Source organism: Kogia breviceps, chromosome 15 (genome assembly GCF_026419965.1).
Source record: "Kogia breviceps isolate mKogBre1 chromosome 15, mKogBre1 haplotype 1, whole genome shotgun sequence".
NCBI classification, from domain to species: Eukaryota; Metazoa; Chordata; class Mammalia; order Artiodactyla; family Physeteridae; genus Kogia; species Kogia breviceps.
In genome coordinates this window covers 647,590-765,262 of record NC_081324.1, presented here as the reverse complement: position 1 = coordinate 765,262, position 117,673 = coordinate 647,590, and the positions used below count along the sequence as shown (strand labels likewise).

At 60.3% G+C, this 117,673-nt stretch overlaps 1 protein-coding gene across 6 annotated transcripts; it reads left to right on the top strand.

Moving 5' to 3' along the window:
• The first annotated feature begins 2,790 nt into the window (after nucleotides 1-2,790).
• Nucleotides 2,791-102,455, top strand: NFATC1 (nuclear factor of activated T cells 1). 6 transcript variants are annotated; one of them, XM_067014585.1, is made up of 10 exons: nucleotides 2,791-3,100; nucleotides 16,618-17,695; nucleotides 31,977-32,136; nucleotides 44,607-44,809; nucleotides 46,721-46,893; nucleotides 48,522-48,662; nucleotides 56,332-56,387; nucleotides 61,056-61,188; nucleotides 72,306-72,971; nucleotides 76,847-77,028. In XM_067014585.1, the coding sequence occupies exons 1-10, from the start codon at nucleotides 2,974-2,976 to the stop codon at nucleotides 77,011-77,013; spliced, it is 2,904 nt and encodes a 967-aa protein (XP_066870686.1). In that variant the 5' UTR covers nucleotides 2,791-2,973; the 3' UTR covers nucleotides 77,014-77,028. The 6 variants fall into 6 exon arrangements, with proteins under 6 accessions (XP_066870686.1, XP_058896457.1, XP_058896460.1 ...); XM_059040474.2 differs by lacking the exon at nucleotides 76,847-77,028 and adding an exon at nucleotides 100,627-102,455 and having other exon boundaries at nucleotides 2,793-3,100; XM_059040477.2 differs by lacking the exon at nucleotides 76,847-77,028 and adding an exon at nucleotides 100,627-102,455 and having other exon boundaries at nucleotides 2,795-3,100; nucleotides 72,306-72,664.
• Nucleotides 102,456-117,673: the final 15,218 nt, after the last annotated feature.

Below are 117,673 nucleotides of genomic sequence, written 5' to 3'. Positions count from 1 at the left end.
GGGCGGGGGACACAGCATCCCCTTCAGGGCAGCTCCAGCCAGGCCAGGGCTTCCCAGGTCCTCCTGACCAGGTCCCGGACCGCCCACGTCACTGAGGGTGGCGTCTCCATAGCAGTTGTGCTTAAACACAGAAACCCGAGCAACGGCGGCGACTGCAGAGTCTATAGAAAATATTGGGCAGGGTGGATGAATTACCCAAGTGTGCTCCAAGAGAAAGGATTTAGCATCCAAAGGGACTTTGAAAACGGTAAGCTTCTTTGGGTGTATTTGCCCATAATCCACAGAAACAACAGTAATCTAAAAATAGTCTTGTTTTCTGTCCTAAGCTCCTTTTAACTTCGTTAGTCATCACCCATCCTTAAAATAAAATCCGTGTAACGTCTCTCCTAGTAGCAGCTATAAACACACTTCGAGAGGAGGCCGGAGGAGCCGGAGAGGCGGAAGGGGAGCGCGGGGGGCCGCGGCCGCGGGGACCGAGGCCCGTGGTCCCGCGGTGGCCGCAGGACCGGCCCGAGGCGGACCCGGGGGCGCGCTGGCCACAGAGCTGCGCCGCCGCCCCCGGAACTCCCTGCGCCCTGGCGCGCGGCCACCGTGGTCCCGGCAACGGAATTAAACAGAGGGAAACAGACGGGGATTCCGTCACCCGGGCGGGGGAATAAGGGGCGCGTTGAGAGCAGACAGGAAAAGAGCTTTTCTGGATGGAGTGGAAATTATTTATTGGAAGAAGGGGAGGAGGAGGAGGAGGGGCAGTGGCAGCCAAGAGCCCCCAGCTCGGCCCTCCTGCAGCCCGGGGCGCCCCCGGCCCCAGGGGGTCCCGCGGGCTCCAGGACCGGGCGACGGTCCCGCGCGCGTGTGAAAGCGCGAGAGGGGCGGACGGGAGGGGGTGAGAGACAGTCTTTATTTTCATACAACTTTCCACACCCCCCTTCGCCCCCCGCAAGGCCTCGGCCCCCTCCTCCTGGCCCGTCCCGGGAGTGGGGCGGGACCTCTCCACGCGAACTCGCCCGGCAGAACCCTGGCACCCAGGTCTGGCGACGCCAGAACGCCCAGCGGCCGGGTCATTTTAAAGGGAGGGGCGAGGGAGGGGCGTGGGCGGCCCGACCCTAGCGCCCCCTGGCGGCCTCCGGCTCGCTTGCACGCCCCGGCCCCCGGCCCCGCGGCCGGCATCCTGGCGGGGTCCCCCCAGCCTCGTCGTCCTCGCGGGGTCCCTCCAGCCCCGGTGTCCTGGCGACTCCCCCAAGCCTCACCATCCTCGCGAGGTCCCCCTCTTAGGCCTCCAGCCTCCTCGTGGGGTCCCCCACCCCCAGCCCAGGTGTCCACGCGGGGTTCCCCCCTCCCTTTGCCTGGAGCACCAGGCGCGTGCCAGGCCCGGCTCTCGCGGTGGGAGCAGACCCACAGGTAGTGGCGCCCGAAAAGTGTCCTGACACCCGCCAGACACCCGAGGGGAGACCTGCGCCGGAAGAAGGGATTTCAGTCCTGTCCGGTCGACGCCGCTGGGATGAGCCGGTAACCGGCGGCGGTGACGCGGGTATCGCCCCCGCCGGGCACCTTCTTATGTTTCATATCGCGCCCAAGGGGCAGCGAAACACACAGATGGGCGTCAAATGTCGCACCCCACTTTCCCCAGGTCCCGGGCGTGGAGTCGTTTAGGGTGCCCACCCGCGCGACCTGCAGGCCTCCTGGTCCCCGCGGCAGACAAGTCTTTTGCTTTGGGTTTACTTTAAACCACATAGGGTGTCGTGCGATAGATTTATGATTTTTATCCACCAGACATTTTAACCGCCCGAACGAACACTCCAGTCCCTTCCATCCAAGGCCGGCACGAAAGTACGGCCCCGGTTTGGCCGCTGAGCCGCGCCGAGGAGAAGCAGCAAAAGGTCTGAAAGAGGGAAGTGTAAAGCGAAACGGGCCGGTTGGAGAGGTTTCCCCGAGCGCCGGCTCTCGGTCCTCGGAGCGGCCCCCGTCGGTTAGAAACCCCCAAGTCGCGCCCGCAAACCGCCCCTGGCCCTCTGGGGCGGGCCTGGGGCCGGCGGCTGGGAGCCCGGGGAGGGGCTCGCGGTTCTCCAAGACCTCCCCTCCCCCCAGCCGGCCGGGCAACAGGCAATCTGGGTCGCTCAGATATTTACAAAAGAAAAATGACAATAACTCCACGTCCCGGGACTGGGACTGCCGTGCAATCTGTTAGTAATTTAGAGGGATGGGAATTTCCTTTCTCGGGCCTGCCAGTGGAAGCGCTTTTCCAAATTTCCACAGCAGGGAAAGCCTGCGATTTTACATAATGACTTCAGCATGCAGGGCCCTCTCGGCACCCCCCTCGTCTCCGGCCCCCCTCCCCGCCCCCTCGTTAAAGCAGAGTGTGGCTCTCTCAGGACACCCGCGTGGACCCAGGCGTCCGGGCCGGGCCGTGCGGCGGGTGCGCCCCTGCCCGCCCCCTGTGCGCCCCGCGGGCCGGGCGAGCGGCTGCCCGGCGCGGGGAGGGGCGGGCGCTCGGCCGCTGGTCCCCCGGGCCCAGCGCTGGCTCGGGCGGGCGGGGGCGTGATGTCACGGCAGGGAGGGGGCGCGGGAGCGGCCGGGCCGGCGGGGAGGCGGGGGAGGTGTTTTCCAGCTTTAAAAAGGCAGGAGGCAGAGCGCGGCCCTGCGTCAGAGCGCGACTCAGAGGCTCCGAACTCGCCGGCACAGGCAGTCACCGCGCCGGGGAGGGCGGCCGGGCGCGGGGAGCGGGGCGCGGGCGCACACCTCCGAGCCCCGCCGCCCGTCACCCTGCCGGGCTCCCGAGGCCGCCGCGGCCCGGCCCCGCCACGCGCGCACACGCCCCTCACAGCATTTCTCTGGGGCGCGCGGCGCTGAGCCCGGGCCGGCGCGCGTCCGCCGGGGGAGAGGCGTCCTTCCTCGGGAGACCCGGCCCCGTGCGGCGGCGCAAGACGCCCGCTCCTCCTCCTCCTCCTCCCCGCCGCCGCCGCCGCCGCCGCGTGGATGCCAAGTACCAGTTTTCCAGTCCCTTCCAAGTTTCCACTCGGCCCTCCGGCTGCAGTCTGCGGGAGCGGAGAAACTTTGGGGCCCTCTGCGCCCGCCGGCGGCATAATGAAGTCGGCAGAGGAAGGTAAGCCGGAGCGGCCGCAGACCCCCGCCGCGGCCCCCGGGGGCCCCCGGCCCCGAGCCCGGCGCCCGTGCGGCCCGCGCCCGTCCGACCCACGCCCGGCGGGGTCCCGGCCCGCGGAGGGGCGAGCAGGCCGGTCCAGGGTCCGCGCGCAGGGAGGGGCGCGGGCGCCCGGGCGCGCGGCGGGCGCGCTGCACAGATTGGGAAGCGGTGTCCCCCTGGTGTTTCCCCAGAGCAGCCCTGATTTCGAGCGCGCCTTCTTGCCAATAGGTGTCTCCTCTTCTCTAGCGCTGAGTGCGCGCACTTGGCCTTTGCGGGTGCAGCCTCGCGGCTGCTCCGGCTGTAGAAACTCAGTTCAGATGCAGGCGGCTGGGGGACGGGGCGAGGTATTGGGCCGTCAGAACCACGAAGGAAGGACACTTTGGAAAGCAGCGAGGTTTCTCTGGGAAAGGGGGATGGCCGGTTTCTTCCCCCGTGGGGCAAGGCCCCAGGAAGACCAGCCGTACAGTGAGGTTGCGGGCGGGGGGGCGGTGTTCTGCGCCCCTCCACGAGCTGAGTCGGTGGCAGATTCTTTCCAGGCGCTGGGCCCCGCGAACCGCTCCGTGTGGCGCTGCCCCGCCGGTGGCTCGACCCGCAGGACTAAAAGCCGTCAAAGGAGCGGTCGGGCACAGCCCCTGATTCAAGACAGTTTGCAATCTTAGAGAGTTGAGAGTTCCAACCGTAGATGTTCCAGGACAGTTTGAAAAGAGACCGCCGAGTTTCCAGCTACTTGTTCAGAGTCACGAAGATGGCACAAGTGTCTGCCCTGCCCTGAAGGCTGGTGACGGCAAGGCCGCCACTACTGACAGTGCGCTTTGCGACCCTCCCGCGTGCCGTCTTAGGTTCACAGTCCCCCCACCCGCACCCTCTCAGCAGCCCTCCCACCCCTGACCAAAGCAGCCCAGAGTTCCTACAGCGTTCCTGAAGGTGTCTGAAGACAGCCTCCGAAAGGGGTGACTAGCATCCTAGTTAGGGACCATGTTGGAAACTGGGAGACACCTCTCCAAATGCCGTATCAACCCTGACGTACTTTGTCTAAATTATTTTAAGAAAGCTGCCTGGCCTGCCAATGCACGATGAGTTCTCATATTTTGTAGGGCAGACACCCTTATGGGGAGCGCTAGGAAGTAAATGCCACTGTCTCCTGCACGATTCTAATAAAGGTGGCCTCTCTTGCATTGCAACTGCAGTTTTCAAAGACTGCCAGCTCGGAGAACTTCCTTATCTTTAGCAAATGTGAGCTCAAGACCGTACATTCAATATAAGAACATAGGTACAGGGTCAGTGTCTTGATGTCTTATGTTATCTGTACGTATTTTCATCAAGGGAGGAAGATGTATCTTATGTTTCTCACCATTTCATCCCAATTTAGAAAATGTTTAAATGTAAACGGCAGGTGACGTTCACAGGACAAGCTCTTACTGTTAAAAAGGTTTTAAAAGTTGTCGAGATTTTGATTTTACATCCTTGACACTTATTTCAAAGTTTCTTATCACTGCTTTTTGAAAAGGTGGGTCTTTGAAAGTTTAGGTTTCTTTACTTCAACAGGCGGTGGTCTGTCTGCAATAAAGAAGCTTTTTTTCTCTTACGAGAGGAAGAGGCATCTATGGGGGGTGGTGGTGATTTGTCGTGTTTCCAGTTTAAGAAAATACATTTGAAGGTGTCCCTGCTAGAGGCGCACGCCAGGCATGATGCTGCCCTTTGACTAAACAAACATGGGTGTGTTTATAAGGACTACAGAATTAGGCTAAACAGAAAGTACGATCTGATCCCTCTTGTAGCCAGGCACAGGGTATGAGAGGCAGAGACCCTGCCTGCAGGCCCACGCCTGCCTCGCTGAGCGCTGCCGGAATGGATCTGGCCTCCCCCGCAGGCCCGACCGGGCTCTAGTTGCCCATCTGAGAATCTCAGGGATCCCCCAGCGCTTCCCTCCGGTTTAGTGAGCATCTTGTAAAAGCTCACTAGGCGCTGCTGTTTGGGAAGGCCCTGTGCTTGTTCTTTTGCATGGGGAATGCAGAGAAATGCAGGCCTTGTAGGTACACCCACCCACCCACCCATTCAGAGGTTGTTCCACACAGAATGCCCGGGGCTCTCCAGAACGGAACAAAGCCTGTGCTGTTCTCCTGCCACTTAACTTCGCGGCGTTGTTTCCTAATCCAGATTAGAAAAGGCCCTGCTGCTCTGTCACACCCAGGGCTGGAGTTCTGGGCCCGGTGCACACCGGCAGCCTCTGACAGGAAGCGCCAGCTAAACATTTCCATCAAGACGGGAGTGTCTGCTGAATTGGCAAATAGCTCCAAACCATTTACAAGACGAAAGGCACTGGGGTGCTGTTAAGAGGAGCAGTTAAAAAACGGCCACCCTATCCGGTTACCTTGGTTGGGGATGTGAAACTAGGTGGGGATCAGCTCGGCCTTAGGATAAAGCAGACCCAAGTCCTGACCCCGGGGGGGCTCGGGTGCACCCGGCAGGGTAGAGCCACTTTCTCCTGGACAGAACAGTTGAGCGAGAAGTTTTAGTCTAAACAGATGGTAGAGGCTGTTGTTCGTGTGTAAATTTTTGGTGGGGGTGAGAAGGTGGCTGAACTTAAAAAATAACCCCGAAGAGAGAGAAAATGAAATGCTGTGGCTTCGGAGCGGAAAACAGAACTTCCATTTGCCTGAAGGTCAGCAAAAAAAGCAAACTAAAACAAAACAGCCCTCCAACATACATCTCAAAGATAGAACTATTATTAGAAACTAAATCAGGCCAAAGTGAACTATAGTTTATCACTGGAGAAAACCAGCGATTTGGAAAGGGTCATGAGAGGGAAAAGGTTTGCGGGAGGGGTCGCGTGATTCCCAGGTTAGATGCTTCCGAAAAAAGCAATCCCCACGGGGCCAGAGGGCCCGCAGGGCAGAGAGCAGGCCTCATCTGATGAGCCGCGGAGTTGCAGAAACGGACACTTGTGCACCCTCCTCTTTCCCACTCGACTGCCCCGACGTGGGTGATCCTCAGCCTCTCACGCCTCTGCCTCGGCCACCGTCCTCTTGCTCTTCCGGATGCCGGCGGCACGGGGTGCCAAGATTCTCGGGAAGTTAGTGTCTGTTGACACCTGGGACAAAGTCCTGGGGAGAGCCGGTGCTCAGGTGGGCCCCGCTTTTTATACTGATGTTGTGCGGACGGGCTGCTCTGCGTCCGGGCCTTGGGTTTCACCTCCCCGCGAGCTCTCCCTCCACCTGGGAAAGCTCTGGAGTCACTCACGGGTGGCTGGCAGGCTACCTGTGCGCGCACAGGCGCGTGCACGCGTGTTTCAGGAATCTGAGGGACTGAAGTGAACGGGGTCCCAAAGAGGAAGGGGTGCCAGTTGGGCATCAGCCTGCGAGGGGAAGGCCGCGCGTAAAGGCGGCAGGCGCGAGCAGCAGCCCGGCCTCAAGGCGCGAAGGAGAGCGCGCTGCCAGCCCCGACCAGCCTCCCACCTTCCTCTTTCGGGCTCTGGGGGCTGGACGGCGGTGTTCCCTGTGTCCGCTGCTCTTCCGCAGCGGGCTGGGGAAGAAGCTGCTCCTTTGAAAGCGAGCCCTGCGGTCCAGGGAACTCTACTCCGGGCCCAGGCTGCGGGGCTTCGGCTGGACGTGCGCGTTGTAGACTCGGCAGCAACCGAGACGGGCTGATCCCCGTCCTAGGAGGGGCCCCGCAGCTGGGAGGCCCCTCTAGGCACGTTCAGTAGGTTGGTGCGGCGCCAGCAGCAATTCGGGACGCAGGTACTGATCCTCGCGACCCTCTGTCTCCGGGTGCAGCCAGCCGGCCCCGCTCACTGTCCCCGCCTCCCAGGAGTGAGACTGCAGGCGGGCGGGGGTCCACCGCCCGCTCCCGTCCTCGCCCGCCCCCGGCCTCTGCCCACCCGGCTCCGGCCGCAGGGGAGCTCGGGCGGCGGGGCGGACGGAGGCGGCTGGACCCCGTGTCCCCTCCCCCCAGTCCCCGGCGCACGCGTATCCCCCCGAGTGCGGACCCGGGGGGCACTCGGGGGGTCTGCTCGCGCCGGGCGGGCGGACGCCGAGAGCTTCCTGGGGGCCCCGGGCGCGGGTGTGAGCGCGGCGAGCCGGGACGCCAGTGAAAGGCGTGCGCTCCAGCTCGCGGGGAGAGTTTATTTAAAACTCGGAAGCCGGCGGCCGGCAAGCTGCTTGTTTATGTAAACCCGGAAACAGCGGGGGGAGGGGCGCGGCGGGGGAGGGCCGGGGGGAGGGGCGCGAGCGGGAGTCACGTTACCCGAGGACGCGCGGCCGAGCGCAGGGCGCAGCCGAGCCCCGGGCGCCTCGACCACAGGTGCCCGCGGCCGGGGCCCCGACCCCGGACCCCGACCGGACCCCCTCCAGGCCCCCAACCCCGACCCCGACCCCGACCCGGCATCCCGACCCCGACCCCGAGCCCGGACCCCAGCCTGACTCCAGTCCAGGACCCCGACCCAGGCCTTGACTCCTGACAGCCGGACCCCGCCCGACTCCAGCCTAGATCCCGACCCCGGACCCCGACCCGGAACCCCAACCAGCTCCCCGACCCCCGAATCCGATCCTGCCCCTGACCTCCGACCCCGGACCCCTGACCTCGGACCCCGACCCCTGACCCTCTGATCTCTGACCCCCGACCCAACATGACGGGGCTGGAGGAGGACCAGGAGTTCGACTTTGATTTCCTCTTCGAGTTTAACCAGAGCGACGAGGGCGCCGCCGCGGCCACCGCAGGTGGGTCCGCGCGGGGCCGGGGCGCAGGGGGAGGGGGCGCGGGGCCGGGCGGGCCGGATCCGCGGCGGGCGGGGCGGGCCCGGAGGCGCGCCGCGGCTCCCGCCCCTCTGCCCCGGGGCGCCCCGCAGTCTCCCGTCCCGGACCCCCCGCGGCGCCAGGGGCGGGGGCAGCGCCCGCCTCCCCAGCGGGTCAAGTTGAGGGGCGAGCGGGGGTGGCGAGGGAGGCCGCTTCGGAGTCGGCAGATCCCCCGGCCAAGTGTGCTAGGCTCGGGGCCGCACTCCAGCTGAGCCCTGAGCGCGTTCCCGCTGGAGGGGCCTCCTCTCTAGGGCGGGGCGCCGCTCCCGCCAGGGGACAGGGTGCCAGGCCCTGGACTTGGACGTCCCGGCGGGGCGGGGGCCGCGAGTCCCCCAGGCCGGCCCGCCCGCTCCCTGTGGCCTCGGCGCTGGAGCCTCCCTTCCCCCCACCCCCAGGAAAAGTTCCAATGGAACGAGCCTCCCGTACCTCGGACCCCCAAGCTCCCCGGGCCTTTCCTTTCTTTCGTTTTCTCTTCTCGGTCAAAAATAAAGGTTCTACTGAAACAGAAGATAAAGCAACCCTCCGGCCCCCCAGGGTGTGTGCTCTTGGATAAGAGTAAACCCTTGAGTGATCACGCCCCCTTTTACTGGAAGACCCAGTCTGCGCCTGGGGCCGCCCTGCGTGGAGGGAACCTAGAGCCCCCTCCTTGCAGCCTGGCTCTCCCCGACCTGTCTTTCTGCCCCCTGTCGGCCCCCTTTCAGTGTCTGTCTTCAAGATGTTCTCTCTGTCCCTGCCCACGTGGCGGTGAAGTGGTGAAGCTGAGCCCAGCACACTTGGCACTGGCCGGCGCCCGTCTCTGCAATGACTGTATAATATTTTCCGTATCGTTCACTGCCCCTCTTTTAAAAGTGCAACGTCCTGCTAGTTTTTTTAAAAAATTAAATATTCCAGCCAGGCCAAGGCTGCTTGGATTTGCCCTCCCTAAACGTCTTCTCTTTCCCACTTCCTCGGCTGTGCCGTCTCCAGGCCTTTGGGTCAGGGGGAGCCAAGGCAGGCGAGGGTGGGAGAGCGAGGCAGTTGTCTGAACAGATCTGGGGCCGGAAGTGGAGAAACAGGCCCCAAAGGCCTTCTGCACTTGCTGGGGTTTGGCTGTCTGTGCGCAGGTCCTGGCCAGGCTTCCTGGGTTGTTTCCACCAGAAGACTTTCTCCCTTGGTATCCAACCCCCTTTTCAGTCTATTGAGCAAATATCTTTGATGAGAGGCTTGGTCACCTGTGGACCACACTCCTGACCTCTTCAGGGTGTGAAAGCCAGTCCGGGACACGGACTGCCACGCTCGTCCTGTGTCCTCAGGGGCTCTGCTGCCTGGTTGGTGCTTGGGAAGCTCCCAGAGTCGGGGAAGGCCTCACGGCCTCCCGCTGTCTCTTTGCACGTCTGCTCCCCTGACAGCAAGCTGAGTAACACTCTCAAGGTGCGTTTTCAGCCTCACTGCCAAGCATACAGCCCCCACCCCAACCTCCAGGGACCACAGCCCCATTAAAGCCTCCTGCAGGAGGGCCTCCGGGGTGCTGGCAGCTGGGGCCCAGCATTCACCAGGCTTTGGGGAAAGGACAGCTGGAGCGAGCTCTGGGCAGAGGTGGAAAGGGCTCCTTCCCCGTTTCACGGTGTTAGGAAGAAGTTGATAGAAAACATTCCTTCTTATCTATTTATGTGAGAAACACTCATACTTTTTTCTTTTTTATTAAGACTATTTGAGAACAGTGTTAGCTCCACGGCAGGATTGGATGGAAGGTATAGAGGTTTCCCCCTCCCCCCACAGGGACAGTCTCTCCCGCCATCACCATCCCCACCGGACGGTACCTTTGTTACAGTCGATGAACCGACGCTGACACATCATCACCTAAAGTCTGTAGTTGACATAGGCTTCACTCTGGGTGTCGTACGTTCTGTGGGTTCGGACAGATGTGTAATGACGCGTATCCGCCATCATGGGGTCATACAGGGTGTTTTCACTGCCCTAAACATCCTCTGTGCCCCCCTGTTCCTCCCTCCCTCCCCCAGCCCCTGGCACCACTGATCTGCTCACCGGGTCCACAGTTTTGTCTTTTCCAGAACGTCCTGTAGTTGGACACACGGTGCGCAGCCTTTTCAGATGGGCTTCTTTCACTTAGCAACATGCGTTTACGTCTCCTCCACGTCTTTTCGTGACTTGATGGCTCTAGTGCTAAATAATATTCCCTTGTCTGGATGGACCCCAGTTTATTTATCCATTCATCTTGCCAAAGGACATCTTGGTTGCTTCTAAGTTTTGGCAATGATGAATAAAGTACTTTCTTCTTGTTCTTATTAGTTACTAACATTACACTGTAACTGTTAATAAGTTCATGATTACATTGTTATATTAAATTCTTCAGCTCTTAATGGGTGACAGGAGTGACTTCATATTATTTCTAGAGTGAACCTGGATAGAAATGAATGAATGACTAATTCTGAGATCGATTGTGAAGCGAGCTGACGCAGAGCCTTAGAGATGATACTGAACCGGAAGTGGGCACCTTCTCGAAAGGACATGGCCAGCCCTGACCTTGGGGTCCCTTGTCCCTGTCCCGATTTCCTCTGAGTTGAGAGCGGCATCTTCTCACCTGTCACCCTGTCACTCCCACCACCTCTTGTGCTGGGTCGCGCGGCACCCGGGTGTTCGAGGGGCCGTGGGTCCTGGGGTTCTTTATTTCCAGAGCACTTGGCAGGTGCAGATGGACAGTCAGCCACCATTTGTTGGGAGAAAGAAAAGAGAATTTTAAAAATAATCCGCCCTGGGCTGGGCTGGGCTGGGCAGGGTGGTGTTTGCCCCCCCGGGGCCGCTCCCGGCCCCTCCAGGGAGGAGGCTGGGCGGTGGGCTTCCCTCTCTGGGGAGCAGGCAGAGGGCCTCCTGCTTCTCTCTGGGTCTCAGGAAATAGCTGCTCTGCTGTCAGCCGGGCGGCGGGCGTGGCCCTGCTTCCCGCCCGCCCGGGGCTCCTGTTTTCTAAGTTATTTTGGCCGCCGGGCTGGGGACTGTCGCCCTGGCAACTGAGGAGGAAATGGGCTGGGCCTCGGGCTCCCGGCGACCTCGAGGGCAGGTCCCTCTCCGCCGCCTTGACGGTGCAGGATGGCGTTTCCCGGCTCCCGTGTGAAAGGGGGCATCTTCTGATGACGTGGAGATTTGGGGGCGTTTTTATTCTCAGTTCCCTCTTCAGCGGTGGTGATGGTGATGGCGAGGAGGCCCCAGAGGCCCGCGTGTCTGCGCAGGAGGGCGCGGGGCCCGGACGCGGGCCGGGAGGGCTCGGGCCCAGCACCCAGAGTGCAGGCGGCCCCGTGGCCTCTCAGCACAGGTGACCTGCCCTTGCACCTTCCGCTCGGCAGCCCCAAAGTTCCAGAGATGTTTCTGCCAGCGGGCTGCTTTGTCCCAGAGGACGTTTTAATTCTCTGTGATGTTTGTCAGAGGGAGGCCACAGCGACTCCTGGCCACGGGGCGTTTTTAATTCCTTAAGCGTGGGGCCTGGAAGGTGAAGACCTAAGGCAGGGAGGCTGGGCCTTCGGAGCCCGTCCCCGTCGGGACACAGGGGGCCCCTGTGAGGACGGCTGCTTGTTGCCTTTGGAAATCGCCTCCCTGGCAGGCAGTGGCGTGACCGGTGCCCTCAGAGCCGTGTCTGTCTGTCACAGGCCTGGCCACCCTCGGTGGTGCCCTCCTGCCCTGCCCAGTAAACAGCTCCCGACAGAAAGGTCCTGGCGTGGAGCGCCTTTTTTGTTTTGTTTTGTTCTGTTCTGTTTCCACTACCTGCGAAGTGCAATCTTGCCGCGAGGGGCGGTGCCCGTGGCTGGGGAGAGGAGGCCTGGCGGGGCGTTTGGAGGCCTGGCTGCCAGGCTGCTTCCAGTTCTATTTCTAGCTTCGTGTCCTACGGCTCAACCCCAGCAGATGCTGAAGGGGGTGTTCCGTACAATGGAAAACAAAAGTCTCTGTGACGGGCCCCCTCTCAGGGTCTGTGGCGGACGGGGGACGCGGGCAGGGGCAACGTGGCGCCCGCTGTCTCGGGTGAGGCGGCCGCCGCGTGCGGGGCGGGGGCGCAGCCAGCAGTGGGCTCCGCGTCCCTGTCGCTGCCCAGGACGGGCGAGGGCCCCGATGGCGCTGGGCAGGGGTCTGAGCGGGCGGGAGCCTGCGGAGATGCAGTCGGCCGTGGTGGAAGGACATGGATGGACGTTTTCGGTGGTTGTGCAGAGATGATGCGACTGTGTGTTCTGAAATACACGAGCTTTCAGAATGAGAGCAAACACTTCCGTCAGCTCTGGCCTGTTGCACGAGCTGAGGATGGAGCTCGCGGTGGGCGCTGGACCCACTGGGTGCTGATGCGCGGTCCGCGGGCTCCAGGCACCCCTACCCCCCACGGTGGCATCCGTCTCCGCGCCTGCCCCCGCCGGGCACCTGGAGGAGGCCTGGCTTCAGAGATGAGCCACGCTTTCATGAATGTCCACTACATTAAGCCGTTTTGAATAAGCTCTCCCCAATATTCGCGTAGGCTCCTGCGCTGTAAGTTGATGAATCTGCTGGGCAGGCAGCCAGGCTCTGGAGGCAGCAGCAGGAACTGGGGGTGATGGGTGCGGAGCTCTCCGGTGGCCGCCGACGTGACACGCATCAGCCTTGAGCATCTCAGGGCTGTCGGGAACGTTACTGGAAATGTTTTCATTCCAGGTAAATGTAATCCCTTTGAATAGTTAAAGAATTCAGATTTGAATACGGTTTAGGTAGGACATTGAGTAGAAGCTGGGAGGGATGAGGGGAGGGGAGAGATGCCCCCACCCCGGCAGGAAGGCAGGCCCTGGGCAGGTGGGGACCTACCTGTACGCATTTTGTCCCAAAAGGGAGAACTTCCATCGCCAGACTCTGGCTGAGCTCAGAAGTCAAGTTCAGGCGCTTAAGGCTTTTGCTTTGTAATTTATTTAATTAAAGAAAACTCACGCTTAGGGGGTCTTTTTTGTGTTTTAATAAAGGCTTATAGAGGCTTATGTTTTTCTCTTCCTTGTTGTGTCGCGATTATTGACAGACTGGTTAAATAAAGGCCCCCCTTGGAGTGCCCTGGGAGTCAGCGGACCCCCTGCTCCCCACCTCCCTCTGGGGGCTGGGGCCGGGGCGGGCACGCTCTCAGATCCCCGCCACGACTCGGGCTCGGGACCATGAACGTGGCTGAGTCCTGCGGGCAGGTGGTGGGAGGCCCCAAGCTGATGGCTAGGAGTTTTTTGAATTCCTGGAGCTACCTTCCTGCCAACAAATGGTATTCGGTGGTGGGATCAGCCGTATCTTTTAGAATAAATGACAGATTTGCATAATATTCTTTCGCAGGGCAGGAAGTGTGGGGACCTGTGCACTAAACCCCCTTCAAAGCCCCCCAAGGCCTCCGGGCGCTGGGGAGGAGGCCTGGCAGGCCCGTTGAGGGCGTGTCCGCACTCCCGGACCTGGGCTTTGTGCACAGTTTGTATGTTTCCGTCAGTGTCCTGCCCGGGCTTCCCTCCTGCAGTTGATGACCCGTCTTTAAAATGAAATCCGTTGTGGGTGGGACGCTGGATGGTCTGTGCACTTCACGTGGAGGAAAGGGCTCAAAGCACACGGTGGCCACAGAAGCGAGGGTGCAGATCTGGGGCACCTTCACTCCTCCCAGGAGCGGCCGGGTCTGGGGCCCTCTTTCAGCTGGGGGGGCTGGCGCATCGTCCCCGCCATCTGAATGTTGCCCCCTTGCGGACAGAACGTCAAGGGGGCGTGGAGCTCGTGCCGCATCATAGCTGCTGCCCCGGGGTGTGGGCGGAGGGGTGCCTGCCGGAAGTCGGGGCCCCCGGAGGCTGCTGCCCCGGGCTCTTTGTCCGCAGGAGCTGGGACGGGCCTCCTCCGTGGGCCGGGGAAGGCTCGCATCCAGGCTCGTTCAGGCCGGCGAGTACTCTCTGGTGTCAGGGCGCAGGCAGAGGCGGGGCCCATGTGTCGGGCTGTGGGCCTCTGGGGGAGCCAGGGCAGGCGGGGTGAAGACCCCACTCACTGAGGTGGAGCCGGAGAGCCGGCACCAACGGTTATGAGAAGCCACCTGAGAAATGCCAGAAATGCCGGTTCCAATGCTTTAGCTCACGTGGCACCTGGATGGTCCTGGGGTGTGGGGGGCGGTGAGCCAGGGTCTCTGTAACTCACACTCGACCTTGGAACACGTCAAACGTAATACAGCTACTTGCTGAAGTGTCATTACTGAAATTCCTGCCCTGGACGTATGTAATACGATTTATTAATGTCCTACTTACTGAGCACTCAGTTCTCATCATAATCACACAACAGGTGGTGCTGGACACACCAGCCCGTCCAGCCTGCTTTTGGTTGACATCGGACTTCTTACCTGAAGCCACACAGGTACTGGGAACAGTTGTTTGTCTCTCAAACCGGCAGTTCTGGTTAGAATGGTTTAGAGAGTGTTGGGCCAGCGGTGAAGGGAGGCCCTTTCAGTGGGAGGTCTGGATGTGGCTATCATGTCCGCGTAACGTACCGCCGCGCGGTGGCCCGAAGGGGACCTTGGTTCTGCCTGGCGCATCGGCCAGGTGCCTCTGGGAAGAAACACAGAGCAGCGTTTAGGTTCCCACGGTAACTGAGAGAAGACTGATTCCGGGTTGACACCACTGCCGCCCCTGGTGGGTCCTGCCCTCCTGGAGACCCCGGGGCCTCCTGTGGGATCCACTCCCGCCCGCTGCCGGGGTCCCTCTGGACAGCACTGGCTCGGCCTCCTCTGCGTCCAGGGCCTCCGCTCGCCCGGGCACAGGGTGGGGCTGAGGCAGGGGTGTCCCCAGCTGTCCCGAGGGGCCACCACGTGGCGGGCGGGGCCTCAGTGGCCTGGCCTGCAGCCCCCGTGCCCCCTCCCTCTGAGCAGTCGTGACGGTCTCCCCTGGACGTACCTTTCCAGCGTTATTAACTTCCTGTGTGATCTTTGCAAAGCCTGCCCTCCGATTTTTAACGTTCTGTTACGGTCTTTGTGTTAAATACGTCCGTGGGCCTGCGAGGGTGTTGGTGTGAGCGGGGGACCCGGCCGTCGAGGGCGGCTTCGCCCAGCAGCCCCAGGTGGGCCGGGCGCTGGCGTCGGGGTCTGGCCCCTGGTCGCGCCGCCCGTCCTTCCCTCTCGGGATGAGGGGGTGACGAGGCTTGCGGGGGGTGTATCCACGGACCCGCCTAGCCCCCCTCCGCCCAGGCGCCGCCTCCCACTCGGAGCTTCTGGTTCCCTCCGCTGCAGTTTCGCTTCTCTCCTCCTCACAGCTCAGTCTCTCTCCAGCACCGGTTCTGAGCATCTGGACACTGATGCTTTCTCTCTGAAAGACAGCCCGCCCTTGACCCCTGGGGGCGGGGGTGTGGGGAGGGCAGGGCCTGTGTGCTCTCTCTGGGCCGCTCTTTTGGGGAGCAGCAGGGAACAGTGTTTTATGGGGCAGGGGATTCAGAGTGTAAAAGCCAGAGCTTCTCGATAGCAAGGATATAAGGGTCTGGGTTACCAGAGGGAGGTTGTATGCTCCTTCTGAAATAAGCCATTATGGAAATAGATTTCCCCCTGTTTGGGGAGCTGGACCCACTTCTGTTAATAAATCCGATGGGATGTGAACCTGTACTTTGAGGCCCTTGATTCTCTGGGGTCCGCCCAGGTGGGTTTCTGAAGCCCAGCAGAAGGGCGGCACTGTCCTTGGATGAAGTGTCTCCAGGCTGGTGCACTTGGCCTGGGAGGTGGTGTAGGGTTTCCAGGAGCAGCTCCATTATTCAGAGACCTTGGGAGCCTCAGCTCTAGGCACACGATAATGAGGTACCCACACGTTATAAAGGGTCTGTTCAAATTGGAAATCCAGACGTGTGGCTTTGCTGCTAAAAATGACTGATTGCACTAGTAGTGATTTTTTAAAAACATATTTTACTGAGGATATAATCAACATATAATGATTTAATATATGGCTGCACATCAATATCCTCTGCTTCGTTTTTCCTGTAAAAGAAGGATTCTTAGGCCACGAGCCACCATCAGAAGGTACATGAGAGATCCCGGAACCTATGTGTTCGTCCAACCCTTGGGGTGTTTTCTCTGTCGCTGGCGATGAGTCTATCACAGCATCTTTAAACGTCCAGGCCCCCTTGTCTAAAACCCTCCCGCCCGTCTGTTGGTTCGACAGATGGAGCACCGTTTTGCGCCAGGCACAGACCCGGGCCCTAGAGGCAGGGGTGGACCAAGGTAGACCGGGGCGGGCCCGACGCTGCCCTCAGAGGCGTGGCTTCTGCTGGTGCAGGACATGATGGGTGAGATGGTGGATGTGAGGAGGAGAAAGAAAGTGGGGGAGGGTGACACGCCTCTTGGGCTGGGGGCTGCGACTGGGGTAGAGCAGGTGGGGGACGCAGTTTTTGAGAAAAAGCAGAAAAAAGTAAGGGGACCAGCAGCGCGGCTCTGCGGGAAGGATGTTGGCGCAGAGGGAAGCCCCAGTGGGCGCGTGTCCAAGTGAGAGGGCGGTGGCTGGAGTGGAGAGGGGAGGGGCCCGGGAGGGGTACAGGGACCCCGCTGGCCAGGCCGGGGCTCGGGCCGCTTCTCCGCTGGAGCAGCCAGAGCGGAGCCCGTCTCGGAGGCCAGGCCCGCGGTGGGGGTGAGGCCGGTCCCGCACCGCAGGGTCCCTGAGCTCGTGGGTGGCGGTTCCGTGGCCAGCGCCTCACCCGTCTCCCCCTCCCTTCCAGAGCACTACAGTTACGTCACCTCCGGCATCGGCTCCGGCCTGCCCCTCTCCTCCGCCCACCCCTCGCTGCCGGCCCCGTGCCACGACCTGCAGAGCTCGGCCCCGGGCATCTCCGCCGCAGGCTACGGGGCCGCCCTGGACGGCGGGCCATCGAGCTATTTCCTCTCGTCCGGCGGAGTCAGGCCCAACGGGGCCCCGGCCCTAGAGAGCCCCCGCATCGAGATCACCTCCTACCTGGGGCTGCACCACGGCAACGGCCAGTTCTTCCATGACGTGGACGTGCAAGATGTCCTTCCCAGCTGCAAGCGGTCCCCGTCCACGGCCACCCTGAGCCTGCCCACCCTGGAGGCCTACCGTGACCCCTCGTGCCTGAGCCCGGCCAGTAGCCTGTCGTCCCGCAGCTGCAACTCCGAGGCCTCGTCCTACGAGTCCAGCTTCTCCTACCCGTGCGCGTCCCCGCAGACGTCCCCGTGGCAGTCCCCCTGCGTGTCCCCCAAGACCACAGACCCTGAGGAGGGCTTCCCCCGTGGCCTGGGGGCCTGCGGCCTGCTCGGGTCCCCGAGGCACTCGCCCTCCACCTCGCCGCGCGCCAGCGTCACCGAGGAGAGCTGGCTGGGGGCCCGCACGTCCAGGCCCTCGTCCCCCTGCAACAAGCGGAAGTACGGCCTCAACGGCCGGCAGCTGTCCTGCTCCCCGCACCCCTCGCCCACGCCGTCCCCGCAAGGGTCGCCGCGGGTCAGCGTCACCGACGACACCTGGCTGGGCAACACCACGCAGTACACCAGCTCGGCCATTGTGGCCGCCATCAACGCCCTGAGCACCGACGGCAGCCTGGACCTGGGCGACGGCGTCCCCGTCAAGGCCCGCAAGACCGCCCTGGACCACGCGCCCTCCGTGGCGCTCAAGGTGGAGCCCGCCGGGGAGGACCCGGGGGCCACGCCTCCCACGTCTGATTTCCCACCCGAGGAGTTCCCGTCCTTCCAGCACATCCGCAAGGGCGCCTTCTGCGACCAGTACCTGTCGGTGCCGCAGCACCTGTACCCGTGGGCCCGGCCGCGGTCCCCGACGTCCTACACCAGGTGAGCGGGTCCAGGCGGGCGTGGGCCGCGGCAGCGGGTTCCCGAGGCCGGGTGCCGGCAGGGCTGGTTCCTTCCGAGGCTCAGGGAGCGTCTCCCACTCTCCAGCGCCGGCTCTGCTGCCCTCCTGGCGCCCCTCTACTTTCACGCCCCTCGCCTTTTCCCTCCTGTGTCTGTGTCCGAATCTCCCTCTGTCAGGACCCAGTCGTGCTGGTCGAGGGCCCGCCCCAGAGACCTCACCTTCACGAATTCTCTCCTTTTTAAAGGCCTGTCTCCAGGCGAGGTCATATCCGAGGTGCTGGAGGGGGAGCGGGGTCAGGCCTTCGGGGACAGGAGTCGGCCCGTCACAAGGGTTTACTGACACGTGGGCTCCGTTTTTGTTTTGTTTCCTATAAAACCAAGTGACGCTCGTGTCTGTTTTCGGCTTCCCTGCTCGCACCTAACTGCCGTCACTGCGCTGTCCTGTCGGTGCATACGGGGCCTCGGCTCCGCGATTCCCCAGACGAGCACGCCCGCGGCAGCCACGCCCGCGGCAGCCCCGCCCGCCGGCGTTTGGAAACAGCGCGGCCTCCTCAGCTCCTCCGAGCAAGCATCGCGTCAGGGCTGCTGGTGCTCTGTTGGGTCCACTTACTCAGCCCGGGGGTTTTATTTTTAACGAAACAGCTTTCCCAACAGGTGGGCCGCTAATGACCCCTGGCAGAGTGCTTTCTGCTCCAGGATTTTTATCAGGCGTAGACCGTGCACACGGGCCTTCCCGGGAGGTGCACGGCCTTTGCCGTGGGGCTGCGGGGGCCTCTCCAGGAAGAGGCGTGTGTGACAGGCGTGCAGGCTTCTGCCTGTAGATTCGGGTATTCGAGGCTTATTGGCTTCTCGTTCCTGCTTCCTTTTTGGTTCTGGTGGCAAGGCTGCATGGTAGGGCCTGGTGCCTTCCAGCCGTCGTGCCCACAAGACGAGAGCGAATCGGTTTTATTTGTTTCAGCATTTTCTCTGTTGTGCTCAGTCCCTCTTTTTTTCCACAACTAAAGCACACATGAGGTCGTTAGAGCTGCCAGTGGATAATGCGGTTCTAGGCGCCGAATGAACATGGCTTAACCTTTTTGGAAGTTTGTGGCAAAGAAACAGTATGAGAGATGACAGTTTCTAAAGCATCGGACGGTGAATACTTCGTTTCTGCTGGCACATTTAGGAGTCGAGAGGTAGAGAAGCAAGGACCCGCCTCGTGTTGCTCCGGGTCTCGGTGCCGAGTCCCTGGTCGAGCGGCCTTGCTCCATTTACCCCTTGGTCCCAGAGCTCCGGGCGAGCTGCGGTGCCCCCGGCGCTCCTGTGAGTTCACGCCAACCAACCCTGTGGAGGCAGCACACTCCCCCCCGAGGGTTTGAAGTCAACTTTTCCCACTGTTTTGGTTCCACATCAAAATATGTTTCCTGGTCCCTGGAGATGTGTTTCCGTGTGATCCTGCCAAGCTGGTGCCGGGGGGTGGGGCGGCTGGAGGCCACAGGAGAAGAGGGGTCGGGCCACTCACCCGCGGGGAAGGTGGCCAGACTTCCTGCCCACGGGGTCTCGGGCTGCCCAGCTGGGGTGCCCGCTGCTGACAGGCTCCGGAGTCTGGGGTGGAGGGCTTATCGGGACAGATCCACTTCCCAGCCTGTGGTGCAGCACCTCTGGGCACTTCTACTTCTGTCTTGCCAGTAAAAGGAACTTTTTTTTTTCCCCGGTGCACGGGCCTCTCACTGCGGTGGCCTCTCCCGCTGCGGAGCACAGGCTCCGGACGCGCAGGCGCAGCGGCCACGGCTCACGGGCCCAGCCGCTCCGCGGCACGTGGGATCCTCCCGGACCGGGGCACGAACCCGCGTCCCCCGCATCGGCAGGCGGGCTCTCAACCGCTGCGCCACCAGGGAAGCCCTAAAAGGAACTTTTTAAAGAGCAGTGTGCGGCGTTATTCTCTTCCCAAGGAATTTGGGGGCCGTGGCATCACTGCCCTTCTGGCGTCTTTTTGTCCGTACAGCATGCGTGGCTCGCCCCTGTGTGCAGAGACTTCTGATAGGCCCACGGGGTCACGGAATGGTGCTAAATTCTGGCCACGGAAGGTTTGTGAAACCAACAACAGTGTTGGATAGAAGTTCATAGGTTTTAAATAAGATTTTAGACTCACTTTAGAGCCTCAGAGAATGACGCTTCTGCTCCTAAAGCTTGGGAAATGCAGGTGACTTGTTTTAAGTCCTCACGCCCGACAGGCCCCGAGCCTCTTCAGAAAGGGGAGGGTCTTCCCACCTCGCTTCTTTCTGCGGATGAGAAAGCAATTCCGCCAAGGACGCTGCCAGGCGGCTCCCACGACCGGCCGTGGCGGTGAGGGTGGAGCTGACCGGCCCATTCCCGCTCCCGGTGGATTGTTCCTCCGTGGTGGTTTTCAGAGGACGTTGTATTGTCCCAAAGGAGCTAAAGTTTAAATGTCCGTTGGTTCAAGCAAACGTACTTGAGCATCTGCGCTGGGCGAGGGTCCATATCCAGGGGCCTCGCCGTGTGTGTCCAGTGAACTTGTGTTTCCTTTAGAATAGGCTCGGGGGACGTCCCAACTTTTGAGCTCTTAATGTCTCCGTCTGTGCCCGGCATCATCTCTGAATTTGCCTTTAAAGGGGCAAAGTTACACGAGGAATGTGTAATACCTAAAAAGGAAACTAGTTTTGGGAACGCGTAGCATTTCAAGGTGAGTCTTTTGTAACAGCAACGGCACAGGTGTCGAATTAAATTCCTATGGACAAACTTTGCTTCTGTGATTTGAGCAGTTAAAGAGTGGGCTTTCTTAAGGGGCAGGGTTACTTGTTTAATGAAGAGGGTTACTTGGAGCCACTGGGTTCAGTGACCCGAGGGACTGCATGTCCAAATCAGTATTTCAGACGTGGTTTCTTTTAGGTTTTTGGTCCGATCGATGATTTTAATAATATCCATAAGCTTTATGCTGTGTCTAAGTGTTAGTTTCTAAAAGTCTGATGAAACCACTGCTGACTCTGATTGCCTTTTATAAATTGTCTGAATATTTCAGAGTTTATCCTAATTTGGAATAAGATTAAATGAAGCTGCAGGCTGGTAACGAATCCAGCCACACGTCATTCCGCTGGGGCACCCCTGGCCCCGGCCCGTCTGCCCTCGGGAGGTCTCCGTCAGGCCAGCCCACTCAGGCTTTTGGACCAGTCAGTCACTTCTGCGTCATCTTCTCTTTTCTGACCTGGCAAAGGATCCTCAGCCACGTCATCTGAAGGTCACAAAAGGAAGCTCGTTGGGGACTCCCCTGGCGGTCCCGCGGTTAAGACCCTACGCTTCCACTGCAGGGCTCGGGTTCAATTCCTGGTTGGGGAGCTGAGATCCTATATGCGGCACGGCCGAAAAGTGTACAAATTTTTAAAAGATTACCCAAAGCAGGAAGCTCACTGATAGTGAGCTTTAAAAAGAAGACAGTTTGGGGGGAGGTCTCTGCACGGTCCCCCTGAGCACTTGCTCACAAGACCCAGTGCCAGGGTCACATGTTCAGGCCCCACTAATAAGAGGTAGAGCTGCACTCACGCCGTGATTAGCTCACCCCAGAGGTGCCTCCTGGCTGGGCCCCTGCTCCCCGCCGGAGCCCTGACGAGTTTTCCCTCTAATCGGGGGGCGTCGGGGAGCCTGGGACCTTTCTCTGACATCCGCGTCCTGCTCCCGGGATGCTGGTGGCTGCTCGGGGAGGGTGGGAGCCCAGCAGACAGAGGTCCTCACGAGGCCAGAGGCTGACCTTGGCCACAGGCCTGCAGAGGCTCCTGCAGGTGAATTCGGAGTCTGAGTGCAGGACCCTGGCTGTGTGTTTCTGCAGTTGTGCTTTCTTGCTGCAGGAGTGTGTGGTCTCAGAGGCCCAAACCCTCATCCCCGCGGGGCAGGCTCTTTCTGGTTTCCCAGAGTTCACAGCTGACGCCAGAAAAGGTGCTCTGTGTACTGACTTCCAACTGGAAACATTCGCCTTGCGGATTCAGCTGAGATCTGCGGATCTGTGGCAGAGAGAGAGGTTTCTGCCCCACCGTTACGGCCCTTCCCCCAAGGTGTACGTCGGGGAGGTGGGCCCTGATTTCTCTTCTTGATGTTGTTCTGCGAACGTCTATTTTTAGCCACAGAGAGGAGAAATAGGATCTCAAGCACTTTTGCGTTCCTGGAGAGGGCAAAATAATTTGAACCTTTGTGGCTTTACACACAGATTTTTAAGTCTAGCCATTGAGATCTGCCATGCTGGCTGATTTCGTAGACAATCCAAATGCCCGCAGAGTTTCAGGTACGAAACCGGTCAGCTCCTGGCCTGGTCCTGCTCCCGCCGGGCCGTCCGTCCATGAGCGTGTGGAGGCGGGGCCGCTGCGCTCGGGGGTCTCCCATCCCGGGGCCCCTTCCCGGGTCTCCAGTCTTGAGATTTCCCAAACCGTGAGGAGACCCGACCAGGAGCAAGTGTCTGGTGACGACGCGCACGAGTGACCTGAGATACAACGGAATTGCTTTCCGCTCAGACATTTGCTCCCGGGAGAGTGTGGGGTGCTCGTCGGGGACCCCGTGCCCCTGCAGCGCACGTGGGCTGGGCCTCCGGGGAAGCGAGGGACGGTCCTGCCGGCGACTGCAATGTAATCGCGGGGCAGCGTTGTCCACCTTTAAAACCCGGCCTTCCGGGAAAATTAATGAGCACGATTGTATTTGTTTGTCATGATGGGCTTTGCTTTTTACATAAATGCTTCTAAACGACTTTCGGGAAGCTGGGGCTTGACCCACAGCGCCGAGCTGGCTGGTTTTCGGTAAAGAAAGCGACCGCATGTCGTTTGCCCCCCTGAGGTTTCCCATGCGGGTTGGTCCGTGCGCCGAGCGCGCAACAGGCACCGGCTGCGAAAGCCCACGCGACTGACACGGAAGCGGCGCGTTAATTACGCGCCGCGTCCCAGTGTCCTCAGCGGCGGCGCCTGTGCCGCTCCGGGCCGCGTTGCGTTAAAGGCTTGTTGAGGTGCGCGGTTCTGCCCTCTCCCCGCCCAGGCCTCGTGTAGACTTAAGCGGGCTGTTCCCGGGACCTGACCATTCCGCTCGAGCACTGGTCACGCCTTGGGAGCCCCGGGCCCCTGGGAACGCCGGACTTTCTGCCGACAGCCACTTCCCACAGGTGAGCGTAGCCACGTGCAGGGCAGCCACCCCGTGATGACGCCTGTTTCCCCTGAGCCCAGAGCTCGGCAGGGCTGTCGGGACGTGCGCGCACCGTGGCCTCGGCAGCCCTCCCCGCGGACCTGGGCTCGGGGCCAGCGAGCTCACGGGAGGCGTGGATGGGTCTCACTTTACAGATGGGGAAACGGAGGCACTTGGAAAGTGCTAGATGCAAAACGAAAGACAGAAGGCCGTAAGGCTCCGGTCGCCCAGTCCGGGGGTGCGGGGCGAGCGTGCTCACTGCAGGACTCGAAGCTGGGAGGGCCCAGTGGCGGCCGTGAGCCCCCCCCTGCGGGGGCGCGATCAGGGCTGGACGCGCACCTGTAGGTGGTACTGGCGTCCCACTGTTTAATTTCAAGCCAGGTGTTGCAGAGGGTGGGGGGAGGTGGAGCGGGGTGTCCAGAGAGCACGGCAACGGGGGCGACGCCCAGCGGGCGGTGCCTCTCGGGCATGGGCTCTCCTCTGGCCCGACCGCAGGCTGAGCTCTGTTTCAGCGAGACCCTCGCTGCGGCTGTGAGCTTCTCTAGTCCTCGGGGAGCAACGTGCCTGATGCAGGTACATTCCTGTAGATGATCTGAGAACAGCTTATTTATTACGTCCTGAGCCACTGAAGTCTGTTTTAAACTTAAGAGTTTGGAACCGCAGTGGTTACTATTTTACGACTGTCCAGGTTTTTCTGTGGGTCCCCTATTAAAACAGATTAAGGGTGAACTCTGGGAGTTGCCCCCTGACTGTCCTGGCATCTCTGGGTGGAAATCAAATCCGAGTGTCAGTTTCATGGTTTATCTATGCCCCATCCTGCATTAGCTCGGCGATTCTGTTTCTTGGTTTTTATAAGCAGTGTGGCAGGTATCATCTGAGCTTTCTCAAGCTCTGTAATGACTGGTTAGCGGCAGGCTCTGGCGGCATCTGAAAAGGCAGTTGGGGCCTAGTAGCAGCCACGAACACGCTGGCGTGTGCCCCTGTAACAAGCATGACGGTCAGTCAACAGCACAGGGACCATCCAGAGCTCAGCTCTCCGCGGGAGTCCTCACCAAGTAAACATTCCTCCAGCCACCCGGCCAGCCACCCACCCAGACGTCCACCCACCCACCCAGACGTCCACCCGTACATCCAAGACATGGGCCCTCCCTGTGCCCTTTTTTCCACTCCAAGAGTGGACGTGAGGGAAAGGCAGCGTCCTCCCATGTCTAGACAGTTCTGGTCCCCAGGGACGGAGGAACTGGGTGCAAATGCAGTTGTCTAGTCTTGGGTCAGGAGGAGAATCCCTAGTAGTTTGAGAAATTCCTCCAAAGTAGCTTATTTTCCACCTCAGCTGGATTTCTGGACAAGAGCTCTTTCTGTCCCACTGGGCTGCCCCCACATTGAGTTGTAGGAGCACCTGGTGTCCTTAGACGTGTCTTCTCTCAGGAGAGGTTTTAGGAGTGGGAGGGCTTGTTTTCCCGGAGAACAGAGGGCCGGCTCTGTAAGAGGAGGGCCCTGCAGCGATGCTGCCCTCTCGCGAGCCGAGGAGGAGACCCCAGGCAGCTGTCCGCCCTGGGGAGAGGGGCCGGGTCCAGTCTGCCTGGGGGTCCTGGAGGCTGCCTGGCTCCCCCTGTGCAAGTGCAGCGTGGTGGGAACGGTCGGATGCGAGTCTGGACGGCAGGGCCTGAGAGGCTGGCGTGAAACTGGCCAGTGTTTTGGGGGGGCGGGTGGGGGATGAGTGGTGCAGAGTAAGGATGACGGCAATTTTCCGGAAGGCTGGAAGGAAGTCTTAGCTCCTCGGAGTTCTCCACACCCTGTTCGGTGGAGCCACTAAAAGCAACGAATTCTTAGGAAATTCCTGAGTCGATCATTAAGAAAAAAAAAAAAAGAATCTCTCCACGGTGGCCTTGCTTTTCTTGTTCTGAAAGTTCCAGGTCCGTGACTGAGTTTGAATCGGATCCCGGAGCAGACCTGGGCCTGGCAGAGCCTCCAGGAGTGCGGGGAGTGAACAGGTGGCCCTTCCTGGGCCGCCCGCCTCCTGGACACGCACCAGGCACTGGACCCCATCCATGCCCGCCCGTCCCCAGGGCACCGGGACAAGTCAGGGACCAGTCGGGGACACGTCGGGGCCGAGACGGCAGCCAGGAGGGCTCTGGCACTGGTGTAACCCAGACAGGGCCTCCCGGGGGGGGGATCCTGGGCCTCCCGACAGGTCACCGGCTGCGGAATCTCAGGGTGCGGGTGCCCTGCCTACAGCACCCCGAGGGTGGGCAGGCTGATGCGGGGTTCTCTCCTCTCGCCTCACTGGCCTCCGTGCGTTTTACTGCCCGGCTCTGTCCCTCGGCCCCCTGTTCACCCACCAGCGTCTCCGTAAAAGCCCTTCTCCAGCCTCCAGGAGTGGTCGGGGCACCTCCTCCAGGCCGCCGTCCTCCTCGTGGCCAGGCCTGTCCCCGAGTCCCCTCAGCTCCGCCTGAGTGACGGTGCAGAGGAAGCCGGTCCCGACAGCTGGCGGTGAGCGCGCGAGCCCCCCGGGCGCCAGTTCCGGTCTGAGGCCGGCCCCCGCTCCCATCCCTTGCAGACCCATCAGACGCGCAAGGCCAGCCCCGAAGGACTGTGGCCTTGCGTGGGTCACAGGCAGCCCCTCCCCGAGGGCTGTTCCCTGGGAGGGTGGGCGGGTGGGTGAGGACGCCACCCACGGCCTGCGAGCCTCTGGGGGGGTCATCAGCGGAGAGGTCGGCTTCACCAGGGCACCCTCCGGGAAGGCCGACCTCTCTGGCGTGGGAGGAGCTTTCTCACCCACGTCTGTCGGGGGCCCCGGGGGGAGCTGGGTGGACCTTGGGGCGAGGTGTGTGGTCCCGGCCAAGCCTTGGCTCACGGGAGCCTTTGGCGGCCCGGAGACCCTGCTTGATTGAACAGCCGAGAACTGAGCTGATAACCTTTTTTAAAATTAGAGGGGAAAAGACAAAACACAGCAAGTAAGTTAGGCGGCCGTGGGCTCCCGACCCTGGGAAAACGTGTCACTTTACAGCTGGGGCGATGTCCTTCCCGTTCTGCTCTGGTTCTCTCTCCCATTCGGGCCGACTTCAGTGCCACCAAGTCCAGAGTCTGTCGCTTCAGCTCTTTTAGAAACAGAAGAGTCCGGAAAGCTTTTACAGTTTTCTCCTAAGCGATGAGTCCATATGAGCTTAGGTCTCAGAACATTCAAAATTGAAAGGATTCTACCCAAAGCATGTGAAAGAAGGGCAGCCACCCTCCCCGGGTGTCTACACGGAGGGAGAACTTCACAGCACAGGGGCTTTGCTGAGACTCTCGTATGTGGCACCTCGCGGTGGGACGCCCAGTGCGTGTTGGTTCTCTGACGTTGAGTGGACAAGGCCTTTTTTCCGGGAGAAGGTTCCAGAAGGGCTCCAGGCTCGGGTGCAGCCAGGGTAGGGAAGTCGCTGCCTCTGACTCCAGGCCTCCCGATCGGCTCAGGTGCAGAAATCTCTGTTCTCCCCGCACTCAGCGGTAGGGGCTCCGGCGGGCCCCAGTCCGGGTCGCCTGGCACACTCCTCCGTCCCCGGTGTTCGCGCGTTTTCCTCCACCTGGTGCAGCATCGGGGCCTTGCTGGGGTGTGGCTCCGAGCTTTGGCGAAGTGGTGCGTGCCGTCCCCTCAGAGGCGGGTTCTGGCGTCTGTGTGGTGGTAGCGGTGGCCGATGAAGTGGTTTAAAATGGAGAGGCCTGGGGTGAGCAGGCCTGGCCCGAGCCCCGCCCCGCCGGCCATCGGGAGCACAGAGGGGTGGGGGGGACCGAGTGGGGCTCTGCGGAGCCCTGAGCCCTGCGATGACCTTGGTTTTGAATCAGTGCGAATGGCCTCCGTCCGTCTGTGTCCCCGCGGGCAGCGGCGCTCCGAGCTGGGTCTCCTGTGCTGGAGAAACGTGTCATTGTCAGGCTGCACCCGCGGAGACCGGCAGGTCGGCTGGTGTCCCTGGGTCCTGCTCGGGGGCGGGTTTGGTTGGTATCGAGACGGGTGCAGGCGGTCGGTGGTGCCGAGGTCAGAGCTGCGGTCTCAGAAACACCTGCTCCGGGGCGGCACAGCTGAAGTGCGGGAGGCTGTCTGTGAAATCCTTGTGTGCTGGAAGGACTGCCCTGGACTCGCGGGTACCCAGGGAAGCCCCGAGCCGGCGACCACAGTGGCCGGGCGGGGAGGAGGGGCCCCGGGCAGCTGGGGTAGGGCCTGGATGGGGGCGGGAGACACGGGCCGAGAGAAGTTCAGCTCTGTCCCGGGCTCTGCGTGCCCGTGGGGAGGGGGGCTCCAGGCTCCAGGCCGTGAACTAAGCGTCAGAAAAGATCCTTCACCCTTTTCCCGCGTGAAGGAAGTACAGAGATTCAATAGGACACGAAAAGCTTTCTGGTGGGAAGTGGATGGTGGCAGCAGCTCCAAGAGCAGGGGATTCAGACTGGGGCCCCGGGGGGCTCCCCGATGGAGGGCGTGTGACTCCCTTCCTTGTGTCACACGAGCCGGCATCCCCAGCCTGGAGGCCAGGGCCGGCCGGGCCAAGCCAGGCCGCTTAACACCCACTCACAGCGGGGCTCCTGGTGGCTCGGGGAGGCCGTGGGCCTGGTCCACCCCTCGGCCCGGGGGGCGGGGTGATGGTGCCAGTGGTAACGGGCGCCAACGGGGCACCAGCGCCGCTCCTCGGCGGGGGGGGGGGCAGGCACGAGACGCGGCCTCCAGCCTCTTCTTCTTTAAACGGGAGCAAAAGGAACGTGATTCAGGTCCTTAAGTACCGAGTGCACAGCAGCCATTTAGAAAAACCTTCTATTGGCAGGAATTCCAGACTCACAGAGTGCAGAGAGATCTGTGTCCCCTTCAGCCAGTGTCCCCAACAATGACAAGCTGATATGAAGGACAGTGGCCGTCATCCCAGAGTGGCCTTTGGAGACCCCACAGGAGCAGGAGTCGGGGTGGGGGGGGGGCCTGGAGTCCCGCGTTGCTGTGAGTCAAGTGCATGGAAGAGGTCAGGGGGCGCTTGAGAGGCCTGGGGGCTTTCAGAGATGTTAGCACTGGGGGTTCAGAGCGGTTCAGCTTATTGTTGCCACGTGATGGGTGTCTGTCGCAGTGCCGCGGGGAGACACGGCCCCAGAGGGCCCTTCCCTGTGCGGTTTGGCAAAGATTAAAGCCGTCGGGCCCCTGCGTTGTCGGGGCCGTGCAGGGGACCTGACCCCCGGGAGGTGTCAGGAGCCCCAAGGGTTCATGCTCTTTGACGGAGGCTGTGGATCTGTGCTGACGAAATGACCGGAAAGGCCACCAGAATCTCATGCTGGATGTTCACATCTCTGGTGTTGATAAGAGCAGCCAATTGGGAGCAACCCACAGGTCTATCCACAGGGCGCTGATCCGTCAAATACAGGACAGGATGGGACGCTGAGGTCGAACCATTTTTGAACAATATGCTAAAATGCTCAACATGTGATCTTTACATGAAAAAAGCCAGGGTATCCCACTGTATGTTTTATTTTGTTAAGATCTATCCCTTTTGTGTAAAAATACTTACAGATATACGCCCAGCTGTGGAGGTAATTTCTCTGGTTGATGATGAGATACATACGTGTGTGTGTGTGTGTGTGTATGTGTGTGTGTGTGTGTAGAGAATGTAAAATAGCTTCTGTTTGTACAGATCAGCTGGATCTTAGATTCTAATTTAACCGCGTGTTGTCTTGGCTGCATTGACTTTTTAAAAAATCAAATTAAGCTGGAGGTGAGTCTGAAGTTATACAGCAGCCCTGGGCTGAGGCCGTGAGAGAATTCCCCTGATGTGGTCCCTGTGGCGGCTCCTCTCCGGGTCGTTGGTGGCCCCCAGGAATGACGCTCCGACTGCAGGGCCCGTGAGGGGCTTGGGTTGGGACAGCGCAGCCCTGACTCGCCGTCCTCGCAGCAGGGGCCGCTGCGCCTTGGAACATTCCTTCCAGTCTTAGGCCTTTTCTCTGAATCAGAGATACATTTACATTTTTTGTGGAGCTGCCAGATTCATGCTGAAAATTTCCAACCCCAAACAATCATTTTAATTGTCTATATTACAATATTTATTCTGTGGACCATTCTAACTGGAAACTGTGTGCACACTGTGTTGCCGGCTTTGTCCGTGATTCAGGAGCCAATCATTTCCCCAGATCTACTATCTATCTCTCGTGTTCAAGTGCAGCACGGCTCAGCAGATGCCTGCCCTGCGCGGACGGCTTGCACCTTCCACCCTTCCTTTGCTTCTCTTTCCGTCGCATGCTCTCGTTTTTTAATTTCCTGGGAGTCAGATGAACCTCACTTTTATTTTGTTTCTCGTTTGTTTCTTTTCTGTTTACAGCAAAGGACAGACAGTCTTTTCACTTAGATCAACAGTACGCATAAGATAACAGAACAGATTAGTACGTTGGATATTCTAAACGGAGACGTGGTCCCCTCCGGGTGGGCTGTGCGGAGCTGGGCAGTTTGTCTGGGGGTCGGGGAGCAGCTCCCGTAAGATGCTAGTTACCGAGGGCCGACCTCGCGCTCGAAGCCCGTGGCTCACTGGTCCTTCGTCCTGGTGGTGTGGCCGCATGTGTCGCTGGTATAACCACATCAGGAAAGTGCTCTGGGCACCACGGCCCGGGAGACCAGGAAAACTCCCATTCGGTTGCTGTTTAACATTTCTCAGAAGCCACCTGGCCTTTGGGGGGGCGGGGGGCTCCTGCGCTCAGCCCGTGACTTGGGCGTTTCTCTTGTCTGGGCATCTCGGAGTCTCCGCACCCACGCGTGTCTGTCCCATTCTTCTTGGTCACATCGTCTTGGGTTTTCCGAGGGTGGGCAGGGGGGCATCTTGTTGACATGGAATCAAAATGCAGACAGCAGACGGGGGCCCGGGGGGTTGGTGAGCAGTCCCTGCCGCCTGCCGTCTCGCTTCCTGAAGAAATCTGGGCTTAGGGTGGCCGTTGAATAGAGGGTTTTCAACTTGCAAGTTGGTCCTGGAATCGAACCCGCAGTCTGGAGGAGGGGCTTCCCAGGGTTGGAAGGCCTCCCCTGCAGACGGTGATTTGAGGGCCCAGCAGGGTGGACGCCGGGGCCGAGGGACGCACTCCAAAGTGGCCTCCGTGCCTGCACGGAGGGCGCTGGTCTGCCCCGCCTCCGCCGGCGTCCGACTGCTGCACAGGCCCACTTCACTGCATCTGCGGCGGATCCAGTTAGGATTTTAAATTTCTTGCTGCATCAACACAGATGCAGCCTCTTCTCACGTTAGAGCCTTTGATTTGCTGCTCGAAGGTCGAGCTCAGGCCCACCGGGAGGCCCGTCCTCCCGGGTGGCATCGGGGCTGGCGGTGTCCCTGGGACCCAGTGAAGACTTTATAGTGGGATGTGGTGTGTGCGGCCTGCGTCCCGCCAGGCTCTCAGCACCGCTGCGTGCTCTCAGAGGAGCCCCGTGGGCGGGGCTGCAGAGCCCGAGGGTGGACGGGGTGCCCGCGGTGCCCGCAGAGCTGACTCAGCAGTAACTGCACGTGCGTGGTGAGATGATTCCATTTCTACCGTCACTAGAAAACCACGAATGCCCAGAAATACACTGTCCTTTCCAGGAGTATGTTGCACGCTTTTTAGAAATTAATGTTTGATTCCAATTCAAGCTGATTTCTGGGCTTTTTCTCCTTTCAAACAGTACCTTTATTCTATCTGTTGTTTTGTGTTTTAAAAATCACCCCTGATTCATAGTCTGAGATGAGGCAGAGCAGCTGAGGGACGTTTCGGGGAAGCAGCGGACCGACTCCTTCCAGGCTGAGACGCCACGAGCACTGCGTCCGTGTGTCTGGGCCTCTAAACAAAACCTACCCTTCCCAGCCGCCTGTCCCAAACAAGCCGCCAGCACGCACGGCGTCGCTGCTGCGTGCGCGGAGGCGGACACGTCGGCGACAGGCGGAGCGGGGCGAGGGGGCAGTGGAGCCCAGACGGTGGAGCCCCCGGGAGCGAAGGCACCTCCAGGGCTGTGTGCGGAGGGCGAGACCTGGGCGCCTCCCGTCCGCCTCTGCGGGGGCAGGGTGGCCCCATACTGCTCCCGCTGTGCAGCCCTCCTGGCCCCCCGGGGTTGGCTTCCAGGCACCTCTGAGGTCTGACGAGCAGCATCTCTGTTGGGTCAGGTTCTGCGCCCGAGAGGGGAGGGGGAGGGGCTGCCACCGTGGGGCCCGAGAGCCACTCCCGGCACCACTGGGCTCTCGCTGTAGGAAGGCAGTGGGTGGACCAGACCCCAGCTCCTGTGACGACCTGGCGGCCTCTGCCCATGGACTGTGGCTTTAGGGGGTCAGCCTTTTGTCTTTTTACAGGGCAGGGCCCTGAAGCGCATTCTGTAGGGAGAGCAGGACCTTTGGCCTCACGTGGACCTGGTTTCAGGTGGCCAGTGGCCTCCGTCTCCCGTCTGTACAGTGAGGCTGTCAGTGCCCCAGACACCTGAGGTAGTGGTGGGCCTCGTGAACCCCTCAGGCAGGCCCGGCCCACTCCCCTCTGCCCTCTTCAGCCTCCAAGCCACAGACCCGGCTTGCAAATGCGCCTTGGGCCCCAGGGCCGCTCTCTCGGTTCTCTGGATCTTTGGCTGCAGCTCACTCGTGCCCTGGGTGGGCCGCCGCCCCGTTGTCGTGCACGGATCACGGGATGTGGAGGGCTGGGCGAGATTGCCGCAAACCCGCCATTTTACCAGGGGCCCGGCGGCCCCCCCGACGGTTCACTCCTGCCCGCAGCCAGCGCGCGTGGGACAGAGGGGATCGGAACCGGGCCGCCCGGCTCTGAGGCCAGGCTGATAGAACCGTGATTCTGAAAAGGTCTTTAATTCTGGAACCTGTCTTATTAGGGAGGATAAATAACTTATAGGCCTATCGTGAAGGAAGGAAAATATTGTAAGGTCGCGTGGGGAAACGTCTCCATCTTCTTCAGAACCTCCTCGTGGAGGCCTGACAAGGCCCTGGGCGTGCGTGGCGACCGGGTTGCCGTTGGCTGTGTCAGGCCTTCACCCGGATCGATGGGACTTTCAGACGCAAGCGCGGCAGGATGAGCTGCTGCCCAGGGCCCCAGAGTCTCAGGTGGGTCTGTGGTCTGCGGGAAGCCATGGCATGAATGCTTAATGCTCTGTGTTCCATTTCAGCCCGTCTCTCCCTGCCCTCGACTGGCAGCTGCCGTCACACTCGGGACCGTACGAGCTGAGGATCGAGGTGCAGCCCAAGTCCCACCACAGAGCTCATTACGAGACGGAGGGGAGCCGGGGGGCCGTGAAGGCGCTGGCCGGAGGACACCCCAGTGTGCAGGTACCCGCTGTGCTCCGACCCCGAGTCCCGTCCCTGCTGCAGCGGTGGCGGCTGGGGCTGGTTTAATCCAAAGGCCACTTTGCGCTAACAGCTAACAGCGCCTTTCGTTTTCTGTCTTTTTTTTTTAAAAAAATTCTCATCTCCCAACCAGTTTAGCTAAATATTTTATACATAGTCAAGTCCCAGTTTTCTCCTCAATACCTATAATGGTACAATGAGAGCACCTGCTCTACCGTACTTGCTTCTGGAGCCCATAGGCCAGCTGTGATCGTTACACCTGAGGTTCCTCTTCGGTGGAGCAGGTGATACCCTGAAGGTTGTGGGGGCGCGACCAGCCCGGCGGGCTTGGAAGGGCTCCCCTGGATGGTGTTACCAGCAGGCCTTTAGTCAACCAGGAGGCAGAACGGCTGTAGCTCTTGCTTGTGTTTCCTGGTGGGTGGCTGAGGTGACCTCGGTACAGCCTGGCTATTGCTTTGTCCCGATGGACAATGCCCTTTATCCCCACGTGTCCCTGAGCAGTCATGTTTGACTCAGAAAAGGTGGGAAAGAGGGAGAAGAGAAGCCAGGGGGAGACAGCGTGTCCGGGAAGACGCCCGGGCCGCCTTGAGGGTCTGTCTCGCCGCCAGGATGGTGGCCGGCGGGCGGCGTGGCCTGGGGGCTGCTGTCTGGACCTCTTAGTAGACTTGACCTTGGTGCTATTTCGTTTTAACGTGTCCTGGAATAGGAAAATTTAAAAGAAAAGAAAGCTACCTTTGAAATGAAAGTGCTTTATTTTTGAGGACCTTTTCTTTAACAAATCTGTGGAAATAAGTGTTCAGGGTGATTAGAACCAAGGACTGAAGCTTCTGCTGAGAAGCACCCCCTGATTTCTAATCCAGCTGCACCGCGTTTTGTCCGTCGTTCCTGCCACAGACGTTCCGCAGCGTACACCACACGCGGGGTGCTGTGCACGCCACACTCGGACAGGCAGAGGACTCCCCCGGCGCCTCTGCTCCGGGGAGCGTCAGAGAATCGAATGCAGGGGCCCCCGGCCCTCTCCAGCCCCGAGGGGAAGGCAGCCCCCCTCACCTCTGCCCAACCCTCTGCTCAGAATTAACCCCATCCCCCAGATCGCAGACGGGGACAGGTGGGAAGCGCGTGCAGCCCCGCTCTAACCGCGGCCGCTGTCCCCTCCTGCGTGGGCCGTGGCCGCCCGCCTCCTGGGGCCGCTTCCCCAAACGTGGCCACCGTCCTCGTAGCACGTCTCCCCGCGGCTGTCAACAGAGCCTCGACCGAGGTCTCCCTGGGCCACGTTAAGATTTGTCCAAAGCGAAGCCCATCTGCACAGCTGCTGCCTCTGGTTTGGGGTTTTCAGAGGCTACTTTTAAAGACTCCATCCTTTCCTCTCTGAAGCCTTGGACCGCTTGAGGCGGTGGTTCCCAAAGTAAGCCTCCCCAGGCTGGGTCCCTCAGAGATGCGATTCTCCAGCGCACGCGCCCCACTGGGCCCTGGGGCTGCTCACCAGCCCCAGCACTGGAGGGCCGGCTGGGACCCGCCACTTTGCTTCTCAGCTGGGAGCAGGAGGAGCGGGGACGTGCCGTGGTGTGTCGGTGCCAGGGCGGCACCGGGGAGGGGCTGCTCCGGCCTCGCGGGGAGACGGGTGTGCTTGGCGTCAGAGTCCGTGTGTTCAGAGCTGGTGTCCAGGCTGCGCCCTCCATCCCAAACCTGTCGCCCTCCTCCAGCCCAGGAGATAAACGTGAACTCGCAGACAGGCTGTCCTGCAGGCGTTAGCATTTGGTCATACGTGTCACCTCATCAGCCCAACATCTCCCACCAGACCCCTGTGATGTGACCTGTGACTGTCCCCGTGGACATGAGTCTGCCCTCTCGCCCCGGAACTGCAGCCGTACGGCGCTGACGGAGATGGTTCTCCCCCGTCTGTCTACGTCCCCGCCTGTCCCATCTGCTCCCCAACCCTGTCATTTAGGGAATGGTGCAAGCCGGAAGGGGAAGCAGCAGGGCACCCCACGTTTGTATTTGATTCCATTTAGATAAATAAAAATAAAGCTCGTGAGGGCAGGAGGGCGCAGAGACAAGTGCTGGTCCGCCAACGCGGCAGTCAGGGCCCGGCGTTTGCGGGGCGACATCAGGACGACATCGGAGGCTGTGCGCTCGACGCCAGTTAATACCCACTTGGTTGGCCGCTTGACTTGGGAAACGCAGAGCGAGCTCAGCAGCGCTCAGCGGCCGGCGGCCCTTTCAGGTCCAGGTCGGATAATGCCTGCGCTTAGCCAAGTCCGTAAGCGGTGTTTAGGTCCCTTCCTGCTACGGTTTCCACTGGAAGAAAGTGCGTTGCTGCTGGATGGAAGAGACATCACAAAGGTGAGGAAATAGGCTGTTCAATAAGGAGGAATGAAAATAAAGCAGCAGAGAAATAATGGCCCAAAGCCCTCGTTTCTTGTAAATTATATTGGCGAGGGGCGCTGGTCCTGGAGGGCAGGGAGCCTCGTGCCACGTGGACACCCCTGTCGTGAGATGCAAAGCGCGGGACTGAGGCCCTGCGTGAGGGCCGCCCCTGTCCTTGGCCCGGTGGCTGTGGTCCTGGGGACGAGGGCTCGCCCCACCTCTTCTGGGAGGACAAGGAGCCCAGCCCCTGCAGGTCCCGGCGCTGCGCTCCCATTCCCACCGGGCAGGTGTCTTGGGCACGGGGTGGGGTTAATCTCTCAGTGTAGACGAGATGGAGAGGATTGAGACTTGTGGAGGAATTCTGAAACTTGAAACCGCATTGGAAATACCTTAAGAGTGAATCCTCCAAAATGATTCCGAGTTCGGTGACGGCAGGATGGGAGAGGCTGCTTCTGGGCTTAAGCAGAATGAAGGCCCCTCCCCCCGCCGCACAGCTGAGCCCGAGAGGAAACCGGCCCGGCAGAGATGTCGGCCTCTCTCAGCATTCCTCCCGCAGGAGGGTTAGTACTGGAGAGTCCTCTGATCTGTCTGCAGCAGGGGGAGTCTGTGTGCAAGGTGAGGTGAGCAGGTCAAAAGAGGGGCTTTGGCGTTTGTTTTTGTTTTCAGTTAGTGGAGCACAAACTGGAGAAAAATAGAATTTGCACATAATTATAAAACAGATGAAAACAGAAAACTCCCTCAGTTGCCATGAAAGCCCAGTAACCACAGTTTTATTCTGCGCCGTGAGTTATTTCCGCACATCCTCCGACACCGGCGGCCGCCCGGAGCCTCGGCCGCAGGCTCGTCGCCATGGTGGGGAGAGAGCCGCTCCGACTGGCCGCTCCGCGGTCGGCTGGTCCGAGGGAAGCGGGTTTTGGTTCCGGGGCAGCCGGGCCGTCCCTCGGAGCCGCTGTCACACGGAGCTCAGAGGCGGCGGGCGGCCGTGTGGACTCTGCCCCGGGGGCTTCTGCTGCCCTCCTAGGACGGCCGGCCCATCGACTTGCTTCTGCGTCCCCGAGCTTGTCGTGCAGTCAGGAGCAGCGGCCTCGCGTGGGACAGAGGCCCTGCCGGGCCCAGGGAGGACTCCTGCGTTTCCCGAGCATCCAAGATGCCGGGGGAGCTGCCTCCACCTCCGCGGCCCCCTCCTCTGAGTCCAGGAGACGCGACGAAATGCAGAACCTTCTTTCCAGGCAGAATCAGACTGCAATTTCAGATTAGGAAAGGACTTTGCATTCACGTGGCCTCGTCCCCCGTCTTCATTTGGGGACACAGATGCGTACGGGGCTCGCCCAGCGTCGTTCGGGGGCTGGTGCCGGGCCGTCCGCCACCCAGGCTCTCCAGAGTCCTTGACGGCCCCGGTGGGTGTGCCCGCGGGCTTGTCTGGGCCCCCGAGGCCACCATGATGGCCCTACCGGGCGTTGGCTCCCCTCGCCCGCGGGCTGGAGCTGGGGGGTGCAGGCCGTCCTCCTCGAGGCCCCCGGCTCCACCGGCGGGTGTGCCTGTGATGAGGCCACGGCGAGCCCCGGGGCCCCGGGGTCTGCGCCGGCCTCTGCTGACTTTGTAATGATGGGACCAGGGAGGAAGGGAGTGCGGCTTTCCCTGAACTTTAAAATCGTGCCTTTTCCCTACTGCCAGAGGATTCAGACACACGTAGCATCCTCCCGGGCGGGAGGCGTCCAGCTGGGGGCAGGGTGGGGTGTCCTGGCTCCCAGCGCCCAGGGCCCCTCACGTCCTCAGTCCAGACCTTCTGCCACCAGCGCCCCGGGTGTGCGTGTAAATCCACGGGCCGCTCGCTGGTTTAAGATGCAGGAGCCCGGGCGCTTCCGACGGGGGTGCAAAGGCCTTTTGCAGGCGGGACAGACCGACCCGCAGCCACCGGAGCCGGTGCTTCACACCGCGGTGCTGTGTCTCCTGAGCTGCAGGGCTCGCACCGACTGGCCGCGGCGTGACTGCGGGGCCCCTCCCGGCCTCCTCGGCCCGTCGGTCTGCTCGTGGGCGAGGGTCCCTGGGTGCGGCGGCCCCTCCGCCCGGGGGCCGGGTGTCCGGGCGCGTGCGGGGGCCCTCCCTTCCGTGCGGTCTCCCAGCCCGCCCCGCGTCTGCGCTCAGCGCCCGCAAGCGGCCGCAGCTGCTTCCCCGCCGTTGCCGCGGGTGGGTCTGGGCCGAGGAGGGAGAGTCCCCCACCTTCTCCCTGGGGAGGGAGGGCAGAGAGCGTCCTCGGGCGGCATATGGAGTTTGCCTTTCCAGTGTTTTTGCTGATAGCTCAGAGTACGCGTCCCCAGAGGGGTCCCTGGGTCCCTGTGTTCCCTTTCCCTCCGAAGAGAAAACGGCAGCTCCACGAGGCCGATTCTGTTCCCTTCGTTTTTCTGCTTTTCTTTGCTTCTGCGTCCCCGTCTCCCTTCTACCCTCCTGGGCTGCTGTCCAGGCCTGGCCGTCACCCTTCCCTGCCGCTGCGCCGCATCCCTGATGCCTGGTCCCTGTCCCGAGAGCAGAGGTCCCTTCCGGGAAGGTCCCCGGTTCCTGCCGCCCCGTGGGGGTTGGGGGAGTGAGCCGGGGGTCGTCACGATCTCTGACCCAGGGGTCAAAGGATGAAGCTCTGTTTACCCAGTTACCAAAATAACCTGCTCGATAGCATCTAGCCCGTCACACGGGAGGCCAGGCCTGTGTGAATAATTAATAGGTCGCAGAAACGTGAGACTCCGTGGGGGCCTGTCAATTCCTAAACAGCACTTTAGGCTTGTAATTTGTGTTCCTGTCAGTTATGAGTGACCAGCGTAACCCCGTCCGGCCGGGTGACTGGTGGGGTGCGGGGACCCCCCTGGCCCAGGCGGTGGGGAGCGGGAGGCCGGGCTGGCCCAGGGGAGGGTCCCGGCCCCGGCCTGGTGCCCTGCGTGGTGCAGGGGGCTCTCTGCAGGGTGGTCGGCTTTGAGGCTCAGGTTTGCCCCCATAGGCCGGGACAGGTATTTTTCTCTTACGTAAGATGTCTGAGCTGACGCTGAGGAAGGAACACACCAGGAACCAGTCATTCTTTCCAGATCCTTACAGCCAGCCAGCCGGCTGTTATCCCTTTTCATTTCCTGTAGCGCCCTGCACCCCTGGGTCCAGAAGCATCAGCATTTCAAGAAACAGGCTTCCTGGGGGTGTCTGAATGCTGCGGACAAACAGCAGTGCTTTCTCTTTTCTGGTGTCCACGGCATGTTCTGTTTTACCCAAAGCTTTGCTCCATTTTTTCTTATGGAAACCGGATTGAGACAGGATCGTTAACCTGGAAGCCAAGGTTTTCACAAAAGCCAGAGAAATAGAGGCTAGCGGAAGAAATTCCTTGGGCCTGGTGAGGAGCTGAGGGTCAGAACTGCCCCATAGCAGCAGCCCTGCTCCAGCCCAGACCCCGTCCCCTACCCCAGGAGCTGAGACAGCGCTCGGACGCAGGTCTGACCCTAGCCCGGACCCCGGTCCTCCGGCAGCCAAACGCCGCTGACCTGCCCGTGGGGCGGATTAATCTTTCATGGGGCAGCTGGGCAGCTGCCCTCTGCTCTTCCAGCAGCGTCCGGGCAGGCGGCCGTTTCCTTCTGGGCCGCCGCGCACACAGGCCCGGACAGTCTCTTGGTAGACACACCTGTGTCGCGGGAGCTGCTGCCATTGTCCCCGTGACCCGGCGGGCTCTGCGGAAGCTCGGGGCGCCGAGCGGGGGATTTGCCATTTATGTTCCTCCCAAAGCAAAGAGCTGCCTGTGCCTGCGCGGTCTGGGTGAGGGTGTTCAGTGGAGCCGCACCGTGTCAGCCTGAGAATGCAGTGAAGTTGCCAGTAATAATAATAGGAAAGATAGCTGGGGTTCTGCTGACACACGGCACAGACACTCGATCTCAGGTATGGCACGTTGGTTTTTAAACACCTGTTTTAGAGTTTCATTGGCCAGCAGAACTGAGGACAGCGCAGTTCAAGTTTTCCTGCAGCCGGTACAGTCACGGGGGGATAAAGTCCGCGAGTAGCTCGGCAGTGGAAACCTTTTCAGAGCAATAAACAACATCGTCAGCCTCCAAAAATCTTCTAATTCAAGAGCTTTGGCTTCTGTGTTCCAGGCTGCAGAAATTTTAGAATAAAAGTCACCTCATGGGCTTCCCTGGTGGCGCAGTGGTTGAGAATCCGCCTGCCGATGCAGGGGACATGGGTTCGTGCCCCGGTCTGGGAAGATCCCACATGCCGCGGAGAGGCTGTGCCCGTGAGCCATGGCCGCTGAGCCTGTGCGTCCGGAGCCTGTGCTCCGCAACGGGAGGGGCCACGACAGTGAGAGGCCCGCGTACCACAAAAAAAAAAAAAAAAAAAAAAGTCGCCTCAGGCGCAGAACCTCTGATGATTGTCCATAATTCTGCTGTGGTTTCTGCATTATGCCGGGAGGTTTTCCTGATGTCTTTCGAGGGCAGAGCCGAGTGCCGGGCCGTTTCAGTTCAGAGCTATGCGTCGGCACTCCGGCCCCGGCGCAGCTGTCAGAACGCTCAGGCGGGAGGGGGCGGGCCAGACGGGGCCAGACGGTGTAACGGAGATGATGGTGAGAAACCACCGTCTTCGATAAAAATGGCAAAATAGGGAAATCCATGGCCCTGGCTGGCCCTCCCCTCCGACCGGGGGCTCCGGGGTCTCCTGGGGGCCCGACCACAGGCGGCGGAGTCACGGATGCCCGTCAGCTTCAGGGCCGGTCTCCCTCCCGCTGGCGGGCCCCGGCCTCTGCCCCGTGCACAGCCCCGTCGTCTTGGCTCCAAGCGCCCCCAGGGAGGGTCTTCCGGACGCCGCCCTCCCGGGGCCCCGCCCAGCACAGGGACGTAGGGAGGTGCGCTCGCTGCGCAGCCTGCCCCCCGTGAGCAGGCGGACGGGAGCCACGGAGGGCTCGCTGGCCCGAGCTCTGGGGCCCGGTGTCTGCGCCCGGTTCGCAGGTGGATGGCTCCGACCAGCGACCCGGGGTCCGGGTCCTCCTGGCCACCCCTCCTCCTGCTGTGCTTTGCAGACGGCTCTGTCTCTGGATTGGGGGGGGGCGCCGGCTCCCTGAGCGCTGCCCCCGGCCCGCACGCAGCCGGGGAGCCACGAGCACCCCGTCTGCACACTCGAGGGTGGGGCGACGTGGCCTCGCCGAGCCGGGCTTCCAGTCTCCTCCTCCACGGGACGCTGGGCTCTGGTCAGCGCAGGTGGCCAGCTCGGCCCCGCTGTGGGCCGGCCCCGCCCGGCGGGACTCGTGATCGTGCCGTGGCTGGCGGTGGTGGCCGTCCCCGCAGCAGCAGCCGGTGACCGTCGCGTGGACGTGTGGGTGTCTGTCAGGCAGAGCCCTCGGCCCGCACAGCACCCCCGTCAGCCCTCGTCCGGGCCCTGCCCGAGGCCGCCCTTTGGGCACTGGTGATAAATACCAAGGGCCATGCCCTCTGCTTGCCTCGTACGCCTGCGGGGGTGGCCCCTGCCCCCGTCCGTCGTGCAGTGTTTCCAGTGAGTTCCGTCCCGGGGAAGGAGGGCTCAGGAGCACAGCCTTGGCCCTGCCCAGCTGAGGTCTGGTCTGCCGTGAGCTGACCGCATGCCCTGGGCCCGTCCTCCCTCCCGGGCCGGGGCGGGGGTGGGGGGCAGGCGGTGCCCTGTGGGGAAAGCTCTCCTGTGGTTTTGGAGACCGAAAGCTCACACGACGCAGTCTCTTAAGTTAATCCAGTACTGGGAAAATTGGGGGTGAAAAACGCGGAACCAGCTTGCGAGCTGGATTTTTTCCTTCCTGCAGAGTTCCTTTGGGTATTGTGTAAAGATGCAAATTTTACGTCTGGGTGAAATGCATGATTTCCCTTTAAGTTGCCTGCTGCGCGGTGCACAGGGACCTCTTGCCCGGTGTATGTTTGTACCATCTCGAAACGTAGTGGAAAGTAATTTCCCTCCGTTAACTGGTCCTTTGTGCGACACTCGTGCCGCTGTGGGAACTTCAGCACCGAGTCAACCGGGCCTCAGTCGTTCCCTCCACCCTGCCGCGCAAGTGCGAAGGTGAGCCTGGCGGCTAAAAACAAACACTTTTATGCACAGGAAGCTCACCAGGTCTTACACCCTGAAAATGGAATAGCACGTTTCGTTTAGGCTGAAGCAGAGAGAGGTCATTGTCATGACAGGTCACTTTATAAATATTATTTTGACAGACAGTAGAATGTGCCAGGGGCAGAAAACCCGTGCAGTAGAACATGTGAAGTATTTAAATTACTTCTCTTAAAATGAACTTCATGTTTTAAATAACAGATGTTTATCTTCCAGGTTGAACCTTAAATATTCCCATTTTCACTGAAACGGCATGTTTTTTAAAAGGCAAAGTTACTCCCACAGTCCGCTGCCTCCTACGTGCCGTCAGAGCAGGGCCCCAGTGTGAGTCCCGTGGGATTTGACATTGTCATTTTCAAATCGTCTGACCCCGGCCAGGCCATGTGGAGGCCTGGGGCCTGCGAGGAGTACGCCTTGGCCACACAAGAGACGGTCTTAGCCTAAGACTCATTTACATATTCTTGTATTAAGGGTCGCAAAATGGAATACTAAGAGGCAAAACTTGTTTCTTCATCAGTCTCTGATTTTATTTTTACATTTCCTGTTTTAAAAATGTAGGTCAAGTCCAGCACAGAGTACAGGTTTCTTAGGAGGTTCGTTAAATTGGCAAAAGACTGGACTCAGGCTCCCCAGCAGGGAGAAGTTGGGTGGACCCGGCCAGCTGGTCCTGGTCCCCCCCTAACTGAACTCTGTGTGTGTAGAGATGCTCATGTGTCCACACAGGAAGAAAGCCCTTCGGTTCAAACAGGAGAGGCATCTTGTTTCTGCAGAATTAAGCCGTGTTAGTGGGACCCACCTTGAAATGAGCATCAGGCGCTGGCTGGCTCCTGGCAGGTTCTCTGTGTGGCGGCCTTAGAGCGGGAAGGGCTCTGCGTTGGCCTTGGGAGAGGCACAGCAGGCCAGGAGGACAGCGAGCGGACGGGTGGGTCTCGCGGTAAACTTGATGCTTCCTCCAGCTCTCTGCCCGCCACGGCCGCTCGGGTTCAGCCGCAGGCCTGAGAGCGACTCCCCTCCTCTGTGCACGTGCCCGTCAGACTCTCCTCTGGTCCGTGCGGGCCAGACACCTGTGGGTCAGGAGGAAAGCTCGCTTATTTTAATGGGAAGGAACCACTTTGAAGATCAGCACATCCATGGGTGCTCGGCACCACGTCACACGTGAAAACGATAAAAATAGGGAGCCTGACGCATGAAGCTCCTGCCGTCAGCCAGGAAATAAGATCTTCCGAACCAGCTACAGAATTGCAGAGCACGCCTGGAGAGCGTGTGTGCGTGCGTGTGTCTGAGTGTGAATGTGCGTGTGCGTCCGTCCGTGCACACCTGTCCTGCATGGAGCTCCTCCTCGTCTCCAGAACATCTCAAGGGTGGCGTGCAGAGCCCCCGGGAGCCCCTCCACAGCCTGTGACAAACGCGGGCTGTTAAATATTAATCGGCTGCTACGGAATGCTCCGGAGATGTCCACAGACACCGGACACCGTGGTGAGCTCGTGTGGGAGCCTCAGAGCTGCTGGACGTTCACCTGAAGCTGTAAATTCATTCATCGGGGGCTGCGGTCCAGCAGCGGTCAGTCCTGGCTCGTGGCCTGCTGTCTCCTATCCGCGGTCGTGGCACCATGCAGACCCTTTTGGCTGGGAGGCGGGGCGGGGTGGAAGGAGCCGCTGACCCTGTGGGGGCCCCGCCCTAATACGGCGCCCCCTGGATCCCTCGTGCGGCCCGGCTCTCGGCCCCACCAGCGAGCGGCCTGGCGCCCAGGCACGTCCTTCCCGGGGGCCCCAGGTGGGTGGCGCGCGGGCCCCGGCGCTCTGCTTGCTGAGTGCCGTGAGTCTCCCGTGAACGGCCTGTCGTTGTTTGGGACTGACCTCTGAGCTCTGAAAATGTATAAGTGACTGCATCTCGTAATTTAGTGAAGTCGGCGCAGTAGCTGGGTCTTTGTCAGCGCAGCTTTGATGAACGGTTCACTGCTGATTTGAACCACGCTTGAAACAGCAGGCGCTCGCTTCTCTGGGTTGAAGAGACAGTTGTTCCCAAACGCGGGGACGGAGGAGAGCTCGGGGAGGCCACGGTGGGGGGGCGGGGACGAGGCGGGCGCTGCTAACTGGAAATGGAGAAACCAGCCAGGGCAGCCTATGGTGCGTTCTCTGCAAGGAAGACAGAGCTCGGGACACCCAGGGCAGAGAAAGAGCTCAGCTCCCAGCACTGGACCTTCCGGCGGAATTCCGACTCACTCATCTGGACGGAGCTTCAGCTTCCATTCTAACATCCCAACTTGGAAAAATGACCCGTAGAGACGGTGGCAGGATCTCGGTCACGGCGGTCAGCTGCAGCTGGACCAGAGGTTTCCCGTTTCTTCGGGTCACTGACGCACGCCCCGCTTGTGCTCCCTCGGTCACCTGGCAGCCTGGCCCTTTGCGCTGCGCCCCGGCCCCTCCGTGTCCTGAGCCGGTGCGGCTTGGAAGGTCTTGATCATCCAGCCCGAGCTTCTTCCCCGTGGGCTGTGAAGTGACCGTCAGGGCGCCGTCCCACAGGGCGGGGACGGAGCCCGACGGGGCTCACAGGGTGCACGGACCCCACCGCAACCCCAGTGCTGTTTCTTCCGTGGCCTCCTCTCAGCCGCAGGGCCGGGAGGGGCCCGCGACCCCCTGAGGGTGCCGCAAGGGAGCAGACGGCCCCGGGGCCTGCAGGTGGCCTCGTTGGCACTGCCGTACCAAGGTCTCTGCCGCTGTGGAAGCGGGAACAGCGCTCTCGGGGACAGCGCTAGTTTGGCCCATCAGACTGTGTTACAGTTGCTACCTGCCGTCACGGCGGCTAAAATTAGTCCAGGGAGAACGCGACTGCAGTGAGAGAAGCAGCACAGCTGTGCTGACCGAGCCTTGCTGCTCGTGGGGCCGCCCTCCCGCGGGGGTCCTGCGTCAGGACCCGTGGGGCTCTGGCTGGACGCAGGTCGCCTGCCTCTGCAGGAGGAGGGGGTGAGCCCCAGGGGGCCTGTGGAAGCCGGGCCTGGGCCTCGCGCTGAGCTGCCTGCTTGCTTCAGGGTTTGCCTCTTGAGTACGGTCAGCTGGGACCTGGACAGAGAAGGCCAGTCAAGTTCAGTTCTGAAAAGGACTCACCCCGAGGGCGGCAGCGGCCAGAGGTGCAGGGGCGCGAGCAGGGCTCTGACCTGCGCCCCGGTGGTCGGCCCGGGGGCAGCCAGCGTAGGTCCTGAAAGGCGGGAGCAGCACTCTCCCATGGGCTCCTGCTGCACGATGGGCTCGTCCCGGCTCTGGGGCCCGAGTCTCACTGGGTTTCGTGCCCACACACGGTGCCTTCAAGACCGTGCGCCCAGCCGGCTGGCCCGCACGATCAGAACGGCCACGCGCGGCCCCCCGTGTTGGGTCTGATGCTGGTGGCAGACGGGCCACAACCTGGGGCTCCCCGCAGCCGGTCCAGGGGCGCCTGCTACGGGCACCAGGGCAGCCCGTGGCCACCACCTGCCAAGCCGGGCCAGAAAGGGCCGATGCTGTTTGTGCCTTGTTTGCAAGCATCCTGCTTGCTGGTTTGGACTGGACTGAGCTGGGGAAAGTGGATGGCGTCCTCTTGGACGAGTGTGTGAATTCATCAGGGGAGCCTTGTGCGGAGAGCGTGGCACCGGCCCAGCTTCGAGCGGGGCCCCACGAGCCGCCTGTGTCGCCCGCGCACGGGCAGAGGGGTGGCCTGAGGAGGAGGCGGTGGCCCGGAGAGACCGGCTCTGCCTCCCATCCGCCCCTCCCGCCGTCCCCGTCGCTTTCCCGTGCACGGGGCACGTGTGCCCCTGGGATGCAGGTACGTGTGTGCAGGTGCGCACTGCACGTCTGTGCGCGTGTGTTCCAGCGTGGGCAGCCAAGTGCTCAGAACCGACTGCGGAGCAGAGGCCCCAGACTTTGGGGCACGAGGTGCAGGAGGGGCGGGGGGACCAGCCTCTGCACGGGGAGCACGGTGGGTCCGGGCGTCGGCGCGGCGCTCACAGGCCTGTCCCCCTCTCTCCCCAGCTGCACGGCTACATGGAGAGCGAGCCGCTCACCCTGCAGCTCTTCATCGGGACAGCGGACGACCGGCTGCTGAGGCCCCACGCCTTCTACCAGGTGCACCGCATCACGGGCAAGACCGTCTCCACCACCAGCCACGAGGCCATCCTCTCCAACACCAAGGTCTTGGAAATCCCGTTGCTGCCGGAAAACAACATGCGTGCGATGTAAGCCGCGGCCTCAGGGGCTCGGTGGGCGGGGGCGCGGGCTCGGGTGGGCGCTTGCACGCCTGCGTCTCTCCCCCCGTTTCCACAGCTCAGGGGCCCTGGGTGCCCTGGGCTGAACACCTCAGTAAACGTTACAGATATTTGGGACAACGGATTTGTTTCTTCCTAGGGTTTCAGCCCCTGTGCACGTTGCCACTTAAACTGAGTATCTCAGTTCACAGCTGTCAGTAGTACTTCCTCCATGTGCGAACGGGCACCCATTAATTTCTGTGAACGCGCTGTGAAAGGTAGAGCAATGGTTACAAGGCAAGCATTGAAACATTAAAGAGACCGGTATGTCTGGGTCGTATTTTCACTGAGGGTTTCTGCATCTCCGATGTGACCAGCTGGAACGTGCAGGTCAGATCTGACTCAGTAGTTTAGAGGTGAATTGGTTCGCGAGCTGCAGGGCAGTCTTCTCGTGTCCAAGTAGGGCCTGTGTTCGTGGCTTCCTGAACTGGGTGACTGCTGTGTGCATTTCAGTGCTGAGCTGTGAATGCAGCAGAGAAGGGGGACACGGCTGTCCCACAGGACTTGCCCTCTCCCGGGGGCTTCTGGGGCAGGGGACGTAAGGCAGGAGCCCATCAGCACGGGGGCCTGTTGGAGAGCTCGGGGGCGCGTGTCTGTGGGGGGCGGCACAGAAGCCGAGAGCTGACCCCACAGGAAGGCAGCGAGTGCAGAGGCCCCAAGGCAGGGGTGAGTTTGGGGCGGCCGTGGGGTAGCGAGGAGCTCAGGGCTGTGGCGGGTGAGGGAGCGCGTGTGGAAGCCACATCGTGTAGAGCTTTGTGGGGGACTTTGATAAGTGATTTGTAACTCATAAACCCTCTAAGTCGAAAACAAAGGGAGGGGCTTCCCTGGTGGCACAGCGGTTAAGAATCTGCCTGCCGATGCAGGGGACACAGGTTCGAGCCCTGGTCCTGGAAGATCCCACGTGCCGCGGAGCAGCTAAGCCCGTGCGCCACAACTACTGAGCCTGCGAGCCACAACTACTGAGCCCACACTCCGCAACTACTGAAGCCCACACGCCTAGAGCCCGTGCTTGCAACAAAAAAAAAAAAAAAAAAAAAAAGAAAAGAAAGGGAAGGCCTTCTCTCCATGTTGGCTTTTCACAGATTTGGGGGAATTCATACTAAATCTTTGGGTTTGCTTCAAGAGCTGTAATCACAGTTCCCTCGGACCAGGTCAGATGGTTTGAGAGAACTGCTGTTTCCTTCAGCAGCAGCTGTTCCTTGGGTGGCTGCATTTACCAAAATTACCATCCAACCCAGAGACGGTGTAGACACCACGGGACAGGGACTGGCTCGGGCTCCAGGGCCAGGGCTTCCCTGCTGCTCCGGGCTGGGCTGTGGTCCTGACCCAGAGGCATCGTGCAGCCTCGTTTCCTTAGCTTCTGACAGAGGGAAAGGGCTGGTTTCCATCTGATGAATGATGCCTGGATTGTTCTGCTGGAGTCTGGTGTGGAATGGAACTGTTAAGTTAAATGAAATTAAGTGAAATCATATGAGGCCCTAGAAAACTCAGGATCCTGAATTAAGGGGGACGCTGCCAGAATCTTAAGTGGAAGGCGGTTTTTGAAGCCGCCCGGGGAGCCTTCCTTTGGACGCCGCGTCCTGCTCTGGGGCGTCCACGCGAGCCCAGGGCACTGGAGCTGGGGCTTCTGGAGCCCTGAGCGTGTGGCAGCTCTGCCTGCTTGGGATCTGGGCCCCTGAGGCCGGGGCTGGCTCGTCTCCCGCTGCCTTGGCCCCAGCTCACTTGACGGGTGGGTGTCTGGCCGCCCCGGCCCCTGGGCAGGGCCGCAAAGACCCTTCGGTGAGCGGTCGCCCGGGATGGGGCGGGGGTCCGGGTCCGAGCACAGACTCTTGTTTCCGGCAGCATCGACTGTGCCGGGATCCTGAAGCTCAGAAACTCTGACATCGAGCTCCGCAAGGGGGAGACAGACATCGGGAGGAAGAACACGCGGGTGAGGCTGGTCTTCCGAGTCCACGTCCCACAGCCCAACGGCCGGACGCTGTCGCTGCAGGTCGCCTCCAACCCCATCGAGTGCTGTGAGTGCTGACCCCCTGTGTCCGGGCCGAGCGGGGCCAGCCCCTGCCGCAGCTTGCCTTTCCAGTAGCACCTTGGTTCTCGTGCGCACGGCCTCTGAGCTGTGCCCGTCCAGCCCAACACCCACACCTTCCCGTGCAGTCCCGGGAACATCTGCACCCTGGCTGGGGCGCCCGCAGCCTCTGTGCGCGCGTGGTGTGCGGGCTGCCGCCGACTCCCGGCGCCTGCAGGAGGGCCTAAGAGGGAAAGGGAGTTTGTCCCGAAGTACCGAGATGTCTGCAGTGGCCGAATTTGACTTAATCCCCTCACGTTGCAGGGAACTTGAGAACGTGGCATTTTGCCCTTGAAATCTGTTGGATTGAAGGGACCTAAATTGGCAAGCCTGCTGTAACTCAGGCCTCTGTCCCTGGTGGCCCTGGGTTCACTGCCCTTGGTGTGCGTGGACGGGCCCAGGTGGTGAGATGCTTCTGGCGTGGACGCTCCTGACTACTCAGGTCCCCCAGGAGCCGGGACCGCTGAGGCCTGGGGTCTCCTTCCTCTTGCAGTGGCTCTGCTCGTTTCTGTTAGCGGGTCGGGCGACCGGTTCAGCTCCGTATGGAAACCCCACAGGGCCCGCCTCCGGACCCAGGGGGGACCAGAGTCTCCACTGGCCACTGCCCCAGCGAGAGCCTTTCCGTCCGCCCTCCTCCTTCCCTCATCTCTGAAGCCCCGCGCCCCCCCACCGGTGCGGGCTGTCTCAGGACACCCGCGACCTCGCGGCTCAGCCGCCCACCCGTCTCGGTGGGAACGTCCTGGTTTGGTGCCTTGGCCTCTGACCTGAGCGTCGGCCCGACCTCGGCGACGGGGCGTCCTCCCCCCGCAGCCCCTTCTCTGCCGTGTGGTCTTTGCCTCCTTCCCACCCCTTCCCCTGCTCCTGCTGGGCCCTCATGTCCGGTCTCTAGAAGTCCATCCCCAGGCCGTGGGGTCTGGCTTCCTGCCCTGTGGTCCCCTCCCCGTGAGGTGGAGCGGGACCCTCCCTCTCAGGTCCCCTGGTTGTGGGGTGACCGTGTCAGGACCCCTGGCTCGGCCTCACCACCCGCTCCTGCCAGACTTCTGCCTCCTCCTGCGTCTGGACATCTGCCCGTCCCGCCCCCCCCGCCCCCCCGTCAGCCTGAGCTCTGCCGCCCGTGGGCCGCCAGCCCCAAAGCCAGAGCCCGCTTCAGACGGGCCCCCACATCCCACCTCCTGGCTGGGGGCGCCTGCTCTCCGGGCTGCCCCCGGCGGGCGGGCCATGGCCTCCCCGGCACCAGCAGGGCTCCCCACGGCCTCCCCAGGCCCTTCCTGCTGGCAGTCAGTCACCCGAGCGGAGCGCGCTCGCTCGCTCACACACACGCGTGTGCACGCTCCTCACCGAGAGGTGAGCTGTCTCCACGCGACGAGTCAGAGGCGTGGCCGCCTTCCCGCATCACTCTAAACTGGAGTAAGCCTGTGAAGACACGGACCACGTGTGGTTACTCCTGTTCCGTGTACCGGGGACGGGCCTCACTGCTCACGCGGGAGCTCTCGGAAAGCAGGCTGTCGCGGCCGCCCCGCGAGGGCCAAGCAGAGGGGCCTGGGCGTCTCACGCGCGTTGCTCTCCTGCCCCACACAGCCCAGCGCTCGGCCCAGGAGCTGCCCCTCGTGGAGAAGCAGAGCGCGGCCAGCGGCCCCGTCCTCGGCGGGAAGAGGATGGTCCTGTCCGGCCACAACTTTCTGCAGGACTCCAAGGTCATTTTCGTGGAGAAAGCACCAGGTATCTTCTTTAAAAACCGACATCGAGCCCTTGCTGTTTGGGCGCCGGCGAGGTTGGCTGGCAGGAGGTGGGCGCGGGTGGCCGTGGGTGCCGTGCCCAGTCCGGGGCCACTGCATGCGGTGCCGCCGTCGAGGGGCTGCAGGTGCGGGGCCTCCAAGAGGCTGTGCTCTGCCGAGGGGCGGCCCCGCGTCTGCCTGGCTAGCGGGCGCCGCCCTCGTGGGCTCCAACCGGCTCCTGCTGCTGGGCCTGCGCGTGCGGATGCGTCTTCTCGTTTCTCAGAACCACAGACCGTCCGAGGCAGGCGCCCGGAGACCTTGCTGTCCCCCGTGGCACCCTTCAGGCCCTCGCCCTGTCAGCACAGAGCCCCAAGACGCAAAGGCAGATGCTGTTGTTCTTTTAGTGACAGTGGCCTCTGGGCAGCTCCGTGCGTGTGTGCACGCCTGTGTGGACCTCTGCACGTGTGCTCGGGAAAGGGGGCTGCCGGTTTGAAGGGGAAGGGTGTCCTCCCTCTGGCGTCTGGGGAACCAGGCAACGAGCCTCACTGTGCTGCGGGGAGACGCAAGGGGGGCACGGCTCCTGCCCCGGGACGCCTGGCCCCACCACATGGCCACGTGGCAATAAGGGGGAGCGTGTGGACCTTCTGTCTCTCTCAAACTCCAGTTTGTTTTGGGGGTGGGTTCCTGCAGGGAGCTGGCCCCCAGGCTGGGGAGGGGGCTTCTGTGGGGTCCGGGCCCGCTGCCTTGTTCCTCGCCTTCTCTTTCCCAGTCACGGTGCCTCTCCCGAGCGCCAGAGCAGGGCCCACGCTGATTACCGCAAACCGCGGAGGCCCTCAGCCTCCGTAATGGGGTTGATTTTGTACAGTTTGCAGGAAACCTAAGTACTTCAATCAAAATGGGCTTTAAAAGTCTCTCACGTTTACCTTGTTCTGCCGGTACGATCGTGCGTGTGATTGGGAAGTGTTTTAGAGGATGGAGCAGACCCGACCAAGTGCGATGGTGGGGGGGAGTTTGTGTTCCCGGGAAGCCCCCCTTTGGACAAGGTGAATTCTGAAATAACGGAAGCTTTTGTGCTTTGGACGTGTGTACATGCGCAGTGCGTGGGGGGGCGGCGGGGCGGGGGAGCCCAGGCCTGGTGCTGCATCTTCACCGCGTCCTCACCGTGCACAGAGACGTCTGTGGTGGGAACCAGCCCACGCCCCTCGCCGTTTCCTCGACCAGTCAGCCCCGACCTTGACCTTGGTGCCAGGATGAGACTGTGAGGCGTCCCCTGACCCCCCTCGGCTTGTCGTGGGTGCCCGTGGGGCTCCTGGGTTGGCGTGGCTGACCGTGGGCCACTCACGGGGCCTTCACCGCGGCCGCCCGCCTGCAGTGCAGCCGAGTTCTCGGATGTCTGGCCGCCGTCCTCACGCGGCCTCCGGGGCCGGCTGAGCGCCGCAGTCACTCGCTGTCACGTCGGGGCCCGTCCCCAGCCCGCTCACTCCTGCAGCAGATCTGCGTCTGGCAGGCAGAAGGCAAGGAACCAGCAAGCGAGTGGAGACCCGACGTCCCGTGAACACGGTGCGACAAGGGGGACGTGAAGATGGCGTCGTGCTCGTGTCCACGCGGGGTCGTGGGCACGTCTGCGCGCGTTCTCGTGCCGGCTCGGAGGTTTCAGGAGCGGGCAGGTGTCCACACGCGTTCGGCCCCTGCCTGCATTCTTGGTACGGTGCGCACCGATGCTGCCCGGCCAGCTGAACTGTCTCTGGGCTTCTCTTGGTTGACTTGCGGGGGCAGAAACCACTGAAGTCGATTTAGATCCAAAGCCTAATCGTCCTCTAGGCTTGCGACGAGGCCGCCTGGTCTGCTTGAAGGTTCCTTCATCCCCCGGTTGGTGGCAGCAAGGCCTGCGCACACAGTGAGCCTGGCCTCCGGAGCCTCTGGACGTGGGCAGTGGCCCCGTGGCAGCCGCCGCAGGGGCAGGACCGTGGCTGCCGCGAACGTTGCCACGTCAGGCCGCGGCGGGGGGAGCCGAGCCCCGCGTCACCGTGTCTGCACTGGGCCGCGCTCGGAGCGTCCTCAGTGTTTCCGGGGTCGTCCTGGCTGAGGCCCGCCGGCACCTGTGTCCTCATCGTGGTGACCGAGCAGGGTCCCCGAAGGAGACAGCCCTTGGGATGTAGGAGCAAAGCCCCCGTCTGTGGCCGAGGGGCCCATCACAAAGAGCCGCGGACCAGCCACGCTCAGCTCTGGCTGCGTCAGTGACAATTTTCCGGAGCCGCCCTGTGATTCTTCGGGGGCCTCTGTGTCCGGCGGGAGGCTGCAGGGCCTGGCCTTCACGGTCAACAGCTGTGGCCGCCGCGTCAGGTGACACCTCCCACGGTGGCCGTGTGTGTGCGTGGCCACCGGCACAGGCGCACGTAGGGGGCGCGGCAGGTGCAGGACGCCACGGCAGGGCCACTTGCAGGACGTGAGATGCTGCGCCCCGTCTCCCACTGGAGATCCGGGGGTCTCTCTTCAGACCTGTGCACGGGGGACATACCTGTACACATGCGTGAACAGTTGAAACAGCCTGACAAATATATGAGAACGCAGAGCGAGCGCCCACGTGGAGGCGAACTGCCTCTTCTGGAGACAGGAGAGAGGAAGGCTTCAGAGGCTCCGTTGCCGCGAACGTTACCAGGTTCTTGACGCCGACACCGGAAGTCCCGCTGTGTGCGGCCCCGGCCCGTTCTCTGCAATTCCTGGAAACCGTGCGAAGCCTGTTTCGGCTTCTTCTGCTCCACAACAGACCTCACCAGACCTTGGCGGCCTCAGCAGACAACGCCGTTTGCCGGCCCTCGCGTGTGGCTGGACGCAGCCGTGGCCCCCGGGTCTCCTGCGCAAGGCGCCGGGCCCCCTCCACGGGCGCCAGGCCTCCTCGGGGCCCGGACTCAGGGGCCGCACCGCACCGGGGCTCACCAGGTCCCAGCCTGCCCAGACGTGGAGGTAGGACACCCAGGGTGTAGACGTGGAGGGCCGTCGGGCCCAGCGTGACCGCCTGCCACACGACCAGACCACCTCCTTGTCACGCCTCTTACTGAGGCCCCCAAGCCAACAGACACAGGCCCTAGAAGGAAAGGTCGCGTCCCGGCTTTCCTGAGACCTTGAAACGGAAGCAGGACTTGCTTCCTGCGGGGAAGGCCACGCTGAACCACACGCAGACCTTGCCCGTTTACGGACGAGGATCAGAGTCGGGTCGTCATGGGGCCACCCCGGCTGGGTGGTGCCCAGCGGCCCTTTGGCTCCTGGGGTCCGGCCTTCGCCGGGGGGAGTCTCGGGCAGCGCCTTGCGGGCCGGGTGTCACTCGCCGGTCGCCCAGCTGGCACTCGGGCTGTTGGCCCCAGGGGTTCCGGAACGTGCGCAGGACCGACCCCGCTGGCTGGTGCGCCGCTTGCACCCAGAAGCCGAGACTTGGTGCGGGGGGGACGCCGTGTTCCGACGTTTCGGGCGCTGACCTGGGGAAGGCACTGCGCGTCACGAGGGTGGCTGGGGTCATGGGCTGACCTCTGTGGGTGGGGCCTTAGGGCAGCCCTGGGCTGAGACGCCTCCGGCCGTGGACTCGTGGGGTGGCGGAGGCGTGGGAGCTGCTGCTCCCGGTAGCCCCAGCCTGCGACCTGCCCGGGACTGACCGTCCGGGAGACGGCCCTGACCCCCGGTGAGTGGACCAGAGCAGCGGCTCGGCCCCTCTTCTCCTAAGGAGGCTCTGTCTCACTTTCTGGCCTCGGAATTGAGTGACCCTCCCATGCTTCTAAACTACACAACGTCTTGAACAGGCTTGGGAGGGATCACGCCACCCCTCGTGGGGGTGGGCAGGCGGGCAGGTGTCAGGGGTGCAGGCTCTGTTGGCGTCGGGGGCCCGAGGGCCCTTCCCCTCCCGGCTCCGAGCTCTCCCCTTTATCGGTGTCCCGGGACGCGCCCTCGCCCCTGTCCCCGGGGACTTCCCCTCCCTGCAGGGCTCTCCTCGTGGGTCCGCACGCGCGAGGCTGGGGAGGGGAGCGGGCTGCAGCTGCTGGGCGGGCGGTGGGCTCAGCGCAACCTCACGGCCCGGCTGCACCTCTCCCTCCAGGGCACGGCCGCCTGCAGTGGAGGGTGCGGGGGTGTGCAGGCAGCTGTGAGCCTTGCAGGGGCTGCGGTAGCCAGAGTGGAGGCGTCCTGTGCACGGGGGGCGTGTCGCCAGAGTGCCCCCTCGGCTCGGTCCGGCTCCCGTGTCCCTCCCTCCCGGCGCCTCCCCAAGAGGGCTCCAGAGAGTGGGCACAGGTCCCTCCTGGGGAGGGGCGGAGAGCAGCGGGGGTGGGGGGAGGGTGGGCACGGCAGGAGGAGAGGCTCCAAGCTCAGGCCCAGCGAGGGCACCGCTCTGGCCTCATCCGCGTGCTTCGGGACCACGTGTGGCGATGCCGCGTGCGGCTGCGTGGAAGGATTCATCTTCCACGTCAGCCGTGTTGAGATGTAACTCAGAGACCGCGCAGCTCACCCGTTTACAGTGCAGGGGCTTGGGTTTATTCAGAGCCCAGCGTGTATATCCCCGGACATTCTGCTCTCCCCCAAAGAAGCTTCGCCCGTTGGCTGTCACCCGCGTCCTCCCCAGCCTGGCAGCCGAGGACCGCTTTCTGTCTCCACGGATTTGCCTGCTCGGGGCATCCTGGGGGCCCAGCTCCTCCACCCAGCGAGGTCCTCGAGGTCCATCCCACGGGAGCATCTGAGGGCTGAGGGTGGACGTCCTGGTCACCGTTCACCGTGGACGGCCGTCGGTATCACCCGTGACGCCGCGGTGGCTCCGTGCGCGGGCTCCCGAGGGCACACGTGTGTTGCTCCCCTGGGCGCTCCCGGCAGGGGTGTCGGTCCTCAGAGGTGCCGCAGAGGCTGGACCTTCCCTCCCTCTGGAGGCACATCTGCCGGTCCGCGGGGCTCCCAGGGCCCGAGTGCGCCGCCACGCGTGGGTCAGAGGTCGCACCCCCGCGCCGGCCCTGCGGAGGGCCGGAAAAGACCGAGGCTGCTGGGGACCCTCCGGCCTCCGTGGGTCGCCCCGCTCAGCCCTGTCCCGTGGAGGCGCCCCCCCCCCCCAGGCGGCTGTGGAAGCCTCCGGGCCGTGGGTGGGGTGGGGAAGCCTTCCTGATGAGTCACGCTGCAGGGAATTCCCTGATGATTCGGAGTATTTTTACTTCTGGGCTTGCGCGCAGTTTCCTACTGAGAAAACCAGCGAGCTCCTGATAAGGCTGGAGCACAAAGGGCCGTTCAGGGCCGACCGCTTCCCCTCCCGGTGGAGGCCGGACTTGCACAGGCCGCCCAGCCGGGCCTGTGCAGAAGAGGCCTCCCGTCCGAGGGAGACCGGGGCAGCTCTGGGGAGTCAGCAGCCAGCGGGGCTGCGGGTGCCGCTGGGGAGGGTCCCCGTGTGACGACAGAGTAGGCCCTTACCAGCCCTCGGCGGCTCCTCCTGTCTTGTCCCCGAGCGGGGCTGTGTGTGCGCTTCTGGCCGAGGAGACGCTGGCCTCTAAGAGCTCATGCTGCGCTTGGGATCCCCAAGGCCGGCCCCTCGGCTGTGACTCGACCACAGAATCGAGACCTCGGGGCAGAGTCCCCCAGGGCCAGGGTGACGGGGACACGGGGAGCCCCGGGCCTGTGAGTCGGGCTTCAGTGGTGCGGTTCGAAGGGTCTGCGCTTTCAGAAACGGTGCCGGTGGCCAGGCCCGGCTGGCTCGTAGAGCTGGTGCACACAGTGGGACCTCCGGCCCCCAGGGGGGTGCTGTGACGAGGACGGTGTCCCAGAGGCCCGGGAGGCCCCGGAGGGAAGAGACCCCTCCCGCCCTGCGTGTCCTCAGCGTGCGCCCCCCACTGCCTGCTCCTCTGCACGCCTGCGTTTCCCTTAATTTCTGTTCCACGGGTGAACCTGCAACAGCGTTCCCGGGAGGCTGGTCTGGCCTCAGGCCCCTCCCGGAGGGCGGGTGCTGGTGAGGTGGACGCCGGGTGACGCTGGGCGTCCCTGGCCCCCAGCGGCCTCAGTCTCCCCTCTCCTTCTAACGGGAGGCCCGTCAGCCTCTGTCGACAAAAGAGTGAGCGGCTGCCCACAGTTCAGGTTTTAGCGCTTAAAGCTCTTTGGGGGAAAGGGGCAAAGATGGGCTTTGTCAGGAGAAAACTTGTTGATCTTAAAAGGCACCAAGGACACGGGAGGCTTGGTGACAGGAAGAGTAACTTCGATTTCCTCAAACCGGTGGGGGGCCCGACAGTGCACCCGCGTCTGCGACAGTTCTGGGCTGCGCCGCGCAGGAGCCCGTGTCCCGTAGCGCTTTGCACAGCCACTGGAATCCTCCCTCGTTTATGGGCCCGGAGTCAGGGCACTTCGTTCTCCGAGTCCTGTGCTCACAGGGCTCTGGAGCGTTCGCTGCTTTGCAGAACTCCTGATGCCTGTAAGGGCAGTGGGTGTTCTCTCCGTTTCCGGTTATTTCTTCCTCGAGGAGAGGTGGATGTGGGTCCCTTGGGCCCCCGGCCCCTGTCTTATCACCGAGTGGGTCCATCTGGTGGACACTCAGCACGGGCCCCTCCGCGTCCCGGGGGGCTGGTGTGGTCCTGGCATGTCCAGCCTCTCTGTGACTCACATTTCCTCCCTGCTCCACCCGCCGCCCCTGCCCGGCCAGCGCTGCCAGCGAGAAAAAGGAGATTTTGTCTAATTTATTTATAATTTAGGATTTGGAACACACACACATTTCTTCTTGGAAAACAGAGAATAAGCAACAGCTCAGCCCGTCCAGCTGTAATGGTTTGTTTGGGGAGCCGACTTCATACAAGATGCAGAGGAAGGAGGCCCCTCTAGGAGACTGACATCTATTAACTCGAAATAACGGCCAGACGTAGTCCGCAAACAGCGTGCCTGCCAGAAGGGCTTCCCAGCTCCCAGAACATGGCTCGGCTCCGTCACCCCAGAGGGCAGGCTTCCAGGCTCCGGCTCCCTCGAGGGCCTGGTCCGGGGACAATAAACCCTTTCTTTCACGGCACTGGAGCCTTTTCAGTTTTTTTCAAACATGCAAACGCCACAGGGTAAGGTTAAAAATACCTTGTGTTTTGCATTTCTGTATCCTGATGCGGCCAAGCACCGTCACAGAGAGGATTTTCTTGTTCACCCGGCAGTTCCCCTGAATCGGGGCAGGACCCGAGGCTCCCGGGCCCCTGCTCATTAGAATAACTCTGCTCCCGAGACAGGCGAGGGCTCTGTGGCCCCGGCAGCGAGGCCCCGCGCCCACCCTGTACACCGCAGGCCAGACTCAGACCGGGTCCGAGTCCCCAGACGGCGCCCTTCTCACCGGGCTCATCCGCGCTCCTCCGGGCTCGCTGCGTGGACCCGAGCGTGGACCCTCCCAGGGCTGGCGCTGGGGACGCTCGCTGGCACGAGGCGCCTTCCTGCAGAGCGGGGGTCTCCAGGCCCCACCAGGCCCCTGCTCTCGGGTTTGGCTGTGAGCTTCTCCCCAGGGCCTCGTGGCCTCTCTCCAGCCGGTCAGTCACGTGCGGCACCCCGGTCGCACCAGCTGCCAGTGGGCCGGCGGGCCAGGGGGGACCCTCTCATCAGAGGGTTCCCGCCCCGAGTCCCATCTGCCTGCATCCAGGTGTGATTTCGGGGCAGTGCCCGGTCAGGACAGAGTAACGGACTTCTCGCGCCCTTTCTTGCAGACGGCCACCACATCTGGGAGATGGAGGCGAAAATCGACGGAGCCCTGTGCCAGCCGGTGAGTGCGGCGGGCGGGCGGCCGCGGGGCGGTGCTCTCTGGGCGGGGCTTCTTATCGCGGTGGCTCCTGGCCCGAGGCACGGGGCTTGTGCTTTGTTAAAACGAACCTCTGATGAACTAACAGAGAGAGCGAGGAATAGGAATGGTTGGGAAACGCCTCCCGACGTAAGTGCTCTCGGGACTTGCAGCGCGAGGACGACTCAGACGCGGGGCCGCCAGGGCAGACAGGGCGCCTCGTGGGCTGCAGGCCCCCCACCAGGAAGGCCAGGGTGCACTCATACCCCCGGGGCCTGCTGTCCCCTCTGGCTGCCATTACCACCAGGGCCCCAGGGGGCCCGCTGCCCCCCGCCCCGAGGAGCTGCTGTCGGGAACCTGAGCGCACCTTCCCGCCACCCGGGCAGGTGGGCCTCGGGGTTCCGCCAGCGTCCTTGACAGTGACTCACTGCTGCCCTCCCAGGGAAGGGCCAGGACACAGACGCGAGGTCAGGCCTCCGGGCTGCTCAACCGGCTGGTCAGTCGGCCAGCAGCCGGGGCCCCTGCGGGGACGGGCGCCTGCCACCCGCGCCTGACCTCTGAGGGGTCGCCGCGCTGTCCCGGGGCCTGCCTGAGCCCGTCCTTACGCTCGGCCTCCCGTGGCCCTCGCGCTTTTTCACGCACGGAGGGACCTAAGGAAGAACGATTGTTTCTTGAGTTGTCGACGGAGGCTGTTTTCTGTCTGAAGCTACGTAGCTGCCGCAGCTTTCTCTGGCTGAGTGTTAACGTGGCACGCCTTTCAGTCTGTGTCTCTGTATTCTAAGCGGGCCCTTGCATGCAGACAACAAAGAGCTGGCCCTTGTGTTCTTACCTGCCCTGACAGTGTCTGTCTTCTAGTTGGGGTGTTGAGACCATCGTGTGTGACGTGATTACTGACGGGCTTAGATTACTGTGCACCGCTGAGTGCGTGTGTGTGTCCTACTTAGTCCCAGGAGAACAGCAGAAAGCTTCAGGTAACGTAACGTACAGGCGAGCAGGTGACTTTCTGGAGACGTTCACAGTTCTTGCAGGCTCTCTGCCTCGCCGCAGCAGCCACTCCTGGTGCACTGGGTGCAGGGAACGGGGGTCACTGTTCAGAATCTCGTCCAGGTCAAGGACGGAGTTGTTTCCTCAGGCTCCCCCGTGTGAGCAGGGGACCTCGGGCTGCGGGTGTTGCCAAAGGGATCCGGTGCCCTCTGCGCTCTGGCCGGGAGCACACGTGCTGGGAAGGAGGCCCCGGGGCCCGCGCGTCCCGCCGCACAGGTGGCGCCATCAGGAGGAAGCGTCTCTCACCTGCGACTTCAGCTTTCTTTTCCGAGCACCGACCCATTTACCAGAAGGCTCTTCAGATGGTATCAGAGGGAGATGCCTCCTCCTTGGCCCAGGGGCGACACCGGTGTCCACGACCTCGCTCCCTGCAGGGTGTCCGGGCCTCTAACCTCACACACCCTCTTGGGCTCCTCCCGACGCCCCAAGAAGGTGCCCCGTCTCAGGCAGCTCCACTTTCCGACTGGAACTCTGGGTCCCGCAGGCCCAGCAGCTGCAGGGCCGGCCCTCAGGTTTGCAGTGACAGACACCGGCCACCAGCCGTCACCCCGAAACGGGGGGCCTCGGCTCCCACTTCGAGCCCCACCACGGGCCCGAGTCCTCTGCCCCCGGGCCCCGGTACCGCCCACCCCTTCTCCCTGGGCAGGAAGGAGAGGCCTGCAGAAGCTCTGCATCTTTTGGCATCGAAATAATTCCGCCCAGTTTGCACGTTCAGATTTTCCGTTGTTGAGTTTCCTTTTCCACTGTGAACAGTGCATGTATTAAAGAAGGCTTCACAGCCTCCAGTCACGTGTTCTAAAAGGAACGTAGGACATGTGAATAACGATGTGCTTTATGTTCACCATTTCATCTTCCTTATCTCTTAAGCGAGGTTTACTTTTATACGTTTCTTTCTAATTATAAAAGAGTGTCATAGTCACTGTGGAAAATTGGAAGATAAAGCAAAGTATAACAAAAGAAAACGCCTAGTGTAATGTCACCACTTGGATGTAGCCACCATTCACATTTGGGCGTATTTCCTTCCATCCTTTTCCCGTTGTGGGTGTGTATCTACACGTGCACACACATATATACATATACCTTATGTTGTGTGCACGTTTAAAACAAGGTCAGATTGTGCTGTATATATAGTTTATGTACAATCGTGAGCAACTTAGACAATGGTGTTTTTTAAAATTTATTTATTTTATCTATTTACTTTTGGCTGTATTGGGTCTCTTGCTGCACGCGGGCTTTTCTCTAGTTGCGGCGAGCGGGGGCTAATCTTGGTTGCACTGCGCGGGCTTCTCATTGCGGTGGCTTCTCTTGTTGTGGCTCGCGGGCTCTGGGCACACGGGCTTCAGTAACTGTGGCTCGCGGACTTAGTTGCTCTGTGGCCCTTGGGATCTTCCCGGACCAAGGATCGAACCCATGTCCCCTGCACTGGCAGGTGGATTCTTAACCACTGCGCCACCAGGGAAGCCCCCAGACAGTGGGTGTTCTTAAAGCAGGTGATATGGGTGTACCGAGTGCCGTTTGTAACCCTTACTCTGTGCCTGTCGTGACAGGTTTTCCTGTCACTGCAGTTTCCTTCCCACCTCTACCTTACTGTGTATTTAGCACTAGTGTTCCCTCGAGGACAGAACTTTGTCACAAAATTTCACAGTTTGTCTAGCATATCAGTCTGTGCCCACATCAAAACACAGCGCTGCAGCCTCTTAGAACTCGCAGAGGCCGGCCGCGCAGCGTGGAGCGTGCTCGAGGCTCCTCGCCCTGCCGGCCACACCCTGGTACTTCCTGCAGCCGCTCCTGCTGATGCCCCCCCGCTTTGCTTCTGGTCTCGGCTCGGGCAAACCCTCTTCCTTTCTGTCTCTTGTCCTGGTTCCTTCTGCAGAGATCGGGCTCCGGTCCCTGTGGACCGCCGTGTCTGCCGTCACGGAGCTCCAGCTGTGTGCCGGGCGCCAGCGTCACCTGCAGGGTCTCCTCAAATCATTGAATCCTCAGAAAACAGCCCCCGAGCGGTGTCTTTCCCTTCCGGTTCCCTGTGCCGGTGGCGGAGCTAAGACTCAGAGACGGCAGAGCCGGGGCAGAAACCCAGAGCCGTCGGGCCCCAGCCAGGCCCCGAGCACCGGCTGCGTAGCTGGGGTGCAGACTCTCAGCGGGGGTCTGGCCGAGCACACACCCTCAGCTCCGCTGGCTCCGTCCCCTCGGGGTCCCTTTGCCCAGACAGGAGACCCGCGTGCTTGTGGCTTCTTCCAAATGGAGCTGTTAGAGCCACAGGGACACATTCCCTGACCCAAGTGTGGCCCCAGGGGACGGAGCCCAGAGGGGGCTGCAGCCCGGCTCCCGGCCCTCCGGCCCTGCCACTCGCGTGCCCTCAGCAGCAGGCTTCCGAGCCCCATTTCTTCACCTGGAAAGGGAGGAGGTTGCCCTGAAGTTCTCCTCAGTTTTGGTTAAACCTTCTTCAGATTTCATTATTAACAGGATTCAATCAATTTTGCTGTTCAATTGGGTAACAGGCTACAGTTACTCTAAAAAAAAAAAAAAAAAGGGGGGCTTCCCTGGTGGCGCAGTGGTTGAGAATCCGCCTGCCGATGCAGGAGACACGGGTTCGTGCCCTGGTCCGGGAAGATCCCACATGCCGCGGAGCAACTAAGCCCGTGAGCCGTGGCCGCTAGGCCTGCGCGTCCGGAGCCTGTGCTCCGCAATGGGAGACGCCACAGCAGTGAGAGGCCCACGTACCGCAAAAAAAAAAAAAAAAAAAAAAGGGATGCCGTGGATTTTTCTTATACGTTTTCCTACTTGTTAACCGAAATCATATGACAAAAAAACCTTGAAGAAACCTTTTGGATGTGAACTCCCGCTCCCCCCTCCCTAAAGCAAGGGCCCCAAGGCCGGCCCCCACGTGGACGCCCGGTCTCAGCACACGGAGCCCAGCCTGCTTCCTTCTCCCACTCGCGTGCTGCCCCACCGCGACCTGCGACCTGTGTTCGTCTCGGTACTGGAAAGGACACAGTTTTGTAAACGTGTGGCTGACTTTTCATTTAAAACGTGGAAAGGCGACAGCAGCTTCCACGAGCCACCCTGATGCGTCCGTGCCTGCCTGTCCGCCCCTTCCAAGCTCGCTGAGCCCGACTCTCCCGGCCCCTTCGATTCGAGAGGGTCGCGGCTCGGGCTCCGGGCCGCTGGCGCAGCACGTCTCCGGCGAGCGCTTCCCCTGGGTCTTCGTCGCCAGTTGCCTGAACTGGTGCCCCCGGCTTCACCAGGAGCACCGAGTCGGCGCGTGTGGGCTTACTTTTCTGAAGGTCACGCCTAGGCTCGGGGGCAGAGGGGCGTGGGGTCTTGTGGAGACCTTCCTGCCCGGTAGCTGGCCCGCTCTCAGCATCTGCGCTCCCGGCTTCTCTCCCGGGCCAAGTCGGTGGCGTGTGAGGTGAAGCCCCCGCCTCCCTGCCTCGCACACACCCTCGGCCCGCCTTTCGGCTCTGCCGGGAGGATCAAGGTCCCCGCAGGCTCTCAGGGCGGCCCCTCTGAAGGGACACCTGCCGTGTGTCTCACACCCCGCGAGGGCCTGGGCGCGTCTCTGCGTTTGCGGGATGCTCACCGCCCCTCCTTCTACCGCTTTTCCACTAGAACTCGCTGGTGGTCGAGATCCCGCCTTTCCGCAACCAGAGGATAACCAGCCCCGTCCAAGTCAACTTCTACGTCTGCAACGGGAAGAGAAAGAGGAGCCAGTACCAGCACTTCACCTACCTGCCCGCCAACGGTAACGCTCTCTTTCTAACCTTAAACGCGGCGAACGAACTCACAGGGTGCTTTTCCTAAAAGAAAATCCGGAGCCCCGACACGCGGTGGCTTCAGTGTGGTCGCGCGGCGCGCCCGAGCTGTGACCGTCCTGTTAGCAAGATCATGTCATTGGTTCCTTCCAAAGAAAAGTGAAGCTTTCAGTGTATTTTCCTCTATTACCCTTGGGGCTGGGGGCTGCATTTGGGTGTAATTACTGATCATTTTGCTGGCTGCTTGCGGATATACAGCCGCCAAGGGGGGAGAGAAGGTGCGGCTCTTCTGTGCACAGAAGCTGAGGTGGCCTTGGTGTGAGTTTAAATTCTAGATGTTTAAGGTGGAGAAGCAAATAGTTATAATGCTTTTGCAGGTGCCTTTAGAAATAAACCCTTGTATGAAGCCTGAAGGCTGGTGGTGGGTGTGGTCATTCACTAACGGTAATGATTTCTGTCCTCGAGCTAACGTCCCACAGAAAACTCTTGGTTGGATAATTGCATCTCCGGTGAGCAGGAGGCTTTCACTCCCAAACACCCTTTACTCGAGCAAACAGCACCTTGTTCAGATTGTCCTCTCACACACTTGGAGGGTGGTTTCTTGGCCCGAAAAAGACCTGTTTACCTTCCCCACTCTTCAGGCTGTTTTCTGAAGGAGAACAGCATCGGGTGTTGTTTCGCGCCTCAACTAGTAGAAAGTCGTTTCCCGGAGTTGCTCAGACCCGAGGCCTGGCGCCCGGGGCCCACGCCAGCCTCCTCCAGGCCGGCAGGGTGTGTGTCCAGAGAGGGCTGCGTCCTGATGCCGTTGTGTCCTGTAAGCACAGCTGTGCCAACAGTCTTGTTACACTGTGGCTTCTGTTTTAAAACCTTGAGACTCGTCTAGTCTAGGAGGGAAACCGTGCGCTGGGACTAATTGCCAAAGCAGCCGTGTCATCATCTCAGCAGAATCGAGATGGCTTTGAAGGCTTCGGCCTTCTCCTAGTGTGAAATGTCACGTACCACAGACCAGGTAATAGAAAGCCCTGGAAAACCCGAGGGGATGGCAAACAGTTAGAATCAACTGTTTTTCGGGCAAACACTAGCCGCGCCGCTCCGGGCTGGAATAACGCGGTGCTGTGGTCATCACGTCACGCGCGTGCAGGTGAGCAGGGCTGCGGGAGTGCGCGTCGCCGCGGGGCCGTCGGGGGGGGGGGGGCGTTGGCCCTCCTGCTCCGGGCGCGGTGGGCACTGCTCACGCCTCACTAATCCTGCCTGTTCTTGGGTCCGGTACTACGTTCCTTACAGCAGAAACTCCTCAGTCTTTGCTTGGAAATGTAACGATCGTGTCCTAATTAAAATGCAAGCGTGGTTGACTGAAACTTGAATGCTTTAAAGAAAACCTAGGCTTATGAAGAAAAATTACTTTCGAAAGCGGTTTAGAAATCAGCTCGAACGTCGTTTCCTGCAGTTCCTGCTTGAAATTCACCTCCCGCGTAACACAGACGGCCCCAGTCAGAGGGAGGGGGTCTGCACGCACTCCGGGCCCCCCTTTCGGGTGGGGCACCGAGGCCCCCAGAGACACGTCACTGCGATCCTGGGCGGGGTCGTCGAGGGGCCGCCGCCTCCCCCAGCCCTCCAGCTTCGTTCGGTCCTGCGGGCTCCCTCCCACCAGGGGCTGACCTGCCCCCTGCTCCGCACCCCGTCGCCCCCACGTCGGCCCAGCACACCCATCACTCACGCTCTGTGGACCGTCACCCGGAGCCCTCGGTCCGTCGAGCTGGTGACGCGGCCCCACCCACAGACCCGTCCGTCCGTCCACCCGTCCTGCCGGAGCATGGCTCTCTGGCTCTCCGTGGCCTGTGCTGCCTTGCAGGCCCTGGTCTCCCTTCACTTCTCCCCTGGAAATTTGCCCCACCCCCAGGGGGCCGAGGGGGCCGTGCCGCCCACGCCCGAGAGCCCCGGCCCGGCCCGGCCCTGCCTCCCCGCGTGGCCGTGCCCCGTGGGGCTGTGATCACCCACACTGCGCTGGACCGTGAGCTCCCTGGGAGCAGAGACCCCGGCCGGCCCTGACTCCGAGCCCGGATCGTGGGGACCGTCCTTCTGTGCTTTTCTTTTTTAACAAAATAAATGGACCAATGAAAGACCGGAACTCTAGCTTCCAGTTTTAGGTTTGGTGTTTTTTCTCGCGGTCGCTTCTGCCCCCTGCAGCTTCGGGCCGAGTCTTCCCGTGGCTGAGCGCGTGGTGTCGGTTAGGGGCCAGGTGGGCTGGGCCACCCCGTCACCTCCTTCCCACGCCTGGTCTCAGCCTCTCCTCACCCTCCGAAGCCTCCGCCGCAGAGAAGCCCGCCTCCCCGTCGCCCGCCGTCTGACGCGTCAAGTTAGTGTCCGTTGTCCGAACTGGAAGGAAGCCCGGCTGCGGGTCTGCGCGGGGCCTGGGCAGCTTGGGCCCCTCCCCGTCTCTGGGGGCCATGTTTGGGGGAAGGTCTCCAGGCGCGTGTAGGACGCCCAAGCGAGCAGAGTGTGTACAGCGGGGGTTCCTGGCGGGAAGATCGAGGGCAGAGCAGAGCAGACAGCCGGGCCGTTGCAGGAGAGGCCACGGACGCACCCACGTGCAGCCGCGGCGCTTTTCCTCGGTTTCTTGTTTGTCTCTGTCTGGGCTTACCTGCAATCTCCTGAAAGAAAGCACACGCTCTCTCCAGCGCTGACTGAGCCGAGGGGCCCTGGGACCTGTCACGAGGCCGAGACCCCGGGGAAACAGCGCCGGTCAAAGACGGAAAGCAGCCTGCTCCGTGGGGAGCGGCCCCGGGGTTCGGGGGGACCGACGCCGCCCGATGACCCCGGGACGGGCGGGCAGGGGAGGCAGCTCACACGCTGGGGGGGACCCAGCGAATAACTGCAGAGGCATGGGCCCGTCAGCGTGCCCCTGAAACGGGGGAGTCAGTCACGACACATCCTCGGGTCTGGAGGGTCTGTCTCTTCCCCTGAGACGTTTCTAGCTGGTTCCCAGGAGTGCCTGCGGTCGCGCCGGGCCCCCTGCCCACCCGTCGCTCGGGCCGAGGGTCCTGGAGCTTCACCAGAGTCAGCCAGGGAGGCCCTGGGGGTGTCAGTCCTGGGCCCGAAGCCCACCCAAAACTCCCACCTGCGGGCTGAGCGGAGCCCGGTGGGTCCCGGCGCAGGCCGGCGGGAGCCGGGACGGGGCGCCCGCTGTGGCTGGCGGCACGGCCGCTGCCCGTGGGCCTTCTGGAACCTTCCTGAGTCGGCTCAGTTGTGTGGCGACCGCGTGGCGGTGAGCGTGCGTTGGCGGGGGACGGCGCACAGCTACACCCGTCGGGCCCGTGCAGGCGCTGTGATGCCTCCTCCTGGGAACTGCCGCGTCCCGGGGGCTGCTCTCAGTAAATTCCCAGCTTTACGGGCGCTCTCGCTGTTCCAGCAGGAGGACGAGGGACCGACGTTTTCATTTCTTGCCACGTTAAACCAGCCGCCGCAGAGAGGCAGGGAATTGGCTGCCCCCCCCGGGCCCCTGGGAGGGACGAGTCAGGGCCGGGCCGGGCCCCGTGGGGAGGGTTTGGAAGCGGGCCTGAGCCCCTCGCGGTGTGTCTGGCCCGCACGCCGCTGGCCTCGCTGTGAGGTGTCCAGACCCGGTGGCGGGAGGGCGCAGGCGTGTGAAGGGGAGGGGGCTTCCCCTCTAAAGGCCGCCACGGGGTCAACGCTGTCGCCCGTCTTGACTGACACCGGCCTGAGGCCCCCGACGTGGCTTTGAATCCGCAGGGAGGGGTTTGAGCTTGGAACGGAGTAGGACGGGGCGGGGGGGGTGCGGAATCGTGGGGCCTGAACTGCTGGGAAAGAAGGCGGGTGCCCTTTCCGCGGGGGGCCGGGGCCGGGAGGCCAGCGCGGCCACACCCAAGGCCGCCCCACGGAGACCATCAGCCGTGGCGGAACAGCGACGGGGAGGGCGGTTTTGATCCGATACCTGAGGGCCACGGGCCACCGACCGCAAAGGCAGCGCGAGTCGGGAGTGAGGCCGGACCCCCAAGAAGTCTGAGCACAGCCTTGCGGAGGGAAGACCCGGTGGCCCCTCCGCCCGGGGACCGGGGGCTGCGCGCCGGAGCGCGGGGGTTTCCCCAGCACGGCCCCCCGCCAAGTCGCAGCCCTCGGTGCGCAGCCGCTCGGGTCAAACCACAGGAGGGTGAATCGCGTTCCCTTGGACGCAGCGCCGGCAACGCTGTGGGCGAAGCCCGAGCGGCGCGTCCGCTGGCTCACACGGCCTGCTCCGCCCGAAGGCCGGTGCCAGCCCGGCTGCCGGGAGCCGGAGCCCCGGGGCCGGCGCCACGGACGGCGAGGCCGCCACACCCGCTCACACCCCGGCTGCCCCATCGCTCACCGTCGGGCGCCCTCGGGCGCTGCCTCTCAGTGTCCGCTCGACACTTCCGCAGAGGCTGCCAGGCAGCACCCCCAGAAAGGCGGGGAGGACCCGAGGGAGGACAGGCCACCCCGTCGGGCTTGGCGGGCACTGCCGCCGCCGCGGAGCCGGGGTCTCGGCGGAGTCTGTGGTGTCTCGGTCGGGAGGTTCCTGCCATGCGCCCAGAGCCTCGTCCTCTGGGAACCCGAGGACCTGGCACAAGTGCTGGCTGTGCCGTGGGTGGGGGGGGGGCAGGAACTCGTCCCCAAAGGAAGAAACGCGGTCCCTGCCGTCACGCGGCGGCGGGGTCTGTGAGTCCCCTCGTCCACTGGTCCATCCGCGCCCCCCGTCCCCTCTCGGCCCTGGGAGCGGACGTGGGTGCCCGCTCGCTGAGGGCCGGTGGTGCACGGGGCGGTGGCCGGAGCCGAACCACCGAGCCCTTGGTGGGAGGGGTGGGGGCCGGTCACAGGAGGAGCCCTCGCCTGCGGGGGGTGCTCAGCGCCCGTGATGTCACCAGACGTCTCTGCAGGTCAGGGGCGCCTCCGATCAGAGATGTGTACTCGCAATCTGGAGGCTGCTGGAAGCAGCGCCGGGTCCGGGGGCCCCTTCCCGGGTCCGGGGGCCCCTTCCCGGCTCACGAACACCCCTTTCTCGCCATGTCTCCCACGTACAGCGAGGCCCTCTCTCCCTCCTAAGACCACAGCCCTACGGCATCAGGACTCCTCCAACCTCGCTGAACCCGACTCCTTTCCTAATGGCCCATTTCCAAACACAGCCGCCCTGGCGTCAGGGCTTCAGCCCCCGCGTCTGGGGGACAGTTCAGTCGGCAGCAGCATCCCCGGCCTGTCCGAGGCGTAAGAGCTGGGCTGTGGCCCCAGGCCTGACCCCCGGCCCCGCTGCTCCTTGTACCAGCGGGTCGGGAAGAGGGAGGGCCCCGCACCGCTGTCCCCGTGCGTGCGAGGCTCCGGGCCGCGGCCGTTACGGCTCACGCCGCGTCGGGTCCCTCGCCGCCTCTTAGGTGGCCGTCACGTCTGTGTTACAGCTGGAAAACCGAGGCCTGGGGGTCACGGGATCAGCCCCAGGGCCGCGCAGCCGGCGGGTGCCTGCCGGGGCTCTGAGTGCATCCACCTGAGAGCAGTGCAGACGTTCGCCCTCGTCCCAGGTGTGGCCACGTCTGTGTGTCCGTCCGTGTGCGCAGGAGACTAGCTGTGCGCGTAGGAGGAGCGCCTGCTTTTCTCTCGGTGCAGCTTCGGGTTGGCCTGCTTTTCCGCGTCCGTTTTGCCTTCATTCTTCATTCGCCTGCATCTGGACGCCGTGCGAAGTGCCGGGGATACGAATGTCTGTAAAACCCCGAGTTCCGGGGACTCGCAGAGGAGCATGGTCTGTCACAGGCGCGTAAAGTTTTCTGGGTAAAACAGAGTTGGGTTCCCGCGGTGCCGAAACTCAAGAGGGCCGAGGCCCAAATGTCTCCCCAGCAGCTGCCACGCAGTTGGCCTTGGCCTCCCCCGGGTCAGAGGATGGGCGTCCTGTGGTCGGACCCCTGGGCCGTCCTCTGCAGGTGGCGGGGGGCACCCGGCTCCTCCGTCTTTGTGTGAGGGTCCTGGCCGGGGCATGAGCCCCAGGGCACAGGTGTGAGGGGAGCCCGAGACAGCCGCTGCGCTCCACCTGTCTTCCCGGGGACGGCGGGAAGATGGTCGCGTGATTCAAGAGAGACAGCGCCCTTTTGTGTAACGGCCGGCAGGCCGGGGTGTGAGCCCCGCTCCCCGCAGGGGCCGTGTCGCAGTGCCCACTGGCTTCTCTATCCACGTGGGATCCTGGGGGTCAGGCCGAGTTGAGGACCCCAGGCCTCAGTCCTGCCCCAGGTCCTGGTACCGGCCCAGGGCCGAGTGGCCGTGAGGCGAGGGCCTCTGCCACCTTTGTCTGATCTTCCAGTAAATCAGTCCGGGGTAGCCATTTGCCAAATCCACTGAACCCCTGGGTGACGGGCAGGGTATGGACGTGGGCACTGATTTCCACGGGTGGATGCGAACTGAGAGGCGTCGGGAGGGCGTGCGGATGGGATGGGGCAGCTGTGCCTGGGGGGCCGCGTGTCCCCCCCGCGCCCTGCAAACAGAGCGGGCTCACGTTTGCTGCTGGGCCACGTGAGTGACACGGCAGTGCGGCCACATCTGTGAACCGTGAGCACCTGGAGAGTGTCCACGCCGAGGAGGCGCGGGTCCGGCGGGGGATCCGGAGAGGCGGGCGGACCTGCCTGGGCCTCCCGATCCCACTGGGTGGCCAGCAGGCGGGCCCAAGGCAGGCAGGTCCCCTGCGTCCGCAGAGGAGGCGGGAGGCACCCTCTGCTTTCGGTGCGTTTAGACTCTGTAGGTGCCCTGGGGGTAGCTGGCGTGCATGCCCCGCGCCCCGCGTCTGCCCCACGTCTGCCTGGAACTGCCCCTACCTGGAGCCGAGGCGCTGGGTCTCTGTCCTGGTCACCGTTCCTGGGCTGTGCGGAGTCCCCAGGGCAGGCCGGGTGGAGATTTATCCCTGTTAAGTGCACAGGAGTCTGTGCCAAAGGGAGCCCGTAGTGCTGGGGCCTCCAGAGGCGGGATCGGCCCACCGCGTGGGTGCAGAGAGGCTGCAAACGCAGGGGAGGGAGACTGAGCTGAGCAATGAGGCCCAGCTCGGCTGGGTCCCCAAGGACTCGTGCGCCCGCCAAGGCCCGGAGGCTGGGGTGGGGAGGGGTGGGGAGGGGTCCCGCCCGGGTCGAGTCTCCACCTGACCGTGGGAAGAATCCAGTGGGTCCCGACGCCATGGGAAGGTGATGCATTTCCTGAACGCTTGCCTCGCGCCCTCTGCTGGGTCTGGCCCACAGAGGCCCCTCAAGATCGATTGCTGAAACTTTCCCAGAAAGACCCCCAGGGCGAAGAGGGAGTGAACGCGGGTGCGAACGCGGGTGCCACCGGGCGGCTTTAAACAGGTTGTAAACCACAGACATTGAAGCGGCCGGCAGCACAGATGCCCAATCGCTCCTGCCCTCCGCCAGCCCCCGGGATCACAGGGCCTGGGCTGGCCACGTGGCATGTAAATCAGGCCCGCGCCCGTTTCCCGGCTGCACCTCCAAAGCCGGCAGAGCAGACAGGGTGAGGGGTTTTATTTAATTTAATTAATTAATTAATTTGTTTGTTTATATACGTTTGGCTGTGTTGGGTCTTCGTTTCTGTGCGAGGGCTTTCTCTAGTTGTGGCGAGTGGGGGTCACTCTTCATCGCGGTGCGCGGGTCTCTATCGCGGCCTCTTGTTGCGGAGCACAGGCTCCAGAAGCGCAGGCTCGGTAGTTGTGGCTCATGGGCCTAGTTGCCCCGCGGCACGTGGGATCCTCCCGGACCGGGGATCGAACCCGTGTCCCCTGCATTAGCAGGCAGATTCTCAACCACTGCGCCACCAGGGAAGCCCAGGGTGAGGGTTTTTAAAGAGCTCGGGGGACCCTGGACAAAAGTGGCGAGCTGGCCCTCGTGCCTGGCTGAAAATCCAGTGCAGGAGGGAGGCGCCCAGCAGGGCTTTAACTTAACCTTCTAGACGCGTATTTCCTTAAGGTCGAGAACTCTGAGCCTCAGCACGCTGATGCAGAATTTAACCCTTGCCATTCTGGACGCCACAGGCCACACGAGCAGCTTTCGAATCCAGCCCCTCCCACCCCCAGGTCGTATGGGTTTGTCGGGGCTGTTTATAGTGACAGCTGTGCCCACTGGCCGTTTCTGGGTGATTCTGGTTGGAGGCTGCCCCCAGCCCGCAGTGCCGTCTGCAGAGCCACGTCCTGGAGCCTAAGGCTGTAGGACCAGAGGCAGGGCCGCTTGCTCCTGGGAGAGGCCGTGTTGCCTGTGCTGGAGCTGACGGCCACCTTCACACCCTGGGCATTTTAGCGGGAAGCGGGTGCGGCACGTGACTTGTTCTCACATGCGAGGACGTTCATCTGTGTCAAGCCTGCCCCGGGCCGCTCCCCCACCCCCTACCTGCCTCCCTGGGGTGCCCAGCTCGGGGCAGGAGCCCGTGTCGGGCTGCACACAGAGCTTGGACCCAGCAGAGGCCCCTCCTTGAGGTGGGCTTCCACGCGGGGACCCCAGCCGGTAGGGGCTCGTGGAAGAAACCCTGAGCTGGGACTTCCCTGGTGGCGCAGTGGTTAAGAATCCGCCTGCCAATGCAGGAGACATTGGTTTGGTCCCTGGTCCGGGAAGATCCCACATGCCGCGGAGCAGCTAAGCCCGTGCGCCACAACTACTGAGCCTGCGTTCTAGAGCCCACGAGCCACAACGACTGAGCCCGCGTGCCACAACTACTGAAGCCCACATGCCTAGAGCCCGTGCTCCGCAACAAGAGAAGCCACCGTGATGAGAAGCCCGCACACCGCAAGGAAGAGTAGCCCCTGCTCACCGCAACTAGAGAAAGCCCGCACGCAGCAACGAAGACCCAACGCAGCCAAAAATAAATAAATAAATAAATAAATAAATTTTTAAAAAAGGGCTTCCCTGGTGGCGCAGTGGTTGAGAGTCCACCTGCCGATGCAGGGGACGCGGATTCGTGCCCCGGTCCAGGAAGATCCCACGTGCCACGGAGCGGCTGGGCCCGTGAGCCGTGGCCGCTGCGCCTGCGCGTCCGGAGCCTGTGCTCCGCAACGGGAGAGGCCACGGCGGTGAGAGGCTCGCGTACCGCAAAAACAAAAAAAGAAACCCTGGGCTGCAGGAGCTTCTGCCACAGGCGTGCAGATTGGGAGGGGAGAAACCCTTAGGTCCTGAGAGGCCACCTGGCGAAGGCTCAAGTGCTTCTGCACTCGCGCCGGGACACGGGGCCACAGGCAAATCGAATCTGGGGGCCCGGCGTGGACTTCGAGCGGCCCCGGTACCAAGTGCCTGCCCCTCCCCTGGGGCCTGCGGTCCCCGCGTCAGGGCACGTTCACGTGGGGAATCTTCACCCCCTCGCTGCGGAGGAAGCCCTCGGGGCCACGGGAGACGCACACGGCTGGCTGCTGCCGGGACCTGCGGGCGTTTCCCCCGTGTGTGAGACACACGGAGATCAGTGCCACCCGAGGCGCCGCGTCCTACAGCACAGGCCTGAGGCCTCGCAGCTCTCGGCCCGACGTGACTTCAGGGACGAGTGGCCGACCGTGGCTCGGCCTGCAAGGGGCGGGGACTCTTCCCGCGGCGGCCCCGCGATGCCCCTCACCCGCGTGTTTCCTCCCTGCCTTCCAGCTGTCAGCGCCGCCCGGGGGCCAGGTGCCTCCCTGCCCAGTGTGCAGACACGTCAGAGGCAGAAAGAACGGCTGGGAAGCCGGTACCGTGAGGGCAAGACTGAAGGAAACAGCTTCTCTGGGAACCCCGAGCTGAGAGCCCAGGGCCTGCAGATGTGAAGCAGGGTTACGTGCTCTGGCATCCGTGGGTCTGCAGTGTCACCTGGGTCCCAGCCACGTGGCTACCGTGCTGCCCAGGTGCCCCTGCGACGGGCTTCACAAGAGGCCGTCCTCCCCATCACGGTGGCTACGGATTCGCAGGCGCCCGGCTGTTCCAGAAGAGATGTGCATCCTTGCTGGCTTGAGACCTCTGTTAAAGCAAAGCTACGTTCGGGAGGGAATCTTTATTTACTGGAGGAGGAGGCTGGGATTTGCGAGGGGCGTTCCCTCCATGTGGCTGCCCCGGCCGCCAGGAACCCAGCAGCACACACACGAAGAGGTGAAAATATGATTAGGAGGGGTCTGATGACAGCTCATTACCCATCCCGCGTTTGTTCCGGCAGCGCTGGGCATCTGTTATGAATTTAAGCGCGCTCTTACCAGTCACTCTCAGGATAATCTGACCGCCGGGACGTCTCCTGTGAACTGGTGCAAGAGGCAGGAACCAACGGGGAAACGGGACACCGGAAGTAAGCACGGGCGGGAGCGCCGCCGTGGCCGAGGCGGCACCCACGCCCCCGTGCAGACCCCACGGCACGCCTGCGCACCTTCTCCCCGGCCCTCTCGGCACCTGGTCCGGCCCACGGCCTGCAGGGGAGTGAAAGGGACCCTCCAGTCCCCACCACGCCCTCCTCCCAGCCCGGTGCTCTGCACCGCCGGCTTCCTAGCTAGGGGCGGACAGGGCAGTGGTCCGGAAGCCGTCTGGGGGCTTCCAGCCCTGCCGCAGGAGCTGCGTGGTTGCTCCTTGTGTATTGTCTCCAGTGGAAACGAAGCAGCAGGAGGGAGGGGTGGCGTATTTGCTCGTGCGGAACCGTTTTCCTTGCCGGGTGGCTGAAGGCTTCTCTCCTACAGCGCACGGACACTTATCTTTTCTGTCGGATTTTTACTGACTTCCAAACGCCATCTTACTGTTCAAGTTCACCAAATGTCAGACGTTTATCAGATAGGGCGTCAGTAGCAGCAGAAATGCAGTAGTACATCCAAGTTAAAAATTTCCCTTTGATTACTACAAATCCACGGGCCCTTGGGTCCAAGGCTTCTACTGCAGTTTGCGAATGGATTTTTATAGCACATTAGTGCTGGGGGAGATTCCAAGGAAAACAGTGCTCTCGGTATGAGAACCAGCTGCAGCTTTCTGGAGCCGATGACTCACACCCTCTTTTTAATTGGGTGGGAGAACCAGGCAGGAGACACACAGGGACTCAGTCAAAGCGCTGTTTGTTGTCGGAGGGTATCCTAGCCACGGGCCCGCCCCACGGCTCCCATCTGCAGCTCGTGTTTATTTAACTTTGTTTCTCCTCCGCACAGTTCCAATCATAAAGACGGAGCCCAGTGATGACTACGAGCCTGCCCTCACCTGTGGACCAATGAGCCAGGGCCTGAGCCCGCTCCCCAAGCCCTGCTACGGCCAGCCGCTCGCCCTGCCGCCCGACCCGGGCTCCTGCCTCGCGCCCGGCTTCCCGCCCCGTCCGCAGAGCAGCGCCAGCCCCGAGCTCCACGACCTCTCCTGCGCCCCCTACGGCCCGGCCACGGCCGGCCCGGGCCACGGCCCCCTCGGACTTCCGCGGCCAGTCGGCGGGGTCCTCGCCGGCCAGGAGGCGCCGAGACCCGCGGGCGTGCCTCCCGGGCCCCCCCAGCCGCCGCCCCCCGCCCCGCTGCAGCCACAGGTGAGTCCGCCGTCAAGCGGTAGCTGCTCGCCGGGGTGCCGGCCAGCGCTCTGTCCCCACAGTCCCTCCTCTCCGCTGCCGCCCGGGACCCAAGAGCCGACCCACCTGCAGCCCTGCGGCCCCGCGCGGCCCCCCGGGACGGGCCACCAGCAGCACCAGCCGTCCGAGGTTCTGAGCAGCGAGCCTGCAGCCGCCCGGCCCCTGCCAGCGCCCGAGGTGCGTGAGGACAGTAATCCTAGTCTGGCCCCCATTCCCGTAACGGTCAAGCGAGAGCCTCAGGAGCTGGACCCGCTGGACCTGGACGACGGTAAGTGCTCGCGGGGCAGGCGCGCTGCCAGCCCGGCGCCGTGGCTCCGCTGCGGCAGGAGGGGCGCGTGCACCAGCCGCCCAGCTGGGGCGCGCCTGGTGCGTGTCCCGCGGGACGCTCCTGCCGCCCTCAGTGGCCCCTGGCGGCCAGGGGTCGCGCAGCTCTGCCCGGTGGGGGCCTGCGGCTCTCGACCCTCGGGTACACTGTCCGCGGGCCGACACAGGGAGAGCTCGGGGCGCCCGGGTGTGCCGGCCCTGGTCGCGTGGAGCACGGCGCCCCCCGGGAGCTGACGTGCCCTGTTGAGGAGGGGAGACCGCCCTGGGCTCGGCCGCGGCTCCAGCTTCTTGATTCCTAGTGTCCGAACCGCTTCTCTAGTTGCGTGCACCGTTTTTACGTATTCGCGCAGCTAAAAGTGAGCGACTTGCACCCTGTTCAGCTCTTGAGAACACTTTAAACACGTGACAGGCTTGTCGGAGGCTCAGCGATCGGTCGATGAGGAGCCAGTGGCTCCCTGGCCCGGAGCTCAGGTCCCAGCACGGCACCCGGACTCCATGGAGACGCGTTCGGGGTGATTTGGAAACGAAGTGTCCCCGAGACGCCTGCAGTCAGGCTAATTCGTGTAAAAACCTGAGCCCCAGGCTCTTCCTCTAAAATAAGAGCAGAAGACACCTCGTCGAAAGATTTTTTTCTCTTTCCTTTGGGAAAAGGTGCCAGGGGCCCTGTGATCTGGTGGGTGAGAGGCCAACCGGGGCTCTCGTGGGCCCTGCATGGGTGGCCCGTCCGTGTGGGCGCGCAGAGCCAGCCTGGAGCAAGGCAGAGAGAACCCGTCCCCCGGGGGAAGCCCCACTGGGCTGGTCTCAGAACCTCTGCCTGAGGGGCCCCGGGACCACACGTGTGCCCTGAAAACAGCAGGCAGACAAGTGCCGTCGGCGGGTGGAGGGCCGGGAGAGCCCGTGGGGGACGGGGGCCCAAGCCCAGCTGTCTGCTCTCACCCGAAAGCCGTGAGGCTGGGCGGGGCCTGGGGGAGGGAGACGGGCGCCTTCTGCGACCCCCGCCCAGACTCCAGCAGGACCGCGGCGGAACTTGCTGACGCAAAGCAGACGCGAGGGCCAGCGTCCAACCTCAGACACGGGCCCGCCCCGGCCGGACCCTGGGGTCCAGGGCGGAGTCTGCTCGCGCTGCAGGCGCCGGGGCTAGCGGGGGTGGGGAGCAGGGCCTCCTCCCGTCCTGACCGCCGTCCGGGTCCCGTCGTGAGCGCAGGCGTCTGGCTAGGTGGGCCTGGCACCTCCCGGGCCGCGACCAAGCCCCTAGAGTTGCCGAGGGCCCAGAACGTGGTCCTCGAGGGAAGAGCCCCTGAACTCTGGGCGGTGCCTCTGAAAGCACTTCTGAGGGTGGGAGGGAGGGACCCTGGCCTCTCTAGGGTCCCACCAGCACAGCCGACAGAGGGCTCGCCTGCTTTGAGGGTGAGCGTTTACAGAAGAACACTTGAAAGCACGTGGCCTTGCGTCGGGAAAGAGCAGGGGAGGCCCTGGGAGGGGCCTCACTGCCCCTCGAGCAGACAGGGACCTGTGAGACCCTGAGGCCTGGGGGCGCCAAGCTGACGGGGCCCAGCCCTGTTGCTGGGCTGGGGGGCCGCAGCCGGGGTTTCACCAGCAGGAGGGCCCCCGTGCTCCAGGCCCGCCTGCAGTGGAGCGCCAGCCGGGGCGGCGAGCGGGCGGCCCCGGGGGCACCTGCGGCCACTCCTGGGGCAGCAGCTCCAGGGACTCTGTCCCGAAAGGACCCTGTGGGCCCCGGTTTCTACTCTGTGTCCATCACCTGGGCCAGCTGGCAACGCAGCCTGTCGGTTTCGGCCACGAGAGCAAAGTGCCGTCGGTTTCCTTGGTCAGGATCGGGGTCCCGGTGTGAGGCTTCCTCAGAAAGCGGTGGACGCGTGTCCGCGAATGTGCGTGTATCTTCACACCACCCCCACGCGTGGTGTTTCGGTGCCACCCCGCTCGTCCCCAGTTAAAGCCACACCAGGGTGGAGGCCCGAGCGGCAAAGGGTAAACGCTGCCCCGGCCCCGTGCAGAGTGGCCCCGACACGTCCCTGTGGGTGGACATCCCCTGCGTGGACGCTGCACCCAGCGTCCCCCCCCGAGTGGTCTTTCCCAGAGGGAGACCCCCGAGGTGGAGGGAGGCCTCGGGTGCACACGCCGCGTGGCTGGAAGGCGGCCTCGCACGAGCCCGGCTTCCCTGCGGTGGGGCTCTCGGGCCCGCGGGGTCGGTCTGAGCACACAGGCTGGAGGAACCGCCCTGGAAGTGGGCACCGAAAACTTAGCCTGCGGGGCTTCTCTCCTGGAGTTGCAACCACGCACCTTCCGGGCAGGTGTCCGTCCCCGCTCGGGAGAGCAGCTCAAGTGTTTGTCGCTCTGTCTGAGCAGCTGAAGACTCCCCGCGTCCACAGGCAGTTAGCATACAGAAGGGGCCCAGCTCTTGCTAGGAGTCTGGTAGTGGAAGCAGCAGAAAGCACGTCTGTCCTCGCGAGGGGGTGGCCGGAACTGCGTGTCGGGGGGCTCTTGGAGGGACCTTGAGGCCACATCTCCGTGCTCACCTTGGTTCCTCTGCCTGGGAACCTCCTTGCTCACAGGAGCTGTGACACAGACACAGGTCAGTCCCTCGTGAGTCCTCGAAAGACCGCCTAGTGCAGAATAAAGGCCCACATCGTGGGCGTGGGGACCTGAACCGCCAGCCTCCCTGACCCAGATGCTGAGGGGCTCTGGGGCGGGTTCTCACCGGCCCCTCCTGACGGGGACGGTGGGAGGGGTAGGCCGGTGCCGTGGGGTGGGTGTGGGCCCCCGAGGTTCCTGTACAGCTTGGACGCCTTGAGTTGGCACCAGTGACCTGATCGTTGGCCGGTCCCACTGTTAAACGTTTGTGGTTTGAGGGTTAGTTTGTTAAGAGGGATGGTGTCCACACTCGCGCTTGTTCTGGGGCGGAGGATGGCAGGCCTCGAGGGCGTGTGGACAGAGCGCGGCCCCCGAGGCCCGGGGGAGAGGGGGAGCCCGTCGCCGGGGCCGATCCCTGATTTAGAAAAGAGGCCCCTGAGAAAGGCTTGGAAGGGGGCCCGGGGAGGGGGTCATGGGCCTCACTCTAAGACACACGCGGCTCTCCTTGTACGTCTGGGTTTTAATTGGCAGCCCAGCCCAGGAAGGTGCAGAGAAGAGAAAATGGAGACGAGGGCGAAAAACCAAATCAGAAAACTAGACGCCGATTTTAAGTGACCTTGACGTCAAAAGGCAAAGGCTTCATCGTTGTCACTTATACCCAGGGAGAGGCGAGTAGTCGGGGTGGCTGATGACAGGGACCAGGGAACAAGGACCAGGAGTGGGGCGCGGCGGGAGGAGAGAGGGGGCGGTTCAGGCTGTGCACGGCGGCCCCCTCCAGGCCTTGTCTCAGCAGGACGAGGTTGCTGGTTGCGGGGGGCGCTGGCGGATACGACCTGCTGTCGCCTGGGCTTTGCCCCGAGAGCCGTGGCGCCGTTCCCCCGGGGCAGGAGGGACCAGCCGTGCACCACGGCTCACGCAGCGAACTCAGCCCCATGTCACTTGCAGGCGCGCAGAGCCATTGCGCGTCCCGACCCCAGGGTGACAGGTTAGGTAACGTCCCGCCTGGCCTCGCCCCTCGCCACTCCCGCCCGCAGGGCTCTCAGAGGCTGATAAGAGCCGAGGCTGCAGTGACCCTGGCCCTTACTTGCTTCGTGGGTGCAACCGCTCTGAGTCAGGGGGCGATTGGGGTTCCTCGGGCTTGTTTGTGATGCTAATGGCGCCGGGTCTGTGAGCAGTGAGGGCTTATTTCACGTGTGTTCTGGTTTTTTATTTGGGTTTTTTGCTTTCCAGGAACACAGAAAGAAAAAGGCAATAATAGGACATTATGTCCAGCTCCAGAGAGCCTGGGGCATTTGGGGCACGTAAATGGATCATTTAGAGATCGCGAAGGAGCCTTGCCCTACGCGGGAAGCCGCCTGCTTAGTCTGCGGAGCGACTCCCCGGGTGTGGAGGGTTAACGCACGTCCCAAGTCTCCGTTTACCTCGAGGAACAGTTCAAGTGCACGAGGACTCGCCGCAAATGAACCCCAACTTGTTGATAGGGTTTCTGGTTTTTTTAGTTGTTTCTGCTCTTCGGTTTTGTTTCAAAAGTGTCTGGCCCATAAATAGTTCCGGTTGTAATTTATTCTTTGGTTCAACAATGTTCGTGAAATTTAGGCTCTCCATTCGGACTTCTTAATCGTGGCAATACCACAGGGTACCTTTTCTTTTAAAAATTAGCTTTATGGGCCTCACTTATTTCGAATGTAGATTAAATGTGTCGTAAAAGCCACACGTGAGCCATTTCCCTGCTGTGACTTTTGGGACCTGCCCCTCGCAGAGCTGAGCCACACGACCAGACGGCAGCGCCCCTCTCCGGGTGATGGGTTGTCCTTGACCGACACACGTGTAGATGCGGGCGGCTCACACACACGCGCGCGGTAGTCTGTGTGCCGTTTGCGTACATCTGCTGGAAAGTCATTGTGAACGCCCCTGAAGCTCGCAGAGTCCGTCCAGCCGGCGTTACCGTGAAGGGGCCCTGATTTGCTGACACGAGGATCCCCCTTTGCGACCCAAGCGACGGCTCCCGGGGTGTCGGTTTGTCTGCCACCGTAGCAGCCCCTCCGCGTCGTCCCCCGCCCGCCCTGCGGCCTCGGCCACAGTCGGCCCTTTCAGTCCCCTGCAGGGGCTCTCGGGTTTCCACAAGTCTAGGTGTCATTGGAACAAAGCAGGTGGAGCTAGCGGCCAGGACCGTGTCTGCCCCGCGTCTGGCTGCGCGTCCCCCGCGTACCCCCTTCTTTCCCGAGCCTGGGATGCTCTGGGGAGAACACGGAGCTTTCCTCATGGAAAGTTTTACTAACCTGGCCCAGGGCCCGGCTCTGAGGCCTTCCCCGCCCCTAGTGATGATGGAAAGAGCCTGCCTTGCAGGTCAAACGCACGGGCTTGTTAACATCGCAGACGTGGGCTGCTCCCCGGTGGGCGGGAGGACGCACTCAACCGTGCACGCGGTTCCTGAGGGTCAGTCCTTAAGGCCCGGGCCCCTGGGGTGCCACCGGAGGCAGCGGATGCTGGTGGCGTGGTGACCTGCAGGCTTTATCTCCCGAGGTGGAGTCCACCGGGGCCGGGCTGAAGCCGCCACCCGGAGGAGCAGAGCCCCCGCCCGCTCACTTCCGCTTTGCCCACCCGGCGGTGCGTGCCTCCCGGGCGCCAGAGTCCGTGTGCACGGGGACTCGGGGCTGAGCTTCCAGGGGTGCTGTGCCTCCAGGTGGGTCAGACCGGTGTGCAGGCTTTGGGCGCAAGTCTCCTCCTCGTCCCTGAGCAGGTGGACCCGAGCGACAACGAGTGAGTGGCGGGAGCGGCCGACCGCTGTCCACCCACCGCGGACTGCGCCCTGGGAGGCGTGTGCTTCCCGCGGCGGCTGCGCTGCAGGGCAGCAGCCATTAGGATCTGCCTCTCGCTGGGGAGGGGGGGAAGGCAGGGACTGCTCCGAGGTGTCCGCTGAGTAAGGGCCTCTATAAATAGGGCACTGCATTTGGCCCCGGGGACACAGCTTGCTAGGCTAGGACGTTTGAGAGTCTCCTGCAGCTCGTATGACACTGCAGCTTAGGTGTCCGAGGTTCGGGGCGCCTCTCAGTTGCAGGATGTGGACGCTAGCTAGAAACATGACTGCTTTGACTTTCTAATCAAGTCTCCTCCAGCCCAGTTATTTTCTGTGCGTTTGGAGGGGGATTTGGTGGTTTGCTTTCAGCTAATATTCACCTTCTCCCTTAATCCTAGGTCTTAGCTGATTTCCTTCTGTAGATGGGAGAGCTGTTTGACGTTCTTAATTTGAGGGAAAGAAACAGGGGAGAAAGCGGAGGGAAGAGCTAGAAAGGGTCTTGTGGAACTAGAACCACTTAGGTCTACTTGGTGCCGGAAACGCTGGCGACGGAAGCTGGTGCTCGGACCTGGCTGCGTGCAGGCCACTCGGGCGCCCTGTGGTACGTTGTCTCCGGTCTCGGGCAGGCTGTGAGGGTGGGAGAGTGTCGGCGAGTGAGGGCGTCAGCACCGTGCCGCAGTGTTCCAGTGTGGCAATACTTCTGCAGAGGCGAGCGTCTCTCCAGGGGTATTTAATCAGCTCCGTCTCCATTGCAGACCAGGTTGCACAACGTGGGCCTGGTCTCTGCGTTTTCTCTCCCTGATGCCACACGTTTCAAAGCGCTCTCTCGCCAAAGAACGAGCACACCTGACGGATCCTCTCAGGTCTGCGAGCCAGCACGTAGCACACGGCTGTATCGTCTTCACCAGAGCACGAAGCCAGAAGGAAAGGTGCCCAGGAGCACAGGAGCCGCATTCAAAAGCCCAGGTGATGATGGACCATCAGGGCCCGGCATCTCTTTGGGGAGAGTGGTGACCAGGGCCACAGAGGGCTCCAACTCCCCCTCTGCTGGACGCCTGTGTTTTCACGAGAGCAGCCAGGCACGTGGCGGCCCTGGCCTGGAGCGCCACGCACAGGGTCAGTGGCGTGGCGCTTCTAAGTGACCCCTGATACAAGAGTGCCCTCTTCCTGTGGATTCCCGAGGGACAGAGAGTGCCTGGCGCAGCCGCCCATCACGTCCAGGCCGAGAAGAACGTGGATAATTGGTTTTGGAGTAACCGTCTTCCCGCCAGAGCTGAGAAGGTTGTTCCCAGTCCAACCTGACACATCACTGCCAGCACACAGAAAACCCAAATGGCGAAAATAGTACCTGTATGTGGCCTTTGGCTCTTTCCAGAGTGACGTCTACATATAGTCTCTCTTGACATATTCAGCCTCACAACAATCCTGTGAGTGGGAAAAACTGCCGACTCAGCCCCAGCTGACAAAGACGGAGGCTGAAGCTTAGAGGGAAATGTCACTCGACCTGCTCAGGACACAGCTGGTGCATGACGGGACCAGGGACACCACCTTGATCTGCCAGCCCTGATTTCAATACTGTCTCTCCACTCTCAAGGTTGGGCTGTGTTATTGAGCTTTTTTTTTTTTTTTTAACCCACTAGAGAGGTAGTGAGCAAAGACTCCTGCTCAGAAGTGTAGCTTTCAAGTATGAATTGGCCTTGCAAGCCAAAGAGAAGTGTGGTATATTTTTTTCTTCATCAGAGAATCTCTGGTTATTAACTGAGGCACTTTTGATGACCCAAGAAGGACTGGAAGACAGGCAGGACTTCCAAAATGGTGGAGAGAGAACCTCAGTGAGAGAGCACCCCCTAAAAAGCAGTAAAAACAGTGACAAAACTTTCAAATCAATTATCCCAGAGTCTGAACATTAACCAGAGGCAGAAAAAACGGAAAAGCATTTATTCAAGGGAAACTGGACCTTGGTAACGAACGTGGGATCTGTAGTGTTGGAATTTGGGGCTACTCACGTCCCCCCTCCCCAGCTCCATGGAGTGTAGCCATGAAAACCCGGCAGCTTCACTGACAGTGAAGGAGATTGGCCTCTTTGGGGCTCTGTTAAAAGACCCCATCCCCACAGCACAGTCAGTCCTTTGACCGGTGGTGAAGCTCCCTGGAAAAGCCTTGTTCCTGGGGCAGCATAAAAAATAGCAGCTGGCTGGGATCATGCTCATTGGAGCTGCCCAAGGCTGTGATCTCAATTAGGGCAAAGGAGCCTGGCCAAACTAGGTGACCACAGGGGATTCTGAAAAGCCCTGACATGCTCCTGGGGGTCTGGAAGACTGCACACGTGCACATGGATGTGTGCACACTCAGGAAGACCGCACACATGCATATGGGTGTGTGCACGCTCAAGACCTGCGCGAGGAGAGGGCCCAGCTGCTCACCTGTTGGCTCCTTCACCTCGCGACTGTATGAGCAGGAGTGAAGCCCAGGCTGACTGTGAACTGAGGGCGTGTCAGAGGCGGCCTTTGCACACATATCTCCTTGACAAAACGGGGAGGCCTAATGGTTCAAGGCGTTCAGAGAAACCTGACTGATCCTTGAAGGATGCTAACCTGAGGGTGACCCCTAGGAAGCCAGGCTTAAAAATAAAAGCGGGCTTCCCTGGTGGCACAGTGGTTGAGAGTCTGCCTGCCGATGCAGGGGACGCGGATTCGTGCCCCTGTCCGGGAAGATCCCACATGCTGAGGAGCGGCTGGGCCAGTGAGCCATGGCCGCTGAGCCTGCGCGTCCACAGCCTGTGCCCCGCGACGGGAGAGGCCACAGCAGTGAGAGGCCCGCATAATGCAAAAATAATAATAATAAAAATAAAAGCAAGACTTTTTTTGAAAAAGTGGAACAGAGAACTTAGCAGCTACACACTGCAGAGATACAGAATCTATGGAATTAGTCCAGGAAAGTCACTAATCAAATAAGCAACAACTAAGGGAAAAAAAGAATCCAGCAATAACAACAAATCCTGGATGGGGGAGGTGCAGGAGGGAGCTGATACCAGAGTTGCTACAGTGTACTACCTCTAATGTCCAGTTTTCAACCAAAAAGTTATGAGACATGCAAAGAAACATGAAAATATGTCCCCTACACAGGGAAAGAAGCAACCCACATGCAGTGGACAATGTCCCTGAGAGGGCTCAGGTATTGGACTTCGTAGCAAAGTAAATCAGCCACCATAGAGATGCTCAAGGAACTAAAGGGAACTGTGTTTAGAGAATTAAAGGAAAGTGGGACAACTATGTCTGACCAAATGGAGATACATTTTCTAAAAGAGCCAAGTAGAAATTCTAGACTTGAAACGTACAATAACTAAAATGAAAAATCATTAGAAGGGCTGAACAACATTTTGGAGCTGACAGAATAAAAGAGTCAACAGACTTGAAGAAAAGTCAATAGGTTATCCAGTCTGAGGGATAGAAAGTAAACAGATTAAAGAAAATTGAAGAAGTGAAACACCATCAAGCATACAAATGTGTGCATAATGAGAATCCAGAAAGAGAGAAGAAAGGTGTAGAAAAAGTATTTGAAGAAATAATGGTCAAAATCTTCCCAGATTGGAAGAAGAACATTGTAGACATCCCAAAAGGTCAACCAATTCCAAGTAGGATAAATTCAGAGATTCACATCATAGCCAAACTGTCAAAAGTCAAAGAAAAAGAGACAATTCTAAAAGCCACAAGAAAAAACCAAGTCATCAGGTACAGTACGTGGAATCTTCAAAAAGATCAACAGCTGACTTCTCATTAGCAGCCATGGAAGCTGAAAAGCAGTGGGACAGCATCCTCGAAAGTGCTCAAAGAAAAAGACGGGTGACCAAGAAGTTTCTATCTAGCAAAACTAGCCTTGAAAATAGAGGAGAGGGCTTCCCTGGTGGCGCAGCGGTTGAGAGTCCGCCTGCCGATGCAGGAGACACGGGTTCGTGCCCTGGTCCGGGAAGATCCCACATGCCGCGGAGCAACTAAGCCCGTGAGCCATGGCCACTGGGCCTGCGCGTCCGGAGCCTGTGCTCCGGACCACAACAGTGAGAGGCCCGCGTACCGCAAAAAAAAAAAAAAAAAAAAAAGAGGAGAAATAAGCAAAGATGCCATAAGAGAATGTATTGCCATCAGACCTGGCCTACAGAAAGTACCAAAGGGAGTCCTTCAGGTTGACAGTAACTCAGATCCACGTGAAGAAGTAAAAAGCACTGGTAAAAATAATTACATAATTTAAAAAACAACATAAGCATTCTAAGAAAACTTTTCTTCTCCTAACTTATTTAAAAGAAAATACATAAGACAGTAATTACAAAACTGTGCTGATGGGCTTATATAAAAATGTCATTTGTGTGACAATGATAGTAGAAAGGAAGGAGTAGGGAAGGAAGCTATATTGGAACAGAGTTTCTATATATTATTAGAAATAATTATTAATCTGAAATAGATATTAAGTATATTGTAATCTCTAGAGGAACCACTAAGAAAATGTTAAGAATATATGTAGTAAACAAAACAAAACAAGACCCAAAAAAAGCATTTAAATGATACACCGGAAGAAGTAAACTTAGACCCTTACCTCTCACCATACATGAAAAAGTGAACTCAAAATTGATCATGGACTTAAATGTAAGAGCTAAAACAATAAAACTTTTAGGAGATAACATATGAGAAAATCTTTGAGACCTTGGATTAGGCGAAGATTTTTTTAGATATGACACCAAGAACACAGTCCATAACATTTAAAAATTGATAAATTAGACCTCAACAAAATTCAAAATTTCTGTGCTTCAAGAGATACCATTAAGAAAAAGAAGGACAAGGGAATTCCCTGGCAGTCCAGTACTTAGGATTCAGCGCTTTCACTGCCAGGGCCTGGGTTCTACCCCTGGTCAGGGAACTAAGATCCCACAAGCCATGCAGCATGTCCAAAGAAAGACAAGCAACATATGAGATGAACGTATGATACAGGGCTTATATTTAGAAAATGCAAAGAACACATATCTCAGTAATAAGACGAAAAGCCTAGTCAAAAACTGGGTAAAAGATTTAAATAGACATTTCTCCAAAGAAGGTATATGAATGGCTACTAAATACATGAAAATATACTCAGCATCATTAGTCATAGGGAATGCCAGTGAGATACCATCTCATACCTGTCAGAGTGGCCGGAGAAAATAACAGAGACAATAGCAAATGTTGGAGAGGATGTGGAGAAATTGGAACCCTCACACATCACTGGTGGGGATACAAAACAGTGCAGCCACGTTGGCAGTGTCTTAATAGTCGAACATAACATTTGCCCTAAGACCCAACAGGTCTGTGCTTAGGCATACGTACCCGAGATAAGTGAACACATACGCACGCGCACACAAAGACTCGCGCACAGATGTTCTTAGCAGCATCATGTATAATATCCAAACATTTGAAACAACCTAAATGTCCAGCAACTAGGGACTAGAGAGAAAAAGTGTGATATATCCATACAATGGAGTCTTATTCAGCCAGAAGGAGGAATGAATACTGAGTCATGCTAGGACGTGGATGAACCTTGAAAACAGTACACTGAGTCCAAAAGCCAGGCACAGAAGACCACGTATTATGGTTTCCATTTGTATGAAGGTGTCCAGAAAGGCAGCTCTCCAGAAGCAGCAAGCAGCCTGGCTTGGGGATGCTTCTAGGTCTGCTCTCTTATGCAGGTTCATCAAGTACAGTTTTGCTAAAACACAGAAGGAGAAAAGTGCTTCTGAAGCAAAGGCTTGTGTGTGTCGTGCATGGCTCCCTCCGTGTGTGGAACACGTGCAGCCCTCTTTCCGGAGCGTTGGGAGAAAATTCTAGTTCTGTTTTTATATGACACGAACATAATGCTGATGGCAGAGCTTCTCTCATGGAATAAAAGTGTGTGTGCTTCTCCGTTACTTAACTCTTTAGTTAAATTAAGGATTCTCTTTATCAAAACGTGGGCCTCATGCAGGACCAGCCCCGGACGTTTGCCGACCGTGGGTGACGTGGGTCCTTCACGTAGGCTGGGCACACAAAACCCTGAGCCCCTTTACCTTTTTCAGTTTGAATTTTGACACAGCGTTCTTCCTTCCTTCCAGATTGTAATGTGGACTCTTCCACACATTAAAGAACAAAGAAAGTCTATTCCCCCTTTTAAAACATCCGCCCTTATCAGGCCCGGGGGACCCGACTAATCACGGCCTGGTCCTGGGACAATACGCCAAGCCGGCGGGCCAGGCCCACCCCCCGCCCCAAGGACGCGGATGCTTATCGCTCCCAGAACCCGGTGGCCAGTTTTCTTTTGTTCCGAAGCAGGGGTAGACAGTGCTGGACGCAGCCCTCAGCCGGGGCCTGGGGGGCTTTATCGGCCACAGCCTGCCCTCCCTCCCCACAAGGTGAGGGCTGCCCCAACTCGGCCCTATCAGGCCCCACAGCTGCTGTTATTTCAGATAAGCAGGAAGGGTGCCTGGAGGAGCCCTGGGCGACAGCTAGAGACGTCTGTGATTCCCCCAGGCTCGTCAGGGGCCTGGCAGGAGGGAAGAGGGGGAGATGCCGCCGGGGCGCGTCTGCAGCAGACGCGGGGGCCTCGGCTGTGAACCGCCGGCCCGAGGGTTGGGGCTCCGGGGACAGCCCCGTTGTAAGGCCTGCCCCGTCCTTTCTCCGTAAGGCGGGTTGGCTGGCCGGCTGGTCTCGAGTCTCTGCGGAGAGTTTCAGCAGAGACGGGAGCTGGGCCCCAGCAGAGGCCTCAGGAGCTGAGGTCTCGCCTCTGACTGCGTTTGAGGTCGGAGCGTCCTGTGCAGACACGTGCGGCGTCTCCTCAGCCCGGGGACCAAAGTCTAGGGGATGAGAAAGTCACCCGGTGAGGGGCGGGGAGAGCACCCTCCTTCCCCCTCAAGGGTTTCCTCTGGAATCGGTCCTCGAGTGTTTAGGGAGCGAAATGAGACTTTAGGGCATTTCCTCTTAATTACTGTCCCTGGGCGAGATTGGTCAGGGAGGGACACGGGCCGTGGCCACGTGTCGGGGCCGCTGTCCGGAGGGGAAGGCCTGCTGTCTGCTGCTGTTGGCACGGCCCCTTGCTTTCACAGCGTCAAACTTAGAATCGCCTTTGTATGCACTTTCCTTCTTTTTCCACAGTAGCTGTTGCCAGCAAGCTGTAAACTACCCTATATCACTCAGATTTAAGAACCTAAACTAAAACAAATTAAACTCTTGTTGACACTGTAATAAAAATCAGAATGGAACCGGGCGGCTCAGGAGAAGCGAAGTTCAGCTATTTTTGTGGATTTAAGACTGTTTCTGGGCTTCGCAGGCTCGCAGCGCAGCGCAGTGCAGTGCTTTCCTCTTGGCAGAGGGTCGGAGCAGAAGACGCCGCGCGGACGCGGCTGGAGCGAGGCGGCCGCGCGGGGCGCCACCTGGGTGTTTGCTCGGCGCCGGCCGGCAGGGGCGCTGCAGCCGCCCTGGAAAAGCCGCGGCCGGGCGGCAGGTCCGCGTCGGAGGCGGGGTAATGTGCAGGCGGTTTTAATGCGCTTCAGTTTGAGGAAAGAGCTCAGATCCTGTTGTCAGAGTCCGTCTGTTAACTCGGTCTTCGTGCTGGACAGAAAGCAGCGCTGGGAGCACAGGCCATCGTCCTTCAGAGCTCGTGCGCTGTCCAGGCCGCGAAACGCAGAGCAGCCGCCGCACCCAGCTGTTACCTGCGATGTTCTTGTGACAGCGTCCTTCCCTCGCTGGAAACGGTGGTTTCCACTGGATCGCTCGCCAGCTTTCCATCCTGCGAGCAGTTTCCTGCCGTGACGCTGCGGAATCACAGAGCTGCAGGGAGACGTGCGGATGGAAACTCGGCCATGGATGAATGTGACGAGCTGGGTGGGCTACCTGCGCATGGCTTTGACCTGGGCTCGCGGGCAACCTCTCCCCAGCATCGCACCCCTGCCCTCACCTGCCGTACCCTCATCTGCATGGCGTCCTGTTTCTCTCTGCTTTCAAGGCCAGGTCGGCTCACGACCTCTGACTCATAAACAGGCCGACATCCACCGGCCACCACAGTCGGCTGGAGCTGGCCGATCGCCACCGTCGCTAAGTCTTCAGAGCCGGCATTGGGATCACCCAGACCCCCTGGCTCCTACCTGCCCCGCCGGGACGCGGCGACACAGCGGGCGGGAGCTGGGCCATGGGCCGCGAGCCTCGCTCCGCAGGTGGCATCCAGGACTTACTAAGTGGTAGAAAGATGAGGAGGAGACTTAAACATGCAGGGTGCCACTCCTCACGGAGCCCTTCACTGTCACTGGCTGGTTAGAGGACCCCCTGGATCTAGAAACATGTCCTGCTCACCACGGGGATTTTTACAGACACTTGTGGGAGTTTTTCAGGCGTTTTCATCCCTTTGCTTGCATCAGTGATCTCCGCAGGACCAGGGCTTGCTGAACACACAGAGCGTTTTGATAAAACGTCTTGCCTGTGCTCTTGCGTAGGAAGCTTGTCCGACAGCTCAAGGAGCAGGGGACGGTGGCCGGCAGGGAAGGCGCGGAGCTCAGAGCCCCAGCTCCTGGCCTGAGACTCCTGTCACTTCATCTCGGATCTCTTCATGCCCTGTGACGGAAACGGGCCCCTGACTTATCCTTAAGCTCACTCTGAATCCCACGTGAAAGTCCAGCACGGCTCAGGCGTAGCGATGACCCGTCAAGGTGCCACCATAAGGCCTCACTGGTCTTCAGTCTGAGTTAACACTCACTGTGAACTAATGTTCTACACAGTTTGTTCTCTACGTACCGTTTTCTTTCTTTTTTTTTTTTAAGGACATATTTCAAGGCTTCTTCAGAAATCAAATTTAGATAAACAGAGAAGGAATTAGCGCTAAATTTCCAAACACGTAGCTCCGCCCCAGGGACAGGAAGATGATGTGCCGGTTACTGCGGTTGTAGCCTCACAGCTGGGCAACAAGTGCTCTGAGGACTGCGGGGCAGACCTTGCCAGACTCAGCCTTGGTGAGGCTCCTGGAAGGGATTAATTCAACCTTCAAAGGCGACAGAACCCTTGGGCTTCCCTGGTGGCGCAGTGGTTGAGAGTCCGCCTGCCGATGCAGGGGACGCGGGTTCGTGCCCCGGTCCGGGAGGATCCCACGTGCCGCGGAGCGGCTGGGCCCGTGAGCCGTGGCCGCTGAGCCTGCGCGTCCGGAGGAGCCTGTGCTCCGCAACGGGAGAGGCCACAGCAGTGAGAGGCCCGCGTACCGCAAAAAAAAAAGACGACAGAACCCAACCAGTATTTGCAGATTGCTTGCTCTGCTCTGGCATCGCAGGGCTGTCGAGACACGTGATTGGATCAGATTCCTGACCCCTGGGAAGTTAGAGTGGGGTCGGGGAGAGCAGGTTAAACAGCTAAACAGTATTTAAAATATAAACAATTCAAGACGACAAAGCAGGGCTCCAGACGGTACCCGATGAGCTGCGAAGTAAATTATGGAGGCTGGTGATTCCAGCTCACTTGCTTTTAGGTTTGAGGGACTTGGAGATCATTTCAGGAAGGACTTTTCAGAGGAGTAGAGATAGGAGCTAAGCCTCAGAGGCTGTCTTCTCTACCTCGACTGGCATCTCTGTTTCACGTGGGAAACGCAGTGTCCCACATCTGCACATTTTCTACAAAAGGACACATTTCCAGCCCTGGGTTCCACATCTGTCGAGTTCGGGAGCGGTCGATTGATAGAACTTCCTCCAGAAACCAGCCTCTAAGACCCTTCCCGTGGGGATGTGCCCCTGGTGCCCCCCACCCCCCGGTGGTCTCCTCTCCAGGTTCAGGAGGGAGACGCAGGTGACTCTCCTGCTTGTTCCTGCAAGTATCGTTAGAAACAGCTGTGCCGTCCCTCAGGCTGAGAAGCGGACTTGGGGCGGGGGCCTCTGCAGGGCTGCTCGTTTGGGTAGCGGCCGGGGGCACGGCGTCATTGCATAAAGTCGATTAGAGTGCGTGCATGCCGGTCCTGTTGATTGGATTTAGAGCTAACGAAAGCTCCAGTAATGGGCAGTTACGAGAGACTTAATGGCCCTTGATACTGAAGGCAACTCCCAGGCACCTAATATACGCTGATGAATTACTCAGTGTGTACAGTGTTGGAATAGCTTCTGTAAAGACTCGTAATCGGATAATCGATACAAAAACGCAGTCTTGGTTTCTGCCTTTTTCCTACTCCAAAGTCAGTATGTCCTGAAGATGATGGGACCTGTCTCATTCGCCCGAATGTTCTGATTCCTTGCCTCCCTCTCTATCGGCCTGTTTTCCAAAGTAGGAGTTTTGAGTCACTTGCCAGCTTGGTATCGCACACTTTATTCACGGCGTCTGTGGGTTTTCTGTTCAGACCTTACCGAGTGAGCAAACAGGCTCTGCTGTGGGTTGATTTTGTCAGCACTCAGAGGTACCGTGTGGCCCTCAAGGCGGGCTCGGGGCCGTGGGGAGGGGCGGACTGGCCGCACAGAGGCGGCGGCAGGTCTCAGGGGAGCGGTCGGCACGGGCTGGGGTCTGGGGCAGCGGTGCGGCCGAGGAGGGGGCTGCGCGGGGGGCAGGTGGGCCGCAGGCACGGGCCCTGCGCACCCTCCGTGACGTCCATCCTGCGCCCACTCGCGCCGGCCGCGGGTGGGGCGCGGAGCAAGCGCTTGGCCGGCAGCGGTGCCTGGTGCACAGGCGACCTGTGCGAGCGGGCGGACGGGGCGGACGGGGCGGTCGCCACGTTCAGGACCCGCGCGGGGCTCGGCAAGATTCGGGCCAGACGGGGGAGCTCAGGAGAAGGCCGGGGGGGCCCTGCTGCCGTGTGGCGGCCGTGCCCGAGTCCCAGGGACGGCGTGGGAGCCGGGAGCGTGCGCCCCCCAGCGGCGCGCGGGGGGAGGGCTCCCGAGGCCATGGTTTGGACCTTGTGCTGAAATTGAACTGGAGGCGCCGTCCTGTGAACAGCCGAGGTGTGCATGCCGCGCCCCTGCTGCCGGTCTCGCCCTGAGCAACCGGGCCCCTAAGTTCTTAGTTGTCCTTGCAGAGCTGCCCCGACGATGCCGGGCCCGGACAACACCCACGCCCGGACTGTCCTCCGCAGCCACGGAGGGCGAGCGCTGCCCTGGGCAGGGACGGGGCACCACAGCCGAGGCCTTGCCACCCCAGCGCTCGCAGAGCCGGAGCCCCGCCCCACGCGCGGCCCTGGAGGGCCTGAGACCCCGCGCATGCGGGGAGGACGGCGGCGGATGGTGCGCTCGCGCGACCCCGCAGGAAACAGTGCGGCCCGGTCGTCGGATCGCGGCCCTCTCCCCTCCCCCCGCGGCCTGTGCACCCTAAGTGGAGGTGGTCTCGCAGGAATTCAGTCTAGGAAACGGGGAGTTGCACCAATAATAATTTAAAATACTACTTTAAAAGCGGTATCGCTTGCAAACTTTACTGATAAAAGTGAAAATCTCTGCGTGTTACTTTAGTTCTTTTCTCAACGCCCGGGAGGAGCCGGGCTGCTCCCGGTGGCCGAGCGCAGCTGCGCCCTCCCTGGGCTGCCCCGGGCCTGTGGTGCAGCATCTCTTCTCAACGATTTGAACGATAGTTTAGAATAATTTGAAGGTGAGAAAAGTGTGCCTTTCTGTCCACGGGGGTGTAGGCGTGGCCTTTACGGCAGCAGCTCTGGAGAATTCTCTTTAAGGTAAATCTCTTCAGTGGTACCGAAGGTTTCCTGTCTGCCCCTGTCCATCCCCCAGCTAGCCCAACGGCCCCCCAAACTCTTGTGGGCTCAAATCCAGTCGCTGGGGATCTAGTTAGAATGTTCAGTGGGTCTGGGTGGGCCTAAGCATTGGCGTCCTCCCAGCTCAGGCGGCACCGCGGCCCCGGGCGGCACGAGGACCCGGCCTGGGCAGCGGGGCATGGCCAGGGGCGGGGGGGGGGGGCGGTGATGGCCGGGCAGAGCGCGGGGCCCTCGTGTCCCCCGTCGCCGCGGGACCGTGGATGCTGAGCCAACCCACCCCCAGCTTCTCTCTGATCGCGGTGCCGTTGCTGAATTATGAAAATTCCAAATGTCCGCTGGAGCAGAATGGACAGCACAAAGGGTACCCCAACCCCTCGCCCCAATTCAAGGCTGGGGGCGGGGGGGTAGTGTGGCACTGTCACTGCATCTGCCACCTCGTGCCAAGATGTTTAAAAGTCAGTCCCCGACTCACAGCTTTCACCCTGTGTCCCTCAGACACAGGCATCCTTTTCTTTGTTTCCATTTGTTTTGGCTGCGCTGGGTCTTCGTTGCTGTGCGCGGGCTTTTCTCTAGTTGTGGCAGCAGGGGCTGCTCTTCGTTGCGGTGCGCGGGCTTCTTATCGCGGTGGCTTCTCGTTGCAGAGCACGGGCTCTAGGCGTGCGGGCTTCAGTAGTTGTGGCACGCAGGCTCAGTAGTTGTGGCACGTGGGCTTAGTTGCTCCGCGGCATGTGGGATCTTCCCAGACCGGGGCTCGAACCCGTGTACCCTGCATCAGCAGGCAGATTCTCAACCAGTGCGCCACCAGGGAAGTCCTACAGGCGTCCTTTTAAACGGCCATTTTTTTTACACGATCACACCTAACAAAACTACTGATGATGCTCGGGTGAGGTGAGGGTTTAGTTCAAGGTCACGTTTAGCTTTGAGGTGTGGCTTCTTTTCCTGCAAAAGACCAGGGTCTTCCTGTGCTTCCTTCATGAGCAGCATCTTCTGGCCGAAACCGGCGCCAGGTTGGGGTTCGGGTCCCAGGTGGGCCCAAGTGCCCCAGACTCGGAGTGGGGGTGTTTGACCTCACTGTCCCTTCTGACGCCCCACAAAGTAAGACCGGCCACGGGGTGTGTGACGTGGGCCTCAGGGTGCCCAGACGCCACGTGCCCGCCACTAGAGCAGAACCTGTGTTCCCGTAGCCGGGTGACAGGGGGCAAACCTGCCAACCCACGGTGGCTCCTTGTCCGCGTCCATTTATTCTATTGTATTTTTTAATTAAAGAGGGCTTTTAAATGTGTTATTTATCCAACTGTGTTAATTGTTGGAATAGGAATTTCATCACTGGGGCAGTGTTTTCTAGCGGCACAAAGCAGGCCCTGGAAAAATGCTCGTTGGTGATTTAATGACCCCAGCGAGTAAAGCAGAGTGAGTTTGGCACGGATGAAATAATGGCCCCGGTCACATGGAAAGCATTCACTGGCACACAGCAGTGGGAGGCCCAGGGGACGAGCCAGGGGACCCTCCCAGTCAGGTGGCCTCCCCCTCCCCACGGGCCCTGGAGTTTCCACGCTGGGGGGGCCTCTGCATTATTTGGCGTATTCAGGCTAAATAAGGAAGCAGCCACGGAGGTAGGACAATTATTCTGTTTTAATGGCTGGCGGCTCCACATAACAATGGAGTCCATCAGAGCCAAGCCCGCATCCAGCTGGGAGGGTCATATTTTATTAAAACCGTGACTTTTCATCCAGTCCCTCCGCTGTCCCATTCTCTCCTTCCAAAAATAGCAGGCCCCGTGGCAATGGCTTATTACGATTAAAAAGATAAAAATAAGTGAAGGCTGAAATAGGTCCAGGACACCCGAGGTAACACGAGAACTTACTTTTTAATGAAACTTGAGAAACTGTTTTATTTTTCCACTGCTTCACAAAGCATCTCTGGAAAAAAAAAAAAAAAAAAAAAAACCACAACAGAAAAGCAGAAAAGGATTTGAGTGATGTTGCAGCTCTGCATTTTCAAAATTACAGCAGTTGTGATGCACTCATGGCAGAATCACCGTTTTCAGCCGAGAGTCTCATGGAGGTGGCACCTCCCGAGGCGGGGGGCAGGGGCTGCTGTGGACCAGATGCAGCCACACTGTGGACACAGAGGCCACTGGACCTGGGAGACAACTGACCCGGGCCCACCTGTGGGGAGGCGGACTTGCCAGGAAGCCGCCTCTTCTCAAGAAACTAAACACCCACACGGGAGCCACCACCTCACGTTTCCTGCGCCTGAGCTGACGCGCGCCCCACCCCACCAGTGGCACCGGAGCACGTGCTTCCCTGGCTGTGCCCTGATCTCTGAATTGCGGCTTGAATCGTGTTGAATCTCGGCTTAGCTCACGTCCACTTTGCTACCCTAAGTGAGAACTGAGTGTAAGTGCACAGTGCAGACGGCGACGGTGTGTGTCCATCACATGGGGCACATGTGTCCCAGCGGTGACAGAGTCACAGCAGTGACAATCCTCACATCCCTTAGGATTCTCAGCCACCGTCAGAGGGCTTCCTTATCCAAGAATCATTAGATTTGCAGGCTTAGCACAGGAAGTGGGATCTGGAGACTTCCTAGAAGTTAGTTCTTTAAGAAGAGATTTGGCCTGAGATATCTTTACTGCTGTCTACCTAAATTATCATCCTCTTAGGTTACAATACTAACTTTCGCCAAAGGTGTATTTTCTGGGAAAGTTAGCAAATACTTTTTAAAATTATCCTTTAGTTGTAGGAATGGGAAGGAATGTCCTTCCTGTTTTGTTTTGCTCTTCAAAAAGCTATTTTGGCTTTCCCTTAAAAATAAAAATGTTTTTGATGACTTGTCCTCTGGAAGAATAGGCATTTTTCTGTCCCTCAGGGGAAAATGGAGTGGGCAAGTAACAGTTGCTTTTGTGGCGTGCATTTATTTATGTAGAGTGTTTAATTTGATGGTGAGCTCTGATGGAAAGAATCGTGGTACCTCGTGCAGCATGTGGTGGTGTGCTGGAGCGGGGATGGCGACAGAGCTCCACGGGGCCCGCAGTCGAATCGCCAAGACCTTTGTTCCCTATGTTGCTCTTGTTTAAAGGACATTGATGCTTTAAAGAAATAGTTCTCGCCGTAAAAAAGCAGCATCGCAGAACGTTGTAAAGCGAGAAGTGGAAGAAATGACAGTATCCCTGTTGCGCTGGCTAGTTTACTAAGTAGCAGTAGATAAATACTGTTAGTTTTTTTAAATTCATAGTACAGGGCTTCCCCAGTGGCGCAGCGGTTGCGAGTCCGCCTGCCGATGCGGGGGACGCGGGTTCGTGCCCCGGTCCGGGAGGATCCCACGTGCCGTGGAGCGGCTGGGCCCGTGAGCCGTGGCCGCTGAGCCTGCGCGTCCGGAGCCTGCGCTCCGCAACGGGAGAGGCCACAGCGGTGAGAGGCCCGCGGACCGCAAAAGAAAAAAAAAATTCATAGTACAATTCATTTCCTTATTGGAAGTAACATAACTACTGAAAAAGAGAAAGATGCTTCAAAGTGTGTTGTATGTAGTTACGTACGTAATCATGGAATTTGGCTAATGTGATAAGCTATATCAACAAATACGGGTTTTTTTGAATTCACACAAAGGTATTATTTGTAAACTATGGTCCTTATCCGAGTTAATTAAGCTTTTTTTTTAAGCGAGGATTAAACAGTGTGGCTAGGTTAACACTGCTGAACCAGATTTCTTATTTTCTAATCCCAAGCCCAGGCCTGAGAAACTAGGGTGATGTCTGTGTGAAGGCCAGCTGGAACATTCTAGCGTCTGCTTCTCCTGGCCCTTCCTTCCCCAAGCCCGGCAGGCAGGGTCATGTCTCTGCTGGGGTCCCGACAAGGGAAAGGGACAGAGGCCGCCGCCCGCGCCCAGCCTGGGGCCAGGCACAGGCAGCTTTCCCGTTGCATTTCCCGCTCGGTCACTCACAGCCGCGTCCCATGCAAGACTAGCGACGCTGCTGGTTCTCTGTGACCAAGGAAAGGACACGGCTGCTGTTCTCATTAGCCTGAAAAACCTACACGGATACTGGTTCCGATCATAAAGGGATCCACACACATGTTGTCGGCAATAAGGAAACTGAAAGCGTTGAGGTGGCCCTGTCCCTCCTCCCGCTTTGTGTCTTGTGGTTGAACCCAGACTTTGCATTAACTTCAGACCAGGGCGGCTGCTGCTCACACACCCAGTCGTTTTCTCTTTTTCCAGCAGTCGGTAAACTGAAAGTTCACCAGAAGGTGCTAGAGCGCTTCTCTTCCCTTTACCGATGCAGGACGGCGAGCCCGCCGACGGAGGCTTCTCAGCGGCCGTCCTGCCACATCGAGACAGACCGAGGGGCTGCCCCCCAGGGAGGCCCCCGCCGTCCCCGCTGTGTGAGCACTGGTGCGTCTCCTGCCCTCTCTGGTCCCGTCAAAAATAAGAAGCAGAGTAGTAGCTGCCCCCCAGAGCTGGGAAGATGCGGGGGGCTGTGCCTTTCCCAGCACATAGAACGCTAACCCAGGAGGAATCGATTTCTCCCTCTGACAACTGAGGAGTCCCCTGATTCTTGGGGCAGAAGGGGGCCTTAGTCAAGCCTCCTGTTTTCACGGAGAAAACCTCCAGGCCCCACAGGGGCAGGACAGCCTCACGGGGGCTTCGGAGGCAGATTGAGGACACGACCCGGGTGGCCTTTGTGCAGCACTTTGCCCACAGCGGGTTCAGGGCGAAGGCCTCGTATCAGGTTTTCTAAAGGAAGGTCACAGGCTGCTCACACGTCTCTGAGTGGTGGTTTGAATGATACAACGTGGACACGGCAAGAGCTTAGGTCTGAGAGAAGCTGAAACAGTAAAGGATGCTTGGCTTCGCGGTTGCCCACCGGCGTCGGAGGAGCCGGGGCCCAGGTGCTGCCCAGGGAAACCGGGCCAGGCCGTCTTTAGAAACAGCTCCGCCTTGAAGCCCTCTTGTGGCTTCCGCCGCTCCGTAGGGATTGCTTTATATTTTGACTCTGACCACGTGCTGTCCCATATGTGCTGGGGTGTCAGGACCCTGGGTGTTCCATCGTAGTCATTCTTTCCTCTCGCAGAGCAAAGTGATATTATTATCACTGTGTTCCAAGTCCCGATTATTTAGAGTCGAACACAGAGGCATATATCTCGCTTCTTGCCTTAGAGTAGGGGAAGCGGGACGGTTGCTGATAAAGTCTTGGGACGGATAAGGCCGTGGCACTGGCTGTGAGGACCCGCCTCGGGGCTGGGAGGGTGAGGGGGCCCCCGCGAGCCAGGGGGGCGCTTGGACGGCGGGCCGCTGCTGCTCGGATGTCAAATCTGAAAACCAAGTCAGGTCGGGTAGAATAGTGAGAAGAGAAGAGAGAGAAGCTCGCCAGGTCCGTCAGCGCGGGGCAGCTCTCAGAGCCTCCCCAGGCCGCTCACGTGACACGCGGGCGCTGCGGCGGCGTTGGGGCGGCGTTCCTGAGACGGCGGCCAGCATGCCCCCTCCTGGCGCTGGTACCTGCGCCAGCAGGTTGGCACCGACCAGCTCACCTGCTGTCGGCTTTAGAGCCAGGGCCGTGCTGCCGGCATGTGGCTCCTCCAGGGCAGGGCAAATAGTCCTCAGTCACCTGCAACTTGTGCTCCTTTTTAAAACAAAGTTTCTGAAGCACGTAAAAGCTATACAGGAAAAACGACTGAAAGAAAAGGTCTTTTTAGCTCAAACACAACCCTGTGTGTGTGTGTGGTGGTTGGCGGGTGTGTTGATGCTTTGCTGAAAGAGGAATGTGCACAGAAGAGGGAAGCCGTGCCTGGGCCCCCGCCTCCCCTCGCGTCTGCGCTCTGAGCGGCCTCGTGAGGACCGGGACAGAGGGGACCTGGGCGCGGGGGGCAGACCCGGGAGGAGGGCACAAGCAGGCACGGGTCCCGAGGGCTGAGCTCTCGGGAGACCCTGTGCCCGTCCACCTTTCCCCTGCGCCTTTCTGACTTCCCCAGTAAGCACTGGAGAGAGCAGTTCACGCCGGTCCTGTGGATCTGCCCGTGGAGCCGGGAGGGAGCAGCCTGGAAGCTCCTGGAGCCGCGGTGTGTGCGGGTGGGGAGGAGGGCGGCCCCAAGTCCCGGTCTCAGCTTCTACCCTGTCGCTCAGGGGCAGTGGCCCCGTTCCCACTGGCCAAGCCCCCATCGGCACACTGCCCGCCTTGACTTTCTCGAGGGGCTGTTGCAGAATCAAGAATGATGTACATGCAGGGGCTTAGACATTAACACTGAGGGCTGCGTAGGTGTTGGGTAAATAAGTGTTTTTTTCGTTCCTTACGATTTGTCTTGAGATCCTCAGTTTAGCATTCAGAAACCAAGCATTCAGAAACATGGGAGCACTTTGCTTAAAGGTTAGGTGTTGAGAGGGGAGAAATACATAAAAACTGTTTGGACTCACAGGGCCTTTTAGGTTTGCACTGTTCTCAAGATAGTCACACAAAACCCATGCATGAAACCTGAGAGACAAACCATGGATGTTTCACTACAACATGAAGCTCTGACGTCAGCTGTTTTCAAAGTGCGGGTCAAAAGAAGAAATTCAGATATGAAAGTACAAATACTTTAAAAAGGACATTTCATCTTATTCGTTAATTTACATATGCTCATTTATGAACAGCAGAGACATCTTTCTATAGTGTCAGGAAGGATATTTACAAATGTCATGCAAGTACAGGTAAAAAGCTATGCCTGTACTTGGTACATGTTCGTTTTGGTATTTTAAAAAATGCTAACTTCCTTTTCTCTCAATTCCAGATTTATATAGAGAGGTGGATTTGTGTGTGTGTATCAGATATACACATACACCCTGCGTACATACCCCAGATTGAAACAACAATTCAAACTGCCACATGAGTTTTAGGAAAAAAAACAAGAGTTTCCACCTTAGGAGCATTTTAGAGAAAAATTAAATATAAGGGAAAAAACCCTTCTTATTAAATTGTGGTATAACAGCTCACCACATCCTGTTGCAAGGACATCTGACGCGAAGCAGAGCAAAGGTTCCTCTTTCAGGTTCCTGACGATCCGTGAGGGTCACATGTTACCTGCAGTTCAAAATACTTCTGTAGAGAAAAAAAACCTCTGTGTCGGTGGAAAAGCTGCATAAGAAGATGGAAATTATCAGTAGAGAGAAGACACTGTGGGAAATCGTAGGTGTCATCGGCACAACCATATCAAAGAGAGAAAGCCACCCCCACGATAACCCACACAGAGCCGCGCGGCCAGCACTGATACGGGCTCGGACCCGTGACCTCACGGAGGGAAGATAGGATGTGGCCGGGAGGCGGCGGGGCCCCAGGACCCTGTGCTCCCCTCCCTCGCCCGCCGTCAAAGGCCCCTCCGCCTCAGCAGCCCTTCCCTGGTGTGGTCATTCTTGATCTGTGTGTGAAGTGCGACTGTCATGGCTTCCCTACAGGGGGCCTGCCCAGATTGTGTCTGTGCGAGAGAGTGGGGTCTGGGCGCCCACCCTCAGCCGTGGGAACGCTTGTGTGGAGCGTCAGCTGCCGTGGGCTTCCTGGCCGTCCGGCCTCACTTTGGGCAGCGGCCGGGCTCAGGCCCCGCGGCGCTCCGGGAAGATGCTGGCGGGTGTCTGTGCCCGTGGGGTGGTTCTGGAGTCTGTTCCTAAAAGGAACGGAACCCTGCGACTCCAGCCTGACCTTGCCAGGGGTGGACGGCCGCAGGTCCGGCTGCCAGGGGGTCCTGGGGGAGGCTCGTCGGACACCGCTGGCCCACCCGGTGCACCCCTGCCGCGCTCCCGAGGGCGCCCGACGGGGCCGGAGGAGGACGGGGCCGGGCCTCGCTCGGCGGTAGCCACGCCGTGGCCCAGAATGCCCAGGACACGCCGAGCGGCCGCGCCGCCTCCTACCAGCCCGGGCGCCCCCTGCGAGGTTCAGGTGGCCCAGTGGGTAGTAGGGGGAAGCCCACTTCTGAGGCTCCTTCCCCTTTTCTTTTGTCAAACAGATGTTCTTTTTCCTGTGGTCTGCATAACCCTGAGTAACTAAAAGGATCTCAGCTACCCTGCTGCTGCCTTATTGCGCCTGCGGCTGCACTCCCAATCCCCGTCGTCATTACTCTCAGGACGCCTCCCAATCCCCGTCGTCATTACTCTCAGGACGCCTCCCAATCCCCGTCGTTATTACTCTCAGGACGCCTCCCAATCCCCGTCATAATGTACCCTCAGGACACGCCCCCAGTCCCCCTCACTATTACCCCTCAGGCCTCCCTCCCTATCCCCTGCATTATTACTCCTCAGGCCTTTTTCCCAATCCCCTGCATTATTACCCCTCAGGCCTCCCTCCCATTTCCTGCCATTATTACCCCTCAGGCCTCCCTCCCAATCCCCTTCATTATTACCCCTCAGGCCTTTTTCCCAATTCCTGTCATCATTACTCCTCAGGCCTTCCTCCCAATTCCTGGCATTATTACCCCTCAGGCCTTCTTCCCAATTCCTGTCATTATTACTCCTCAGGCCTCCCTCCCAATCCCCTTCATTATTACCCATCAGGCCTCCATCCCAATCCCCTTCACTATTACCCCTCAGGCCTCCCTCCCAATTAGTGTCATTACTCCTCCTCAGGCCTCCTTCCCATCCCCATCATTATGACTCCTCGGTTTCCCTCTCGATTCGCACCATTATTGTCCCCTCCGACATTTTTCTGCCACCCCTTGCTGGTCTTACTAGAATCAGATTTCTGCTCTGGGACTTTCATAGTCCTAAAACCTGAGTGGGAAGGCAAACCCCAGTTCTATGTGGTATGATTGAACTTTCACTCCTCCTCTTCATGTGGGACCTTGTTTACCGCTGTTCCCACCGTGAAGTCCCTGCTTTGAGGTTTTGACTGCTAATTTCTCTTCCTGGGTAGAGGGGGCCCCACCGCCTCCCTTCCCCCCTCCCAGTAGCACCTGCCACCCGGTGGGAGGGTCTCTGGCCCATGTGTGGCCCCAAACCTTTCGCTTTTGTCAGCACAGGTTAGGAAGCCCCACCGGGCCCATGGCCTAGACTGCTTTAGGACAAATGTGATGGTGGCCACGAAAGCACCTTGTAAACCGGGCTCTGTGGTGCCAGTGCTGTCACAGCTCGTGTGTGGATCCCCCCCACACACGCCCTGTATCTTTCTAGTACATTCCACACGCTTGGCCTGAGACAGAGACACCCTGCGTGCAGGTGCGGCCTGTCCTGACCAGGCCAAACCCCCAAGAGACCAGGGCATGTGAGTGTTCTTTGTCAGAATGCTCTTTCATGGTGACATTCTGTGAGGTGTGGACGGGGCCCGTGCCTCTTAGGGACACAGAGGCTGGACCCGTGACGCGGAGGAAACGGAGAGGAGCTCTGGTCCTGGTGGCCCGAGTCCCGCCACCCCATGCCCCGGGCGGCCGAGCGGCGCAGAGATGGCCCGCCACCCCGGAGCTGTCCGCGCCCTGGGCCTCGTCCTAGCCTCCTTGGCGGCCGGGGAGCCTCTTGGCCAGATGAGCAGAGTCCCTCCGGTGTTGACCGTGCGAGGCAGGGCCGGCGGCAGAGGACGTGTGGTGCGCGTCGGGCGGCCGTGTCGGTCCAGGCGTGTCCCCTGCAGGCCGCTGCCCGGCGCCCCCCCTTCCCGCGTGCCGGCGGCCCCTCGGGGGGAGCCCGGGTCTGGGGTCCGCAGGGCGGGCTCCTGACTGTGAACCAGGGCCAGCGCGTTCTGTTATCAGTTCCCGTGACACAATTCCTGGTTCCCCCGCTGGGCCTTATTATTGTTATTCTTAAAAATAGTTGGGGGGGGGTGTTGAAAGGCAGTTTAGGGAAGGGAGTGGGCTCGGGAAACGCACTCCACTAATTGCTCCAGGAAGCCGCCCTTGGCTGGGCGGGGGCCCCTGCAGAAACCCACGGTTTATCTGGCAGCAGAGAGCCCAGGCAGTTCCGTGACGCAAGCACGCCCCCACCTCTGAGCCCCGCGAGCGGTGGTGACAGCCTCTGGGCAGCATTTCCCCATCTGGTGCCGTGATGGGGGGCAGATGTTGTGCAGGTCGCTCCCGTGGCCTCTGCCAGCTCCTCTCACTTCCCCTCTGGCTGCCAAAAATCACAGGCCGATCGTGGACACGAACAACGGGACAGACGTGAAGGAAGAGCCCCGAACAAAGGGAGGCCCGGGCCCGGGCGGCCAGCCCTCCTCCCCGAGCTGCCCTGGCCTGTGTGACCACGAGAGGGGCCCATGGGGCGCGGACTTCACCGGGGCGCTTCCCCTGCGGGGTTTACCTTTCGGCTTTTGCAAACCTGCGGGAGCACGGGCTGCGCTGTGGTGCCTGGGTCAGTCGTCAGGACCTGAGGCCGAGGCCTAACTGGCCTCTGGAATCACAGCGCCGGGTCCCGGGCAGCTGTGTCCCGCCGGCTCAGGACACCTCATCCTCTGGGGACACCTTCTCACAGGCTGAATGTAACTGACTGATGGAATTTCTGGTGATTTATGGAAGCTCGTATGCAGAGTCCTGTCTCTCTAACGCTCTCTATCTTTGTTCTCTTGCAGTAAACGAGATAATACGAAACGACCTCTCCAGTACCAACATCCACTCGTAGTCGGTAATTTGGACTCTCAGAAGCTGCGTGGTGTTGATTCGACGGTGACAACAGAGTCGACAGGCTGAACGCACACCTGGTGCCACTCGGAACTTCCACCTTCGTGAAGGCTCAGATCATTCGTGTACAAAGAAGTAGCTCAAGGAAGGAAGGAAGGAAGGGCCGCTCCATCTTCTGAAGGAAAGTCACCTCCAGAAGGAAAGGAGGGGGGACGGGAAGGAGGAGCACAGAAAACAGACCGTGTGATGCTCCCCTCGTGCCCGCAGCCCGACGTGGCGGCCTGACCCCAGCGTACCCTTCAGGCACCCCTGCATTTCATATTGGAAGTGCCTTATTTAAGCAGACCGCAGCAGCAGGGCATCCTGGAATTGAGCATTGAACTGGCTACCGGGAGAGTATTTGTAGGAGCAAAAGCTGTAAAGACATTTCGTCATGAGGCTTTGTCCTATGTATAAATTAAGAGAATACTGGCGAGCCGGGCATGGTGAGGAAAACCTAACACATTTCCTCCTCTCTTCACCTCTTCCTGGGCTGTCATATACAATCCTGGTTCCTCACTCGGTGCCTTTCAGAACTCTTCCAACGTGTCATCTCAGCTCTTTCATGACTGCCTTCCCTCCCCTGTGTTACTCAAGCCTTAGGGCTTTTCATTATAGCATGTTAGGATTTTGTTTTTAATCTGGCTTCGAACATAGCACAGGTAAGTTGAATAGCACAAGGTAGGTTACTGGACAAAAAAAAAGAAATCTATCTGTCTCGGGATAGATCTTGCATTTGCATGTGTGTACATATATAGCCATATATTTATGTAAGAACGTAACGGAGGCGGTGATACTCACTCTTCGCCCGGCAAGGGCGTCCATGTCAGCAATAACCAGTATCCATTCTGGAAAATTCACCTGAGGCTCCAAACCCAGCTTCCCAGCCATTTCCGAGGGGGCGTCACCCAACCCCCGGGAGGTCTGTGTGTTGTCATCTCCTGCAGTTAACCAAGCACTTTAGAAGCTGGGAGAGGTGCGTCCACAATACCGTCTGTTACCAAACGGCAAAATTGGAAACTATAAATAACGTTACAGAAGGAGTGTAATATATTTGTTCAGCGGTAAGATTATTATTTCACAGAAGCCTTATAACTCTGCTTCATCTAAGGAACCGATAACCAAAAACAGCGTTTACTATGCGGTGACTGTACTGTGTTTCCGGACTAGTTACTGTTACCAGATAGGTTAGTGTGAGCTTTACTACTGCATTTTGTACCCTTAACAGCTTATTACGCGTTATTGCTAGCAGTGACCTGTCGTTTCACGTAACCAAAAAGCATGGTTTAACGAAAACATGTTTAACCTGATAACTGTGCCTTAGGAACTCACGCCCCCCTCCTGGAACTCCGCCGAATCGAATCGCACCCTCGGGGGAGGTGACAAGTCCCGTCACCAGACGCGGCGTTTTGGTGGGGAAAGCGCTCTCCCACAGAAAGAATTATTTTAAAAATGTTCTTCTGTACGATCATGTCTTACTTTTTTTTTAAGTCACAGAACCGAAAATCTGAAAGCCATATTTGTAACATTTGCACATTACTGTGAAGAGCTGAAGATATATGGCTTCGTGTACATAGGACCCTGCCTTCCCGCCTGAAGCCCTGCCCTGCATCTAGCCTCCTAGGAGTTGCATGAGACATTTCTCGGGAGACTGTCCCATGGAAAGGAAGTGTTTGATACTGTGTTAGCTCTCTTTGTAGTTAGAAAATGGATCCAATAAAGCAATATTTTCTTTGCTGGACCATCTTAGTTTGAGAGTGATCCATTCCGCGCGTGGAAAATCCTCCTCTGTTCTTAAGCGCGTGTTCTCTGCTGTAGGTCCGTGTACTTCTGTGTCTGTAAGAGGGGCTTCCCGCTGAGCAGCGTGAGGGGTGTCTCTTTCCTCCTTACACGTTGGGGAGGCCGTCAACATCTCTGCCCAGAGACGGAGCCTGGAGAGGCCTCGCACGCTCGCAGGAGACCCGCCGTCGCCGTACAGGACGAGGCGAGTGGCCGCCTGGCTTTGCCGTCTCCTGTTGCTTCTCGCAGCACCCTCCCTGCCCCGGGCCCCAACCCCTGCCTCAGGCTTGGGTGAGAGAATAGCATCTAGTTGTTGATAAAGCAAGGGTGACACCTGGAGCTTCTCCAGGGATGAGTGCCCTGAATTGTGGAAACAATATTTTGCATTCAGGACTTTCAAAAGGCAAGAATTCCTGTTTCTCTGGCCGGAAGGTTTACAGATTGAGGTAAAATCCTAGAAGAATCTCATCGACGCAGTCAGCAACCGACTGGTCCCACCCCGTTTCTGTGCCGACGTATTTGAAGGGAACCCAATGATAATGTCCACGGGGGCTTGGGGAATCGGGGACACACACAGAGGGCCTGGTGGGGATTGTGGACAAGGTGCCCTCGAGCCCCCAGGTCCGGCTGGAGAGCTGAACCCCAAAGGGAATCCCGGAGCCTATGGGGCGCAGAGGAGGGCAGAGCTTCCGTCCGCCTCACTGAAGAATGTGCTGTGGAGGCTGTTAGTTTCAAAGTGAGTTTTTATAAGCCCACCCCCATTCCCAAGGACAGCATTTTATATTCCAGAAATAAAAATGTACATTTATAAAATGATGGTTTCTGCAGAGGAGGCTGGGCTTCTGCGAATACCCATTTACTTCGTTTTTGTTTCTTTTATGTTGCTCTTGAATAATAAGGAAAGCATACCCACCGGCTTGTTTCCAGCAGGAAGCTGCTGTGTTTAGCTCAGGCGTATAGACCCGGAGCGCCGGTCACCTCCCCACCGCGACGTCCGGGGTGACCTCAGCCCTGCAGGACCCCGAGCAGAACTCGCCGTGGTAGTGCCCTCTCTGTCCGAGGAAGCGGGTCCCCGGCTGTTTGCGAGACGTCCTGCAGCCCCCCCAACCCCACCCCCGACCCTGTCACCCAGACAGGCCACTCCCTCCCCGCCACCCGGGATGCGCGGGCCCCGCCCTGGCTTCAAGGAGGGGCCCGCGGGCCCAGCTGCTTCTACTGGCCCCGTGACTGCCCGCTGTCGGCCCCAGCCAACGGCACAGCAAGGAGGGGTCTCTGTGCCATCCTCATTACATATTCCTTCAGAAATATGTTCCGCGCTGTGATAAATAAACTGCATTTGAGCTGACGTGCTTGGGACACGCGGGCCTCTCACTGTTGCGGCCCCTCCCGTTGCGGAGCGCAGGCTCCGGACGCGCAGGCGCAGCAGAGCGCAGGCTCCGGACGCGCAGGCGCAGCGGCCCAGCCGCTCCGGACGCGCAGGCGCAGCGGCCACGGCTCACGGGCCCAGCCGCTCCGCGGCACGTGGGATCCTCCCGGACCGGGGCACGAACCCGCGTCCCCCGCATCGGCAGGCGGACTCTCAACCACTGCGCCACCAGGTAAGCCCCACTCCACTGTTTTTTTTCAATGAAGGTAAAATTCACAAAAGGTGAAATGAGCCGGTTTAAAGTGCACAACTCAGAGCACTGGGTACATTCAGTGTTGTGTGACCACCACCTGTGTCCCCCAGAAGGAAACCCTGTGCCTGTGAGCCGTCACTCCCCACCCCCTCTCCCAGCCCCGGGGAACCACGTTAATTGCGCGCGTGGATTTGTACGTGCTGGATGCTTCATGGCCTCTTTCGCGGGGCAGAGTGATTTCAAGGTTCGCCCACATCGCTGCATTTTTCACAACTTAATTCCTTACGGCCACACACTCTCCACCGTGTGGATGGACCAGACTTTGTGTGGCCATCATCAGCCCATGAACATCTGGGCTGTTTCCACCTTTCGGCTACTGTGAGAAACACTGCTCTGAACGTTCGTGTATGAGTTTTTGTTCCAGCCTCTGTTTTCAGTTCTCCGGGGTACACACCTAGGAGTGGAATTCCTGGTAATATTGTAACTGTGTGTTTGACTTTTTGAAGAGCTGCTTTCCCTTGTTCAATTTTTAGATTATCTGTCCCTGAGACAGACTTCGGATCACTAACCTAATTTGGAATCACATATGTGAAGCACATTGTATTTATAATTCTTTGTGCCAAAAAAATTACGCTAACGATAAGATGACTAAGTGTCCGTTGATACCCAGGCAGAAGGCAGCTCTCACCCGTGCCCGCCACAGCCTCTTGGGTGGAATCAACCTGCCCTGGTTCCCGCCAGGAAACTGGGGCCTCTGACTGTGAGTCTGAGTTGTTCAGGGGGTGCCAACCAGGCCCCAGATTACACGTGTGTCTTTTACTTCACACGTCCAAATTCCAAGAGCGGAGAAAAGCACCTCACGGGGGCCACCGGTGCCTCATGCCGTTTCTTAAAGAACGGAGCTGCTGCAGGCATTTCACACAACCTCCCTGCTGACGGTGGGATCTGCCACAGGGCCCTTCTGCAAACACAGCTGCAGACACACACACACACACACACACACACCCCACACACACCCGTAGAATCTTCCATCCTCCAGCAGCTGCTGCTTTTTGGAGGCTGTGACCACGGGTCGTCAAGCATCGTGGCCTCCGCGTGGCTGCGGGGCTGCAGCTCGCGGGCATGACCTTAATTACCAGGGCACATTTGTCCTCGGCAGCCACTCCTCGTTCTTTTCCAAAAAGGAGGAGGAAAAGCACTAATGAGTATCTGTTGTTGGGGGGAGGGTTAAGTCACACGTGGGAGGCAGGAGCTGGGGCGTGTGAGCCCCCATCCTCGGCCGCCTCTGCCCTCACACGCGTGTCGTTTGTGCTCGGGGTTCGTTGAGCTTCAAGGATCTGTGGCGTTATGGTGTTCCTCAAAAGTGGAACACGGCAGCCACGATCTCGTCCAGTGTCTCTGCCCCTCCGTCCGCAGCTGTGATCACACACCCAAGGCTGCGCGAAGTCGGTCCACAGTCCGCCAACGCTCAACTCTGCAGACTTTTCCTGGTTTACTTTCCCTAGTTTCTCGTGATGCGTCCTCTTCCGCGGCATCCGATCCCCTGTGGCTCTAGAGTGTTTCAGTCCCGACACCGCAGCCTTTAACGCGAGAAGCTTGGTTCGTTAACATGTTAACTCATTCCTCTGACTTCTTGAACATGTAGGAGATAAGTATAATACCTGTTTTAATATCCTTGTTTGCTAACTCCATGATTGGTGTGATATTTAGTTGATTTTCATGGACCGATTTTTCGTCTCACTTGGATTGTATTTTCCTGCCTCTTTACATGATCAGAGGTCAGACATTGTGAATTTTGCCCCACTGAGGGCTGGATATGTTCTGTGTTCGTAATGAATGCTTGTTCTGGGATGCAGTGTAAGTCACTTGGAAAGTTTTGATCCTTTTGGGTCTTTTTAGCTTTTAAACTCTGTTTGATGGGACCAGAAGAACACTTAGTCTGAGGCTAATTTTTCCCCCTCTCAGGGCAAAACCCTTCTGAGGACACTCCCGATGCCCTGTGAAGTATGTTCCACCGTGTGTCAGGCTTGTGTGGGGCCCGAGCAGCTCTCCCTTTAATCCTTTAGGACCACCGCTCTTTATTAGAACTCGAGGGGACTCCGTCCGGCGCCTGTGTGGGTCGGGACTCATCCGCAGCCCCAAGACGAACCCTCTGCAGGTCTCCCAGCCCGCTTCTGGGCAGCCCGCTCCTCTGCAGCAACACCCCTAAGCTTTGAGCAGCCTTAGCAGCCCTGGCCCGCCCTCTCGTCTCCTCAACTGTGGGAGGGTCTGCTGGGGTCCATCTCCCCACACCGGGGGCTGGAAAACCCTCTGCAGGCCGCAGGCTGGGCCGTCGCTGGGTCCCCCCTCAGGGATCGCTGTTCTCTGTTGCCTGATGGCTAACGTCTAACACATGTTTCATGTATTTTTTCCATTTTTCACTTTTCTGGGTGGGAGGATGAATCTAGGCCCTGTTAGTCCATCTTGGCTGAAAGCAGAGGCTCTGACGCTTGATTTTTCAAAAAGCTTCTTTGCTAGGCCAAATTTTAGTCAGAGAAGTAGTCAATCTTCCATTTTCCCTGCGCTTTATATCATATAACAATAATGCTATTCACATAAAAACTACATGTCTAGCCAAGAGAGTGGCTCACGGTCACCAGACATGCCTTGGGGCCTCATATAATTTTAACCGGAAGGGAAAGCGTCAAACAGAGGCTGAAAAACGGCCCTAGCTGCCAAATATGCTTTTTACTTGGAGGGAGAACAGAAGAATCCCGGGGAAGAGACAGAGGTTTCATGGCTTTTCAAAGTGCAACAGAGAAGAAAAAAACGCATCTGTGTTCAGGTGGCGTGAGACCCTTCTCACACGGCCCTGGTGTCCTGCTGTCCCTGTGACAGGAAGACAGGCAGCCCGCAGCCGCGGCCTCTCCCAGGTCAAAGCCGCCATCCGGCTCATCCCAGACGACACGGACCCAAGACTAACACAGTGGTCTGTCGGCGAACCTAGCTGCATACCCAGAAATGAGGGTCTGTGAACTTCACGGGCGCAGCGACCTTTCGTGTTTTCATGGACTGTGCCTGGAAAACATATTAGCTGAGACTACGTTAGTTTGGAATTTGGAACAGTTAGACGTTAATGATATTTGGCTGGTTCAAGTTCACTTTTAAACTTTCTAGTGAGAAAGGGGTTTGAGAGCAACTTAATCACTTAAAATAAGAATGTAAGGGTGTTAAGGTCTTTGGGAACATTCGTTGTTTGCATACAGATAAGGCTGCTAATTATGATTTTTTTCCTATTCAATTGTAGTAGGCCCAGCAGGACTTTGACGTGAAAATGTACCATTAGCAATTGGTTCCTGTAACTACATATACTTGAAAGGAGTAAAGTAAATTTTTTTAAAGTATACCCTCTAATCCAAACCTCTCACTAATTTCTACTCACTCCACTTAATCTAGATAATAACAGTACATGGTGAATTCCCTGGCGGTCCAGTGGTTAGGACTCTGGGCTTCCACTTCAGGGGGGCACGGGTTTGATCCCAGGTCGGGGAATTAAGATCCCACAAGCTGCACGGCGCGGCCTAAATAAATAAATACTTAAAATTTTAAATGAAAAATAAAAAGAAACGGTACATGGCTCGTGTACATGATTCAGTGACACTTTCCAAAGTTATTTTCAAATGTGCTCTACATCATTTGATATTCAAAGCCATCCCACGAGGGAGGTGAGACAAATCAAACCCCCAGCCGACAGGTGAAGTCACTGAGGCCTCGGGGGGAGGAAATTGTCTCAACTTGTGGCTTTCTCCTTGTGCTCGTGCTTTGAGGAGAGAGAACTGACATCCATCCACCCATCCATCCATCCCTCTGTCCATCCACCCATCCATCCCCTGTGCCCCGCCGCCCCCCATGTTTGGTGACCCTCCTTGCTAGGGGTCAGGGACCCCTCCTGCTGCCCCCACACCGTTGTGCCTAGATTTGGGTTTCTTTGCATCTGTTGGTTGCGGTTTCCTGGCAGATATGCATCCTGGCTGGGGCAGCTGGCCCAGCACGTGGGTTCCCTTCTCCCTCTGCATCCATCAGCCGTGCTCCTGTCATCGGGCCCCCTTGGCCAGGCCATCTCCTCCCATCCTGGCTGTTGGTGACAGATGGCCTGGTATTCCCCTCACAGGGATTTCCTAATTATTCTTGGAGCCAGAACCCAGCGGAAGGTGGAGGCAACAACTGTGGCCCCCGCTGGCCTAGCCACCCCTGCCTGGAACTTCCCTGTGGCCAGAAATCTGGAAGGTGGGGCCTGCGGGGGAGAGGCCTCCGGGGGAGGGGTGTGCTTGTAGCCATCAAGCTGCACGTGTGGGACCCGCGTGCTGCTGTGATGGGGCCGCGGCTGCCAGGCTGAGGGGTCTGTGGTGTTGGGGGTTGAGAAGGGAGGGGACTGAGTAACTAACTCAAGGCCCCGTATTTGTAGCGCTTTGGGGCTTTTAGCCTGAGTTACCAGCGATGGCGCTGTAACAGCTTTCTAAGTTTTCTGTGTCGCCGTACTCGACGTCCACAACGACCTGGAAGCTGTCTGCAGGCGTCGCAAACCTGATACGCAGCGGTGAGGCATGTCCAGAGCTGGTCCTGGAGAGACCCACGTGCGGCCAGGAGAGGCCCGCACGCGCTCAGCGCTCGGCCCTCCGCTCCGCCGAGTGCTGGTTGCTTCTCCCTCTCAGCCCCCGGCCCTGCCCGAGGTCTCCCAGGTCAGCTCTGCTCTAGGCCTGTCGTCCCCGGGGCTGGGGTGGGGCTGGGTGGCCAGGCCAGCCGAGGGGCGGCGGGTAGGCAGCCGCTGTATCGACACGGGTTCTGCAGGTGAGCGGATCCGGACCCGCGCTTCGTCCTGCGGCCCAGGAGCCGTGCAGCCCAGCTTCCCACGCGCGCCGGCTGTGTGGGCGCCCGGGGGTGCAGCTGCCCCCTCCATGGAACGTTCTCCCGGGACTGAGCTGAGCTGCCGTCCTCCAGCCCCCGGAGGTGGGAGCGCCAGGCTGCTCTGGGGAACAAACACGGCCACGTCTGGTCGCAGAGCCGTGAAAGGCCTGCCTTTTTCCTTAGGGTTCCATGGGAGTGAAGGGTTTAAGACCGAGTTGTGTGGCAGCAGGCGCTGGAGGGGGCGGTCTAGTGATACATCTGAGGAAAACCTCCGACTAAAGAGGTTTCAAACCCCATTAACCAGGAAGCCCTGGTTAATTAACCACATCATTTATTTCCTGATTATTCCACTAAGCAAAAATTTCTGGATTATGTTTTGATGGGCTTGTGATGAAATCCCAGGCAGTGTTTCTTTAAGGAGGAGGAGTTGGGGGCCGCTCCCCCTAAGCGCCCGGAGCTGCCTGCCTCGCTGGCTCAGCTGGGAGGCTCGCCAAGGCCCCAGCCAGGCCCGCGAGGAGAAAGAGGCTCGAGCACAGGGCTAATTAGGGGCACCCAGGGCAGAACGTTTCACTCCAGAGGGTGAGCGGGGACGGGCGTGTTGAGGACGGAAAGCCGCTCAGCGGAGGGGCGGGATGGGAGACGGGGTCTGGATCCCGAAGCAGGAGGCGCCTCGGTTGTGGACAGCAGTCAGCACAGGCCGCGGACACTCCCGGGTCACGGGCGTTTCATCGCAGAGGCCGCGCCCTCATTAGAAGCATGTGTCTGTGCCAGGACCCCTCTGGGCTCTGGGAGAGCAGTCTGGTTTTGTTCAACCCATGGGACGTCTCATCCCTGCTCTCAGTAAAGAAGCCATCGCCCACAACTGGGGGGGCTGGCCCTTGGCGACTGCACGCGGGGACTGGAAGGGACCCCAAGGCCTGAGCTCAGCAGACGGAGTCATCATATCTGCTGACCCTGCTCGACAGGTTGAGTCCCGGGGTTGGGGGGGGTGTCCGAGCGCCCAATGAGGGCCGGGCCGGGAAGGCGTTATTACAAAAGAAAATGTACCCGGGCCCTGGCCTCCAGGAGCCCCCGAGAAGGGGAGGAGAGCCGGGCGCCCGAGGGCCCAGTGGACCCCCGCTCCCGACCACAACCCGACAGCCGGGTCTGCGCACGCGCGCGGGGGGCTCACCAGCCACGCCCACGGGGCTCACCAGCCACGCCCGCGGGACGGGAGGTCCGTGCTCGCGCCCTCTTCCTTGCTTGGCCCACACCTCCAGACGCTGTGAAGAAGCACGGATATTTGGGACCGCAGTTCTCACAGGTTGCTGCGCCCTAACGGTTTTATTTCTGTCCGTACATAGGGGACTCACCCTCTCCGTAGCCCTTTCCCTCGCTGGCCGGCACTCTGCGGGCCCTCGCCAGCCTCGGCACCCCCGCCAGGGGCCTAAAGCTGAGCTCATCGTGTTCCTTCCAGGTGCCTCGAGTTTGTCCAAGTGCCGTTTCCCTGTCACACAAACTCGACGCCCTCCCGTGGCCCCAGAACCACGCTCCCCTGGCCGCCGGACCCCATCTTGTTCCCCTTGTGCACGAGACCTGTGCCAGGGACGCCCCTGGCCCCGTGTAGGTGGTGAGCCCGGCCGGGCAGGTGGGACCCAGACGTACCAGAGGCCGTGGGGAGAAAGGGGGACCTGGGCTTAGGGTGCTTCGGGCTGAACCGCGGGAGGCTAGTGTGGGAGGACCCCGCCGCGCCGATTCCTGGGGGCTGGGGGCTCCGGGGAAACACGTCCACGGCGCACGCCTGCTCACTGCTGACGGCCCGGTGTTGACCGGACAGTGGAGGCCTCTCCTGGGTCAGACCCGTCAGTGCCTTTGCTCCCGAAATCTGGGTGTGTTGTGTCCTGTCTCTGGTCCTGGTGGGTTCCTCACCCACCAGGTGAGGAACCACCAGTACCCATTACTTTTGGTACTAAAGTGGTGGTTTGCAAAGCAAATTTGCCGTCGCTTGTAGCAGGGCTTCGGCTGAGGTGTGTTCTCTGCCACCACCTTCTGAAGCCGAATCTCAGCTTTGCTTCCAATGTGGGTTGAGGACATCGAGGTCCTGTGAGGCCCTGTTTAAACTGTAAGCTCTACACAAGCCTCCAGGAGGCCCGTGAGCCTGGACGTGGCGACAGGACAGAAAGAGTTGGAAGAAGACGCCCGCCCTCCCGGACCCTGTCTGGCTGTGGTCCCCCCGACCCCCGACCGCAGCCCCTCCTCGCGAGATGCACACGACGGCCACGCATGTGGCTCGTCCCCTCGCCGGCAAGGGCGCGCGGCCGAGGCGGGCGGTGACGCTCCGTCCTCACAGACGCAGAGGGACCTGTCCACCCTCTTTACAGCGGAGGGCACTCGGCGCTGCAGAGCCAGCCACTGGCAGAGCCTCCCAGCGGGGAAGGGCTGCGCTGGGTGGCATGGGTGTCTCCGTGGTGGGGCCCCGGCTCTGTTCCGGAGGCTTCTGTGACAAGGCCCTGTCCTCGGTCATGGGCGACTGCGGTGTGAAGCCTGCGGCACGTGGCCTCTGCAGAGCCCGGGAGCCTTGCGTTCAGCACACCGTCAGCCGAGGCCAGCTGACGGGAGAGGAGACAGGGGACAGACAGTGCCCGCTGTCCAAGAGGGGGCAGCTTAGCACCTGCCCTTGAATTTGATAAAACGCAGATCCGTGCTGACTCACTTAGACGTCTACACCTCCTCCTCTGCATCTGAGAAAACAGGTGCTGGCCTCCAGGGCCACTCAGACCATGTTCTGTCACCATGAAGCAAAGCTTACAGTGGCCTGGGGGGAGACAGTCTCAGGGCCCCCTCTCGTGTGGCTGACAGTGGAGCTGACACCACGTCTTCTGGGCTCTGTGCTGTGCTGTGTGCCCCGTGGACGGAAAGGCCAGCGGCGGGCAGGTGACCCTGTGACAGGAAGTGCCCGAGGCCACCGTGTCCTGTCTCCCTCTTTGTTTGTGAGAAAAAGCCAAAGCTCCGGGGCTGCCGCTCACACCGTCATGCCCTCCCCCGGGCCGTCAGTGGCCTGTCCTCCGTCAGCGGGACCCCCCCATGGGACTCTGGCGCGGCCGTAGCGGGAACTCCGCAGCCGGCGGAGGCCTGCGGGGCTGCTGGCCGTGGGCCGAGTGTGAGGCCGGGATTTTCCTGACAACCGGGCGAAAGGGAAGCCCAGGCCCTGAGGAGGGCGTGACAGCACGGAAGCCACCCGCAGAGATTGTTTTAGAGGCTGAGGGGCGGGGGCGGGGTCACAGGTGCCCAGGGCCTGTGCGCAACAAAGGAAGGAGAGGTCGGGGGTCCTTACGGCACGTGGTCCAGCTCAGACCCGGGACAAGACCCGCGACCGTGGCCACACCCGACCAGGGCTGGCCTCCAGGGCCCCTCAGGCCCTAACGCCGCAGCTCGGGCCTCCCGTTCCTCCGCCCTCAGCCTCGAAACCACCCACGGGCCCCGCACGGGGGACCCACCCGGTTCCCTTGCCCAGACGCCCTGGTCAGACGCCTGTCTCCGCCTGGGTCCTCCCTCCACCTGGGCCCGGCCGGCCCTCCCTGGGTTCTGACGGGAGCCCCCCTGTGCCAGCCAACCACCCACCTGGATTTGTTTTTTCAAGAAGGCATTGTTTATTTTATCTGCTTTTGATTCTGCCTTGCCTGTTCCTTGTCACCTGAATTTCCTGCCAATCCTTTCAGCACGTCCTGTTGGGACCTGCCCAGTGAGCCTGGCAAATTGGTTCCAATTAGCATGACCGTAAACGCGTGGGCACACAGGAACTCACACCCAGGTGCCTGGTTGGGCGGGAGAAAAAGCAGGAACGTGGCAGGAAGACAAGGCGGGAGTCCCTGGAGGCTGTCACTTCCCTGGGCTGCCTGCACCAAGCCCCACAGCCGGCGGCCGAAGCGCCTCACGGGACTGGGGGCTGGACGCCAAGACCGAGCTGTGGGCAGGCTGGTGCCTTCCGAGCGGTGAGGGCCCATCTCATTCCAGCCTCGCCCCAGCTTCTGGTGGCCGCCTGAAATCGCTGCGGTTCCCGATCTCTGTCTGTGTGCTCATGCGGCCTCTCCCGAGGTGTGTCTGTGTCCAAATGTCCCCTTTTCACAAGGACACCACTCGTGTTGGGCGAGGGCCACGCTGCTCCAGCCCGAGCTCATCCTAACCAGCCACGCGCAGAGGGTCACCTTCAGGGGCCCCGGGGTCACACTCCAGCGCGAGCATCTGGGGACACACACTCGGCCCCCCGCGGAGGTCTGAAGTCAGCTGCTGGGCTTGCTCCTACGTGCTGAACAGCTGCCAGCGGGGCTTCCAGCGCTTAGCCTTCCCCTGCCCCCTCCCCCCAATCCCGCCGCCTCCGCCCAGGCCTGGTCCAGTCTCTCCAGGGTTCAGCCTCCGCTTCCCTAAGGGGCGCTCTCCTACCGACGGCCCCTCCTTTCTCTCCTTTTGGTCACCGAGACAAAATATGTTTACACTTCCCTTGGTAACAAGCCTTAACTCACCACAGTGCAAACTGAAACTAGTCCAGTTTACACAGAAGATAACATGAGTGTGTTCTACTGTGTGATCTTTCTTTAAAGCCCTCATTTAACCTAAGAAAAGTGAACAGCTGGGCAGGATTTCTCTAGAAAACTACGGAAGCGAGAGCTGGCCCCCGTGGACCGCTCAGGCACAGTCCGCACCCCGACCCTGGGGGCCTGAGCCCGCCCGCCCCCGCCAGGATCAGAGGTACCGCGGGCAGAGCCACGGCGGGGCTGGACGCCCCGGGTCCGCGCACTGGCTGGCTCTGGGCCGGAGGCACAGGGATGTTCTCCGAAGTTCTCGTCCCTCGGCCCTGCTCTCTGGCTCTAGGGATGGCAGCCGGCCGTCCCCGACTGCCTGAGCCTGGACGGTGTCCTGTCGCTTTTGCTTTAAATCCTCTCGTGTGCTGCGTGTGCCCTGAAGACACGGTCCGCACCCGGCCAGGGCCCCTCGCAGACCTGCCCACCCGCATCCAGAGGTGTGCCAGCTGCAGGGGGACCGGGAGCCCGCCTGACCCGCCTCCTGGGGGTCCCTCCGAGCATGTGAAGGCGAGGCCTGCAGAGCCCCGCGGCTGAGGCCTCGAGGACCCCGCGCGGACTTCCCGGGACTTTCCACGGTCACCCCCTCTGCGCGGCCGGCTGTCCTACCCCCAGAGCTCCCCGAGCCCCACAGCACAGAGCAGAGGGCCCTCGGAGCGGGCCGTGACTCAGCCGGGGAGGAATGTGTCCTTTGGCATTTGCTCCGAGGAGTCGGAGTTGGCATCGCCTCCGAACACGTGGGAGTCCGGGCCGGACGGCTCTGCGTCTGTCATGTCACCTCCCCCAGGGCGGGGAGGCTTCAGAGGCCCTGGGAGCCCACATGGGCCCGGCCCTGGGACCTGCTTCTCCAGGGCTGGCAGAGGAGCTGCTTTTATAGGATTAACAGCAGCACCTGGGAAGCTGGGGAAGCAAGAGAAATGGAAATTCAGGGTGATTTTGCCAAAGGCCATTTAGGCTTCTGTCCTGTGCCTTTAAAATTAGGCCAGCGAAGCACTAAATCTACCTCCGATGTACTTCGGTGGACCCAGTTCCAGCGGTCACACCTAGGGAGACACCTTCAGCGCGGGGCGGAGTCTCCGTGATTATGTGACTGGGCGCCACCCTCTGAGTCACCGAGTCTGAGCCCCACGCCCGCCCCGCTGAGGGAAGCTGGCTTCTTCTCCCAAGGCGGACCCGGCCTGACCCCTTCTTCCCACGGAGACGGAAGCTCGTGGAAGCTGCCTTCCGCGGTGGACAGCCGATCCCAGGCTATGGATCTCAGAGTGAATGCGTAGATGAATAAAGCAACGAGGGAATGAACGCGTATGAGAAGCTGCCCTGGCAGCCGAGAGAACTTGGAACAAGAGGCTCAGGAGAGAGGCCCTGCCCCGGCAGCAGCTCCCCTGCATGGAGCCACGGGCCTGTGCCCCGTGACCACGTTTTCCGTGTTAACTGGCAGTGAAGTTTCATGTCCGTAACCCATCACCACCAGGTGACACCCTGGACCCAGTGGCGGGTCTAGGCCCAACACAGGCACATGAGTTCAGGCTCATTTCCCCAAGCCACCTCGTGTCCCTTCCTGTCCCTTCAGGTGCCACCTGGCTCCACCCGCTGTCCCCGCTCCACCTCTGAATCCTCTCAGACCGCGCCGAGGTACAGCGGCTGACAGCCTCAAAGCACCGCCAGGTCCCCGCGGCGTGCACGCTCCCACCCCGTTCTCCACGCCCACGGAAGACATCACTGGTTGATGCCAGCATCCTGCCCCGCTGAGCCCAGACAGCCCTGGGCCTGGTGCTCCAGGAGCCACTGCCCAGCAATCACGTGCAGACACTGAGACGAGGCCTCTGCCTTCCCGCCTTAAGCTAACGGCTCGAAGAAGCTGACGGGGCCTCAAGCCTCTGCTGGGGGGTTGTCCTCCTGGCCCCCTCGAACCACAGCCCCCGAGAGAGCTCGCTTTGCCACCGAGGACCCTTAGAAGTTCCAGCACCGCTCCGATCTGCTGATTCACGCAGATGACTGTCCACGTGCAAATCCACCTCCTGACTCGAGCTTAGGAGCCGCTCACCACTGTCAGAGGCTGATTGCAAACAGCGAGGGGATCTCTTGCCGGCCGCTGTTCATCAGCTTCGTGTGTTTGTGCAGTTTGGCTGGAAAAAAAGAAGCAAGGAGTTCGCCCGAGTCCAAACGCAGCGCGCGGCCACGGGTAACTGTGGACCCCTGGCCGGTCAGGAGGGTGCTGCACCTTGCTGGCCCTTCAGCAGGTGTCGGGTGAACCTCGGAAGGCTGGCCGGCGGCCCCTGGACCAAGACACCCCGCCCGCGCCCCACCGAAAAGTTTCTGCCCGATGGCCTCTCCCTCAGTCCTTGGCAAAATTCTGTCGGATACCCGGGAGTTTTGAACTGCTGTTTAAACCACACCTTGTTTATCTTCCTAAATGCTAAGTGGTAGATGGAAAGCACGTTTCAGAACGCTCGGTGTTCCCGCAAACACGGAGACACTTCTTGATTCATTCGCAGCTCTTGAATCAACAGTCCTTTGGAGGTTGCTGCAAGTGGGCGGGGTCACACAGCGGCTTCCACACTGGAGACCGGCCACCGGGAGGCGAGTGACTTCTCCTCCCCCCTCCCCCCACCTTTTTTTTTTTTTTTTTTTGCAGCCAGAAAAGCTGCATTGTTTCCACTTGATGGTGGCTTGGGAGACCCATGGCTGGAGGGCGAGGCTGGGGCAGAGGCCCGGCCGTGGGCTGGGAAGGCCCCTAGTTGGCTTGAGATATTCGCCCAGTAGGTCACGAAGTGTGGTCAGGAGGCTGCGTCTCCCTGATTCCGGCTGTTCTCAGGAAGTCACGGAGACAGGTCTGCAGGCAGAGCCGGCCCGTCCCGAGCAGCAGGGCCCGGCTCGGGGTCTCCCAGGCCAGGGCAGCTCCGTGGTTTCTAGGGTGAAGTCCCCTCACCCCGAGACAGCGCTGCAGCTGCCGGGAGACGCATGTCCGGGAGACACTCTGTGGCCAGCTGGCGGGAAGACTGGCCGGCCCCTGCGGGACCGGGAGAGAGGTGATCCAGGAGGCTCATTCTTGGGGATCTGGGGGCCCGTGGTGGTGACAGCCAGCAGCTAGCCACGAAAAGGGTGTCGCCGGTCCCAGAAGCCAAGAGGACGGCCCAGAGGCTGCGCCTGGAGGGCACCTGAGTGGGACCCTCGCGGGTGGCTGAGACCGCCGGGCGATGGGGCCAGTGCCTCAGAAGCAGACCCGCTTTTTCTCTGCCCTGGAGGCCACAGGTCCCCTGCCGCCTGGGTGCAGGGCTGCCTAAATATTGAGAAGTGTTCAATCAAGCTTGCAAATTGTATAAACTATGTGCCTTCATAACCACCTGAGAGCCCAGCTTTGAACTCAGAATTCTTGGCTTTTCCAGTCAAAGTGGCGGCAGGGGAGAGACCAGGCTCAGGACCCCGTCTCCTTTCCTCCTCCTCCTCCCCACCCACCTGACCCCGGTCCACCTTTGCAGCCCACGCCGCCCTGGCTGTGGGGTCTGGCAGGGGGACGATCTGGGGAGGGACTCCGAGGGTCTGCAGGGGTCAGGGTGAGGGTTAGGGCTGGCTTGGGGCAGGCCATTCTCCCCAGGAGGGGCCCTCCCGCCTGAGGCCACGGGGGTCCTGACGGGGGGGGGCTGCCCGCCCTGACAGGGGTGGGGTAAGTGGGGCCAGGTGCCCCTTGTTTGCTGGCCGTGCTCACTGGTGTTTGGGCCCCTTCTCCCGCCAGGCGCCGAGGCTCAGCGAGAGCTTCCGGAAGCAGCATGCAGGGGGAGGGAGGTGCTGTCCACGCAGGTCTGAAGGAGGGCGGCTTGGGGCAGCCTGCAGGCAGAGAGGCACTTGGGCACAGTGCCCGGCTTACGGCTCCTTCCCTGCCTCAGCGGAAGGGGTCTCCTCGCTCTCAGTGGCCCAGTCAGCACCTCTCCCACCTCCTGGCCACCCGGTCCCCCCGTCCCCCTCTGACCACCCACAGACCACTGTGTCCGGACATGGCCCGCTGCCCGGACTCACCGCTCTTCACCTCCCGACGCAGCTCAGATCCCGCCACGGCGCCCTGGGCGCAAGGCAAACGCCAAGCCAGGCTGACCCTGGGACGTGGGGCGGGGGGGCCGCTGCTG

Bases quoted from the DNA above. Each gene is read 5' to 3' on its own strand.
- NFATC1 (XM_067014585.1), top strand. From the start codon at position 2,974: ATGCCAAGTACCAGTTTTCCAGTCCCTTCCAAGTTTCCACTCGGCCCT. The intron at 44,810-46,720 runs GTAAGCCGCGGC...TGTTTCCGGCAG, and splicing joins GAAAACAACATGCGTGCGAT to CATCGACTGTGCCGGGATCC. The intron at 48,663-56,331 runs GTATCTTCTTTA...CCTTTCTTGCAG, and splicing joins TTTCGTGGAGAAAGCACCAG to ACGGCCACCACATCTGGGAG.